General features: G+C 34.0%; 13 protein-coding genes and 1 non-coding gene across 14 annotated transcripts in view; 8 read left to right on the top strand and 6 right to left on the bottom strand.

Annotated features, from left to right (window-relative positions):
- Positions 1 to 209, bottom strand: part of LOC132046073 (sphingosine kinase 1) — a 7666-nt gene extending 7457 nt beyond the window's left edge. The window contains exon 1 of the mRNA XM_059436618.1: positions 1 to 209. This exon is cut by the window's left edge and continues 186 nt beyond it. Coding sequence (XP_059292601.1) covers positions 1 to 130 — 130 coding nt within the window. The 5' untranslated portion in view covers positions 131 to 209.
- A 5949-nt stretch (positions 210 to 6158) lies between these two features.
- LOC132046087 (calmodulin-binding protein 60 B-like) lies at positions 6159 to 13925 on the top strand. The gene is made up of 8 exons (XM_059436635.1): positions 6159 to 6587; positions 7944 to 8019; positions 8831 to 8889; positions 9213 to 9706; positions 9794 to 9954; positions 10050 to 10253; positions 11098 to 11335; positions 12848 to 13925. Exons 1-8 carry the CDS (start codon positions 6499 to 6501, stop codon positions 13393 to 13395), a joined length of 1869 nt encoding a protein of 622 aa, XP_059292618.1. The 5' UTR covers positions 6159 to 6498; the 3' UTR covers positions 13396 to 13925.
- A 763-nt stretch (positions 13926 to 14688) lies between these two features.
- On the bottom strand, positions 14689 to 29468 carry LOC132046094 (anaphase-promoting complex subunit 4). The gene is made up of 20 exons (XM_059436641.1): positions 29290 to 29468; positions 29095 to 29206; positions 27918 to 28009; positions 27161 to 27238; positions 26082 to 26321; positions 25861 to 25941; positions 24488 to 24630; positions 22307 to 22467; positions 22120 to 22220; positions 21961 to 22035; positions 20509 to 20688; positions 19761 to 19840; positions 19546 to 19644; positions 18373 to 18477; positions 17062 to 17200; positions 16351 to 16569; positions 16103 to 16255; positions 15657 to 15738; positions 14783 to 15015; positions 14689 to 14742 (listed from the first exon to the last, which is right to left on the bottom strand). Exons 1-19 carry the CDS (start codon positions 29356 to 29358, stop codon positions 14921 to 14923), a joined length of 2304 nt encoding a protein of 767 aa, XP_059292624.1. The 5' UTR covers positions 29359 to 29468; the 3' UTR covers positions 14689 to 14742; positions 14783 to 14920.
- Positions 29469 to 30929: 1461 nt separating this feature from the next.
- LOC132046103 (pentatricopeptide repeat-containing protein At5g55740, chloroplastic) lies at positions 30930 to 34086 on the top strand. Its single transcript, XM_059436646.1, has one exon. It carries the CDS (start codon positions 31028 to 31030, stop codon positions 33536 to 33538), a length of 2511 nt encoding a protein of 836 aa, XP_059292629.1. The 5' UTR covers positions 30930 to 31027; the 3' UTR covers positions 33539 to 34086.
- An 844-nt stretch (positions 34087 to 34930) lies between these two features.
- Positions 34931 to 38674, bottom strand: LOC132046110 (uncharacterized). The gene is made up of 7 exons (XM_059436657.1): positions 38447 to 38674; positions 37649 to 37708; positions 37294 to 37412; positions 36065 to 36204; positions 35699 to 35849; positions 35457 to 35616; positions 34931 to 35389 (listed from the first exon to the last, which is right to left on the bottom strand). Exons 2-7 carry the CDS (start codon positions 37659 to 37661, stop codon positions 35298 to 35300), a joined length of 675 nt encoding a protein of 224 aa, XP_059292640.1. The 5' UTR covers positions 37662 to 37708; positions 38447 to 38674; the 3' UTR covers positions 34931 to 35297.
- A 15450-nt stretch (positions 38675 to 54124) lies between these two features.
- Positions 54125 to 57558, top strand: LOC132048222 (uncharacterized). The gene is made up of 5 exons (XM_059439129.1): positions 54125 to 54769; positions 55473 to 55605; positions 55802 to 55945; positions 56024 to 56417; positions 56653 to 57558. Exons 1-4 carry the CDS (start codon positions 54494 to 54496, stop codon positions 56167 to 56169), a joined length of 699 nt encoding a protein of 232 aa, XP_059295112.1. The 5' UTR covers positions 54125 to 54493; the 3' UTR covers positions 56170 to 56417; positions 56653 to 57558.
- Positions 57559 to 57617: 59 nt separating this feature from the next.
- TRNAD-GUC (transfer RNA aspartic acid (anticodon GUC)) lies at positions 57618 to 57689 on the bottom strand. The gene has a single exon. It is a non-coding gene; the product is annotated as a tRNA-Asp (tRNA).
- A 4715-nt stretch (positions 57690 to 62404) lies between these two features.
- LOC132046117 (F-box protein At5g03100-like) lies at positions 62405 to 66147 on the top strand. Its single transcript, XM_059436663.1, has 3 exons — positions 62405 to 63582; positions 65199 to 65369; positions 65601 to 66147. The coding sequence occupies exons 1-3, from the start codon at positions 62515 to 62517 to the stop codon at positions 65913 to 65915; spliced, it is 1554 nt and encodes a 517-aa protein (XP_059292646.1). The 5' UTR covers positions 62405 to 62514; the 3' UTR covers positions 65916 to 66147.
- Positions 66148 to 90159: 24012 nt separating this feature from the next.
- LOC132046124 (putative F-box/LRR-repeat protein At5g54820) lies at positions 90160 to 93642 on the top strand. The gene is made up of 3 exons (XM_059436673.1): positions 90160 to 91450; positions 92534 to 92710; positions 93142 to 93642. The coding sequence occupies exons 1-3, from the start codon at positions 90470 to 90472 to the stop codon at positions 93451 to 93453; spliced, it is 1470 nt and encodes a 489-aa protein (XP_059292656.1). The 5' UTR covers positions 90160 to 90469; the 3' UTR covers positions 93454 to 93642.
- Positions 93643 to 102327: 8685 nt separating this feature from the next.
- On the top strand, positions 102328 to 107682 carry LOC132046131 (bifunctional riboflavin kinase/FMN phosphatase). The gene is made up of 11 exons (XM_059436685.1): positions 102328 to 102478; positions 103763 to 103871; positions 104544 to 104730; positions 104992 to 105122; positions 105232 to 105301; positions 105395 to 105460; positions 105999 to 106153; positions 106230 to 106325; positions 106605 to 106756; positions 106833 to 106916; positions 106998 to 107682. The coding sequence occupies exons 2-11, from the start codon at positions 103796 to 103798 to the stop codon at positions 107139 to 107141; spliced, it is 1161 nt and encodes a 386-aa protein (XP_059292668.1). The 5' UTR covers positions 102328 to 102478; positions 103763 to 103795; the 3' UTR covers positions 107142 to 107682.
- A 2732-nt stretch (positions 107683 to 110414) lies between these two features.
- LOC132047776 (F-box protein At2g39490-like) lies at positions 110415 to 111744 on the bottom strand. Its single transcript, XM_059438770.1, has 3 exons — positions 111409 to 111744; positions 111155 to 111319; positions 110415 to 110735 (listed from the first exon to the last, which is right to left on the bottom strand). The coding sequence occupies exons 1-3, from the start codon at positions 111742 to 111744 to the stop codon at positions 110415 to 110417; spliced, it is 822 nt and encodes a 273-aa protein (XP_059294753.1).
- A 3907-nt stretch (positions 111745 to 115651) lies between these two features.
- LOC132046140 (uncharacterized) lies at positions 115652 to 125164 on the top strand. The gene is made up of 14 exons (XM_059436691.1): positions 115652 to 116011; positions 116117 to 116179; positions 116684 to 116739; positions 116921 to 117001; positions 117082 to 117155; positions 117309 to 117391; positions 118473 to 118579; positions 118791 to 118933; positions 119016 to 119063; positions 120742 to 120794; positions 123708 to 123792; positions 123883 to 123949; positions 124036 to 124146; positions 124739 to 125164. The coding sequence occupies exons 1-14, from the start codon at positions 115791 to 115793 to the stop codon at positions 124864 to 124866; spliced, it is 1320 nt and encodes a 439-aa protein (XP_059292674.1). The 5' UTR covers positions 115652 to 115790; the 3' UTR covers positions 124867 to 125164.
- A 3505-nt stretch (positions 125165 to 128669) lies between these two features.
- Positions 128670 to 130866, top strand: LOC132047777 (putative FBD-associated F-box protein At1g61330). The gene is made up of 3 exons (XM_059438772.1): positions 128670 to 129620; positions 129711 to 129875; positions 130546 to 130866. The coding sequence occupies exons 1-3, from the start codon at positions 128670 to 128672 to the stop codon at positions 130864 to 130866; spliced, it is 1437 nt and encodes a 478-aa protein (XP_059294755.1).
- Positions 130867 to 134402: 3536 nt separating this feature from the next.
- Positions 134403 to 140640, bottom strand: LOC132046144 (uncharacterized). Its single transcript, XM_059436698.1, has 5 exons — positions 140413 to 140640; positions 139753 to 139901; positions 136470 to 136631; positions 135612 to 135727; positions 134403 to 134614 (listed from the first exon to the last, which is right to left on the bottom strand). The coding sequence occupies exons 1-5, from the start codon at positions 140603 to 140605 to the stop codon at positions 134587 to 134589; spliced, it is 648 nt and encodes a 215-aa protein (XP_059292681.1). The 5' UTR covers positions 140606 to 140640; the 3' UTR covers positions 134403 to 134586.
- Between the last annotated feature and the right edge of the window lie 3539 nt (positions 140641 to 144179).

The raw sequence follows: 144179 nt of genomic DNA on the forward strand, positions 1-144179 counted from the left end.
CTTTTTCAATTGATAAACACCGTTCAGGCCATCGTAGTATCCCTCCGGGAGTCAAAGTCAAGGGAACTACAATGCCGTTTATCTTAAACTGGTCCGATAGAACTGGAGCTCCGGCTTCGTTCGAGTCCATTGTTCAAAACCCGGTTCAGTAATGTGAAATAAGAACTGGGTATTTTGGCTCCGCTTTGTAAATAGCGTTGGTTGGTAGTATAATTCTAAGGAATGTCGTATATCTTGATATACAGGAACGACAAATATTAATTGCTGCAACTTCAAGTTACTTACGTTTATGCCAAATTGAGACTGCTCTTCAATCTTCATACTATTTATGGTACTTCCTCTTACGGGTCTTACTTTTCTTTTACTCTTTTTTTAGAAGAAAAAGATATACTATTACTTTCTATATTTAATAGTAGCTCTGTAATTTTAATATTTCAAAGTGATATGTTTCTCTTATTGTTTTAAATTTTCACGTCTAATCAAATTAAGATACCTAAAATGAAACAAATAGAATATTAAGCAACAAATGTAATGTGGATATGTTAAACTTGCTATAAGCCTAACATTTCCTCCATGTATTGGTATTTCATTTATTCTATAGAACTTACTTTTTTTTGGTAGGTATATATATCTTCAATATAATATTCGCATGTATAACTCTTTCATTTGATTGATTATATTTTAATTTTATGTGTTACAACTTTATATATCATCATGTCATTTTCCAATTAAAAAAAAAAAAGTTTTAAACAGACTGAACATCTCAAGTACCTAAATTGCCCACATTTAATCACAACTTACAGTTTAGTGGTACCAATTAAAGTCTCGAAAATAATAGGAGTGAATTTAATTTCAATTAACACATTTCCTTTTTCGATTCCCGATTCCCTTGTTCAATTATAAATATAATTGTTTCCCTTTTAGATATTATCCCCAATTCCCTTGTTCAAAGTAGGCGTTTGGCTATGCGATATGATATCATGATTTCATATTTTGATTTCAAATCATAGTTTGTTTATGCAATTTGCATAAAAATTCAACTTCATATCATGATTTCAAATCCAAATTCTCCGGAAAGGTGTGATTTGGGATTCCAAATCATGATTTCAATTTTTTTTTAATGTAAAACTTGACCCATAAGTTTATATTTTGTAAAAAGATATTTATAAGTTGGTAGATATATTTACTAATCATTTATATCAAATATTAAAAGATATGCAAGTTGATAGTATATTAAGAAATCGTTCATACCATGTGGGAGGATTATATTAAATAGTAGTTACACTGTAACTCATGTTCAATTTTCCTTTTTATTGAACTAAAGTTCGATCAATTGATGTTGTATTTTGTAGAAAGATTATTAATTGAAATGGTTTGCTCACATAAGATTGTATAAAAATAGGAAAAGTGTAACACTGCTTTGATAGTTGTTATTCATCGTTTCACAATGTACCGTACCGTCTTTGTATTGTATTGGTGTCTTGTTTTTGTAGTTATAATGTTTGGATAGATCAGTATCGTTTTCTTGATAAGTAACATTTTTTTTGTTTGGATTGACTATATCGATTGTATCCTGTCGGTAAGTTTACTAAAATGCCCTAAACTATCGAAATATTGAATTTATTAAGTTGTGCCAAATAATGCATTGTAAATATATTAAATTGTTAAATTAATGCAAATTTTAACAAAATTAATGAAAACAGTAATGGACAAAAAGAAATACATGTAATTCCGAAACAAGAGAAGAAACCCGAGATAGTACACTATAAAATCACAAGTTTTTTCACCAAAAAGTAGGACACAAAGACGAAGAAGAAAAAGAAAGCAGCTTGACGAATTTTGGAAAAGAGAGACGTAGGGTTTAGTAGCATTTGGATGGAGTTAGATAATATATGGTAAAGGTAAAATAGGATTATGAAATATTAAGTAAGGATATAATGGAAAAAGAAATTAGGTAACAATGGATAACACCAAATCTATTTACATAAAACGCTTTTTCCTAATTTAACAATACAATACGATACATTTTAAATAACAATCAAAACAAACATCACATCAGAAGTAACGATACAATACAATACGATAATAACAACGTTCCAAACACGAAGGTAATCGTTTTCAAATGACTATGAGAAATAATACAAATTATGAAATCCAAATTGCATGTCCAAACAAAACTTTAACTTCAAATCATCATGATTTCAAATCATTAATTTCATACATGATTTCAAATCATGTCCAAACGGCTCATGAGTATTTCAATTGTTTTATTGTGGTTTCTTTTAGGTTTGGTCCCCTGAAGGCCCAAGCCAATAGGAGGACCCAAGCCTGAGCAACATCTCGCTTTCCAGCCGTTCTGGTCGTCATTCTTGTAAGCTATATTTGAAAATTTTAATTCAAATTTTATGTTTATTTTACAAGTTTATAAAATATGTATAGATTATATATAGAACTCGAAAACTAAAAAACTATTAGAATTAAGAATTCATAAGTTTCAAATCTTGATTTCACCTCTTATTAATTATGCATGGTCTGAGGAATTGGAAAATTTGAGGAGACAAGTTCAACAAGATAGGAAAGGGAGAAAAAGGGATATTGACATAAATAGTCGTCCACCATAAAGAAAAAAACGGCTGGGAGATATATAATATACACCAAATATATATATATATATATATATTGTTGAACTTCTTGATATAAGAATTTTTTTTGGAGTCCTTATTTAAATTCCTGACTCCAGGTATGATCTTACTCCATTTCAGAAATTATGCGTGCTGTTGAATGCCAAAAATGTAATGGTGGAATGCTTTAGTTTGACATCAAGTCAAATGATACCATGTTACCATCTCTATCGAAATACTTCCTTATTTTTTCCACAAGTCAGAATTATTAAATATTCATCAAGTTGGTGTTTGGTGTACAACTTTGTGGCAGTACTGTATCGTTTAATCGTCTTATGAGACGCCCATCTTTATGTTACGCCATTGGTCTGACCATGTTCTTTATAAAGCTACAGTTATACATAAAGATTTATACATTATATAATCGCCCACTAAAATAACAGTTAAAAAATATATATCTTTCATATATTAATGTATATATACATATAATCTACATATTTGTACATAACCAATGATTTTTTTTTTTTGTATATTTAATTAACTTGTAATTATTCTCAGGAAGCAACCAAATGTGTAACTTTCCACTATTATATGAGCCATACTGTGCTGTTTGAGGTAATCATTCGTCAAACGTCATACATGTTTCATCTTCGCATGCATGTGAATTTTGCACCCATGAAATGGTATTTACTTTTCCGTCTTGATCATAATTATAGTTTTTCTCTTGGTTTCAAATTTGATGTATGAGTTGGTTTTTTTTTTATGGACATTAAGATGAATTGGAATTGTTAATTAATACTAGTATTTGTTGAGAGAACATGTGGAGCAATATTTATCTGGTTTTTTAAAAGAATAAAGAGGAGGAAAAGCAATATGGAGAAGGTAAATTAAAGTGAGCCTCTTGTAACTTTTTAGTATTTTATGGTCCTTCATAAAAGAGTGGATATTATTTTGAGACGATTTTTTTAAAAAGATATAAGTAGGTCACTCTATCAAAATGGAGGTATTAGATATTGCGTCTGGTTATACGTAAAAACATGCAAGCAAATAAATATTAAGATGTTGCTTCTCATCTATCTAAAACTTGGCGAATAAATTTATTTGATATTTGTGGATAATAACAAAAATCTCCGTAAAATTAATCGAGGCGCGTATAAACCCGTTTCGGACTACAATCATATATATATATATATATATATATATATATATATATATATATATATATATATATACGCCGCCAAGAGAAGAGGAGAGATGTTTATATTTAACATTATAACAAAAAACCGGTCCTTGTTTATTACTCCATCGTCCATTTCATTTATATATCTTATTTTCTTTTTAAATTTTTTTAATTATTTTTCTATATTTAGTAAATTTTGAATTTTGAATAGCTCTATTTTACCCTAATAAAACTTTTTTCATAGGAATGACACAACACACTTAATGTTACAAAATTCAAACAATATTGTTTTATACTTTTAATTTAAGATAACAATATTGATGCATGAACTTAATCAAACATAACATTATTCGAAGTGTAAGCAGAAAATGATTGCGCGTGGGGATAGTGAGAGGGGCAACTTCTGCCAGGCTGCTAGTTGACTGGAATCGTATATATAACTGACTAATAATTGCAAACACCCCCCACGCCCTCTATATATTCCACGTCACATTTTTCGACACAATTGGATTGGAGGAGAAAAGGAATCTTTAGACACAAAATCGAATGCAATAAATATAAACTCACGTGGGTGGGATCCTATAATTATGATTAACTGTCGCTTAGTCATTAAACCAACGACCACGATCAACCCTTACCGCCGTCCACGCCTTATTTTATTCTTTCGATAAACAATTAGGCACTTAATTAATTGTACCCGCCAATACATTACCACTGCGGTGCATGTGCTATCCTTTCTCCCTTTTTCATTTTTGTTTATTTTCTTTTTGCACAAATAAGAATTGAAGAATTCAATTTAATGAACTACGTTCGAAAGGAACATGAAACAGATGACCAAACTAGAACAAATTAGTTGTCTGCTATATATACATAGTTTTCTGAAGTTTGAGGAAGTGAACATGAAGAAAAGTAATACTTGCTCGTTTTAAAAGTTGTGGCTAGCTAAACACTAATGATGTATAACAGGTGGCTAAAACTTAAACAACGATCCTGAAAGTGGTTACCTAGTGCCATTTCTACAATTGGCCGAAGTGCACGAATATCCGATTTTGAGACCATCATTTATGTATCTATATTGCAAAAAAATTTACAAAATCTATCTACTTCGAAACAACATCAAACATAATGTATTTGAAGTTTCATATGACCAAAGTTGTGCATACATGACTGAAGTTCGGTCATTTTTATTTGAACTTCATTCAGGCACATATGGCGGTAGTTCAGGCAGAAATGTCTAAAGTTCACCCATATGAAATTTCAGGCATTTTGTGTGTTAAGCGTAACTTCAGACATCATATATCTGTAGCTATTCCAAAGTAGATTGACGTATACAAATTTTAAAAAACTGAATACAAGTTAAAATAGCGGTGTTCAAAGAAGATATATACCAGCAAATTTTACGCATTGGTGATCCTGCAACAACTATAAATATTTGTTTCACCATTTGTCGGCACTTCCTAGAGTGCTGGCTTTTAATCTAATAGGAGTATTATACTTGTATTACACACTAGCTCTAACTACTTGACTATACTAGGTCAACAACATTTGTTTAAGGTAAAAAATGAGACTGAATATAATAATATCATTGTTTAGCAATTATTATTTTCTGCTGTCATCAATTTTTGTTGTGGAAAGCACACTATATGGTGGACCAATGGAACAGACTACTCGTTATGCATAAATTGCTCTAATTATAAAATGACTTTTCAAACCAAAAACAGGTTCTTGAAAGCGAATTGAAATTGATGGATTCTCGCTATTCCTCAATTGCCATCAAAATCACTAACTTATTTAACAAATTAATGGCTCAGCACTTAACCTAAGAAATATAATTCTAAATATAGTATTCCCTCCGTCCTAATTTATATGACACTCTTTTCTTTGTAGTCAGTGCAAAAAAAAGAACACATTTTTATATTTAATAACAATTTAATTAAAAAAATTCATTTTACTTTAAATTAGATGATTTGCAGCCACACAAAAGTTACTTATTTTAGACAATAAATTTTAAAAATCTTCACTTTATTCTTAAATTTAGTGTCCAGTCAAACACACTCATAGACGGATGGAATGACACTTCTTTGCCACAAAGTAAAAGGTAAAAAAAGAAAAAAGAAAGAGGTCAAGTAGGAATAGTTTTAAGAGCCTATTTGGATGGGCTTATTTTAAGCATTTATGGAATGACACTTCTTTGCCACAAAGTAAAAGGTAAAAAAAGAAAAAAGGAAGAGGTCAAGTAGGAATAGTTTTAAATTGAAAAGGACAAAATTGAGAGTCCAAAAATAAGCGCGTCAAAATAAAATACCACGCGTGGATATATAAAACATTACATAAACATTTGTATTAAGCTAGATGCCTAGATCCAATGTACAAGCCAAAAAAACAAAAATAGCAGCCATCAAAATAGAAACAAACATTGGTTAACAATTAGTGCATCATACGAAAGTCCAATGATATTTCCTTGAACTTTCCTAGAAACCTGTCTTCATCTTCTTTCAATTTTTTCCCGCTTTCCCTTTTTCTCACTTTCTTTTGCCGTTGGAATCGTATTATCCGTTGAAAAAAGAAAGTTTGAGTCTCACTATAAACAGTTGAATAATTAAACCAAAAAACAAGAAAGAAAGAAAGAAACTTTAGATCAGATCTGAAAAACAGATATACAGTAGTTGAAGAAAAAGTGTTTAGTTGCTTAAGGAAATGCAGACAAGGTATATGGAAAAACGTGCTTTGGATCCAAGTAGTAGTGAGGAAGTTCAACCTGATAGGAAACGACCTGCTCTTGCAAGGTAATTTGCAAAAAAATATCATTTTTTTTTTAATGATTTAGTTAAGGGTAGTTTTTTCCTTAGTTATTTGTTTCTTGTTTATGTATTACTACAGTTGGGTCGTTAGAGAAATTGGTTATCATGTTAACTTAGCTGGAATTTTGAATTGGTTTGAAGAAATGTAGAGCATTTAGTGAGGATATTTCAAGAATTGTTGTGAAGAGGTGAGAATGAGGGTTCTGTTTTGTGGGGGTACTGGTAAATGAATTTTTTTAATAAGAAAAATGGGATCTTGATGAATAGTTGAGGTATTATGATGAAGATCCTTGGAGAAAATATAGTGGGAGCTTTCTTTTCTGGTTGTTTGCTGTTGACTGCAAGTGAAGGAGCTTGATAACTAGCTAGTTCTTTGTTTTGGATTATGAGAGAAAATTGAATCTCGTGCTTTGTCATAACTTCAAGCAGAGCTAGGATTTTAACTAAGGGGTTCAAAAATATAAAGAAGTAGACAAGCAAAGAAGCCAAGGAGATTCAATATCTACTATGTATACATAAAAATAATTTTCACCTTGTATATATAGTGTAATTTTTCGGCGAAGGAGGTTCGGATGAACCCCCTTGGCCCTTACTGGATCCACCCCTGACTTCAAGGCTTCAAGCACCCTATTGTTTGATCAGCTATAGCACAAAATGAGAAGAGGTTTATAGTGTAGTATGCTGTATGCTGAATGAGTACAAAATGAGAAGAGGTTCATACTGCTTAATTCATGATTCCTTTTTAAGAATATGTGTCATTTGAGGATGGAATTTAAGGATTTTGATCACGTTGCAAATAGCTTGCAACGAATATAACATGACTGCCTCTGCAAAAGTGGTGCACTAGATCAACTTCCAAATGTGGTTCCTCAGTGTTAGTTGTCAATAGGATTATCCACATTTCATATTTGCAATCATCATTCAGAGGGAAAGTTGTCTCTGTATCTCGCAGCGACACACATAGTTGAGCTTCCTGATGAAAGTCATCAGTCATCACCAAGTGTTTTTAACCCTGCAAACACTTTAGCTTCCTCTTCTGTCTGAGTGGTAGATGCCTCTCTCACTGTAGCCTATTTATGATGGTCAACTCAACCGTGTTCTTTCTTTCTGACCAAGTGACCAGTAAAAGATTTTCATTTTAGAGGTTTTTCATTTTAGAGGTCTTTATTTCTGTTGATTGTTTGTTGTGGTGTTACATGACATGAAATCATGTGACCTGGATGTCTTATATTTTTTTAGAGAAGCTGAAATTCAGTATCTGTTATAGCTTTACTCATCTTTCTGTGCACTATTCATGGTAACTTTAGCACCGTTTATTGAAAAAGTACATGGTTACTGCAGTGTCATTGTTGAAGCGCTAAAGGTGGACAGTCTGCAGAAACTATGCTCATCACTGGAGCCAATTCTTCGAAGAGTTGTAAGATTATTAGGCCCCCTTTAGAATACTCATCCTATTCATTGGGCATTACTTATGTGAAGTTTGGTTCTTAATTATATAACTACTGTGGCATGATATACATTTCCAGTAGACTCAGCGTGACAGAATTTACTTCTGAGGGAACAAAATGAAATAATTAAAACTGCAAGGTTTATGACTATAAGGCCAAGTAAATCCACTGCCAGATATTTGAGATGGACGGGCTTCTTTGAATTGATCAGTCATTGTTTAGTATTATACCATTTATTTCATATGCTGAAATATGTTCTAAAACCATGTTGTGCTTTGATCATTGTAGAATTTTTAACTAAGAACCCCCCACCCCCCTCTCTCTCTTTCACACACACACACACACACACACACACACACCAGCCAGAGCTGTCCCCATATCCTGCTTATGTGCATAGTTCCTGGTGAAAATAGATTCAAATTTTCCTGTGATATGCTTACTGAGTGCAAGAATTTACCTGTTTTTTAATTTTATTTTTGATGTGACAACATAATTTTAGTGCGTCTCTCCTCCAGTTGATCTTTTAGCAGTTTTTTTCTTGGACTCAAAATGTAATTGGAGTTGGTCTACGAAGAAAAAGACTTTTGCATGTTACCCTGGCTGTAATTCAACCTAATTTCCTTTTAGCTATAAAAGCTAAAGCGCAGAATGGTGCTAATTTTTTTCTGTGTTTGGGATGAGCAGACTATGCAAACATGTCCATTCTTGTTGTACTTGCTCAGGTTTCTTCGATACTGGCTTTTGTTTTCTTATCTATGAATATCCATTTTTGTTTACCAGGTCAGTGAAGAAGTGGAGCGTGCTTTGGCTAAACTTGGTCCTGCTAAACTTAATGCAAGGTATGGCTTCACATATCGTTCAGCAGTTTAAATTGATCATTCTGATTTCTAATTCATACCAGTGCTAGAGCAGATTGATGTTGCTAATACTATGTGTTAAACGTGTAAATTTTTTTAGCAAGTCTTCATGCCATTGGATGAATTTGACCTAATATCCCAAGTATTAGCATGACCGGAAAGTGCAGTGCGAGAACATGACCTCTATTCAATTTTGCATCAAAGCTCCATTTATCCTTTGCTTGCTTGAGCTTCTTGTGTACTCCAATTTGTTTTAATTGACTGTCCACTCTATCTCGGGATTGAATTTTACGATAACCATGCAGGGTTTCTCCAAAAAGAATTGAAGGGCCTGATGGGAGAAATCTGCAGCTTCAGTTTCGGTCCAAACTGTCACTACCTCTCTTCACAGGAGGAAAAGTAGAAGGAGAGCAGGGTTCCACGATACATGTTGTCTTGATTGATGGAAATACAAACCATGTTGTAACATCAGGTCCAGAGTCCTCAGTTAAACTAGATCTTGTTGTGCTTGAAGGAGATTTTAACAACGAGGATGATGATGGCTGGACTCAAGAAGAATTTGAGTCTCATATAGTGAAAGAGCGTGAAGGAAAGAGACCTCTTCTTGCTGGAGAATTGCAAGTGATATTGAAAGAGGGTGTTGGCACCCTTGGTGAGTTGACATTTACTGACAACTCCAGTTGGATCAGAAGCAGAAAGTTCAGGCTAGGCTTAAAAGTAGCATCAGGTTGTTGTGAGGGAATCCGCATTCGTGAGGCAAAAACGGATGCCTTCACTGTCAAGGATCATAGAGGAGAATGTAAGCCCATACAGTGTGCCCTTTTGTATGGAAATTACAGTTATGTTTGTTGAAGTTTGTGGTAACTCCATGACTGTTTCTTTACAGTGTACAAGAAACATTATCCACCTGCATTAGATGATGAAGTTTGGCGATTGGAAAAGATAGGGAAAGATGGATCCTTCCACAAGAGGCTAAATAAAGCTGGCATACATAAAGTGGAAGACTTCCTTCGACTTGTTGTCAGAGATTCGCAGAGGCTCCGAAATGTAAGAATTTCAAACTTGATAAGTTGGAGATTAGAACGATAATTGGTTGTTGTATATTAATGTTTCCGTTTTTGTTTCTCATCTTGTTATCTTAGATCCTGGGAAGCGGAATGTCAAACAAGATGTGGGATGCTCTTGTGGACCATGCGAAAACATGTGTTCTAGGTGGGAAGCTTTATGTCTACTATCCTGATGATATGAGAAATGTTGGTGTTGTTTTTAACAATATCTATGAGTTATGTGGTTTAATCTCTGGTGGACAGTATCATTCAATGGATTCTCTTACAGACAATCAGAAGGTTTGCAATCTGTAACTTTTTGTCTCTTTATAATTAATTGTCATGGATTCATCTAAACATGCTTAAGAAAAGGGGGAATAAAGAAGAAGAAAAACATGCACTCTAATTGCAACCTCCTAAAGCCACTAAGTTTTTGGTTTCTCTGATGCTTGAGAAGAAATACATACTAAATTAACTCTTAACAAGAAAAACCGATGGTTCAGAGAAGTATCTTCAATGGATGAAGAACTTGTACAGTTAATTCACCTTTTAAAACTTAGCAATCTGTTGCAGTTTCTTCATTCTTTTCTTCTTTCTCAGAGTTCATGCTTTTAGTAGATCATGATGTACTCTGATTTTATACTTTACTCTTTAACAAAATTGGCTAGAAATTGGCCTGTATTGTTTTACCAAACAGCCCATTCTCTCAACTGGGTAATGTACATCTGAAAACTGGATCTCATAAGTTGAGCCCAAATAAGCCTGCAGGCCTACTTGGGGCTTTGTGGTTCCACATGGTTACGCAACCTTCTTTTACAATGGAGTGCCAAGAGCTTGCTTTTCCCACTAATCTGTGGCCATTTTGTGAAAGTCACTACTCTTCAAGAAGCAAAAGTTATTCGTTTATAAGTTTGTCTCCTCCCAGATCACATTTAGAAGAGAGATTTTATTAATAAAAGTTACAAGTGTTGGGATGCAGTTTGCACTTTTTTGCTGTCCCCGTGACATTTCAAAACTTTGCATAGTAGTGGTCATTGGAGTTACAAGTGTTGCTATCATTTGCATAAATTGACCTTTTGGATGTTAGATTTTTTGTCCAAATATCTGATGAAGTTCTTAAGCAAACATCAAAAACTATTTGCAGGTATATGTGGATACTTTAGTAAAGAAGGCGTATGACAACTGGATGCATGTTGTTGAGTATGATGGAAAATCTCTTCTAAGCCTAGGCCAGAATAAAACGTCAGTTTCGTCTCAAAATGATCTTACAATTGGCTCCCAGAACCATTCAACCTCTTTTGATCAACAAATTAATTTACAAAGTCTTCCAGCTTCAATCTCAGCAGAGCAGCCTGCTATGAATTCAGGACTGAACATGGGAGGTATAAATATGCCTTGGTGTCTAAGATATGTTCCTGTTAAAGTGTGAATTCTGCCCGCTCTCTTTTACTGCTGTTTGGGCTTCTCTATGAATCCTGGGGGATTGGAACAATAATTCCTCACGACCTAAGATATGTTCTTCATAAATTGTGTTGAGTTCTGGCCTCTCTGCTTTTTTTGCTGTTTTGGCTTGGTTTGATTTCTTGGTGGTTGGAACAATAATTCGTCACTAGAATAGTGTCTTAACAAGAAGAAAAAGTTTCCAACCTGAAAAAAGCATAAGCATGGACATTGAATGTCAGATCATGCATTGGAAATAGTGACATGTTCATTTATTCTTGAATTTGATACCAGCAAGATTGCGTGTACATCCAATAGTTTTTTAATGGCGCTATTGTTCTTACTCATCTTTGGGTAACTTATTCCCAAATTGACTTTTTACTTGCTTGAGCTTTCTGTTCATTTAGTTAATTGTGCCTTCGTATCCTAAAAGATTTGTCTTTCTGGGCTTATTTCTGTGTACTTATATACCATGAGTCGACAACATTGTTCTAAATTTGGAACAACAGATACATTTTCTTCATCTTTCATCTGAAAGCGTTCATAACCTTTTGTTTAGTATCTAAGTTGGAACAACAGATGCATTTATACTTGTAACTTTTGGGTTTATTCATTTTGTTGTAGAGACGTACACATTATCTTCAAATTTTAAAATTGGAAAAGCTGTCCGTGTTTTCCCTAGGGCTGTAAAAGCTGTCCGTGTTTTCCCTAGGGCTGTAATATTCATGAAAGAAACTCATTGCAGGTGTCACACATATCAATTGATTTCCTGTGAATCAGCAGTTTGTTGACTCATATCAGATTTGCTTCTTTTTTTCCAATTTACATGACACTTTCTATTTTAAGACGTCCCAATTTGACATGCTTTAATTTTACAAGTTTCGAGATCTCAAATTCATTTAGGAATTTACACCAAAACCATGATTTGATACTCAAACCAACTTTTCAACAACTATCCAATTTTTTCGATTTTACTGGTATTAAATAATCTGTATCTTGGCAAATTGTTTCACATAGAAGTAGGTCTCTCAGCCTGCATTATTTACTGCTTTGCATGACATGAAGGATACATAGTTTAAGCCATGCAATTACCTGTTTAGCAAGCTAATTGACCAGATATACGATGACCTCATTACCCGCAAGGGTGGCTCAGTTGGTTGAGCATGGGGCTTTCATAATGAAGGTCTCAGGTTCGAAACCCCCTGCCTACGACAGAAGGGGATTTGCCTTCTGGGTTGAGCTCGTCACACCGGGCTTGCCTAGTGCGGGTTACCTCTCCTGTGTGGTTTGCAAGCTATTGCTCAGGAGCTGGGTTTACCCTGTGCGCACCCGAAGGGTAGCGGCTGCGGGTTCCCATGTCATCAAAAAAAAGTATACGATGACCTCATTGCCTCTTGGATTGCTATAATTCTTCCAATTTTTTACTTAATAACATGAATATTTTCTGTTACCAGGGTATAATGATAGCCTCAGTAGCAGATACACTATGCAGCCTCAGAACATGAATCTAAATGGCAATGTGCAGTTAAATGGTTCTTCATTTCCTACTCAAAACCATTTGCTAGGTACGTCACAGCAAGCTCAGCCACATGGAAGTGACAGCATGCTGGCCCTTCGCCCACCACAGCCATCAATGTCTAGCTATTTTGCTGCTAGCACGCCTAATCCTTATAAGGGAGCTGAGGACTTCTTAACAGAGGAAGAAATACGTATGAGAAGTCATGAGATGCTTGAAAATGAAGACATGCAACATCTGCTTCGTATTTTCAGCATGGGACAGGGTCATGCTTCTTCTAGTGTTGCGGAGGAGAATTACCAGTATGGATCATCATACATGCCCAACATGTCTTCTACCTTTGGTTTTGATGAGGAACGTACACGTTCTTCAGGTAAGGCTGTTGTAGGGTGGCTCAAACTCAAAGCTGCCTTGAGATGGGGGATTTTCATCAGGAAGAAAGCAGCTGAAAGAAGAGCTCAAATTGTTGAACTGGATGACTCCTAGATTTGATTTTCCCCATAGCAACCACTTGGATATGATGTTTGAGAGCTTCCTTTAAGAAGTGTATTATGGCTCTTGGAATTTGGTACGACAATCCATAAAGATCCAGTGTTGGTTTGGGACCTGGAAGCCTCTTATAACATGTACAGTTATGCCTGTCTATGGAGATTGCTCTCTCCATTAACAGAATAACATAAGCTGATGATAGTTTACTCAGCATATTATACGCAGTTGAAAGACTGGAGCAGTTTTCTTGGCTCTAGCTGAAGGGAAATCCAATGGTTTAAACCTGATTTCTACTACTGGAATGGATGGAATTGACTTCATTTCCCTTATTCTAACTCAAGATTGTAGCAATTTTAATTTTATGTTTCTGTTGACTGATGCTGCAAGTGTTTTATTGTAATGAGTTAATCAAAGAAGACATAATGTTTGCCTCATACAAACCATTTATTGTGAACAGATGATCAAAATGTGATACTGTAGACTTTCAAGAATTTGTTATATCGAATGAATAATCGTGTTTCATTGAATTTTGAATATACGAGGATATGTTGAATCTTACAATTTCGATCCAATTAGCTTGTCAATTTCGGTGTTGGTTTAGTTATAAAGGATATGTAAAAATACAAGTTTTATGATTAGTTGAGAAACATGTAGTGGCATATTTTGACTTTTCTGTTGTGGAAGGATATGATAAAAGTGAATTATACTCACAAATGAAAATGAGACTCGTGAAACTTTTTTGTGGTGTTTAAAGGCTATTTAGAATTTAGAACTTATCATTCAAGCGTAGTGAACAATATTTGGAACAACTTATAATGTAGGACAAGTTAATTTCGGAAGAATGGAAGTACTTTTAAGTGACAAATTAATATAGTAGCATCATTTACAAAAGTGTCAAAGATCTAATGTTCTTAATTTTTCGAGTTTTGTCTTCAAAAAACATGCCAAAATCTCAAGTCAGTCTGGACATAGTACTCAACTGAAGGAAATATCTCTGTCGAAAGCTGGTATAAGTTCTTAATTATACCCCTAATAAAATCCTATAAATGTTCGAAATAGTAGTAGATTCTAAAATAAACAAAAATCAGAGAAGCTTCATTGTTTGAAACCTTCCTCAGACATGGTAAGTTTGAATTGTGAATTTGGTAAAAGTCACAGTTAAAGTGGTTTTGCAAAATGATAAAAAAGTGTAGTACAAATGAATAATGGAGTTATCTCCAAAGTGACTAGTTGATTATTGTCACATGAGAGTTTAATGTTGTGCTACGTTAAATGGATTATGGAGAAATCTTAGTTCAAATTAAATATATTGCCATTTTCTAATATGAAGTAGAATTGTTAATCCTTCAGCTTTTACATCATCCAACTAATTAATGTTAAGTACCTTCAGCTTTTACATCATCCAACTAATTAATGTTAAGTAGAAATGTACAGAGAATCTACAATTAAGTGAAAAAGACACTGCCTTATCTGACCAAAATGAATAGATGGAGCAAAAGACCCAGTAAGCAGCAAGGTACTGTCAGTCTGTATCAGAAACTTCATCTTCATCTTCATCCAAAATGTAAACCAAGGCACGCTTTCTTGCAGCAAAAACACAAGCAACTCCTCTTGATGCTGATAAAGAAGATCATATTGAAATGTCAAATCACTTGCTGGGATATCCAAACCAAATTCACAATGAGCAAAGTGGTTGTTTGGTTACAGCAATTAGGAGGGTATTCCAGTATTAAATTTAGGAGTAAATTTGTCCACTGTTTGGTTGTGGTTATTAGCTAACACCAGGGAATTTTTTATATCAAACGAATAAGTGTCTAGCAATTGCCATCCCAATTACTTGAGAATTGTTAACGATAAAATCATATGGATCTTGATGAAATTCCATCTGTCATGATAGGATTCTAGTTTTCAAGTACATTTGCAATTCACAGGGGATCTATACTTCCATTTACCTAGTACTTAGAAGATAATATCCTAAACTTTGCTGTCATGGGGGTAATATATAAAGATTCTCTAAATATCATTAGCCTAGCATAGCTTGAAAGTGAAGTTCCAGTTTACTAAGAAATAGGTGCTATAGCATTCAAATGAGATGGACCAAAGATATTCAGATGTATTCATTTTTGGTATGAAGCAATTGATCACTTTAAACCCAGAATTTTCTTGGCTAGTTCTCATGAATTTGTTAGCCTCTATGGGGACTTCATATAGACACTAACAACAGTTGGAAGCTGAATAGTACAAAGATAGCCACTCACCGCTGACTGCCAGGGGAGGAACCACAGAATGAGGAATGCTTCGAACCTTTTCACTCTCCAGTTGCAGGTATATAGCAGAATCCTAGATTATCATGCAGATTAAAAATCAACATGAGTATCAATAGCAAAAAATAAGGCATCTAAGAAAGTTGATCATCTTGTTGAAGCCAAGATGAAATCAGGGGAAAAGCACTAGAGCAGTAAGTTTCTGATGTCCGGATTAACAAACCATGTAGCATGTAAATATACGCCTTTAGCTATTCCAAATTCAGTGATGCAATGGTGCAAACTGAGCAAAAACAATCCAGCCACATCACAAACTACAATGCTGAATGCATGCCATAGGATATAGAATGTCCAAGAGAAATTTATGCAAAATATTTACTGGTAGAATTTATTTATTTTTAAATGGTAAAAGTTATATTTAGAGTAATGATGTCATATACCTGAAGTTCGTGAAGCTTCCAAGAATTGAGAGCGTTGGATCTTGAAAGAGATACAAATGGGAGTTCACCAGCTTGTAGAATCATCATGTAAGCATTTCCAGAGCTCTCAGAAGTGGTTGCAGTTTCGTTTAATAGTAAAACGATTTGACCCTCCTGCTTTGAATGATGACATTTCATATGGCAGTTAAAGAGGTAGGAAAACATGTAGGTTACAGAAAATTAATAGCAGGTGAGAATTTTCCACTTACTTTATAAAGTGAGAGATCAATACAGTGATATCCATCAGGAATACATAAAAGGGCTGCTTCTACTGGATTGCTATCCACTTTAACCAAATCACGTGTAAGGCCCCTGACAATACCTATGCAGTTTGTGACTGGAAAAGAATCATCTGGTAATTTGAAGGATATGTAGCCAGTGAGCGTCTGTTGATGTATTTCACTCTCTGAAGCATCATGCAAAATGTCCTGACAAATAAAAAGGGAACATAAGGTTTTCTCTCATCCATGAGAGATTATTAACTCTCGACAGCTCCAAGAATAATCAGGTATAACTAATACACGTCGAATGTTCAGTTACAGCTACAGAGAGATTTAAGCTTTCAGAAAATTTTATCGAGAATCGAGACAATGATTATCATAATTTTGTCATCGTAGTTTTGGCCTTTTTGTACTCCTACATATCGAAATCTTGATGAAGTCTTTTTGAAGCTCCACCAATTTTTTCATGATTCATTATTATACACGCGCTGAGAACAAATCATATGTTCATAACTCTCCCCTTCGAGTTGGTTATTTTTTGTTTGAAAATTTTGTTTTTAATACCAATTAACCTAATAATATCAAATAGAGAAAAGGAATAACCAATACAAGGAAAGAAAAGTAAGAATCTTAGGAAGACCAAACGGAAGTGGCTTATTACTCGACAAGGTTATTCATATAAATTGATAGTACAAGTACCTCATAGTAGGATACTGATGCAGGAACCATGTGAGGCTTTAGTTTTGAAGAAGATGCAATAGGAAAAAGTGGCAGCAGATCCTCACAAAGTAACTTTTCCGAAATAGTAGAAAATGGCATCTCGAAAGCATCTTTGAAACTGCAATTCAGCTATCAGATTAACCATTTGAACCATAGATAAAGATATACCACAAAATTTGAGTGTTTCGTTTAGTCTGACAAAAAGGAAATGCCTTCAAGAGGTCATGTTAAGCTTTCAGAAGTTTAGTCATAAAATGTTGACTAATGTGATATTACAGTTACAATCAATGGAAAGCGAAGGTATTCAACCAAAAATGCATCTCATTATTTTTTTTTATTTTTTATTTTTTTGTGAGAAGGTAACAACTGTTTTATATATCCAGGAAAAAACTGCACCAAGTTAATGCAGTCCAAAGTAATTACAAAATGCTATAGATCAGTCTCCTATTCCTTTGGTTCACAAGGTTCCTATAACATCTACAAAATGCATCTCATTAGAGAGAATCATTATATTCTCCTTTAAATGGCAGAAAGAAAGGAAATACAAATCTTTACTTTTAATGGCCTCCAACTGAAAATACTATTTCTAGATCCTCAATGAAATCTCCAATATAAGGAAGATAAACTCGTGAAGTAATAAAAAGTTGACCTTTTATTCTGCATTAAATGGAGATGAATTTTGTATCTTTGTTCTGGTATTGTTGCATTCAACCATTAAAGCTCCATGCTGGGCAGTGGGCATTACTAATAAATCACCAATAAGCAGTAATTAAGCTAGACAGAAATGGACCTCCCCATTGTTTGGATCAACAGTTGGACATATGATGTCCAAACACAGAGATAAAGGCCCGTGCTGGGCAGTGGGCACTCTACATTAATAAAACGCCAATAAGCCGTAATTAAGCTGGACAAAGTTGAATTCCCGTGTGTCTGGACCAACAGTTAGGCACATGATATCCAAACACAGAGATACCAGACAGCAAGCGACTATTAAGAATGCAGCAACAAATAAAACATGATCTGGGATGTATACACACTCTGCATTCACTAATTCTTTCCCAATTTTTTGGTCTGTTGGCACTGTAAGAGTATCAATAAATTCAGCTAATCAATATCCACCGCATGCTCATATAGCCAATATTTGATCAGGAAAAAGTAACAAATAAATAAACAAACATGGGCAAAGCCCCACGTGCAGTTGGGATATTTAACAGCAATCACTACACCGCAGGAAAGATTCTAACAAATATTATGCACGAATCCAGGAGCGAAAAAAATAAAAAGGTGTACCATGCCTCCATTTGTTGAAATTCTTGTGAAAGCGTCCTTTTCAAATATTCTAGATCTGAAAACCCTCCAAAATGTGCTAGTTGTTTAATTCTTTGCATCGTTTCCCTAATTCACAAAGAACATAACTTTTAGAATTACAACATTTATACAAGAGCAGAACAGGGCTCAGCACAAAAAAAAAAAAAAAAAAAAAAGTGAAACACAAGTAGATGAAACTAGTTTATTCTGATTCTGGAGTGAGTTCAAAAGAGTATAATAGTTTCCAATTTTTTTGATAACCATAATAGTTTCCAAATTATCCACACGCAAAAAAAGAAAGTTAACATTGTGAATTAACAAGCAATGATCTTCAAATGAATCCCAAAAGAACAAGAGTTTGGAGTACTGGAATAATTTGACATGAAATTCGGGATAGCAAAATCCTACACCTAATCAAATTCTGACTTTTGATGCTTCAGATTATTGACATTTCTAAGCTTGTTGGATCCTGGTTATTCCAACATGCTCCATTGACTTTTTCATCATATTAGGTTAGCAGGAACTTTACAGCTGCATCAAACTATCATGGAACTTTCAAGTTCTCAACATAGTAGTAGAGAAACCAAGTATGTACCATTTTGGATTGATTAGTTGCAAAATAAAACAAAACAAATAAAAAAGAATACGTTTTCAGACATTCAATAATTGGAAATTTTTCTTTATATTTAGTCCAGTTCAAGAACTTTCAGTAGTCAATGTTATTTAAGAATGTCTTGGTCCAATCTGTGGCATCTATACAATTCTGAAAGTTCTTCAGTCGCCTGACTTCTCTTTCCAGGCTCTCCGACTTCTCATAGAAAAGACATAACTGCCATTCCTTTTCCAAGTGCCTTAATTCAACCCAACTTTTTGGTCAATAGTCATGGAAAAGGAGCCAAAATATATATTTATAGTAATGAGTAACTCCACCTTAGGACAAACGAAAAAATTTGCAGTGAGGCTCTAGTTTTTCCTCAGCCCCCATGGGCAAGCAAAAGAGAAATGGAAAGAGGCAATGAACATAGGAAAGTGTTTCTTCTACTGTTACTAACTTAAATAAAGGTCAAACCTTAAAATAAAACATAACCATAGTTGAGAATAAAACATAATAACTTATCTCATACACAAACTTATTTTTTCTGAAGTACTACTTACAAGTCTACTTCAACACTCCTATCTGCCTCAGAAAGCTCCAGTAACTGCTTTACAGGATCTTGATCATACAGGAACTTCAAGAATATAATAACAAGTTCACTGTCAAAACAAAGCACAGGGAAGAACATTCAACATTAAAACCAAGTGATACCATTTATAAGTTGATACAAAATTGATAAATGGTGGAAACAAGTAAGAAGTTGTGAAAGTTAAACCTATTAAAAGGTAGCTGATCACTTGGTTCAGCCATTAGAATCTTCACAGATTTCAGAAGCCAGCTGAAGAAATTTGAAAACTGAGAACAAGACTAATTAGAACCATTATAATAATCAGAAGATGGAAAAAATGACTACAAATTTAGAAAAGCTAAAGCTTCAAGAAAAGAACAAACATCAGCAGAGCATTGAGATGTCCTCAATTTTGTCACTTATGTTTATATAGTGTTCTAACTCCACGTGCCACTAACATAGAAAGAACTATATAGCTACATAAAAGAAGGCTGTTTTGACAATCGAGATCTACTTTATAATATATAGCATTACTTATGAAGAAGGTCAAAAGAAAGCCTTGCTCTGTCAATATGGTATCATGCAAATTTTATGTAGAACAAGATCATTAGGACTGAAATCTATATCAGGAAAATATAGAATAACACAATTCTAGCATTTAAGTTTTTCACACCTTTTTTTTTTTTTTGAGAATTGGTAGGTAAGTGGTAAGTTTTTCATACTTATGAGATTTTCCCTTTTCAGACAAAGTAACAAACATTTCATGCTAAAAAGAAAACATTTTCTCCTCTATATCTTGAAAAACAAACTCAGAAATCATATTACAGTCCCCTTACTGGCAGAATAAATCAGAACTGATTTAAGCACAGGAGACATAGGACTAAATATATATAACAAGCACGCTCCTACTCAAGAAATAGTACGACGAGTAGTAGTACACAAATAAATTTTTTACCTGCTGGACAACAGAAGCTAAAACCCTCATAAAACGTTCCACCTGTACGAGTAACATGCCAGCCCTTTCTGTAGCATTATCCATCAACTTCTCATCCAAGCCAATACCTTTATAGCGTGCACGCCATTTTGAAAGCCCTCTCAGTTCTCCAATTCTGAATCCAATAATTTCTGCAGCAGGCTGGAAACAGGAGCTAAGTTCTCAAAGCATCAAGGAAATTGACAAAAGTAAATAGTATAACTTAAAGAAAGCAGGATTACTTAATTGATATTTCAATATTATCACCAACCACCATTAATGACTACGTTGAGTAAATGGAGATAGTTTTCCATTTTGTTTTTTGATAAGGTAAATAATTTTATTAACAATTGGGTCACATGCCGTATTTTCTTCACAGCAGTTATAGAAACTTGCCTAAATATAAGTAGAATCAGTGCTTTGAAAAAGAACAAGAGCAAAAGAGCCTCATCTCCTTACACAACTAGTTACCATTTTATACTTTACCCACTAAAATCAACTAATAATCGCAATCTTTTCTTAGACTCATCAAGAGACAAGCACAACATTTTTTATTTTTTGATAAAGTAAAGAGAAGCACATCAGATAACTACACCATGGTTAACCTTTAACTCCAACAAGCAGACAAAACCAGACTTTCTTTTAAAGAAAAAGTCAACTATAAAAACGATACTGCATTCAGATTTTGAGCTGCTTCCCAAGCAGAAAAAAAGGCAATCAAACATCTACTAGGCCAATAAGAGTTGGTTAAACTGTGATACTGTAACGACCCAGCCCTCTAGTGATATTGTCCGCTTTGGGTCTAGGCCTGCATGGCTTTAAAACGCGTCACTAGGAGCTAAGGCCTGCTTACTTATATACCCAGCATCTCTCTTGTGTTTTGCCGATGTGAGGCTTTCCTCCTAAGCTGGGGCGTCACATACACCCCCCTTATGGACTCAGCGTCCTCGCTAAGGTTTGCCCCACCGTATGGGATTTGCCTAGACTCAGCACTGAGGTTTGCCTCGCCTACCTGGGATTTGCCTAAACTCAGTTGAACTGTGACCCACCATCGACAAGGCTGACATAAGAGTGACTCTGATACCATTTGTAACGACCCAGCCCGCTAGTGATATTATCTGCTTTCAGCTTAGGCCCGCATGGCTTTAAAACGCGTCACTAGGATCTAAGGCTTGCTTACTTATATACCCAACATCTCTCTTGTGTTTTGCCGATGTGGGAATTTCCTCCTAAGCTGGGGCGTCACAGATACTCTATGCTACTCTGAGGCAGTTTTAGCGTGGACCGTGGGTATCATCTGAAAATTATTCTATGAAATATTATAGAATCTGAGACAGACTTATCTTAGGATAAATGCAATTTTGTGCAGTTCTGGCACCAAGAAAATAATTATCTTCGTTTTACAAATTTAAAACAGAAAAAAATTAAGGGCACCTGTAGATGATCAAGAACAATTAACTGAAGCTCTTTCCCCGCACCATTAACTGTCTTTGCTACCCGCTTGAGACCCTGGCAACAGTAGTTAAATAAATTAAAAAAATTGAGCCAGTCATTCCTCTCCTTATTTAAATGTTCCTGTGGAAGAGGTCATACCGCCTCACCAAGAGAATTTTCTAAAAACTGATGAAGTGGAGGACTGGCCCTGGCGCCACCTAAAAGGCTTAGAAACTCATCCTGGGGAGTAGAATCAAGTCCTATGTGGAAATAGAAAACAAAATTTTAACATCAACAAAGAAGAGAAGGAAATCATTAAGGTTGAGTTTTGGATTTTGAGCATTACCATGGTCCACTATCAATGTGGATACACTGTTGAACTTCTCGTGAAATGTGTGCATAGCATCAGACCATATTTTAGACATGACTGATAGTGATGTCCGGAAGACTTCACTCAGATCTTCAATGTTGGAAGCCTGTTGGGCAACCTGGTGAAGTTCAGTTTTCCTGGAGTTGGTTGGTTACAGCAGTTAAGATACATGCCAAATAAAAACCATATCAACAAAACATAATTCAAGCAGTTCGTTTAAGGGCAAAATCATATACCACGCCAGAATCCAAGTATGATAGTCGGAATCTTTGGTTAGCATGAAAACATATATTGCCACTATTGTAAATGGTCAAATACAAATTGTATTACAGTAATAAGGAGTTATGCAGGTGCTAAGTCTGAACCCGCCTGATAACTTTGCACACCTTGTCACCTTCATGGCACACACGAGAGCTCCACACCAAGTGCTTCGCCCAACCCTTCCAACATCCTCTGCTAAATAAGGTCATGATTCGGCCATTTGATATTTATTTATGCGACTGGCTCCACCAAAAGGACACCTTCATCTTAATGTAAAAAGGCGTGGCTCCATAGAAAGTCCTCCACCAAAAGCCCCTTAAGAGCCCCCACCTGAAGGAACTAAGCCCTCTGATCCAACAAGGGCTACACCACTCAGTGAGAGCAAATAAGTTATAAGGCACTCAATCCCACAATGCAGGAAATCCAGGAAGTTTTTGGAGCAATAATGTGAGCAAAAATGTCGGAGAAAGTCCATTATGGCGAACCTAAAACTAGGATACATTCTGCTGTCTTTGTATTACTATACTTGTATAAACTACTCTGCTGGGAGCCAGGAGTCATAAAATTGAGGCATGTCCTTGCAGGTCCTACACACCCTATCAAGATCTACTTAACAGAGAGAGTGTGTAGGTATGTTCGACCACTAAAAAGTTTAAATCCTATGCCATGTCAAAGTAGCCCATGAAATCCACAGTGCTTCCTCTTGACAGAGACTCATAAGCCTCAAGCATGTCTGAATACTGTAACTCCGTGTTGAAAGGTCCTTTCTATGCGTCAAATATAGCCAAGTCCCATGGAAAGTAATAATGCTTTAAGGACTATCAACATTGTCCCAACAAGTCGCGCCTCAAATGGACGCGCACATGACCGGCATCAGATGCCTTCAACTTCCACCAAGCGAACCAAAGACATACTATTTCCAACCAATACCCAATACATACGATAACTATATATTACTCTTATACAAATTCTCTTGTTTCTCATGCTTTTTTCTCTAAAGACAGGGAATTCTACATCAATTGCTTATATGATTTCTTCTTTAATTAGAGATTCTTTAAAGATTTCTATTCTTAAATCATATCAAGCTAATCAAAACAAAATACTTGGCTCTCTTTGCCCTCAACATAAATTCAAGTTTCATTCACAAATGCCATATGAGTACCCATACTAATATCCAAAAGACACATCCAACTAACATCTGTGGAGCCTCTATGACACACTGAAAGAAAAACAAATTCTAACTGCTGTAACCAGGCCCATTCTTTCTGGAGAATGTTACTCTTCTTCCAAGTAGCGTCCCTCCAGTCAACCAACTTCTATATATATACACCCTCAACTTCATGGGTCATAGCTATCAAGACTATTTAGCTCAAGGCTCTCTCTCTCTCTTTCTAAATTGCCTTTACTTTTCTGCCTAATCTCTCTTTTATTTTTTATTTTTTCAGTCAGACTACTCTTTCTGCCTATTCTCAGTTCTCAACGAACCAGCTGCCCAAATTAATGACCCCTACTCTCAATTCAGTATTGTCAAACTGCTAATGGTGGAAAATCACCCAGTACCTACAAAAACACAATGTGTCACAGATATGATACATTCTGCCCTGTCAAATTTCCATTTTGGTTCTTTTAATGCATAAAACAAAATTTGCCAGCATTTTATTCCAATTTTTTTTTTTTTTGAAACTGGTAACTATCATTTTATTCCAATATTCAAGTTCCTTTTTATAATTTCCGCATAAATCCAATGCAAGTAAAAGTCAAATTATCTCAATTGTCATCATCTATGACATGATGACAATTGTCTCAGAACCAACATTTGCTGGTTGCTGCAAAATAGAGTATTTTCACATCTTAAAACAGGAGATGAAAACTCATAAAGTTTCGCTTTACAACTACCTTTTGGAAAATATTGTAGTATTGAGGACTAAGCAGTGATAGCCAAGTAACCCATGATGTCCTTCACCTTGATCAACCTCGTCAGTGATCAGCTCCCCATTGCACAAAACTACTAAATGGCATAGATCTTTAGACAAGGCCACCTTCAATGACATCAGAAGAAAACACAGAATGTTTTTAACCGATTGAGAAAATAACTCAGCCCTCTGAAATAATTTCCCTTTCAACAATCACAATATCAGGGAAGAAAGTTAAGAATCAGACATACTTCTCTGCTAAGCTCGTAATAGTTAATAACAAAGTTCAAGGTGACGCTACCACATAGCCTGTTCTCGGTTTATTTCCGACCAAAGGCGGACCCAGGATTTTTAGACGGCGGGGACACCATTATCTTAACATACACGGCAACAAAATTTTTAATGACGACTGAGGGATAAAAATTGTGTTGGAGCCGAGATTTGATCTCGGGTGGTGACCAGTGAGCACTCAGGGGCACTCCTACCAACTGAACTACTTTTACAATTATGTTTGAGGGGTCCTTTTAAAATATATCTTAATTTTTTAAGGTGTGTATATATATATATAGGGTTTTTTTCGAAGTTGGGGGGCACGTGTCCCCCCACCCAACACGTTGGGTCCGCCCCTGTTTCCGACCATTTTCACTAACTTCTCCTTAGAGAATCACTTTGTGCTTATCTCAATATTGATTCAACCAGGAATTTATCATCAGCATTATTATCAGTAGTTTTCTTGAACGATAGACGTAAAGTAGCATTCCCCATCAGTTAGCTTAAGTTCTACTACTAAGTCTTACCCTCACCAAGTCAGTTATAAGCCAGTGGGCTAAGAACGTTTTCTAGCACTGCAATTTCAAGAATTATTAGACATAAGATTTGGTAGTTCTCCTTTTTGAATATGCATTCCACGAATATGCATAGTGAGAACGATGAATAGGGTCTAGGCATGAAATTGGCACATTATGCGCAAATAATTCCCTTCACAAGTCACATCCAAAGTGCTAATTCCTAATTGCTAAAGCCGTCATCATTTTTTGGAATGTGTTAACACTGTCAAGTTTTGAGCAACCAAAGCTGGTTGTGCATAAGCATCTTTTATCACTATCACTATTTTTCTTTTTAAATTACTATCACTATTTACTATTGTTTTGTGGTGTTTGAGACTGTTCTGTTACTATAGTGACCGAGCTTCTTCCCCATATCAATTCCAATAAAATTATTTGAATGGAAACTAAAATAAAATATCAATGTGAATAACCAGGACACAACAAGAAGTGTCATTGAACAAGACATAAATCCTTCAACCTTTGGATTACTAAGAGATCATAACACCGTTGACAACAAACGAAACAATACCTTACAAATGGAAGCATTCAGAAGTCGGCTAGCAACGTTGCTGCTTGAAAGTGAACTGGAGACGACAAGGTTGTGTATATTCTAGTGAGCAAGTCCAAATAATCCACATAGAAGAAAGAAAGAAAGTATCACACAATTGGTCAAAAGACAGGTGAAATAAAAACAGATATAAGCTCTGGAAAAAACCACCATAACCTCCCCAATGATGACAAAAAACTTACAACTGTCCCTATTGGAAATATGCCAAAGATATTGAAGCAGATACTTCCATCCTTGTCCCCGCTACATAAAATATTATATCTTTGATGTGAAGAATTTGATAGCTCCTGGAAAGAATCTTCTCCATCATCCATGAAGCCACTATCCCCAGGTACAAGTCCAGGCATCTTAGGAACTCTAGGGGGAGGAGGAAAGAACCGTGAAGTTCGATCTTCATAACTGGAGGCGTTACTGTTCTTGTCCTAAATTCAAAGAGATAAGAGTTACAAGCTCAGGAGAAGTGAAACAAAAATACCAAGATTTAAGAAGGCACATAAAGAGATGCACTAAAATATATGTGGAAGCCCTCCGAACTAATAAGTACCATAGCATAAAGTTTCAGGTTCTACAAAAAGGCAGTAACTCTGCAAGTCATCTTAATATCAAATCTGCATAGCAGCTCTGGTATATTTTTTGGGCCATTGGCCCTTGTAGACGCCGTAAAATTTACTATGACATTTTTCAAGCTTTCGGTCCAGTACATTGTCTCAACAGAGATAACAAAAATCAAGATATGCAGTTCCCCAACAGCAAAATACTGCACACTGACAGTCGGAGACAATTCATCTGATCCTGGAACAGTGGAACTAGAGATAATACTTAGGGAAATTCAATTCAGCAAGAAAATTTAACAATTCTTTAAGCTTCTTAAGTTAAGATGAGATGAAAAGAAATCAAAAATAGCTTCACCATGGAGCATAAACCAAATCTGCTTGTGGATGCTAAATGGCTTTTTTTCGGGTAAAATAGATCGATGTTAATGGCTGCTGTGGTAGGAAGGGACTTTGTTAACACGAGAATGAGAGGGCACTTTGCCTTTTAATTTTGATATACTTTCGAATAAGGAACTATTTTCCTTTACTCAATGCGACCGAAATAAAGCAGCTAAGTTCACAAACGAAAGCCCAAATAAAGTCAGACCCCAACTGGCTGACGTTTAATCCTTGCATAATAAATAACAACTGCATCAAGATTGACACTACCATTAACCACGGAAAAGTAGTCTGTCAAAAAAAAAAAAAAAAAAAAAAAAAAGTAAAACCTTTTTCCCATCCTCCTCCCAATGGAGACACACAACATCAGCCGAGTGGGACTTTATGTTTCTCAACAGCTTCCCATTCTGCACGGAAAGAGTCCAATGAGAAAACAGTATGTAGAGAAAACAGAAGAGAATGAACCAACAATATCTGATTGAAAGGGACAAATCTTAACTTAAAGGCTCAAGTCAACGAAATGAAATTCTTCTCACTCAACCTAATCCTGATGAAATCAACCAAGCCCTTGAAAAATAATGTTATTTAGCAAATTATTCGGTGTAAACATAATGGTTTGTTTTCTCTAATTTGCAACTAAATAAACAAAGCAGATTAAGGCTCTCTAATATTGTAGGAGTATTCATTTTGACAAAATGCAAAACTTTGAGCTTACGTAAATAAGATCCTCAAAGAAGTTCTGTCACATCCTTGCAAGATGCAATATCTTATAAGATATGTTTAATGGAAGCATATGGAAATTGGCAACAACTTAAAATGAGCTAGAGAAGTTTGAAAACAATTGGATGAACTCATCTTATCAAGTGATTTATTTTCAAATAGTTATTTGCTACCTCATGGCATAACTTATTTCTTCTTTGTTTTTACAATCAAGAAATAAAATAATCCAATATAGATACAAGGATCATCTAATGTTAAATATCTTCGATCATGCAGCTACCATATTTTGATTAAACAGATTCATGAAGTACTTAAACTAACAAATATCTGCACTAAGAAAAGCATCCTTTATATCATCAAACTCACTTCTACATCATGCAGGGAAATGGTCCCATCTTCAAGCCCAACTGCAATTGCTTTCCCATCAGGACGCCAACATATGGATGTGATGTTCTTTCCTAATAGATAAAATTCCATGAGTCAATATTTAAGATAGGAGATCAATGTTGTAACTTAACATCTTTGACACTGGAAAAGGACCAAGCATGCCAAATTGAACATGGAATAGGATCAATTTTGAGATTAAACATGGCAAACTTAATATCTTTTCCCCTCCTATCAGGAATACAGCAAATCATAGTCTTTCTGCCTGCACACAAAAATTGTCCTAACAACCAAACCATCAAATACCTATAGAAACATTTCACAATATTTAATATGCAGTGTCTTCGCCAAATCCAGCTAAATCGATGTTGTATTACTAAAAATTCCTTTTACTGGGTCAGTTTGCATGAACTTCAACTAATACATCACCCAAACTACTAAAACTAGGGCTGGCAACATGGTTCATAAAAGAACAAGTAACCATCCAATCCGGCCCATTAAACATGGCTTGGATAACTGACCATTTGAAAATGCCTCAGACATGGATATTATCCATATTACTCCCTCCGGTTCAAAATAAGTGTCCACTTAGCCTTTTGATTTTGGTTCAAATAAGTGTCCACTTACATAATCAAGAGGCAAGAGTCATATTAATTAAGAGTAATTTAGTCAAAATACCTATTTTTTCTAGGAGTTAGTGTTTTCATAAGGGGTGTGAAAAAGCTAAGTGGACACTTATTTTGAACCGGAGGGAGTATCCACTAAAAAATGGATATCCATATTATCGATACCCATATGTCTGCTTGTTATTTTTCATGGGTTCTTGCTTTGTAGAAGTCTAAGGTTATTTTAGCTTTTAGTTTATGTTCTCACTTCTCACCTAACTATTCCTGAAACCATTGATATATTATGGATATCCGTCGGTAAACCCATTTTTAATCCGTGTTAAATGGGCAGGTCAAATATTTTATCCGTTTTTGTTTAACCCATTTTGACCCGCCCATATCCAATCCGACCCACCCGTTTGGCAGTCCTAGCTTACAACCAAAAGTAGAGGTGTCAGCAAACCTGCCTACCAACTACACTGAAAACTTTAATTAACAAATAGAAAAATGGAAAAACAAAATAAAAGTAGCATAAAGATAAAGAAAGGGGGTACCAGGTGTAACAGTCCAAAGCCTTTGCCAATTGAAACGATGAAGAAGAAGCTTAGAGTCATCAGTAACCATAGCAAGTAAATCTTTTTCTGGGTTCCATTCAGCTATTTTAATCTGCAAATATAGAAGAAGATTAAGAAGAATAATCATCATACAAAAATGTTTACAAGTATACATGTGGGTGGGATTAGTGGGACCTGAGAAGCTATGGGTTTGTCGAACTGAAGTTGAAATGGAACAACTCTTTGAGTTTCATCTGTTTCCATGGCTTCTACTTTGTCAGAAACAGGGCGGGGTTTTGGGTTTTTCTTCTTCCTAAATTTGAATTGGGCCACCAAAGGTAAAAAGAAAATTAAAAGGGACTGTGGAAGTAAAGTATTTATACTTCCATTTGTTTTTTCAACTTATTTATATACTCCTTTTCTTTTCTTTTTTTGCATACGTTTTTGTAAGTAATTAGATCATTAGATTAGAGTAAAAGAAAAGATATTTCTATTTCTACTATATTAGAAAAGTTGGTGGTTGAAGTCGACCAAACCACTCTTCTAATATAGTTAAAATAATTAAGATGGGGTTCACATAAAAATAAAAAAATAAAAATAATTAAGATGGGTCCACGAAGAACTAGGAGATAATTGGCAAAAAAAAAAGAGATATTTAAATAATGATAATAAGTTCAGAAAATAATAAAAGTACGTTTAGAGAAAATTTAAAGAAGAGAAAGGAAAAAAATAATGATTTAAATTGAACACAAAAACCGCTAAAGAAGTCATAAAACCAAAAGATTTAAAACTTATACCTTTGGGTAAGGATAAAAATGCACTAATTTTAGACACATACGTCTCACACAAATAATGAGGAATAACATCAAGAAGACGAAATATGAACTGGCCAAGAAATGTATACACATATTTTCTTAAAATGATGAAGTTGGTCTATACTTAAAAATTTAAGACTATAACAGATGCTAACACACTTAAAGCAAAATGTTGTTGAGTAGAAAGAAAGAGATGATGGCATGAAACTCGGTAGGAGAAGTTGTATTTTAAATCTTTCAATTGGGAACCAAACTAAGAAAGTTATATATGGGAGAAGCGGACTAAGTAAAATAATTTATTGATATTTTTAATTAATTGAATTATGATACTTTATATAATAAAAATTCCATAATTATATTACTAAAAGGTCCTCTCTCTGTCCTAATTTATCTGACATAGTTTGACTAGACACGAAGTTTAAAAAAGAAAGGAAAGATCTTTGAAACTTGTGGTCTAAAACAACTCATAGATATTTGTGTGGATTTAAATCATTTCATTAAAGGTAAAAAGGAAAGTTTCAAGTTAAATAATTTCTAAACATAAAAATATATCATTCCTTTTTAGACAGACTAAAAAGAAAAGTGTGATACTATTTTTTGTATTAGGCCCGTGCTAGCACGGGCTTTCATCATCTAGTTTTTAAAGGAAAAAACCTGATTTTTTTGGGTGAATTGATTAAATAACCCTCTAGAAAATATAACAGACAGTCTCAGTTTTATGTTAGAACCGCCCATGTATACAGAGGGTATCTTATACCTCTGTTCATTTTTGTAAAGACCCCTTTGAACTAATTTCAACATTTGTTTGTATTTTTTTTTTCCTGAGGAAAAGTGGGTTGGTAGGCCACTTATAAAATGTTTTTAGTTTTATGACATTTTTACTTATAATCTGAAAATTTCATTTTTTTTCTATTCAAATTGTAAAGGGCAAGAGATTTCATTTCTTCAAATTTTCTCGGAGCGGGAAAAAAAGGAAAAGAAACTTGTACCCTTTTTGTAAGTGCTAAAATGACCAAATACCCCAAGTGGTTTGTATGGCCAAAATGATCACACCATATCCATATTTATGCTCTTCTTGAAATGATACACAATTAAGCTGCTTCACCTACACTACATGCATGGCTTCATTGCCCATTAAACCCACCTTAAACCCTCACAGCCTTACACTAAAACCCAAATCATTAGTGAAATTCCCAGAGAATCATTTCATAACAAACCAAGGAGATGGCAGAAAGGAAAAACTTGTCATCAATAAATCTTACTACTTCAAAGTTCTTGGGTCTTTATGTAAAGAAGGTAAACTTCAAGAAGCTTTGGACTTTCTCAAGGAAATGGAGTACCAAAATCTGTATGTTGGACCTGAGTTCTATGGTGAACTCCTCCAAGGCTGTGTCTATGAGAGAGACCTTCAATTGGGAAAGCAAATTCATGCAAAGATTACAAAATGTGGTGATTTCTTTGCCAAGAATGAGTACATTGAGACAAAGCTTGTGATTTTTTATGCAAAATGTGATGTTTTATGTGTTTCCAACCATTTGTTTTGCAGACTGAGAAAACAGAATGTTTTTTCTTGGGCTGCTATTATTGGACTACATTGCAGGATGAATATGTCTAAACAAGCTTTGTGGAAATTCATTGAAATGCTAGAAAATGGGATATTAGGCGACAATTTTGTTCTCCCAAATGTATTGAAAGCTTGTGGTGCTCTAAATTTTGTTGAACTTGGGAAATGTGTTCATGGGCATGTCTTGAAATTAGGTTTTGAAGGTTGTGTATTTGTGGCTAGTAGTCTTATTGATATGTATGGAAAATGTGGGGTTTTGGATGATGCTAGAAAGGTTTTTGACTGTATGGTTGAAAGAAATGTAGTCGCGTGGAACTCAATAATTGTGAGTTATATGCAAAATGGATTCAATGAGGAAGCTATTGGAGTCTTCTATAATATGAGGACTGAAGCAATTGAACCAACTCGTGTAACTCTGTCGAGTTTTCTCTCAGCTTCAGCCAATTTATGTGCTCTACAAGAAGGTAAGCAAGGTCATGCTATATTTATTTTGAGTGGATTAGATTTGGATAACATCTTAGGGAGCTCACTTATAAACTTTTATGCTAAAGTTGGTTTGGTTAGTGATGCTGAGGTAATATTTGATCGGCTGATTGAGAAAGATGTGGTAACATGGAACTTGTTAATGTCTTGTTATGTACAATCTGGTCAGATTGACAAGGCTCTCAACTTGTCTCGTTTGATGAGATCAAAAGGTTTTAGGTTTGACTCCGTGACACTATCATCAATATTATCTGCTTCAGCAGATTTAAGGGATTTGAAACTTGGCAGAGAAGCGCATTGTTTTTGTATCAGAAACAATTTTGAGAATGACATAGTTGTAGCAAGTGGTATTATAAATATGTATGCCAAATGTGAGAGAATCCCAGATGCAAAACGGGTTTTTGACTACACAATGGAGAAAGATCTGGTCTTGTGGAATACATTATTGGCTGCTTATGCAGAAGTGGGTTTGAGCGGTGAGTCATTAAGATTATTTTACCAGATGCAGCTGTTTGGTTTACCACAAAATACGAGATCTTGGAATTCTGTAATTCTTGGATTCTTAAGAAATGGACAGGTAAATGAGGCCATAGATATTTTTACGCAAATGAAAACTGTTGGTTTGGACCCTAACACGGTAACTTATACTACTCTTATCAGTGGTCTATCTCAAAATGGTTACAGCAGTGAGGCACTTACATATTTTAAACAACTGCTTCAAGCAGGGTATGGACCAAATAGTGCAAGTATTGTTGCTGCCCTCTCAGCGTCTACAAATATAGCATCACTGCACGATGGAAGAGCCATTCATGGATACATTTTAAGGCAAAAGATTCCATTATCTCTTCCTGTGGCAACTTCATTAGTTGATATGTATGCTAAATGTGGAAGTCTAAATTGTGCAAAATGCATTTTTGATTTGATTCCGGAAAAGGAGTTGGCCTTGTATAATGCTATGATATCTGGTTATGCTTTACATGGCTGTGTTGTAGAAGCACTTGCATTGTTCCAACGTCTGCGCGAGGGAGGCGTGGAACCAGACAGCATTACCTTCACCAATGTGCTGTCCTCTTGTTGTCATGCTGGACTGGTAAAAGAAGGCTTAGATGTTCTTTATGACATGCTCTCTGTGTATCATGTGAAGCCAAGTGTGGAACATTATGGTTGTATGATCACTCTTCTCTCTAGGTGCGGTGATCTTGATGAAACTATGCAGCTCATTCAGAGTATGCCTTTCGAACCTGATGCAAATGTTTTGGAATCACTGCTTGTGGCTTGTAAAGAACTCAGAGAGACAGAACTCGAGGAACATATAGCTAATTGCTTAATTAAGATGGAACCAGATAATCCAGGACACTATGTGTCACTTTCAAATGCATATGCAACAACTGGGAGATGGAATGAAGTCTCAAAACTGAGGGATTTGATGAAGAAAAAAGGTCTTAGGAAGAGACCTGGATGCAGTTGGATTCAGGTTGGAACCGAATTCCATATGTTTGTTTCAGGAGACAGGTGGCATCCACGCACAAAGGAAATAAGTACAATATTGGCTTTGCTAGATGGGGAAATGCAGCTTTACTAGATTCTATTTCAACAACTGAGAATATCAAGTGATCATTCCTTGGGCACATTGTCATCTTTCATGTTAATGAGATGATATCAAGATGGCAATCTTTAGAGATTAAAAATGGATGGCTTGAAGACCAGAACAGCCCCAACACAAGAGAATGTAAAGCATGTCATCACTTGTGAAAAAATATACGGAGTATCTGTATTTGTCTTCAGGAGACAACACTGAAGTTTTGATGCTGGACCAGTTCATATAAATTTCCTGATTGATCAGAGAACTAGATGAGACAACATTATGCCTTGTGAGCAAAATGATCTCGTGTGTTAACCACTACTTGGATATGGGGCACTGTACTTGCATCATTTTATTCACAACAAAGACTGATGTATGGATTTGATAGATGACAGAGATGGTCCTACATGAGTTGTCTAGCGGAAGTACTTCCATTCTTCTAGGTTGTGGTACTAAAGACCAAATTGAAATTCTTAAAACTATTGGAGCTGCTGTAAATATACGCATTTGACATCTTTTTCTAGTAAATTTCTCTAAACTGATTAGAATTCGTCACGTTTTCTTATCACTAGCTCTATGTCTTGAACCACGAATGCCTTCTTGTACAGATCATTCTCTTCCTTTTTCTTTCATCTACTGACGCAGAGTCTTCCTTGGAAGTTGGGTGGGCACCTATCTATTGTTTGCAAGATAGGGAGAAACAAATGTAGATAAACTTCTCTAACATGGAAGCAGAAGTGAGGTGTTATCACAGATCAAGTTGGTGACAGCTCTTTTATGCATCGATCTACAAGGTCACTCATCCTGCTATGTGTTAAATTTGCACAGTTTGCTGTTTTGTCATTTCCAGGAGAACTAGCAAAAATGGTTAAATCTTGATGCTTACCGGTTTGGGATTATAACGATTGGTGAACCTTTATTGATGGTTAAAACGAATTACTTACTATTTAACTTTATACGTCAAATCCAGTAAGATGCGGAAAGAACTGTATTTGTGGCTACAAATTTGTAAAATACACGAGGCCAAGTAGAATGCTACTAGTACATCTTATTTGTAAATAATTAAGGTGGCTTGCATCAAGTAAATGAGCTAACAAGCTCTAACCTCTAAATAGTGTCAATTTTGGCACTAGCTAATGAGGTAAAATCATCAAGAAACAGCCACACCATGGAGAATAAGGGCTCACATGGATCAGAATGGCCCGAGGTTCATGCTCTCATGCAGAGGCTGAGTTTGGCATCCAAGTCCCAAAAGTAGAATTTCATATGGTTTATTCGAACAAAAGTTAAATCCATTTAAGTCGATGAAATTTGATTTCCACAACATTTTTATCAAATAATTATTATAATGTTTAACACATCTGGCACATTGTCAGCATCAAAAGGCAAGCATGAGAAGAAAGGATCAAATAGTTTTGAATAAGACAGTTACAGGAAATCCATGGGTTCAAAATCTGAGATCCACATCATACAAGAGAACGCAGATCAACTGACAAATAATTTACGAAATGATCTCCAATCAGTAACTGACCATAAAAATGAAAACAAAACAAAGGATGCTCTTTTATTTGACCCCAAAAAAAAAAAAGGAAAAAGAAAAAAATATGACACACTCAATAAGACTCCAGAATTGGGAGGTAAACAGGGCACAGGAACTTCCTCATAGTTGTCGCTTGTAAATCCAAAAGATCGCCAGACTGGTGTAACTAGAAAGGTGAAAAAGTTGGTCTAACATGCATGTGTTTGCTAAGTTTCCATCTCACATGAAATCATAATCATCGTAACCCTCATATGCATTTACCACTGCTTCATCATCTGCCTTATCAACATGTAGCTGCTTCTTCTTTCCACCTGTAAAGGAGAAGTCATAAACCGTGCCAATAGCAATCATCATAGACAAAAGTAGGCACAGCATTACCTGTCTTCTTTTTACTCGCAGTGGCTTCCTTTTCTGCTTTAATTTTCTCATTTGCAAATGCAGTAATAGAAGAGCCAATTTCTTTAGCATCTGCCCCTTTCATCGTGGTCATTGACAATCTCATAACAGCCTTGAGCAACCCAGGGTAATGGTAGCTTTTCTGAAAAATGCCAAGCATTTAATTCCCAGTCAAAGTTAAGCCCCAACATTTAAAAAATTAGAAAAGATTAAATTTGGCAAACCTCATATGGCCGCAGCTTATGAGAAATCAACTCAGCATATTCCAAGAAATCACTCTCGCTTTTTGGGATGAAATTATCAATGGTCTTGTCATCACCACCTTTCTTGGCAAACAATTCAGCAGTGGACTTATAATCAGCTTCTTCTACAAGCCTGTAAAGAGAAATGAGATCAGAATTCTGATACCAGGAAACCCAACAAGTTGCACAACAGATTCATAATTCAACTTATTAACTATAACCAATGACTTGGCATGACACCAACTTCTTGGTCAGCTAAACTATTAATCCTCTATTTCTCAATTAAAACTACTCTATATGAGGCATGAACGGCTAAATTAATGACAACTAATTCGTCAGTTCCCTAACCTTTGCTGGCGAAGTTTTTCTGCTACTGGATCTAGAGGCTCTTCCTTTGTATGAACTTCAACTTCCTTGCCTTTCTTTTCACTGGCTTTTGCAGCAGACTTCTTGGGGGCCTTCTCAGCAGGAGGTTCGGGTTTAGGTGCCTGATTAATCCACCACACCTTAAATTAATTAGACCAAGACATAGTATGCAGAGAAGGTACTTGAAATAGGAACATGAGAATCAGAGAGTAGGTGACATGGCGCAAAAGCAGGTTGAATAGAAAAATATAAGTGTGAAACGAATACAATCTTACAACACACATGAAGGGTAATAATTAAATATCTTAAAAAAATAATACTCCACGGAAGAGAATCACCCTACTGCAAGGGATTGGTTCATAAATAGCTATGAAACAAATATCAAGAGGTCAATTTGTGTAATACACAATCCTTGTTTTGTCTGCCCATTAACTTGAGTTTTAATGTTGAGGATAAAAATGTTTGTTTTGATTTTTACAAGATGGTCAGACTAATTAATGAATCTGTACACTTGGCTGGCACTTTATATAACTCATGATGCAGCAATATTGGTCATAGTTTGTTGATGTTTGCCTATGAATCTGTTTTGAATCATCTCTTATCTGTTTTGGAACTTGTAGTAATCAAGGGGTCATTCAGTAACATTGTTTTCGATTCTCGCCATGGATTAATAACTTCCCAATCATACAGGGTAAACCTTTAATATCAAATTCTTAAATGGACAAAGAACTATGAGCAGTCTTATAATTACAACACCGAAATGGCTTTAAAGAACACTAAGCAGTCTTATGATTACAGAGCTAAAGAGGCCTTTTTACAACTACTACACCTCAGTCCCAAACAAGTTGGGCTCGGCTATATGAATCCCCATTGATCATGTTGCCCATTTAAACTCAACTCATGTCATCATCATGCCAAGTTAAAAAAAAAAACGAAAAATTAAGTTTAGCTACAAATAATTCATTTATGCAGCAACAACACCATGAAAATCCCTTAGATAATTATTTGATAAGTCAATCCAAGTAGATATTCTCAATGCAAAAGAACAAATTCAACTTTTCAAGATAATAATACACACACAACACTAGCAGGCAAGCAAGTGCATTATTGGAACAAGATAGTTTAACTAAGATGATTTTTTTGGGAATCAATGAATAGTGCAAGCATGTCCACGAAACAGACACAGGAAATCAATAACTTGTCAACTATACCGGAGCAGGTTCTTCTTCATCTTCCCAAGAATCTTTTACATCATTATCATCTACATCTTCATCATCCCATTTACTCACTGGCAGATCCTTCTTAAGAAGATCCGGAACTGGTACATCCTCTGAAACAAAACATCCAAGTTACAGACTATCTTGCATATATTGACACGGCTTACAACTAAAAGATCTGACAAGTTAAATCAAACTCAGAATTCACTAATAAACTAACCGCATCCTACTTCCTATCAGAACAATAAACTGTTTACTAAATAAAGCAATATGTATAAGCATCAGAAGTAATTGAATTAGTTTTTTCCTCAGGAAGGTAGTTACTAAAACTGAGAAATATCAACATTACCCCAATCGTCCATCTCTAGTTGATTCTTTTCCGTCCACAAAAGCTTGTAAATTCGAATATCTGCATAACCAGTAGACGAAACATCAGTCATTTTCAAAAGAAACCAAATTAGCAGCAACGGAAACCTCCAAAATCCATAGTGATCTTTAGACAAATCATTCATATACAGCACAATTAACAACTTGAAACAGTTCAATTATGAAATTCGGAGCTCCAAGATGAATCAACCGCATCACCTCGCCCACAAGATTCTCCATTAATATCCATATAGACTTGCCAAAAACATAACAAAATGGAAATTTACATTTCGTGTTCTTGAAACACATACACTAGGTCTACTCTTCATGACGACCGGGTTGGACATTGTAACACAGTGTACGTATATGTGGGAAATTTACATTAGGCTCCTCTTGTGTATATAAAAATTGTAGTATTTTACAGTGAAAAAATAATTGGAACGAAGTTGTCAATAATAGTGCCAGCCAAGATTTAATACTTGGGTTCTTCCGTATATTGTCACTCCTTTTTTATTTTGATAGTTTCTGCGATTACATGGATTATATCTATTTACACAAATACCTCGATGATTTCCGCTCTATTCCAAAAAAAAAAAAAAAAAAAAAAAAAAAAGTGTATTCAATAGTCGATACAACTAATTTGGGATTGAGCAACAATTGTGCGATTGTATACCAAAAAAACGTTTTAGCAGGACGCCTAATCACCAATAGAATCGTAGATGCGACAAAGAAAGAGGTAATTAGTAAAAAAAATTAATAAAATAGAGATAAAGTAGTGTACCAGTTGGATGGAGTGTGGCCGAAGATGAGTTTTCCGACGGGCGGATAAAGCGACCGAACAGAAATCTCTGGTCGCTAAACCCTAGTAGACTCGGAATTCGTATCGGAAAGTACTAGAAGAAGAAGAAGAAGAAGAAACGCCTAGAGAATCTGGTGGGTCGTGTTAGGGTTTGTGGGTTTGTCTGGTCTCGGTTTTTTAATATCCACTTTCTATTACACGGATCCGGCTCCAATTTGGAATTGGACTCATTTATTCCTGAATTTACAGTTTACACCCTCGTTTTGGGCCTAATCACATTGAGGGAAATGTGAGAAATAAAGTCCCCAAAATATGGTTTAGGTTATAAAACTATATATAATTGCAAATAAATAAGAGAAGCTAATCAATAACTTTGTAGAGAGGAGGGAGAGATTATATTATCATCTTTTCTTGATGTTACAAATGAGAAGGCATAGCTCCTTATTTATAGAAGAAGTTTCTACAACTTAACACAACTTGGTACAATATACAACTTGTACAAGTTGCTTTACAACCTAGATGGTATAATTTACATTTAATAATACATCCAAATATCAACTTGTAAAATAGTTCATAACACTCCCCCTTGGATGTTTTATTAATAGATAATGTGCCTCGTTAAAACCTTACTAGGAAAAACCCAGTGGGAAAAAATCCTAGTGAAGGAAAAAGAGTACACGTATCTAGTAATACGCATTGCTAGCTGCCTCATTAAAAACCTTATCAGGAAAACCCAAATGGGACAAAACCTTGATTAAGGAAAAAAGAGTACAACGCGTATTTACTCCCCCTGATTAAAGCATCACATAATTCTTAAAGATGATGTACTCCGATCTTGTATACCAACTTATCATATCTTGAGGTTACGATGAGCATTTGTGATCACATCCGTCAAACGATCATTTGACTAATTGCTTGATGATCTCGCATCTTTATTCCTTAGATAGAGTTACATCATCGTCATATAATATTGTTCGATCACGCCAAGTACATTCTTGACTTGCTTTATAAACTAATGTTATCTTTGTGATTTATGTGGTAAAATAACATGGTATACGTAATCCTTCATGGAAATAGATAGCATATCTGTATCGAACTCTTATGCAGATAATATGAATGTCCTGTATATCAAAAACACTTGACAATATTTGTTAGGATAAACACATTCATGTCAGGGCTTTCATCTGCAATATGCAATTGATCTATTTCAATATTTCCATTTAGAAGTAAAACTATATCATGCTCGTAGTTATAGCAAGATATATAAATGCATCAATTGCACAAATATATGGTACTTCAGGACCAATTCAATTTTCTCATTTCAACCTCTTTTAGCAAATAATCTACTACTTTTGAAAACTCTTCAAGAGCTTCAATAATATTCAAGTCATCAACTTACACAATAATATGAAATGTTCTGATTATCATAAAGAGACAAGGGTAAACAGGGTCATCTTTGTACCCTTCATCAATAAATATTCACTAAGGTGATGAAAATGCATTCACCTTACGTGATTTAATCCATATAAGGATTATAAACAAGTTTTTCAAGAACTTGTATATGCTTCAGGCATTTTGAATTATTCAGAAATTTTTGAATCTTATCAAGTAAAACATATAGACTGTGACAACATCCATTTAGTAGTTAAATGATGTGACATCTTCTAGTGTCTGGACTGCAGGTCCAATAAGCTTTACGCTTACCAAGATGCATCATATCACTTGGTAATTATTTCTACATTGGCATGCTTTAAGAGACGTAGAACTCAGATCCTTACAATGTTATACAATATTGCGCGCCATATTGTATCAAAAATATCGTCGACGAGATATCATTTTGTATCGGTTCGCAATTCGACATAACTTCGAGATCTCATCACTTCATTATTTTCAGGTACCTGAACCTCCCATAAGGTTTCATGAAGTGTTATGTCGTAGGCTCTTCAAGAGCACATTGCCTCCTTATTATGATCATTTTGATCATTTGCTCATCTCTCTTTTCACGGATTATTACATTCGGAACCGATTGGTCTACCATGCTTCATGCATGCTATAGACTCTGTCCTTCAAGGACATTAGGAGCATTTTGCAGATGAAATATGAAATAGTTGGGTCAGCAAATGCCTCCAGCATTTGACTTGAATTATCTGAGGATCATACTGATGATAATTTACAACATATTTCTTAGCCGCATATTCTCTCCTTATGTTAGAAAAACTAACACATATCCCCATTTTCTTTGGGAAATCCATCTGTGTGCATCATGGTATATCAATTAATCATATACCGCACATCAAAAGCTATAAGATGGAAATATCTAGTTCCTGACCCTGAACCAATTATGAAGGGAGAATTTATCATAATTTATTGGTCTGAAGCATACAAGTGTCGTTGTATGCAATATATCATATCTCAGACCAGGTCTGAAACTATGTTCTCATAAGCAATGGTTTAGCTATATTATGGAGGCATCCAGTGCCAAACCAGTTTATATATAAACTAGCATTATCAAGATGAATTGTCTTAATTACATAATCTGGAAATTGTGCTTCCAACTCAATTATTTTGAGCAAGCAACTTCGTAAATGTCAAACTGCTAGTTGACAATAAACGTACATGTGACCGTCTCATAGATGCATCTCTTAATTAAGACATCACATTGAAGGTGAAGGGGCCTATATTCACCTTTTATATTTTCCTAATTTTGGGATTCACCCCAACGTTAGATGGTGTAATCAACTTATTATGAGAACAAGCAACACAAACAAATTCTTGAAGAATGTTCTAGTTCTTCAATATATTTTGAATACTCAATTAGCACATCAGATTTAAATCAGGACGACCAAAATAGTCTTGTCAATTGATAAAATTATTTGTACCCATAAACTTCAAGTTTACCATGACGAGTGCTATTTAGTTTAGTAAACTTCTCGTTTACTATTGCGTGAGATTTTGTGTCATAAACTTCTGGTTTATTGTGACATGTGATCCATCATGCTCGGGTAACGTTTCATATACATATTTCTTACTCGTAGTAACTTAAAGACATTCAATTTTCTAATCATTTGTAGTCCCAATATGATAACCAGTAGTAAACTTCAGGTTTACTATAATCTGTGTTCTTATCGAAACGATTACGATCTAGGACAAATGATGCTATCATATATATCCTCTTTGAGAGACTTTAATTTATTTACCATAATCAAATGCTATTTGGAAACTGTTGGTGTCATGATACTTATAAATAAATAATTAGCTCTTCTAGAGCCCTTGATCATTAGTTTCCACTACCAAATATTTTTAGATACTTTTGGTACCATGAAAGAAAATTTGGCTAGACGCTACTGGTGTCATGATGGAAAACAGTAATCAAATGAAAATTTAAACACAATTTTAAAGCGTAAATTATGAAAGTAAACGTTAAGCTCCAAACTTCTGTATTTTAAATATCTCCTTCAAGGAGATGAGCCATTAACATCTGAATATTTTGTATCAAAGCGGCAACCACATAATAATTACATTCTTCAGGAAGAGATACATTAATGTTTATTTCCTTCAAGGAAATCAATAACAACTAACCATAATGCATCAATGTGGTTATACTAGAAAGCATTTTACTCTGCTTCCTTTTTCTTTAAAATGATACTTTAATAAAATTATTCAAGATGTTTATACATACAACAGGTACGTGTTGCAATGTCTTAATTTCATACCACAAAAACAACATGTATATTCCTTGTATTTTATCTCTACACGAGATAGGTTGTGATATTTCTTCATTCACTTCAGGAAATGAAACTCATTTGTTCAAATGTGCTTGAAATACGATGTTCAACAATAGTTCGTTATTTTGCTCAAGCACAAGAAGACATTGCTTCATATATTGTCTCAGATATACTACCAATTCTTTCTACTTCAAGAGTAAAGTTTTAGAGTTTTACTACTTCAGGAGTAAAGTTTAAAGTTCTACTTCTTCAGGAGTAAATTTCAGGGTCCTACTACTTTGGGAGTAGAATGCAGAGTCTTAATAGTTCGGGAGTAGATTAATATTTACTACTTCATGAGTAAATATCAGAGTTCTACTACTTAAGGAGTAGATTTCAGAGTTCTACTACTTCCGGAGTAGAGTTCAAAGTTCTACTACTTCTCGAGTATAGTTCAAAGTTCTACTACTTCGGGATTAGACTTCAAAGTATGCTACTTCGGAAGCAGATTTTTGAGTTTGCTACTTCGGGAGCCGATTTCTGAGTTTAATACTTCGAGAGTAAAGCATAGAGTATTTGATTTGTTTTCAATGTTATAAGCTTTACTACATACTGTCTCATTCACTTCAGAGAACGGATCCGCATTTGCAACATTTATCAAAAGTTCTCATTTTTCAGGAATGAAATATATCTTATCGCGCCTTAAGCATATCAAATTATGATAGCTTCATGCCTCTTTTAAGATATTGCTACTTCAAGAGCAAATCAAGGCACATATATATTGTAGAAAAAAATTTCTCAAACATATTTTCAATTGCAATCATAAGCCTATAAAAATATTACCACTTCCGATAGTTAACAAATTCAATTACAATGAAGCACGTGATATATAAGTTTCTTATGAACTAGAATTGTAAATTGAGGCGATGCTCTGCAGGAACAAATTTGGTGCCTCTAAAAATATTATCACTCTTAATAAATCCATCATTGAGATAGTCATGATGAAGACAAGCATCAAAATAGCTCTTGCGCATGTTTGCATATTAATACGTATACATAGTAATTTGGCAAGTGTTGATAAGATATTAAATCTAAAAGTAAGCAAATTAAAAGGCTCAGATTACGTTACCTGTATCGGCCATCTCTATCTTTTGATACATAACATAACTTACTAGGAGTCAAAATCCTCTAAACATACCTTGATTTCCAGTGAGCCACGGGTGGTTCCGTCAAGCTTTCCAAGACGGTAGCATTAATATAGACTAAATTCTAATAAAAGATTAGAGACTCGTGCTGATAACTGATAAATTGATATTTTACCAACTTATCTCTTCTTTAATCTTATAATTTTGCTATGTTTGATTGAGAAAATAGTGCATTTAATATCGTTTACATCTATTTTACAGGTTTTATGTGATTTAGAAGTGATCGGAAGAAACCAAGTGAAAATAAAGTCAAAAAGAGGCTAAATTGGACAAAAAAAGCGTGCAAAAGCTTTCAAAACTGGACAGTTTTGCAAAAATGGACAGATTTGCAAAAAATGAAAATCGAGGACTGTTTTGGTCTAATTTTAAGTGGGAAAATTTTGGGACTACAAAAGAAAGCTTGAAGACATTATTTCTGATCTGTGGCATAAAACACAAGTCTTGGAGAGCTAGGGTTCCAACACCCACACTTGAGGATTGAAGATTTGAAGTTTTGATGAGAAATTTCTTAACTCTTTACTCATTTCTTCAATTCCTTGCTATATATTGAATATCTAAGTGTGTAGTATTTCATTTCTATACTTGAACCTTGTTTATGGAAGTATATATTGTTCAAGTTTGGATTGAAACTCTTGTTTTACTTATGTATTGAATGATTTTTATTCCTAATGAAGTGAGTTAATGTTGTTTTAATTATTCTTCTTCTTTAATGTTTCTTAAGGGAATTGCTAACCCTAGGACTTGCCCATTTATTTCGGTTTAAACTCGGAAGAGGCAAACTCGGGATTGGAAAAGAATAATTAACAAGAATTTGGGGCGTTAACTCTCATCTAATGAAAATCGACCTAGGGATAGGCGACACCACTTGTAGCCATATTCGGGTGTTATTAATGCTCCTAATTGCTTTAGGGATATTCAATTAGGTAGTCTAGTTAGTATTCGGAAGAAGCTAATTTAGAGTCATTATCCGAGGCTAAGTAATATAAACTCACCATATTTGTAAATCATGAAATACATTGGATCATTACTTGAGGGTAGTTTCCTTTGTATCCATTCTTGTAGCCATTGATCGTTTTACTTGCTTTCTAAGTTAGTTTACGTTTTTACAATTAATTATAATTTTCTCTCTAAATAACCTTTAAGTGTTTGCATAGCTATTGTTGGTGATTATTCCTACTTTTCCTAATCGCCTATATATTGTTCTACGTAGGATCGACCCCGACTCATAGTTGGGTAAATTATATTTGCATACAACCGTGCTCATTCTAATTAATAGGGTGGATTTGGACGTTATCAATAACGTGTTATAAAACTATATATAATTGCAAATAAATAAGAGAAGCTAATCAATAACTTTGTAGAGAGGAGGGAGAGATTATATTATCATCTTTTCTTGGTATTACAAATGAGAAGGCATAGCTCCTTATTTATAGAAGAAGTTTGCCCCTCAACCTACAATATACAGCTTGTACAAGTTGCTCTACAACTTGGTACAACTAAGATATACAACTAATATACAACTTTCTACAACTAAGATACAACTTGCAAGTGCAAGTTGTATTTATCACTTAATGTGTAGGTGGTATAATTTATATTTAATAATACATCCAAATATCAACTTGTAAAATAGTTCATAACAGTTTAAATAAAATTTGATTTTTTGTTCCATATTAAGCGGTGTTTGCATAAAAATTCAGAAAAAGCTCGTAGTGGAGAATCTTTTTACCAACTGTTTTTCCACTAGACAGAAAAAGAAAACAAAATTAAAGAATAAAGATGAACCAACAACAACAACAACAACAAACATAGTAAAATCTCACAAAGCGGGATCTGAGGAGGGTAAAATGTATACAAACTTTACCGCTATTTTGGGAGGTAGAGAGGTTCTTCCCGGTAGACCCTCGGCACAAGGACAAGTAACCCAAAGCAGTATAAAAGTTATGGCAAAATAGTATAAAACCATGATAAAGCAGTATAAAAAGAGCATACCTACCACAAATTAATGCAGTAATCGAAGTACAAGAACAACATATAGTAGCAGAAATCGAAAGGCGAGAAAGTATAAGAGTAATGCTGCGACTACTAGTATGATCGGATAAGGTGACACCGCACAACTACTTACTAACTTTCTACCCTAATCCCGTGTCATAACTAACTCTCTAAGGTCGTGTCCCTGTAAAAATGTTCGACCTCAGTGCATCTCCCAAAGATAACCGTATCTTCTCAATACTTCTTCAGCCTACCTCTACATCTCCTGAAATCGTCCAAAGCCAACCTCACACACCTCCGCACTGGGGCATCCATGCATCTTCTTTGCACATGTCCGAACCATCTCAGCCTTGCTTTCCGCATCTTATCATCCACCAAGGCCACTCTCACCTTGTCCCCGATATTTTCGTTTCTTATCCTATCTCTCCTAGTATGCCCACACATCCATCGCAACATCCTCATTTCCGCAACTTTCATCTTCTAAACGTGAAAGTTCTTGACTGGCCCACACTCTGCCCAATACAACATAGTTAGTCTAACCACCACTCTGTAGAACTTGTCTTTAGGTTTTGATAGCACCTTCGTATCACATAAGACTCCGGATGCGAGTCTCCTTTTCATCCACCCCGTACAAGTACGATATGTGACATCATCATTAATTTTCCCATTTCCTTGGATAATAGACCCAAGATACTTGAAGCTTCCTGTCTTTTGAATGACATAGGTACCAAACCTCACTTCCACGCCAGCCTCGTGTGTTACGCCACTAAACTTGCACCTAATTATTTTGTCTTGGTCCCACACTCAACCTGAACCATTTAGACTCCAACGCTTGTCCCCAAACCTCCAGCTTAACGTTAACTCCGCTGCGAGTCTTGTCGATCAGAACTATGTCATCCGTGAATAACATACACCATGACACCTCACTTTGTATTTGTCGCGTCAATCCATCCATCACCAAGGCAAATAAAAAACGAACTAAGAGTTGATCTTTGGTGTAACCCCATCACCACTGGGAAGTACCTGAGTATCCTCCTACTGTCTTTACCTTGGTCTTGACTCCATCATACATGTCCTTAAATTGCCCTAGTGTACGCCACAAGCACACCTCTAGCCTTTAACCATCTTCATAAAGCCTTCCTTGAGATTTTGTCATATGCCTTTTCTAGGTCGATGAGCCATCGAAGTAAAATCCAAAAAGACCAAACATACTCTTGTAGTTCCTACTAACGGTTGCTCTAAAAGAGATAAAAGGTCAAATTTGCTCTTGAACTTTCGAGATGGGGTAGTATTGTCCTTCAAAATTCGGGACAAGTGCTCTTAATTGTAATGTCTTGAAAAAAACTTATATTGGAGATTATGAGATTAATTTGACTATAATTAAATGACAAGTTTTTTCCAATACCAAACTTATGTTTTATATAAATTTTAATTACTAGCTACTGTTTCCTTTCAAACCCATTATACTGGTCCTCGACTTAAGCTTGGGATGACTTAAAGTTATAGTAAAAACATAGCGGACCAAGGTATAATTGAATTTGATTTATTTTATCATATCATCTTTAGAATTAGTAAAATAAAACCGTGTACTAATTTAGAAAAATAATTTTTTAAAATAGTTACATAAGAGAGGGTACATAATATCATTTTATAATATCATGCTCGCAACAAATAACTCATACCTAATGTGTAACGAACTAGAAGAATCGCTTTTTATTTGTTAAAATGGGAAGTGTTTTGTACTACTTATTTTCTTATGTTGTTATTATATGTCTCACATTTAACCCTCAAAAAATATTTAAAAAGCAGGGCAAAACTGTCTCATTTCGAATAGTTCAAGAGCAAAATTAATTACTTTTCACTTGTTTTGGAGCAATTGTTGGTAAAAAGGATATTTTTGAGTTATTTGATTAGTTGAAGGGTATTTTTGAGTAAAAACACTAGGGTGAAAATCATTTACACTCCCCAACTTTGCTTTAAAAATCAACCCCCCCCACCCCACCCCCCTAAACTTTGAACAATAGACATTCTCCCCACTTTATCCTAATTGACTTTTTTAAATGCCTATTTTACCCTTACATTATCAACTTTTGTCTTCTTTTTTTTTTTTTTACTTCTTTTAAATCATGATATTTCTCTTTTTTTTTTTAATTCATATAACAAATGTTTTATAAAAAATAAATCTTATCTGCTAAGCGAAGAAAAAAGTGAGAAATACTAATTGATTATATAAGTTAATGATGTTCTATAATAAAATAAATTAACATAATAAACAAAAATTAATTTTATTAAAAATAATCAAAATATTAATATTTATTTGTACAAGTGAAAAATTACAGGTCATAATAACTTTATAAGTATATTTCTACGGGTAATGCAAAAATAATTTAAAAATATTATACAGAAATGAAATTTTATTATAATTTAAAAATATTCCATCATTGACAACCACTTGTTTATTTATATAAACAATAGATAATAAGAGAGAAGTGAAACTTAAATATACACATATGCCTATACATATATATATATATATACATACTTACTGCATATAATATTAAAATAACAATCATAAAAAATAGCATTAGATTTTGTCACAAGTTCATAAAAGTATTATTGTCACGACCCAAACCGATGAGTTGTGACGAGTGTCTGACCTCTAATGACCAAACACCCTTATACTCATATCTTAACCATACCTAACATCAATGGCCATGTTGACTTAAGCTAATCTCACCGCCCTCATGAAGGGGTGACATCGCATGAACTCAGACATTTGCCTACATACAAGCCGAAAGAACGGTGCAAGCCAACTAGCCGTATACCGTACACGAAAGAATAGAGTCGAACAAGGCTACATCATCGACACATACACATACACCCTCGTCTACAAACCTCTACCGGAATATCAAGTAGAGAGAAAGGAAGGGCCCCGTCATACCCATATATACATATACATCTCAAAAGAATGGTATACTAAGTACGGCTCAAAATCATCAAATGGAGTGCGTACCGCCATCACCGCCGGATATAGAGGTCTCACGGAGGCCGGACCACCGTCATTTACCCGAACTCGCGTACGAACGCGGCCCTCGAGCAACAGAGTCGGTATGACGGATAATGTATCGAGTATGTAAGGCGTAAGAGTAACATAAGTATAAGCGATAAGAATCGTGAACGGAATACGGAACTCAAAGCTAAACTCGATCTGTCTGCATAGATTTGTATGAACAAGTATTTGTATAACTGACAATGCATTTGTGGGCGCATAATCCGTACGCTCTCAATGATAATCATGCTGTATATAAATATAGGTCATAGTACGAGGAACATTCAGCCCGATCCATATCCCATATAATAGTGCCGAGGAACGAACGACCCGATCCATCTATCATATAAGATTGCCGAGGAACATACGGCCCGATCCATATATCATCATCAAGGTGCACCAGCTAATCAGGTGGTAATGCGTATATAACGACTATCTATTTTCCCATACCCCATGTACATATAATATATGCGTATATAACGCATACGGCCGCATGGGTCGATGTCGGCGTATGTATGTGAATGTAACGTATAACCGAAATGTATACATAGAACTCTCGGAGTGACATAAGGTCATATAACCTGCGGTGGACAACTTTTGAGCTAACATCATCAACATAAGTAATCTCAAGACCCATGAACAGAAGGAACAATCATACGGGGAGGGACATTAAAGACTGATATACTCCTAGTGCTTCTAAGAGTATAGTAATATGGAAGCTCATTTAATCGCTTGTTGCTCATAACATAGGATCATACCAAAATGAAGAAGGAATAGCCTTAACATACCTTAACGTCTTCTTAATCGTTTAACGTTCTCCTTCCACGTTCACAAGATCTACATTTAAAAGGACATACTAAGGTTAAGTCTTAAAGGCACTCTTAAGTTCAAACTAGAATAATTCATGAGCTAGCGAAAATTGGGCAGCATTTCCCCTGCTTTATCGACTTCCATTATATCATAAAACAGCTCCCAATCAACAATGATATTATCATCAATTTCGTAATTAAGAGACTTCATTACACGCCCAAAACTTTTTTTCATAACCAACATAACAACAACAATTTCAATACAACTCTATATACACTCGTGTACCACACGTCCTCATCATCATTACTACCATTCATAGCAAGATTATACCCAAAGTACTCCAACAATTACAACTCAAGTCAATTTATTACTCATAACATCATCAAACCCACATTTGGACTTCCTCTTTTGCTTTCTTTCCCTCAATCAAGTTATTCAATAACTAGACACTCTTAATAACATGGAAACAAGTATAGAAACTCACCTTAATCACACAAGAGCAAGCTTTGAACCAAATCATTCACTTGAGTGAAACCCCAACTTCAACACCAAAGAAAATCTTGAGTTCTACAAACCCTAGTGAGCCTTCCAACACTTGGATCCTTTGATTCTTGCTATTTGATCTATGATCTCTCTTGGGTTGTGTGGATATGCTTGGAGGAAGGTTCTAGAGCTTTTAAGACTTGGGGAAATGTTGGAAATGAAATAAATGAGCAAGGGTCGTCCATATATAAAAAAAAAAAAAAAAAACTGTATAAATGGATCGTATAATAATGGAACCCGATTATACGGCCATTTATACGGTCCGTATAATAAATGGATCGTATAATCCCACCATGGAATTACCCTTCTATTGCATTGGAAGAGGTTATACGGAGGAGGAGTTTATACGTAAAGTTTGGAGGGAAAATAATTTTCATAACTTATACGGTCCGTATAAGTGGTCGTACAACCCAACATTTTTCGAAACTTTCTCGCGTCGATTCGTTCAACTCCCAATCCTTATGGAATATTATATATAATATAAAAATGTATTACATAAATGGAGGATTGAAAACAATAAGGGTGAAATAATTATTGCATTGGATAAAGGAGAGAGAATGTCTATTGTTCAAAGTTGAGGGGGGAATTTGATTTTTAAAGTAAAGTTTGGGAGGGAAAATAATTTTCACCCAAAAACACTATGGTAAGAGAATTTACGGATAATACCTTCAGTTGAAATGAAATGAAATAAAGCTCACTATCCCGTTATTTTCATTAATTGTATGCCTCGTTGAAAAGAATATATGAGTATGCGTTTTCCTTTTCACTTTATAGTTTTATTAATTAATTTAAGTTCCTATTAATATTCAAGCTCAGTGTTAGGAGAACAGATCATCATTTCTAGGCCTCTGCCAAACGCACAAATCATTATGAAAAATAACGAAAATATAGTACGAAGCTCTCAAAGAAAATGCATCGCTAGAATTATTTGTGTTAGAATTTAATTATTTAATTTCGAGTAATAAAATAACATTTGATTGACCCATACTCATCCAATGGATTTGGCTAATGTCCCTTCAATTTTATTGGGTTGTATATGGGTGGCCAGGGTCCAACTTAACTAACTGCATGCGAAACTGGATTGGTCTATGGACGGTTCATTTGGTTTCACTTTTGATATCCATCCACTCACTTTCTATTGTCTTGATTGGACCACAAATACAATATACTGTAGTAGATGATGTTTTCCTTCTTATTCTCTACAATATTTTAGTTCTTCGAATCTTTAGGTTTTCCCTTTCCATTTTTTGTTGTGATAATTGGAAATAGAATATAAAGTAACATGAGTAGGGTGAAGTTTTGATGCACCTTGATTTCATAAAATTTAAAAAAATATTAGGGTGAAAAAGAAGACATAAAAATCAAGGCCAGGTGAAGAAAAATTGTAAATATTAATGGGCAAATTTGCGAGCTTTTGCTAGAATTATATTATAGTTGTCCATTAAACACATACATGACTTGTTGAATATATGAGCAAAGTCCGTTGTTGGTAGCTAAAAAGAAAAAATTCATATATAAGGTGTAGTAATACGGGACTTAGTGCATTTGCTAAGAGCAGGGGTATCAATGGTTTTAAAGAACCGACTTAGCCTAAATCTTTAATTTGGTTTTAGACAACAATCGATATCAAAATCAATGGCTCGGCAACAGGAGTATAGAGATAGTGGAGTGATAATGTATGTCCTACTTAGTGTCTTTGCTCGTGTACGAGACGGTTTACTACTTTTACTGGTAACTTTAGAGACGCATACACCAAAAAAAAGGCCATTGTGCTTTGATGACTATAAATATTCAGTTTATACGGTGGCACGCATTCACTACATTTAATGGTGTGAGACTTTTTTTTTTTTTTTTTTTGAAACAAAATTGGATTGTTTTAGGCTTTTAGCCCAACGTGACTGACCATGACAAGTATGATTTTCCTATCAGACACCTACGCGATTTTCTCTTCTCCGCAAACTCTTTCACGGTATCAAAGCAAAATAAAAACTCATGACTTCACCATCCTTAATACCACATTTAAAACTAAATATCACAATCAAGTGTTAAATGAATTGGGTATTACGTTTTCGTTGTTTAAAGAAAATGGTTTAAATATAAATCATGATTTACAAAGAGATTTACGATGTTAATCACCTAATTGTGCTATGATTTAGAGCAATTAATAAATTAATTAATCATATTCCAGATCAAATTCTTTCTTCATTAGTGGATGTTACTTGTCTTTTCCTTTTATTTTCCAAGCAAATATGTAGGGCCTAGTTCACAGTGCGTACAACTTATTATAGTCGTAATGCTTTTCAATTAAGTAGGCTGTATTATCGGCCTCTAGAATATCATTGAACTTTTCTACTAAAACTTCTTTAATGGAGTATATGATAACTTTTTTCATAGTATAATTTATAATAGAAAATGATAAATGTCCAACTAAAAATAATAGTCTTATGGGTAGGAACACCTTTGGGACTGGAACTAATGCGGTACCTTTTTGCGTTAATAATGGTGGTTTTAAGTCGGCTTGTGTGTATATTGATTGTTTATCAAAAACATATTATGTTACCACTATAAATATCATGTTATTTTATCTTTTAAAATTTTACAGTAACAGAAACTTGTGAAATTATTTTGTCTCTATTAAATTTGAACCTTAATTTCTTATGATTTTATAATAATTATATTGACCGCTAGGCTGCACACTTAAACTTAAACTTTATTTCCTACAACCTAAATAGTGATTCATTGACATTGAACCATCCCAAGTTTTTGGCATATGAAAATATTTAACAAATTTTTAGAGCTATTTTATTAGTGGGGTACATCTTTCCGCGAATTACTTTAACCAATTGCCTTTTGTGTCTCGTCATATGAAACCAAGGCTTAAAAATCAATGATATCCAAGTACCAAAGTTAGCTACTTATCATAATATACTAGTGTAATTTTAATAGACATATTTCAGGAGCTCGAGGCACATTGATCATAGTTCTTAATCATTTCCCCCACGTTCTCCTTGAAACTCTTATTAACATAAAAAAAATACTACATGCACCCCCATTAATTAAAAATCTTTAGTAGTTTCTTCATGTCCCAATAATTCCATCAACTTAGCCATGCATTGGATCTAATCATCTGTATAATATTTCACTAAATTCACTGTATAGGATTAGGTCATGAAGTCTTCTTTAATCATAATAATAGTTTGGTCCAAGTGTTGACCAGTTAAATTCAATTGAGATCTTGCTAAGATTTTCAGGGGAAAAAAAAAGGGAACTGCATTGATTTTGAAAGTCTAAGCTTTTTGACTAACCCAATTCTTCAAGAGGAAATGATTGAACGAACATAATCCTTTATAATTTGAATTAAAAAATAATTTTGCAAATTTATTTTGTGTGAAAAATAAAATTTCTTGTAGTAAAAATAAAAATAAATTTGCAAAGAGTTACAAAACCAGTGACCCATTAATTTTAGTATAAAATTTATTCCATCCGTCCCAAATTATTTATCGTTTTTTATTTATTTTACACGTTCCTTAAGAATATTAATTAGGAGGAATATTTGACTAACTTTACCTTATTTATATCTAAATTATAATCTATGTCCATTAAATGTTACTCTATTTATGAGTCATCTCTATTAATGACAATATTCTACTAAGGGTAGAATGGGAAAACTATTTGTGCCTTGAATCCTTAAACAATAAATAATTTAGACAACAATTTTTAGTAATAAGTTGACATCATTTATAATTTGACTAACATTTATTTATGTCTACCAATCTTTAATTTATATGGGAGTAATAATTGCTTAGTATAGCTTTCTAAATTTGGAGGTTGATGCCAAGTATTACTTTGAAGTCAATTTAGATTAGTTAAAGTGAGATAAAAGGCAGCACAGCTAAGTTAGTTCACAAGCGACAGAGTATGAGGGAAAATTCTCAGAAGAAAAATAATAAATTGGATTTCACAATTTCTTTTAATTTTTGTGTGCGAAAATTGTGGTGGAAAATTTTAAATTAAGATATCAAACAATTATAAAAATAGTTTAAATTATACCGTATAAAGAATTTTTATACCATCATTTCACCTGTAGGTAACTTAATCTTATTTTCAATATTATAAATTCCACATTTAAGAAGATATTTAAATTATATACATTCGTAGTGTAAACAATGTTTACATCATCATCATTTCATCTATAATAACAGTTAACTTATCGTTTTTAAGATTACAACTCCTATATTTTAAAAAAGTTTACCTATACAATATTTTTAATACAACAACATCTATAACTTAAACTATTATAAAATCTATTGGGATGTCCCAAAAAGTAATTATACCAGCCATTCTTGTTTCCATTTCTTCATCATCCAGCAACCCAAGGAGTTCATAGTTGTGGCCTCAATTAGTTTAAAGTATCCAATTTGTCTTCCAAGAGTTGCTATAAAATTCTCTTTTTCTCCATATTTTAGTGGTCCTCTACTATGATAAAAAACTGGACCTACATGAACCTTGAAGACTTCTTTCAAACAAAGCAAAAGCTGAAAAAAGCAAAGCTTTCTGACAATTTTCACATGCAACTCTTATTATTCCTCAGACATGCTTAAATTTTGGGCATCTCAAGTAAGGCCAAACAGCAGCCTTTTCAAATCCTTTAGATTCAAACTCTCAGTTCTGTAATATTTGTTTGTTTGTTTGTGTGTCTTATGTAAGAGTTTAGCTAGAAGCGTAAGTTATGTCTTCTGTGATGGTGACAACTTATCAGATGGGGAGTCTTAGTACACTGGAGCTTATGTTGGAGGAACTTCAGCAAGAAGAGGAAAATACAAATGATTTGCCACCACCTTTGCCTGTTAGGCCAGTCACAAAGGCTAGGTTGCCTAAGGGGAGAAGGAAATTGACACCTTTTGGTAAAGAAAAGAAGAATCTTGAAGATATTAGGGTTCAAGAAGATGCATTTGTTGATCAATGGAGTTCAGCAGAGAGGGATTCTGCAGCCATGCCAGATAAGGTAAATGGGAATGAACTAAAGTTTTGTATGTGGTTTGAAAGAAAAGTTGGGGCACCTTGAATCTTGTTTAAAAAGATGGAGTAGTTTAACTGGCTTGTACGCACCACGACTGTTCCATTGGTGCCTGCTACCTCCCGTCAGCACTAGTAATGCTTAACTTTGCCAACTAAAGTTTAGGCAGAATGGAAAAAGTCACTTGGCTATTTTTGACTCTTTGCTGGAATTTGAACCTTGGTCGATGATTTATTCTCACTTCATTGACCACTAGGCCACACATTTGGGTGCATTAATTTCTAAGTTCTATTGGTTCATGATGTTTACTATATGATCATTACCTATATGTTGATAAGATTACCAAAGATCTGTACTCTGAGGGAGTCAGTTTCCTAAATTGAGTTACAGAAGGCAAATGACTCTTGGAAAGAGTCGAACAGTTAAAGCTTTTTCCAGATGCAAATTTTATCTTCATGGATTGGCAAATGCGACTAGCTCCTTGCTTAATGAATGAGGCCATCTGTTTATTCATTAAGGTGTATAGCTTTTAGATGGCAGAATGTAAAAAGGAAGATCCATATTGCATCTTACTGTAGATTGGTAAAACTGAGTCTATATAAACTGAATGACAGTCATATTTCTCGTTATTTCAGCTGTTGTTAGCTTGAAAATTACTGAATTTTGATGGTGACTGTGGTTTATTTCACAGATTTGTTTGATGGTTGATCTGAGAGAAGGAGATGGACTCAGTGGAGTAGTGCGGATTCAGAGATGCTTTCGCGGTTATCAAGCTCGCCGGTACTATCATGAGCTTAAAACTGGAGCAGTAGCTCTACAATCATGTAATTCACAATATCCAATTTTTTTCTCAAAACTTCATATGCTATAATACTGATTCCAACCGTCAGTAAGAAGAAGCAATCATATTAAACATTACTTAAAAACATAAGCCTCAAGGGCAATGTGCTTTTGCATGTATCACATTTTCCTTTGTAATTTTGATAATTGTAGCTCAACCATAATCATTCATTCTTGCAGTTCTGCGTGGTGAAATTGAAAGAAAGTATTATCAGGCTCTCACGAGGAGGTTGGCAGCAATTATCGTTATACAGAAACACGTAAAGGAGCATCTTCATAAAAGAACAGAACGAAAACAAACTGCAGCCATACGTTTGCAATCTGGTAAGATTTGTAGAATGCTTAATCCGAAGATTTGAATACATAATTCTTGAAGATAGTACTAAGCTTTTCTCTATGCAGTTATTCGAGGTTGGTTGACTCGAAAGCAGTTCAATCTCTCGGGTAAAGGAAAACCAGCTTGTGGTCAGAACATTATAGAAAAAAATGAGCTTGACAAGGAACAAGAAACCAAGGTTTGTTTTGTTGCTTTTGTAATAGGTTTCTGAGTGCTGTGAAAAATTGATAAGAGCATATTTTAACCACTGGTTGCTTGAACTCCCTTCAGGTACCGCGTTCAGTTCTACTTAATCTTCAGAGGCATATTCTGAGGACAGAGGCAGCTCTGGAGAGAAAGAAAGAGGAAAATGCAGCTTTGAGGCTACATATTCAGCATTATGAGAAAAAGTGGAATCAGTATGAGTCAAAAATGAAAGCTATGGAGAAAATGTGGCAAGATCAGTTAACGTCAATACAAGTGAGCATTCCATATCTTCATTTAAAAGCAAATGTTGTTCATTTTTTGGCATCTGAATTTCTTTTGAACTATGAGATTTTGTATGGAGACGATCACTTCACGATTTGCCACAGATTACTTTATTTGTTCCATAAAAGCCCACTATGGTTACATATTCATCTACTTGCTTATTGAACATCAAGGAGGTACCTGATTTGCGTATATTCATCCATCTTGTACATTGCTTATCTTGCAGATAAGTCTGGCTTCAGAAAGGGAAAAATACGACGACGATAAAACTAAGGGAGAACTCAGACTATTGATACTTCAAGATCAAGAGCAAGATCAAGATCGACATGTAGATAATGGATTCCCAAGAACTACAGCCCTTCGAAGGAGTGCATTGAATCTTCCCGTTGAGGTAGATGATACACAACCACAACCAAGTGGCAGACCAAATTCCAAAAACCATTGTAATAATAACCACCATGTGATGGATATGGTCAATCATTATCAAAATTTTGTCGTCCACGATCAATGTAAATCAGGGGAGGAGGTTTCCACCCTCAGGCCTAATGATGATCTCAAAAAACTAAAGGTTAGATTTGAAGCATGGAAAAAGGATTACAAAAACAAATTGCGGGAGGCAAAAGCAACAATGAAGCAATTTGGACACTCTGAAAGGGGGAAGGGCTCGAAGATATGGTGTGGAAGATGAAAAGATGAAAAAAGTTATTGTATTCTCATCTAGGTTGCTCGAATTCTACAAAAATGTTGGGGATGTGTGTCGGATTCTCCAATCGTAGTGCATATTTGGAAGATCCGACAAGAGTGCGGCAACAGGATTGGAGAGTCCGAGCAATATGTCTTCTATCATCATCTGCTTCGCTAATTTATTCTTCATACTTCTTCTTTTTCCCTACGCGTTCAAGGAGGGAACGGAAGATATATTTTGCTTTTTATATGTGTACTAGGGGGAGATGGAGATACATGTACAAAACAAACATATAAAATTGTCATTGTCATATAGCCATTGAAGAAATGCAGATCTGCATATTCTCTTACATGTCTTAAATTTTACAATGTGATGTTGATTTAATGACCATTACTAAAGGAAAATTCCTTGAGCTTAATTTTACCTTTTGCTTTATTTCAGTGTTTAGGAAGATCCAAAAGACTTAAAGGTGCTAATTAAAAAAACTACAATAAAAGGACATAAAACGCCGTTGCCGGGGATCGAACCCGGGTCACCCGCGTGACAGGCGGGAATACTTACCACTATACTACAACGACTTGGTTGGTAGTTCTATTGGAACTACCAAACAACTATTTTTTTCGATATTCTGTCTTTTCTTCTTCATACAAAATAATTGCTCCCGTTCATTTTGAATTGAATAATTTTTGTTCCTTATCAACAATTACACGTTCTTAATTTGTTGGTTACTTTAATTTTCTTTGCAAGTTTCTTTAAAATTATAAAAATCTGTTGTAATGATTTGCCCAAAAAATAGTTTAATTGGATGTAGTGTACTTCATGACCTATTAAATTTCAATATTGAAAAAATTCAACAATCTAAGATTAGCGGTAGATACAGAGGGAAAGATCACGGATGCCCTTTCAAATAAAAACAAAAAAATTATTACCCATAACCCCATTATTTTCATGCCAATTTTTTTTTTTATAAAAAATTAAAATATTTACTTCGGGATATTAGGTGAAGGGCAAAACTTAAAGTGTTACACCCCGTATCTTAGATATATAAATCGTATCTTAGATGGTTTTATGAAAAAAAAGGTTTGAACGTTTTGCGAAAATGGTTTAGTCTCCACGATACTGAACTCCTTGATTAGTTGGGAATTTATATTACCCTATGCTTGAGATTGTAACGTAGAAATACCTTTCTAACGATATGATCCGAGACGATCTTAGATCGGAGAAAGGAGATATGATCGTCTCAATATGGATATATAAATATCGAGAATCGGCTAAGTTTTATAAATGATCATGTTCATTTATTAAAAATGACACTTTTTGAGGAAAAAAGAACTTATATGATTCTTTGAAATAGATTTATATACATATCCGAGCTCTGTACGAGAGTTATGTCCATTTTGAAAGAACTTTGTGCGGGCGGCACGGGTCCTTTAAGCGTGACAACTCCCTCGCGCGGACCAAAAAAACCTCTCGAATGTTGACTCACTATATATAAATATCTTTGCGGGCCCGATGGTATCATGTCGGGTTTCAGTCGAATCGGGATTTCGCGTTTTAAGTTATATTTAAGCTTGAGGTTTATTTTCCTAACATTGTGAAAAATATAAATATATTGTGATGAGTACCCTCACGGAGAAGTTTTATCATGATTCTTTGAATTAGTCCCTAATCTCTTTCTAGGTAAACCACCTTAAATATTTTTGAGTGGAACATTATTATTGGGCTTGGAAACCCTAGAAATAGTTTGGGAGGATTGAACGTCAAAAATGTTTTGTATTTTGGGGGCATTCATTAGTGATGTTTTCCTAGATATAAAGGGTTTGGATTGAATTACACGAATTATAGTAGGGTTTTGGATTGTTGACTTGAGATTGTTATAATCATATGGGTGATGGAGAATGATGTTGATTACAAAATAAGAATGAAATTGGGTAGTCCAACTTATTTTTGGCTTATAAACGTTTTCGGTATAATCTTTTTAGATAAACTAAGTTAAATGGGTCCAATTATTTTTGAGCTTATTTTAAGACAAAAATCATGGGAAAACCATTTCCATTTTGGAACATATTTATCTTTATATACATAAGCCATAACAAAAAATATATATATATATATATATATATATATATATATAAATCCGTGAGACCACGGGCTCATAGTATGTTATTGGACCTAAAGTACTAGACATTTTGCGGGACGCAATATGCCTTCAAAGGTCTTGGTCTGCTCTAATTTTTGTCCCTCTATGAATTCTTTGGTCTTTAATTTTTTAAGTGGCCGAAAATATTCTTAGATTTTTTGGGTTCGAACTAATAATCATCAAAAAAAAATAAAAAAAATCGTAAGGTAATTTGATGGAAAATGCCTTCAAACATCGAGTATTCATGTATGCAAAATTTTGACCATAGGCGGTGGATTTTTTTTTTACTCGCTAGGATTCTACAAAAGGTAGGCCTAAATTTTGTCCTAATATGCCTAATTTTTTTCTGCCCACCATATAGGCGCAGTGTAATATCATGCCTTAAATTATTATCTTTTGATTGAACTAGCCGAAGTTCGAACCCGAACCGTTATCAGGTTCTATTTTTTAGTGTGTACAATAAGAGCAAAAATTCAAATTCCAAAAATCTCTTAATTTGAGGGGCGAAAAAATTTTAAAAACACCCGAATAAGGGAAAATCGTGCAAATTGACCAAACTTAACAGGGACAAGTCGAACCTTGGTTTCGGAGTTCGAAGGGGATTAAACGGGGTAGAGGAATTGGTCAACTCATCGGGCTCATGACCTGAAGATTGCGGGTTCGAATCAACTGTCCCCGCCTAATTAGTAACCAACATTGTTCACCGGGATATTTCATAATTTCAGGTCCCAACCCGTCGATAAAAGTACGTTTTCTCCATTAACACTTTCTTGTTCTTGTAATTATCACTAGAAAAAAAAACCACCACAAATTATGGTGGAAACATTCACAATTAGATATTTCGAGTTGTTCCTTGAATATGAAAAACATCCAGTAGTGGGAACACTTTTCTTTTAATAGCCTCACGCAGCGTGCATGCAGATTGATTGCGATGCAATACCGATACTGAACATCAAGTGTGAAATAAATAAAAAAATCCATCCTGATTTCCTTAATAAGTTCTATAATGTTTTCCGTGGAGAGAAACAAAAAAAGGTTCTATACTTTTTCCTTCCAAAAGAGATCATAAGAGTTCGTTATATTAAGGCTTTACACATTGATAACCCCATCAATTTGTTAGTAGATCTCATTTGAATATTCGAATTATTACTTGTTCCTTCTTAACACTTGTTTAACACGTTAACAATATAAGGACATTCTTATTAAACACTTTCAATTGAAATTTTGGAAAAACTTTTGCGTATGTTGTCAAGAGTTTATTAGGTAATTAAACTAACCACATAAAATATGCCATCTCATTTAATTATACACACCAACCTCAATTAAAAAAAAAATGTTAGGTATTTTAATGCTTATGGATAGTTGCTAATATAGAATAATTTGACTTGATTCATATAGATCAAATTTAAGGATTAACGTTGTGTTACGCTCGTGGCCTTGAGAAAAATTTCATAAATTGAACACAAAAGTGTCTAATAGGAACATTGTGCCATGTGTTAATGAAAAGGCTCAGTTAGCATAATTCATTCGTGGTTGTCATTTAAATAAAACGTAATCTTTATAGACTTGTATTGGCAAATTTAAGGGACTATCGGTCAATGCGTAAAGACTTACATTAAATTAGGGTTTTTTGGTTTAAGGATTGGGCGAATTATCCCGCTATAAATTCTAGAATTAAATCTATCTTGTATTTGATTTAGGTACACCCTTCATCTGAAAAATAAGTGTTGTTTTAGCAAAAATAATTTGCCTCAAAATAAATATCGCTTTAGGAATTCAAGATAATAATTAGTACTCTAATAATTATATCCAACAATATTCTTATATTAAAGAACTACTTCTTCTTAATAGTGTTCAGTTCTCAGGAAACATCTAATAAATAGGGGTGACTTAGTAAACGATACTTTGTATGTATTTTTTTAATGGGCGTGAGAAGAGTTAAAACAACACTTATTTTGGAATAGATGAAGTATTAGGTTTCCACGTTCGAATTATGTTTTGATATCGCATAATTGATTCGACGCGATTGGTTCGCTCGGTCACACGTCGAACGCTTCTAAGTGTTCTCGAACCCGAGGGGGCGTGACATAAACATAGATTTGAAGGAAAAAAATTAAAACTTTAGTTAGAGGCCTAACACATAAACAAACTTCATATATATTTTATTAGAAATTTATTTTGTAACTTTTTTTAGATGTAAAATTATTACTTAATAATTTTTTCATAATCAGTTTCTTCGAATAATTTTTTTTCTTCAATTGTTTTAGGTAAGATTTATCAATTTCAATGTTGAAAAACATTATTTCACTAAGACAAATCATTACATGAACTATCAACATAATCCTATCAATATAGGTTGACAAATTGTAGATAGAGTTAAAACGATAGAATTTGATTCAAGAGGTTAACTTGATATACCTCACTTTAATATTTTTGTTGCAATGCTTGGAAACCTGCAAAGGAACAAAAAAGAATTACAATTCACTTTGTTCAACACTTCTTGACTATTGACTCTTAGTTTTGACAAAGTATTACTCTTAACTTATCTAAGACTCGAAGAAAGAGAATACAAAAGGAGTTAATATATATATAAGAATGTTAGCTGACATAATGTAAGAAGGCAAAACAACATCTTCTGATTTCTTTTATGTGAAAAAGGTTAAAGAGAATAAAATAATATAAATTCATAGAAATATTATACTACTTTTTATCATAAATAATCAATTTATCTATAAGAAAAAATTAACACATAACTTGTTCATGATAAAATTGGAGGCATTGCCTCACTTACCTAGCCATTGAGCTGGTCATGCCTCAGCAAGCCCTCCTTCCGACTTAGTTAGAAATACCAACTCTAAATAGCTTTAGCATTTCTTGAGTAAATACATCAACTGTCTTCACTTTTGCCTCCACTTTATGAACACTCTCTAACTTACAAAATGGTCATCTAGACATCTCTAAAATTTATATGTCACGTCAGTGTCACATTAGCATTTGTATTTATATATTTAATTTTATACAAATTAAGATGCCTATTTATGTATACCCAAAATTGAAGGATATATTTACATGCATAATTCTATCCAGGGACCAAACGATCCCTTAAGTAATGTACTTTGATAGAGCTGGGGGGGTGGGGCCTCGGTGGGATGGATTATCCACCCAGTACATAGACGCTGATATCCCAGTTTTGAACGAAATTTCCTTTTAGTATTAAAACCCTACACCCCAATTCACCTCAATTCCCCTTCAATCTCAACACCATGTCTGAATCATCACAAGACCAACAAAGTGTTGATTATTCTCCACTATCACCAAGATACTCTCCCTCTCCTGTCTCTCCTTATTGGATTTCTGATCAATCCAATGAACAAGAATACTACTACGGTTCAAAACGCCGTCGTAAAACTGAAAACCCAGATCGTATTAGCGCTTTACCTGATTCCTTAATCCTTCAAATCCTCTCTTTTTTACGTATGAAAGAAGTTATACGTACTGGAATTTTATCAAAAAGATGGCACCTTTTATGGACTTCAGCACATACCCTAATTTTCAGGTATTCAGGTCAATCTAATCATGGGGTTACTCAATTTGTAACGTTTATTGATGATACTTTGCTTCAATGCCAGCCTAGTAAATTGAACAAATTTTCAGTTGATTTTTATTATAACACGCGTTTTGTTAGGCATGTTAATAAATGGATGATTTTTGTTAAGAATAAATCTGTTGAGGTACTTGATTTGTATTTAAGGACAAGGGGTTTGGATCAGCTTTATAGTTTGCCACAGGTTATGTACTCGAACGCGTGTTTAAGGGAATTGAGTTTGTGTAATTGTAATCTTGTACCGAAAGAGGGGATTAATTGGCCTTTGCTTAGGGTTTTGGATATTAGGTATGCTAAATTGAAGAGAGATGTTGTTAGGAAGATTTGTTCTGGATGTCCTGTTTTGGAATCTCTCAAGTTTAGTATGTGTCGCGGGGTTGGTGATTTTGATATTGATTCGAAAAGTGTGAAGAAGTTGGTGATCAGTGGATATTGGGAAAAAGAACGTGAAGATAGTGATGACGATGATGATGATGATGATGATGCTGAGCTGGTGATATATGCTTGGAATATTACTTCGCTGGAGATTAGGGGCTGTTTTCATAAAAAAATTCTTACTCTTCGGAATGTACAATCTCTAGTCGATGCTAAGCTAGATTTCTATAGGAAGACAGATGATTACGTAGGTGATGAAAGTGATTATGATACTGATGGGAATATGTTAAAAGATCTCCTTGTATCACTCCAGCATGTTGAAAAACTCTCCATTGGAACATGGTGTCTGCAGGTTTGATTTATACCTTCCTACTTCATTTAGTCACAAAAAAATAGTGATTCTTAATTTATTTGCCAGTGTTTATACTTCTCTATTGTGATGATGTGAAAAATAATCTTTATAATAAAAATTAATTGATAACATGATAAAAATGGTAAGGGACCTACTATCACAAGATAGATTACACTCAATAGAATAGAAAATCCACATGCTATCAGTGTTTATAGCTTAATCCTTTGCAATTGTCCTACTAATTTTATTAAAAACTTGTTACTGCACAATGCAAAGTGTATAATGTTGCATATAATATAGCAATGCCTTTATGGCTGTGTTACTAGTCTTCCTTCTGATTCAGAAGCATTATTCTCTATTAGTACTTTTACATTCATGGATCTCTGCAGTTATGGAGCGCCATCTTTCAAACATATAGGGATCTTCAAACAGCTCCTTCTTTTTTTGTCAGGACTTAAATATACTTGAATTATTGAATTTCTTGCAAATATCGTAATAAAATTAAAACTTCGATAATTCGTGAATTCTTATGAATGTGGCATGGTGGAGGACATATTTGGGTAATTGGCAAATTACGTTTGTGAAGGGTTGCATCTATCTCAAAAAGAGGTCTGGGCTGCATTCTGTGCGTTAGGCTATGTGTTCTGCAGTTGTCTCATCTATCATTCCCTTTCTCTGTTTAACTGCTTCACCTCCCGCTTCCTTCTTCTCCCTAGTATTGCTGCTATTCCCTATTTTCGTTAGTTATCGGTATCCCTTTGAGGTAGTTGTTAGCTATTTCAGCTATACAAGTTCCCAGTTGCAAAGTCGTGTTGTGTGATTTATAGCTTTCACTACATGAACATTTGATGCATGCTAGGTTCTAGGAAAGACTGTTGACCCAAAGGGCTTGTCACGACCCACATCCCAAGACCCGTGATTGACTGGCACTTAACGAACATCTACCCATCAGATTTCATGCTCATATTCCAATCCATTCTTAAATCGGATAGCCATAAAGAAACATATCTCGTATCATAGCAGTGTCAGTCTGGTTTGCTTAGTGGGGTAGGTGCTCGCTAAGTGCCGGTCACGGCCCTCGGAATTTGGAACGTTCATGGCTAACAAAAAGAAGAGAGGAAAGGAAAACAGAAAAAAGAGGCACTTTAATTGCTTTGCGACCATGGTGATTTTGCTGGTTTACTGTGGGAAAGAACAAATCTTGATCAGGAATAGGGTCATGACTCATGAGACTGCTAGAAGGATTCCTGATCCAACAATGTTTTATTACTAGGGTCATTTGTGAAACATCTAGTCTGATTATCTTCTTAGATTACTAGCTTTAAGTTAAACCTTTTTGAATTAAATTAGTGAGCATATTCTCATTTAAAAGCTTAAATTGTTAGAAAGACAACACTTTTTTTAAAAAAAATTTATGTTATCTTCAACACGCTCCTTCACATGTGGGTATGATTCTTTGAAATTTGAACTCACATGACCCTCTTTGCTTGATACCTTGTTGAATGTGTAACCATCCCATCTCAAGTTTTTGTTAGAGAAAGGACATTTTTATTTACTTAATTGTATTTTCAACGCATAAACCTCTAACCTTATCTTCTGATAATTAATTGGCCTAGGTTCTTACTCTATTGGAGCTTAGAAACTCGTCATGCCCTCGGATGAGATGCAAATATTTGACTTTGAACACCCATATGACGAAATGGGAGCTTCCTGGGATATCAATCCTTCTACAAAGTTGTCCACAGGTCGAGATCTTGAACATAATCACGGACCCCTATTTCCCAGAGGTATGCACCCCTTCGTCTACTTGTTGCTTATATAGAGGCGAGTTTAAGATCTAGATTAATCAATGAGTTCAAAATGAGCGGGATCTAATTATATACATACATTTTATTATTTATGCATATGCATACATAGTTTTAGTCAGAAAACAGTGGGTTGAGTTAAACTCTTAGAACTCGTCCTAAATTTGCCTTTACTGCATGTTGTTAATTTACCTTTGGAATGTTATGTTGCAGTATCATTTTGGGTTGTCTTTTAAGCATTCTAATAACTTTTCTGGAGAAAATTACTGGATATCAAGACCTTGTTGGGTGCTGCATCTCAAGACTTTGAGTATTGAAGGCATCTGGATAGATGAGAATTACTATTTTGAGCACATCTTTTCGTTTCTGCAAGTTGTTCTAAAGAACGCAATGGTGCTTGAGAAAATCATCATTGATGGCTTCGAAGAAGGAACATATACCAGCCTCATGCACTATAGAAGAGTTACAGAAAAGTTGCTGAGCTTTCCGAGGTCTTCAAGGGATGCTGTTATTTTGTTCTCTGGTTGAAAAGTAAGGGTAAATGTAACAATATGTGGTGTTAGTAATTACCAAAACGTGCTTCTGAAAGATAGTTGCTTTTTCTTTAGGCTCAATGCTCGTGTATTTAAGTGTTTTTTTTTTTTTTTTTTTTTTTTTTTTTTTGGGTTAGAGTCAATTGAACTACGGCTCAATTCCATGTAGCCAGTGATAAATTTTAGTAGTATAAATCTTTTGCAAACATTACACATTATTCTGCCTATTTCATTCGTATATTGGTAAACTAGATGGCCTGCATTGGCATTTTCGCAATATTAGAGATTCGACTTTTGGGAAGATAATTTCCTATTCGTTTTAATTGTTTAGGAGTAAAAAGAAAGAAAGCAGTACCATCAACTAATATTAACATCGGAACAGCGCCAGATTTGATTTGCTCCTGTACTCAAAACAATAAGTTATTTTTACTTTTCGTTAGACTTATTTTTAGATATATTTGCCCTTTCCATCGAATTTTTGGATCGTATGTCACCTAAATTTTCCTACATGCTATTTTTTTTTCGAATTAAATCTGGTCATCCATTTAACAGAATTTAAACCATCCGACCCACTAAATTCTAGAAATTTGCACATCTTCTTCTTCTTCTTTCAACTGGTAGCTGAAATTCAACCAAAAACCACCTGAAATCTCACCTAAACAATCTCAAATTTTAGATATGAACTCCATGGTGTACCCAAACGATCCAAACTCACAAACCTGATTTTTTAGCTCGAAAATTTGCGAATTTTCTTCAATAGCGGACGAATTGTTTGAATACTATACTAATATATTGCGTTGCAGTTTTATTTGTCAAAGTTTTAAACTTCAGCATGAAAAAGTCGTTCTATATTTTAGGTAGGCGTGTTTTTGTTCAAATATTATATCTGCCTTAAAAAACTGACCATTTTTCAATTACATTAAGAATGAAAGCTAAATATTAATAAACGATCCAAAAGTTTACCATTAGGCTACTATTTTTATTTGGTTTCACGGCAGGCCTCAAGTAAGGACGAGTCCCATGATTTAGGCCTAAGATCAACCCTTTGAGTTCTTATACTCACTGATCAAATGCTCTTGTTCACCATCCATAACTCTTAATAATATTTATAACTTTTTTTTGCGCGGATTGTGCTTCATTTAGGGTGGTCTTTAATTTTTGCCCTTCAAATTGGTGGTCTTTAATTTTCACCCTTCGCTTACTACGCCGAGGTCGTGGGTTCGAATCCCATCTCAGTAAAAAAATTAAAAAAATTTTGTAGCAATAATTTTTACGTTAGACTTGTAAATTTTGCCTCCAGATCGATGGAAACGGGCACTGGCAGTAATCAGCTCTTCGCGAATTGCCCTTTCTTTTGGGTGGTATTTAAATTTTGCCCTCATATTCATGCCTTTAAATTTTGGTTCCTTCATTAAAACCCATAAAGTTCCTAGTTCGAACCCCGTCAGCTCAAAATTTTAAAAAAAATTGCAAAGCAGCGTTTAAATTTCGCTATGCCCCCTCCGACAGACTTTTCCTTGAAGCATATATATATATATATATATATATATATATATATATATATATATATATATATATATATATATATATATTTTAACTTTTTTCAAGGTAAACTTTTAGTGGCACGCTCAACTAAAAGTGTGCCCCATAAAACATAACTAAAATTATGCCCCATAATGTAAGTTTTTAAGGTATAACTAAAAGTTTTTTTATAAGACAAAGTTTAAATTTTAAGCTCCCTCGTATTGCTCTTTAGTTTACGTTTAACCAAACTGTGTCTTTATGTGACAGATTGTTTCGAGGCATATATATATATATATATATATATATTTTTTTTTTTTTTACTTTTCAGGTAAACTTTTAGTTATGCCTTAACTAAAAGATGCCCCAAAGACAAACTAAAAGATGCATTTACAAGTGCATCTACTTTTCCTTAACGCATAACTTAAACTTTTGCCTTATAAGAAAGTCTACGCTTTCATGAAAGTCATTTTCAAGGCATAATTTTGTCACGCGCTTTAATTCAAAATTTCGCCCATAAGGCATAACTAAATCCATATCTAAGAAAAATTTCGCCTCTATGGCAGACTTTTAGTTATGCCGGATCCTAAGATAACTTTAGCTTTTCCTTAAAGATTGTATACCTGGATCCCATACACTCCCCGCCTTGCGAAATTATTTTTTATTTTACGTTGAGTCGTGTTCGAACCTGCATCTCATGATTCGCCCACCTTTCCAAGTCAAGACAACTTAAAGACCACAAATGCGAGGTAGAAAATTTAAAGACCACCCCAAAAGTTAAGTGGTAATCCGCGTAAAAATGTGTGTGCAAATTCTACCTTTTAAGTGCCCAAATCGTCAAATTCGCCCCGGGCGACAAAAGTTAAAGACCACCATTTTGAAGGACAAGAATTAAAGACCACCCCCGAAGGGCAATCTTGCAAATTGCCCTATTTATAACGTCAGAAGCATAATGAATTTGATAGTCTTAAAAAAGTCTATAACTAGAATTCATTTGTATTAGGGCTGGGATTTTTTTTTTTTTGAAATATAATAAAATAATTAAACAATATAATGGAATATAATTGTGAGGGAATAGGAGGGACGAAGAAATTAGTGGCTTAGTTAGCAAATCAGTCTGTAAAATCCGGAGCCATGAGAATAAATAACTAAATAATTATCATGGATATAAATATTTAAAATATTTACTTGAATTTAATCAATCAATATATATATATATAATAAAGCTAGGAATAGTCAATCCTATGTGGCACCTCTCTATAGCTTCCATTCATATTTATCTTTTTTTGCATTTTCTTCTATTTTTTTCGTATCTAACTTAATGGGAAATGCCTAAATGTCATTATTAAATAGAGGACTGTTAGATATAAACTGAAAAGACTCATAGATTCTGTTATCAACTAGAAAGCCAAAAGTCTCCGCCCAGAAAATAAGAAAGAAGAGAACCTGTTGGGCTCATCCAACGCGTCTGTCACTTTTTGCTTCGTTTGGGAGTGGCAACATGGTTGAGAGGTAAACTATGATTTTTGTTTAAATCTATTGAAAATCTCAAATAATACATGTTTTGTTCAACAACAAAAAAGTTTTTGCTCATCCAGTAGCCAATAACACGTTCACATTTATATATCTATTTTGGTCGTTTGGGGTGTCATTTGTCTACTCTGTTTTATTTCATCTCTTTGGGTTTGTATGGTTATGAATAATCCCTTGTGGGAGTACTATTTTCTTCTTAATATTCTTGTGTTTAATTCAATGACATATTTACAAGTAATAATTTACTTTAAGTGATCTGTACGCCCAGATTCGCAAATCACAATCACTTTTATAGAATCACAAGGCATTCTATCTTCACTTATTGAAAACTAAGAGAGGAAGATACCTTGCAGGAGCCGCCGCAAGCACTGAATTTCATCGTCGAATTATTTCTTAATAGCACCAGTAGCAATGAAAGGGATCGAGCGATTGTGAGAAACGGTTCTTCAAGAACCTCTGGTAGGACATTTTATTTCTTATATTATGATGTGTGATTGTACTGAATTTAAATATTTTTATTAGTAATGAGTACATTATTTACTTCTGTTCTTTTATGTTTTGACACATAATTTAGAGGTTATGGACTAATGGGTTTATGGCTAATTTTTCTTTATTTTTGAAACCCCAAAGATGTCTACACGATAACCTATTCATCAAGCAGAATAACTCGCAAACTACAGCAGAGATATAAAGCTCCACCGGAACATTATTGTGCAATGAAAGTAATAGTTGAAAAGCCAAATCTTAACGAAAGATTTAAATCTACCTTCTTCAAAAGAGATTGGTTCTAACGAAGTAAGCATTTATTTTGTGGTTGACAATTTTTTTTTTTGGGGGTTTTGTGGGGGGGGGGGGGGGATTCTCTTTATGTTGCTGATGACTTTGTCATTCCTTTAATTTGAAGTCAGGTTGGTCCTTCTTTTAAAAAAAAATTCTTTATAATTATTTTTTTGGCCTACAATATAATTACTTTGGATGTGATTATATTAACATTATTTTTGGCTTTTTGGTAATTCATTATGTGCTTCATATCTGATTTTTGTTTTAACATAGGAATTGCTGTAATATTCTTTTGAAGGTCCGTTCAAATGTTGAAGATAGTACTCTTTTGATCTAATATGAATGGCTCTACCTGCTTGTGAATTTTGTCAAATTTAAGAGGGGAATGAAGATTCACTAAACATTCGAAGGAGATGAAGCAAAAAATAGAAATGGACGTGGATAATGTTGAAATTGTGAATGCCTAATGTTATTTTCCTCCTTTCCTTTTCCTTTTGAAGTGTTAAAATGGTAACAAAAACCTTAAATATCTCCACATATCTTTTTATTTGAAATCAAATTTCTTTACAACTATTGACCATTCTGTTCCTATTACACCCTGTACCCCAAAAGGGAGTGTTGACATTTCGAAACATAATAGTCAGCACATGAAAATTTTACTAAATGAAATAACAAGAATATACTATAATTCAAAAAGTATACTGTACAAGGTAAGAGAACAAGAAAAGAAGTACATAACTGAAATGTAATCCAATGGACATCACTGCAACTTGTGTTGCCATTTATTTCTTTTGTTTTCTATTCTACTTTTAGTTTCTTTACTTTTTATTCATATCTATTTTATTTAAAAATTTAAGAAAACAAGAGTTTTACTATTTAAAGAAAAAACTTCAAAGTCACCACGCAAAGCGCGGTTAAGTTTTCTAGTTAACAATAAAGAAGAACAATAAAAGCTCATATATGAGTTCAGAAAGTTGCAAATATCACTTAAAACCAGGTGGACATATATATTCTCCAACTTTTCTCATCATAACAAAAACAATATTCATTACTATGTCCCTCCTGCATATTCTCATACAACAATACTGCATCAACAATATTTCAAAAAAATAAAAGAGAGAAAAAACACAACATTTTTTTGTGGATACAAGAATATAAAAAATATCATGAAAAGGATTTTTTTTTTTTCATTTCAAATTCTGCACTTACAAGACTCTATGTTTAGGGAAAGCAGAACTTTCATCCTTGTTGTGATTATAGGTAGAAATAGTAACTACCTTTGAAACTGTAATGATATCACTTAGTTTAATTTCTAGATGATTTTTCTTTGATTTAACTATAATCAAATACTCCAAAGACCTCGCATGCAATAAGAAAAATTCACCAATTTATTTTCAAGCTCAAGTTTCTTGAATCCTTTCACCTTCAATAGCTTGAGTTGTGGGAATTCTACTTGACAATTCTCAAATTGTTCTTTTGCCATTAAGTTCCAATGGCTTCCAGCTTCCATTGAATAATCACCAAGCTGCATAATTTTATTCATTAATTAGTTCACAATTAAAAACTGTTAAATTAAGAATAATTCTTCTTCTTTTTCCTTCATAAATCATGTGATAATTTTAAAAGGAAGTCTGATACCTGAGTTTAATGAAGTTTTAGTCTCATTCACAGCCTATTTAAGAAACACATTAATCCAATGAGACATCATTCAATATTCTTTTATTAAAAAAAAAAATATATAAAATCAGATCTAAAGGGAAAAACATTATGCGGCTCCCTAAACTTGTCCCTTTTTTCCATTTTGGCACCTCAACTAAGTGTTGTTCCTATTGAACCCCTAAACTTGGCCTCAAATGTTTCTATCAAACACAATCTTACTTACATAGCATCTCACATGATGTATCCTTGAAAGTTAAGCTAATATATGTATGGAATTTGACTATGGTGATAAAGATAATGCTATGCTGATGATGTATTAGTATGTGAATTCTTGATTCTCTTTAAAAAATATTAGTATACGTACCCGCGCGATGCGCGGAAAATGTTAGAGAAAAGAATTATAATAAAATTATTGTCTTACTTGCTTGACCAACTTATATTTTATTAATTGATAAATTGTAAAATTTAAACCGTTGGATTTACAGTCGTTGACAATAAGGCTACTAAGGAAGAAAAATCATTCCTCCACCCTAAATTGCCGTAAGATCTTGTGTTGTGTGTAATAAGATTCAAATATAACTTAAATTAGATTCAAATATAACTTAAATTACCATGATTAAGTGATTTAATAAGTAAAAGTATGCATTTTATAGTAACGACCAAATAACATAAGTGCATGTATTATCACATATAATGTATTTAATAATTTTGTATAAACACTTGGTGCTGATAAGTCCTTACCCCGATATACATAGAGTGTAAAATCAACAAAATTAAGTGCTACTTTAATCCCTTTTGCATCTGCCTTCAAAGAAAGCATGCACTAAATCTTTAAACATATGTTATTGCTTGTTTAAGACTAAATTATATCAACTTAACAAAATTTCAACTGTCATTTAGTTTCTCAATGCAATCAATGAAACCGCTGACTTCTGTTTTCATTACGGAGCTGGCTCCATCCAAAACGTTACCAGCAGCACACATAAATTACATTATATTTTTTTTTTCTTCTAACTACATGAAAACTATGAAAGTACAAATTAAATATTACAATGTGGGTCAGTAGAAAAGAGAAGTGTTAATACATGTTTTGTTTAGTTCTGCCCTGCATGCTTATCATTTTTCACTGCAATTACCAGCACTTTCTGATAAGGTAAGAGTAAAATATTCATTGATAAATAGCACCAAAAAGAGGGACCGTAAACTGGACTGACAAAAATAGACACCTGTGCTTAATAACCGCCTGCAATATCACATAACAGAACAACTACATATTAGTAAATCCTATGTTGTATTAATGAACACTATTAGATTTAAACCACAATATACATTTCGCCCAGCAATGGTTCTGCTTCTTAAAAACATATAAGATTTCTTTTTTTACATATTGTTCACCAACTGCAAGAATGTAGTTTTCCACATTATTCTCTTCTCATTAGCCAGCATATCAATAACTCCGTGAGATTGACATTGTCCATTTTAGATTAAGTTTAGACGTATAATAACAACAGCAGATTGTACGTTCGAAGTAGTGCTAATTCAATGATTATGCATGAAAGACCATTGATTTTCACACACCATCAACTTCTGCACTTGAATCCTAAAACATGATAAAAGATGTCTCACCGTAGGCCCGACAACTTGGAAATCTTTCTCAACTTTTTTTCAAAACAAAAAAAAAAAAAAAAAAAAAAAGTCAAAACTTTTTTTCAAAACAAAAAAAAAAAATTGAGGGTGGGGTGGTGGGAGTGGTTGGGGTTTGGTGGTTGGGTGGTGGTAGGGTGGTTGGTGGAATGCGCTTGTGAACTTATTTTCCCTACTTTTACTAGGGAAGTTGTTTTCCCCAATTTTGAGAAAAATGTTTTCCAAAATTTTTGATCAAACTAATATGAGAAAATTGGAAAACCTCCGTACCGAACACACCCTCAATGCTCACTTAATTCCCCTTTTTCCTCCTAATTTTTTTTTCAAAATCCCAAAAAATCAGGTGTTTTAGTCGATTGAAGGATCCTTATGCCTTCCTAAGCCTCCACCATAGTCACCTTTTTTCCTTATTCCTTTAAACAAAATATCTAAATATTAATTTTGCATGAAGTTTCCTAAGAGAAGGGACTATTAATATTGAAGTATTACTTTACGTTTAGCGTTGCTAATCACCAGTTTCAAAGAAATTATAGATGTGACAGTCATGGTAAGAATACTCCTATGTGTTTGTCTTTTATGAAATGTGGAAGAGGCAGCCAACACCTATGTTTACAGCACCTATCTCTGACCAACAATAGGTTCCAGTTTTTGTCACGCAAATTCCATATGAAATGAAGTTACTGGTTTCAGCATTAATGTTTTCAAAACTTTTTGCTCCTCTTATGTTAAGTAATTTTCTGAAAGAAAAAAAAAAAAAAAAAAAACTTAAACGCAGTAGCTCTTTTTTCTGTGATAAACAATGAGTGATGTTTACCCTCCTCCAAACCCCCACCCCGTACTGGTCTACCCCGTCAGAGACCTCAGTTTACAATACTTTCACTAGCACACTCATTATTACTACTTGTGTACGGGCACTGAGGATCCCCGCAACTTTTTTAATATGGAAAAAAAAAAAACATAAATAGGTTTCACGCACGAAAGAGGTAACAAACTACCCCTCTTTGGCCATTTTTTTTGGCCAATTTTTTTTTAAAATTGACGTTTTTTCTATACTTTGACTGAAGATTAGTCATGTTTTAAAACGCCGAAATATCAATATTTTATATAGAACTTAATATCTTTTTTTTTGCGTACAATAATGTCGGCTCATTACATTAAGTACACCTAAACGTTTGAATCGTCGTTTTAGGGGTTTTAAAGTGCTTCGAAGTAAGTTTTGTTTGTTTGGAAACTTGTTAGTGTTATTTTGGTTCAACTTATATAGCAACAAAGATTCTAATTAGTTATCATTGGGCGAAGGAGGGGACGAAGAAACCGGAGGACTTAGAGCCAATTTGCCAATAGGTATTGGCTTTGTCAAGCTAGATGCACCGTTCCTCGGAGGAGAGAAAACAACCGGAAGATATTCATCCGTGTCACATAGAAAATTCGAGCACGAGTTAACAAAGCCATTAATATTAATTAAACCTTTGATACCATACAACACCCTTTCATCTATCTTGTAAAAGTTCACTATATTCTCTTTCTTTTTCTCTTCTTGTTCTTATCTACAATGACAATTTCAGCTAAAAAACACTTAACCTAGAGGCGGAAGAGTTCAAACCAACTTCCATGGAGAAAAATGGAGTGACTTCTCTTCCCCACTTAGCTATTTTTCAGCAAACTCTTCTCCTTCATTTTCTCCATTTTCACCCCTTCAACAAGCTTAGCTAGAAATTAATAATAGACTTAAACAATCAAAGCAAATTAAAAACTTACTAATTTTTTCTTATTGATGACTTCATGATAAACTAACAATACAAATTAACCGCATGAGCCAGAAATTTAAAAGAACTTAAATAACCCCTAATCTTCATCAGAATAGAAGTCCTCAATATCATCCTTAGAAAAATATTGGCGGTTTCTTAAGACGTATCTTTTTTCAGTAGATGTTAGTTCTCTATCGGTTGATGATGCTTGTTCTTCGGCCAAATTTAGCATGTAAAATCTACAATGTCTTGCCAACATTCTGTTATTTTCTTTTCTAATCCTTTGTATGGCAAGCTCGCAAGTTTATGGACCTACTCGAGGCATGGTTATTGAGTACCTTGTTGGGATTGCAGCGTTGAGATTTTCCAAGTCACGAACAAGACGTTCTGATTCGACAAGCCGATGTGACCATTTTCGGCGTAAACCGCAATAATATTCTCACGGATTTGAATATTTCACACTACAGAAATCATCATTACGCTCTATAAGAAGGTGAAGATTTAGCTCGTCTAGTTTGAAATCACTGTTATCACTCGAAAAACTGCTATGATTTGAACTCTCACCATCACTGCTATTTGGTTCTTCTGAAAGGAGTAAAGACTAAGCTGAGTTTCTACTACTCGACATTGAATACGTTGTAGTCTAATAACAAAAGAAAAGACAACTTATATGGTTGCAAACCCCCATGTACCCCTAGTTGGGGGGGGGGGGGGATGGTCTTTATGACCCTACCTACTTACTTTATATAAAAAAAAAATTAATTTTCATCGGACATCTCACAGTCCGAATCCCACTTGGATCTAAATCTAGTGCTACCATGTACACCATATTCTACCCTAAGGTAACGTATTTGCATCCGATTGTTCTCTTCGCGAAAATGGTTAAAAGCAAAATTAAACTCCTGTGGAGCTCCACGAGGCATTGACATAGCACGCTTTTTTGGGCGTTTAAGCCCTACTGACGTTAACTTTTCCTCCAGTGCTGCAGCCTTCCTAACACGCCAATCCTACTCCACTCTCATTTTATTATTGTATTCTCGATTGAATCTGTTGTTAGGTTTATTTGAGTATTGAAAATCATTATCATCTAGTTTTCACGCTCTACCCATTGCTTCAAATATATTTCCTGGGGTAAAGCATGTAATAGAATCAAGGTTACCAAATTGGGTGTAGAATGACATGATAACTCGTTTTAATGTGAATGCTTCTAGAAATTGTCAATCATGTTATGTATATAGTACTTAAAGGCTTGATTTTACAATTTCAAAGATGAATATTCACAATATAAAAGATGAATATTCACAATATAAAACCTTTGCATGCACAATAGTGTAGTACAACCTTTGCTACCTGTCCAGCCGACCATTTTAAAGCGAAATCTTAATGAAAATGACATGGCCAACGTTCGGTATTAAATCATTTGTTGAACAAAGGTGTCATTTTGCTTTTTATCCCGAAATTATTATCCTACATAAAAATAATACTAGTCCCTCCATTCTATGAGATGACAGTAAAACTTGCTTTATTTTGGACCCTTAAACTTCCATAACTATTAGTTTTGTCAATTAGAAAGAGAAATATTAAGACAAGATGTAAATATTTAAACCAAGAAGAAAATATTTCAGGACAAGATGTGAAAAGATATTGTGAGAAACCTATGTATTTATAGAGTGAAAAAATTATAGAGATGTTTAAGAGATTGAAAATGCACTTAACCTTGTTATCTTAATGTACTTCTTATCTGTGGTAAGCAAAAACGAAGAAATGAAAATATAATCAAATTTCATTAATAAAGCAATCAGTAGTTATAGATTACGAAAATGAAAATTACGTTAAAGGCCCCTCCTTTATGGCGCTTTTCTTGGATTCGGAGCCCAAAAAAATTGGATTATTTAATTAAATGCAAAATTTGAAAATGGTATAAGAGGCAAAAACAATTTAATAAAAGTTGCCTCTTTTTTTTTTAATTAATTCTTTCAAGTTTAATTTGAATTAACATGTAGTATCAGAGTTTCATTCATCCATAATTAATCAGTAAGGACCTGTTACAATGACAAAGCGCATGGTCTGACAGATGAACAAAAGAAGACAGGTTTTTTGTATGAATGCTGACTGCATAAAAAAAAATTGACATAAAATTTCACATATGTAATAAAAAGATATAAGAGTCACAACTAGGTTAGAATATATAAGTTACAATGCCTGTAAAATATGAAATCACGATGTAATCATATTTGTACAAATTATCTCTTGTGTTTTATTTACCGATACCTATATTAATTTTACTCAATCTCTAGCTTACAAATAGGGTCATATAACTAAAGAAACATTTATAATGGATCATAAAATCGATCTTCCACTTAATATTAACTAGTTTTTGATCTCCCCGTAATACTTAACATGTTGTTCGAAGAATAGAAATGGAAGAAAATGGAGAAAATAATTTAATCAAGAACATAAACAATTACTTGGGCATTTATTATTGAGTTTTTCCAAGTTTTGTAATTTTAAATGACATGTGACTCCAGAAGCAGATTAATTACTGGAGAATTTATTATTGAGAAAATAAATATCATACGAATCCTAATTATCAAATCAGGAGAGACTTTTCACATCATAGTAGAGGTAAATGATTTGAATAATCCGTCAAAAACAAGAAAAACTTTTCATTATGTTGATAGGCCTAGTGAAGTAATAGCGTATAAAAACAGGGAAAGAAGGGGGAAAATCTGATTGTATAGAGGTGGAACAATTCAAGATTAAATGCTAATTATTTAATGTCCTTTATTGCTACACGATATCAACTAACTACATCTCTAATAGTACTCTCTTCGCTCACTTTACTTGTCTACTATATTAAAAATAAATTTTCACTTTTACTTGTCCACTTTAACATATAAAGAAAAAGACAATCTTTTTTACTTGTTTTACTCTTAACATTAACTACTCATTCCTCAAATTATTTGTCAAGTCCATTGAAACTAAATACCAATTAATATAGGTATTATAGTAAACTAAACACTTCATTTATTATTTCTTAAAGAAGGTGCAAAACCCATCATGGACAAGTAAAAGTGAATAGAGGGAGTATCTAACTAGTTGAATTGATTGTATGAGGAAGTAATTGCACGACTTGCCCTTCAAATGAGCTGGTCTCTAATTTTTGTCCTTCAAATGGGCTGGTCTTTATTTTTCCCCTTCAAATTCAACTTATGCCTAGCAGGACATAAGTTCTTTAAGGACGCTCACCTATGGATATTATGATGTATAACTTATGCCATTCTAGGTATATGTTTAATTTTGAAATGCAAAAATTAAATACCAACCTATTTGAAGGGCATAACCTCAAGTCCAACACAAAATAAGAACAAAAGTGCAAATGACCCTTATATGAGCCCTCAATAGTTATTGCTTCATTAAGATCCATTTTGTTTTCCCAATACTCTATATCTTTAAGGGTTCTCTAACACCTTAACCTATGTAAATTTCAAAAGTGCTAAGCTTTAATAATAACTAACTATTCCCTCCATTCACTTTTACTTGTCCACTAAATGTTAAAAATAAAATTTTTACTTTTACTTATCCACTTTAGCAAATCAAAAAAATATTTTTTTCACCTTAATTTTAACCCTAACAATAGTTACTTATTCCCCAAATCATTTACTGTCACGCCCCGAACCATGGCCTAGGCGTAACACGACTCTCGATGCCTAACTGCATGTGACCGAGCGAACCCATAGGCTGGCTGAATCAACATGTGATATCAAAACATGTTAAAATAAGGAAATAAGACTAACACATGCTGATCTACTAAAAAGTCTGGTTGAAATATATAAAATGCGAAAATATTGTTTAAGTCTAAAACATCTTAAATCAATGCCAACAAGGCTAACACATCAAAGTCTACTAATATATGACTGACTAGACTATGTTTATGAAGCCTCTAATGAATACTGAAAAGATAACTGTCTAAAACTGGAAAGACTGAAAGCAGGATAACGCCTCGAAGGAACTGGGGCTCACCAAGCAGCTGATACGAGCAGTCCTAGCTAGCTGGATCGTCAACCTGTATATCATTGCCGGCATCTCCCCAAGCAAATAGAAAGGGACATTGGCACATTTGAATTGTACTGGTATGTAAAGCAAATTGAAAGAAAGAACTGTAAGTACTGAAACTGAAATTGATAACTGAACTGAACATGTGAAGTAAAGATATGAATACTTCCTGTTTCTGAATGAAGAATCACCTGTATAACTGTAAATATAAACTGTGGCCTAGGGCCCAAATAATGTGCACAAAAACTGTGGCCTCAGGCCCAAGCAATACATATGCATAAAATGTGGCCTAGGGCCCAAAAATATAGATACAGATGATCAATATTAAGCAATTTATGAGACTAAGATTGAGCTATAACTGATAGCATGATAATTGTTTCTGATTATGGAACTTAAGTCAATTACTGATTATACACTGACTGAGACTCATGTGATGTCAATACACAAGTCTATAACGATTACGTACTGAGTTCATGATATTCAAAATGATAACCATGAAGGAATTTTGAAACTATAACCCTAGATTATAGCAGTTCTACAACTATTCAAGAAACTAGGGCTAAACTGTATTCTGAGTTAAATTACTGATAAGCATGTAGAATGAGGCTTAGGGAGAATCATGAACATTCCTAACATAGATAGTTAGCCCCACATACCTGAATATTCTACCAAAATTTACAAGAAAGGTCTGAACTTTGAGAAGAATCCCAAAAGCCTGAGTCTTGAACCCTTTAGATGGGTTTTCTTGAAAACTCTAGGTTAAGAACAATGAATTCTTGCTTAATGTTCAAAAATATATGTTAGAATCAATTTGGAATAGGTTAGGATTGCTTACTTTAGTGTTCTTGGTGATGAAGGAGGAGAGCAAGTCGTGCTAGGGTTCAGGAACTTGAAAATAAGAAAATAAAGCTGAGTCTGTGTATTTATACTGTTCACTGAAGCGGATGAAGTACGGGACAGAAGTACATCCCGTCCTTCCAAGTGCATCCCACACTTGCATTCCATACTTTGAAGTACGGCCCGCCAGCGCCAACACTTTTGTTTGATTTTTTTCTAAGTCTAGAATTATGATCAAAGCTTAAGTTAAAGGTCTAAGGTGTTACATTTCCCAAGACTTAAGACTATACACCAATTAATTAATGTGCATATTACGATAAAATATGCGCTTAATTTATTATATTTTAAAGAAAGTGCAACTCCAATATGGACAAGTAAAAGTGAAGGGAGGGAGTAATATCGTTTATGCAGGCGTTATTTTTCATTATGTTTTATTTTTACGTTAAGTATGCATGATTTCTAAAATATTATAGGTATTTTGAGATAAACTTTTTTCGGTGTAACTTATGTCTTGTACTTTATTAGCGCCTTTAGTCATCACAAAGTCACATCTATGGATAGATGCATTTGGATGCCTACATGTGTAGAATGTAATTGAACTATGTCAAGTAACCTTGTTTACCTTGTATTATGTATATGAATGCAACTGGTATTGTCTGTCAAATATGATTTATCTATATCTTTGTTGTTGTCTAATCTTGTATTACCCTATGTCCTTTCATATTGCATTTTTATGACATTTGTTATGTGTATACGTTGGGATTTAGAAGTGTTGCCCTTACTCCCATATTGCATCTGTGTTCCTATACAGGTTTATAGAACTTACATCTAATATGTATCTTCTTCTTGCATAGCGCAACCTAATGCTCCTTAATTTTAGTTATCTTATTCTTCAATTTTGTGTGTCGCACCCACGTTCGTCATACTATTTATTGAAAACACAAAATCTAGATAATTATATCGTCTTCCATATAGGAACCACAATTCCATAAAGGAACACTTCAACTTCATTCTTCTCTTAGGGGCTAAACTTACAACGTATAATCATATTTTACTCCTACTCATCCGAAACCTTTAATTGTTAGCGTTTCTCCATAGTTTATAGTTATGAGTGACTTTCTTACAATTTTAATATTATATCTTCTTACAAATAGATTACACTTGAAACATCATATTTATACCGACATTTAATTTGCTTATTCATAAATCCTAATCAAGGTAAACACGTACCAATTAATGCATATCCCAAATCTAAACCCGAAGCAACTGGAAACTCCTCTATATGTTGTCTTCATTATTTTCGCACTTGGACCAACTCCTCCGTCCAAATCTTTGATCATTTATATATTTGATATGAATTTCTTTTTCCTCCTGTAACTACCAAAGAGTTTTCTTGATATTATGTCATGCGCTTTCTTTAGTGATAATTTCTTCATACGTGGCTCCAAAGCATGCACGTACTTCTTTAGGTTTTATCATTTTGTATCTCATTAAGCGTTTTTTTTTTTTTTTTCAAAAAAAAAACTAAAAGAAACTTGCAAGGTTAGCTTATGGGCCGGGTGGCGGCCTGCTTAGGACTGAATTGAGCTAGCATTTTGACGACCCTTTTAAATCGGGCAATTTGCAGGATTGCCCTTCGCTGGGGTGGTCTTTAATTTTTACCCCTTAAAATGGTGGTCTTTAAATTTTGCCCTTCAGGCAGAATTTACATGGCGCAGGCATAATTTCTGCCCATGCAAATTCTGCCTGAAGGTAGAAATTCTGCCTGTGCGGCCCAAAAGGCAGAATTTGCTGGGCAGATTTGCAAAATTCAATTTTGCTTGAGGCAGAATTTTGCAAAGTCTGCCTTGCGAAATTCTGCCTAGCGATTTTTTTTTTTGACTGAGCTGGGGTTCGAACCCATAACCTCGGGGTGTTAGGCGAGGGGTAAAACTTAAAGACTACCAATTTGAAGGGCAAAAATTAAAGACCAGCCCAAATGAAGGGCAATCCGCGCAAAAAAAAAGCTTTTAAATTAACGGCAAGACCGGATTGGGCTAGGCCGTTTCAAGGTTAGTCCTTGGGCCAACCCGTGTTGACAGCTCTAGAGATCTACAAATTATAATGTAAAAAATGTATTGGATTTAATTGGATAAATAAGAATGCATTTTTATTTTCAATCTTAACCTTATTTTAAATTTAAAAATTGGGAAAAAAGCTTTGAAAAAGTATAAAGATGTCATTTTTCTATTTTATTCCGAAATTATTACCCTACATAAAAAAAAAAAATCTCAATTATAGGATAAATAATCCTGAATTTGCTAATAACAACACCTCGCTATAACAATCAAGTTTTCTCCGAACCAATTTTTAATGTTATATTTTACCTCTCTATAACAATTTTTTACCTATAACAACACCTCACTATAACGCTCTTTGTAAAATTACCACTTTATAACAATTATTTTCTTTTTTGATAGTATAATCATTAACCATCTTTATATAAATAGGATCTCTAAGATTACCAGTTATAGGTATAGAGATTTTGACCCAAATATTTTAGTACTTTAACACACTATTTATGACAACGAATATTATCTGAATATGTATGCCTATCATAAAAAATAAAAATAAAAAAATAAAAATAAATCTCTTTTTATACAAAGTGTGATTAAGCTTAGGATTGACAATTAAAAAATGAATTCTTTTTAGATTTATACATATTATTTTGCCTATAACCACCAAATATTATTTAAATGTCAAATCTTTGTTATAGGTGTATAACAACCATTCGCTATAGCAGCCAAAAAATCTCGGAACCAACAATGTTGTTATAGGGAGGGTTGACTAGGGGTTCATGGGTCGGTTTGGGTTGTTTTTGTTAAAACCAAAACTAAATCAATTTAGTCAGTTTTTTAATTATTTAAACCAAACCAGACAAAATATAATACATATCTATCGATTTGGTAGGGTTTTTAAGAAACCTAATGGTATTTCTCTCTTTTATTTTTTTCCTACGATTAGGATGTTGGAAATTCTCTATTTGGTAGACTCAAATATTTAATATAATTGTACATAGATTGCTATCAATTAAAGAAGCCCATTTTTCTGATCTAATAAAGCATTAATTTTATGGGCTAAATATATAAATCTTATGTTATAAGATATGAATTTTATATGCGTAGAAACCTAGTTAACTCTTCAGTTATAAATGATGGGTTCATAACTGAAGAGTTACACCTCTTCTAAAAGGGTTCCTGTGAAGAGTTATGTCTCTTTTGAGGAGGGGCCTCGTTGTTATATATATTGGTTGTGGTCCCTAAGTCTGTTACCAATTCTTTTTCTCTCTACCCTATTAAGCAAAGAAAGTAACATGACTTAGAAGATCTTGCAATCCGTCTTTCTACAATTTCTCCAAAAGTAAGGTAAGAGTTCAACGCTGTCTAATGATTTACTCGTGATCCTGTGTTGTTAATCAAGTTTTCCATCAAGTGGCATCAGAGCACGGACTAGTTAGATCATTAGACGTGATTTTTAGTACTTTCGAGGCAAGTTCAGATATGAAAATGGGACGTATGAAAATAATGCACTTTTCCAATAATTGGAGAAATGTTTCCACTGTATTTTTTGTTAAAAAGTTATGTGTGCAGTATTTTTTTGCCGCTTTGTTTCAACTTTTCTTGTCGTTTTATTGCATTATATGTGGAAAGAAAAAGACATACACTTTCTCTTGTGCAATGACATAAGGTTGGGATTTGAAAATTTTTTCAAGTTTTGAGCAATTTTTTTTTTCCCTGAAGATTGTTCAATATTCTTAATAATTTCTGGATATTCGGGCAGATTACTACCAATGTTACCATTGGGATTTAATTTTTGGTTTCTCGTGATATGGGTTTCTTCATTAGATGAATTGAGACACTCCTTCAGTACTAGCCAATGGTTTCCTGAAGCCCACGCCCACTTCTCTATGGAGTCTTAACAATTGTGTTTAAGAATGACTTTATTGAACAAAAGTTTTCTTTGATTTTTATTAAGAAAAAAAAAAAAATAGGAAACTTTTCAAGAATGGGGAGAGGGCATGACGCCCTTTACATTTTACTTTAGCCGCAAAAGCAGAAGTCCTTTTATCTTTTCCTTTGGTTCGTGTTCTTCTCTTTTTCAAATACTCACAGTATTTAAGAAAACGAAAGAAGGATATAAAAAGAACTTAAAGTAAAAGTTGTCATTAAGTATTTATTAAAGAATTAAAGAATGTTGTTACAGTGAGTGGTGGTGCCCATTATGATTATGTTGGCCTACTTATAAATTGTTAATCATATATCTTAAGATATACCACCATTCTCCCATTTTTCAGTTTGGATATGTTCATCAAGGTTATTGTTTCTTTTGAGTTTTAACTGCAGAATCTTCTCATTTTTTATGCAATTCGTTTAAATATTATTTTGGCTTATGTTATTAATCTCTATTAGGAAGCTTTTTTTGAGATTAATACTTTAAGAGTTAACAAAAATAAATTGGAGGACAACTTAGTGTCATGAAAACTTTCCAAATCTAATAAAGTTTTAGGAGTAGTCAAGGCTCCCTAAAACCGTAAAGTATTAAGTTAAGAAGATTTCATATGGAATATAACATTGAAAGTTAAAGTATCAATGTTAAGAATTTTTTCATTAAATTTAAGATTTTAGGAATCGCAAACGCATCCTGAGATCATAAGGTATTAGATTGTGAAGAATTTTTATTTAGAAAGTAATTAGAGGACTAGCGTCATAAAACTTTCTTGAATCTAAGATTTTATAATTGTTAACGCATCCTAGAACTATAAGGCATTAGATTTGAGAAAATTTCAAATGGATTATGACATTAAAACGATATCATTAATACCAAAGGTTACATATCTACAAATTTGAGAGTAGCCAAAGCATCTTAAATTTGATAGTCAAGATGTGTCAACCTTATAAAGGTTTGGTATTAATATTGCAATCAATTCATTAGGTAATTAGCCGGTCGCCCAAAGGTACGGTTAATATGGGGAATTGATTGGGGTAGAATGAAACATTTAAATATTAAGAACAAAACTTTTCTGGTCATCCATAGGTACAATAAAGTTCGAAGGGTTTTTGTATTTAAATTGTTTCAGTTTTATAGTTAGTAAGTTCCATGCGGTTTGCAAACTTCTGCCCAAAGGTGATGTTGGAATTTACTAGTGTCAAGTTCATTTGTCTTTAGCACAAAAGTAACTTTGGATTTTTGGCAGCATTATTCTATAGAACTTTATGTAGATTTTTGATGTACTTTTTGGATTTTCTAAAGCAGTCTTACATAAAGCGAATATTGATCTGCATTTTTCCAGTTGCATTTTGGGGATGTTCTTTTTTTTACTATTTTTTAGATGCGCATGTTACAACTCATGTTTTCATGCGTTATCATATTGTAAGGTGGCTAACATGTTAAGAAGGTAATGTTATGAGGTATTTAAATAGTATGATAGTCGTATGTTAAGTTTTGAAGTCAAACGAGTTGTGATACGAAAGTCCACAAAGGTCGTCGCAAGTTACGTTTGTAAATTTCACTGAAATTTGGGTCAGATACCGAAGAGATTTTCTCTCAATATACTTGGATTTATGGGGTGATCCACCTACCAAATCGAAGGTCTATGAGTCTAGTTTCCAGCGTATTTAATCGTTTGTCGATACAACATCGGAGTAGAGAGATATTCATATTTCCGTCCAAGGTCGCAAACTGTTGCGGGAATAGTGTGCTAAGTTGATGGCTTTATATTGCCCAAGTATATATAGATGCCTTGGATGAATTTTTATCCATTTCTTGAAAGACCAGAGAAACCCTAGGAAAACCTCTCTAGTCATCTTCCATCAATCATAAACATACCTAAGGGCAAATCAAACAACCTCAACGTGGAGAACAACATGGCAACTTCGAAATTGTGATTTCTTCACTATTTCGCCTTTCGGAGGAAAACCTTGCTTTGAAGTAACTTGGAGTTTGAAGTGATTTTGATGATCTAAGCTATGTTTTAACCTTCTTTTGATTTCTTTGAACGTCTATAAGTAATTAATCCTAAGAATTGGTTGAAAATTCCATAAGATAGGTTCTTGTCATTCCTTAAGAAACTCTTGTGAACATAGTTTGATTGTTAAGCTATTTTGTATGGTTTTGGTGTGTTGTTTGGAGCTGTGGGAATATGGATAGGATCGTATTGCGTGGAGGAGTAGGAAAGTAGAATTTGGTAGTGTTTCGCGGGGAAGTTGAGCTACAAAAGAGCCTACGAACTTATACTCGCGAGTTGCTCGCTTAAATGTCTAAATGAAGATTTTCATGAGCTATGAACTTGATTTTGATCTTAAAAAGTTCATTTTGCATAGGAAGTCGTTAATAAGGTATTCAAGGACACGGAAGACGCGTATAATTCCATCAAAAAGGTATGTAGGACTTTCTCTATATATCTTTCGGCATGACTAGAACTCGAATGAACGTTTATTGAATTGTTCGTCGAATTCAAATTGCTCCACTTCAAATTGATAAATATGATTAAATATGCCCTTTTCTCATGAATAACTCACATCGAAGAAGATTTAAGTATTCTCATCATTCCTTATTCGTCGCTCAACGAGAACTAGAATTCTTTTGTTCGTTCTTCCTCGGACGTTCATATTGATCATGGTTATTGCTCGCTTGAACATGATGTCTACTTCAAATGAATCCATAATACGTAACTTTCATATTTCTTGTCCTGATTGTCTCATAATTGGAAACCAAAGAACGTAGCGACAATAACGATAGTCGGAGGATAACGACAATAGGTCACTCCGACTCTTTCTATGTTACTTCTTTTGAGGTCGATCTTACATCACACTTAGATATATGTATTTATTTTCATTACCAAGCCGCGCTATAGTCGGCCGGGTAGGCATGTAGATGTGCACCAAGATGGATTTCTTTCCTTACCGAGTCATGCTGTAAGCGGACGGGTAGGCACGTAGTTGTGCATCGCCATTGATCAGTTGGGCAGAGAGGACGTTATGACGATGAGCTCACCCCACAAAGGGATTTATTATTATTATATGATGTGCTATATATGCCTCCACAGTGAGGAATGGTTTTACGAGCATGGATTTACATTTATGTTATGGTTATGGTTGCCCTCAGTGGCCTTGAACAGAGTTTCAAGTTATTTCTAAATCTCTTCTCATATTATTTACATTATTTATGCTTGTGCTTACCACCCTACATATTCAGTACATATTTCGTACTGACGCCCGTTTTGTGCATTGTGTTCATGCCCACAGGTAGGGGTGGGCATTCAGTTCTTTGGTTTGGCTATTTCGGTTTTGGTTTTTTGAAGGTGGACACCGAACCAAACTAGTTCGGTTCAGTTCTTTCAGTTTCAGTTGTTTGAAGTTCGATTTTTCTGTTTCGCTTTTTTTTCAATTTGGTTTTTTTGATATGATATTAGAAGCGATTCCATTTACATTAATTCATATTCTCAAAAGCAATAAAATATAAAACTGATAAATTGAAATCAAAATCAAACGAACGGGATACACGGACGACGAAAACCATAACCATGATATAGGATTACTAGGTGTTATATACATACAGTAAGAATAACTAAGAAAACACATAAAGGACATACATTAATTTTAAAGACACATCCTAGTCACCTTCCTTTGTTAAGGATATTTAATTTTCTCAACTGAAATGGAAAATTAGGGATACAAAAGCAAAAGATGGCTTGTTACAATTGGGGTTTTTTTGGGCTTAAACTTAATGGGCCTAGACTATTTTAATTTTTTGGTGTAATGTATTAAATTTCGGTGTGCGTTCGGTTCTTCGGTTCGGTTTTATCAAACTTCGGCTTAGTTTTATCAAACTTCAGTTCGGCTATTTCGGTTTTGATTTTTTTAAGGTGGACACCGAACACCGAACACCGAACCAAACTAGTTCGGTTCGGTTCGGTTCTTTCGGTTTCGATTTTTTGAAGTTCAGTTCGATTCAGTCCGATTTTTTTATTTTCGGTATTTATGCCCAGCCCTACCCACAGGTGCCGATAGATAGGCCGGCGTGCCTCCGCAATAGGATACCGAGATCAGCGGTTGAGTGTCGCACTCCACTTCTTTGGAGTTCTTTGGTTCTGAGTCCATAAGTACAGATGCATATGTGTGTATACATACATATATATATATATATACACACACACTCTCTCAGAGGCTGTCCCAACCTGTTGACACTATATTCTGCTCTTAGAGGCTTGCAGATTAGCTGTCAGTGTGTATATATATATACACACACACACACACACACACTCTTAGAGGCTGTCCCAAACTGTTGACACTGTATTCTGCTCTTAGAGGCTTGCAGATTAGCTGTCAGTGTATATATGTTTTGTCTGGCCTTGTCGGCTTCCTGGATAGTTGTCGTGACTGTTGATGTGGCCTTGTTGGCCTTAGATATACATATATGTTGTCGTTGGGATTCTTCTGCTTGCAGGTTGTTACATTGATTCTTATTATTGGCATCTAGTGGCCTTGTTGGCCCCATGTTCATGTTATAGGTCATAGATGCCATGGTTGGTTCGCTCGAACCTTCGGGTGCCGGGTGCCGACCACACCCCTCAAGGTTGGGGTGTGACAACGCATAAAGGAAATAATTATTTGTACTGGGAATGGAATTATACCATTTGTGTGTTCTCGTTTCAAATGGAATAGATTAGTCTAATATGTTGCCAAAGTAACCTCTATTAGATAAAATTTATTTATTTTGAACATTAAGCATGTTTTGTCTATGCGAAATAATTATCCCAAAGGAAGATTATTTTGGTCAGACTATTGATAGTCATGAATATGTGATGGAATTAGTAATATCATGTTGGAAATGTGTCGGTCCAAAGAAAGACATATTACTAGGCCGATTGATAGTCAATATTTATGAACTATGTATAAGAGTACCACTTACAAATTATTATTTATGTCCAAAGACTAAATAATAATATTGTGTTAGGTATCTTGAGACGAGCCCTTTTCGGGTGTAAATTTGTTTGGAATATGTATATCCGAAATTCGTCAAAACTAAAGCATATACACATTAAATTTCTAATTCTGTGAAGGAAAGAGTTTAGAGTTTTCTTGTGTCAATAGAGCATATTAGTACAAACTCCAATTGCGATCCGCTCATGAAAGGTTGCAACATAAAGTTTTTTTTTTTTTTTTTTTTATGAGCTTATATGGATGTCATTGGACTCTGTGATGAGCCACTTCAGTGGGAGTTTGTTGTTTTATTTATGCTTTTGACATGTTTAAGTATATTTTTTGTACATAGTAGAGTTTTATGAAATTTATGAATTTCGTGTGTTTATTGAAAACTCTGAAAATAAAGTTATGGACTTTCTACTTCGGTTTTGCATAAAGTGTAAGAAAGTGATTTTGGACTATTTAAAGTCATAAAGTAGGACCAGTTGGAAATAGGCATGACTGAGATCAATTTTCATGCTATGCATCCATACTTGATCTATGTCATTGGTTTTGCTGATATCGTGACCATTAATGAGTTTAGTGACGAATATATGTTACGGAAACCTCTTTGATCCTATATTAGTACGATTAATGGATTAGATTGCTTAGAGATAGCAGATTGTGTGCACCATAAAGTTTTAGTTATGTACAATTTTTCAGAAATATATGTGGTCCAAGTGGGAGATTTTTGGAAATTCTCTATTTGGTGGACTCACATATTTAATATAACTGTACATAGGTTGCTATCAATTAAAGAAGCCCATTTTTCTGATCTAATAAAGTATTAATTTTATGGGCTAAATATATAAATCTTAGGTTATAAGGTATGAATTTTATATGCATAGAAATGTAGTTAACTCTTCAGTTATAATTGATGGGTTTATAACTGAAGAGTTTCACCTCTTCTTAAAGGTTTCCTGTGAAGAGTTATGTCTCTTCCGAAGAGGTGCCTCGCTATTATATATTGGTTGTGGTCCCTAAGTCTGTTACCAATTCTTTTCCTCTCTACCCCATTAAGAGAAGTGTCATAAAGAAAGTAACAAGACTTAGAAGATCTTGCAATCAGTCTTTCTACAACTTATCCAAAAGTAAGGTAAGTGTTCAACACTGTCTAATGATTTACTTGCGATCCTATGTGTTAATCAAGTTTTCCAATATAGGAAAGACTTTTCCATCCCTTTCTTATAATTCATTATTACCCTTTTTATTGTGGGAGCTAATTTTCTTAGATTATGAAGAAAATGCCTTAAGATCTATAAGCTTTATTAATCAAGTGAATAAAGTGTATAAGAAATACAACTTTGTTTTAGGTAAAGCTTATGGAGTAATTTTCTTTGAATAAATGAGTTTGGATTAAGGATTGCTTTTAAGAAATGAGCTTAAGGTGTAAAGTTCATTAGCCTAAAAGAGATTAAAAAAAATATGATGAAAAAGTAAACAAAATATTTTAAATTATTTATAAAAATTAATAAATTGTATATATAAAATTATAAAAATAGTGTATATATTATTTTGTTTGATTTTATCTTCGATAACTAAATATTATCGTTTCTTTTAAAGTTAAAATCAAATTAAATCAAACCCATTGATTCGGTTTGCAATTTGAATCGGTTTTAAACGTGAACACTACTGTAGTAGTAAATAGGGGATAATCATAAAATAATCACACAATCTATCATGGGAGATTATATGTAATCCCAAAGTAGATTAATAATTAATAGGGGTCAAACAAACCCAACTTAGCCCACCTATAAATATGGCCTGACATGCTTAAGACACCCCACAAAATCAAAAACAAAAACCTTTTTTTATTTCATTGGAAACTCCAAAACTGGAAGAATAAAAAAATGGAAGAAATTTCAGACAGATTCTCTTCTTTGCCTGAACCAGTTGTTCTTCATATACTCTCTTTTCTCCCTTTTGACGATGTTGTTCAAACTAGCCTTCTTTATAAACGATGTACAACTCTTTGGACCATTTGTAACGCCCTTAATTTCATTCATCGTCCTGTGGATTCTATTTCTTTAAGAAAGTTTGTTTCTTTTGTTGACAAATCACTCATAAACTTGCACTGTAACACCAACAGTTTTTCAAAACTTCATCTTGATTTCCCTTTCAAACGTTGTTTTTCATCTGATGTTACTGTTTGGGTCATTTTTGCTGTCAAACATAAGGTTAAAGAACTTAACTTGATTCTTTCCAATGATGATGATGATAAGTTTAGTCTGCCTAAGAGAGTTTTTGTTAACTCTTTTCTTGAAAAGGTGAATTGGGTTGGTTGTAAGTTTGATATGATTGAGGTTGTGAGATGTGATTCTTTGAGGGAATTAAGAATGGGATCGATGGAATTTAGTGATGAAATGGTGAAAAAATTTATTTCGGGTAGTCCATGTTTGGAGTTATTGGAGTTGGATAATTGTTGGGGTTTTAAACGTTTGGATTTAGTGGATGGTAAAGTGAGTAAGTTGGTGGTGAATGGGTATAATGAAGTGAAGATGGTATATGATTTTGAACTGGAAATTAATGCACCTTGTGTTAAGGTGTTGGAGTTAAAAGGTTGTTTTGGAATGAATATTAAGTTGAGGAATGCTATGAAATGTGTTTCTGTTAAGCTTGATTATCAGTTTAAGACACCTGATGATGAGGAACGTGATGAGTTTTATCACCGGCAAAGACAAATGTTGATGAACATGCTTATGGCTTTAAGGCATGTCAAAGATGTTATGTTAGGGACCTGGTGCATTGAGGTTTGTGCTATTTCTTTGATATCTTTTCTTTTCAAGTTTTTGTCTTGGAGCATAAAATTATCTTTTTTAAATGTTTTGTTCTTTGATTGAATGATTTTCAAGTATGGATATACTGCATTTTCAATGAACAGGTTGCAGGAGTAGGTTTATTTGTGTGTTCTAGAGTTGATACCCCTCCCCCATCTTCCAATGGTTTCCTAGCAAAATTTAACCTAATCCTTTATGTTGGAAGTATATCATTTGGTTCATATTTGTGATGCAGGGTGGCAAAATTAGCCTAAATCCATTTGATCCGTCCATTCCGCCCAAGTTTTAATGGGTTTGGGTTAGACCGATTTTGAAAATGGGCTGATTTGGGCTAGCTCAAGTTGACCTATCACAAATCATCATCCCAAGCTGACCCATCAAATGAGACCAAACTGATCCATCAACTGCCCTCCGTTAAAAGCTACAAAACATGATTATTCTTTTTTAATTCTGATTTTTTAAAGTTTTAACTATTGAATCTTTTAATAATTTTTATTTTTTAAAGTTTTAATTTTTTTTATTTTTTAATATTTAAAAAACTTAATTTTGTAATTTTAATAACTTTTTGTTTTTAGTTTTTATTTTTTTTTAAAAAAAAATCCTAAGAGTCTAAGCTTACCCCTCTTTGTCTAACCAATTTCCGACCCACCCATATCTGATCCGTTGCCACTCTTAGTTATGTACAACACAATCAGAAAAATATATAAAAAAGACAAAGGGGTAAAAAGATGAATCTGACAAAAAATTTATTTATTACTTCAAATGACATTTAATTTTTTTATTTACTTTACGAATAACAAGGTTAAAATAATTTCGAATAGAATTTATGTATTGGGATAACTTATGAGGAAATATTTACAATGAATATCTTTATTCTTATGAGTGAAAGCCAAAAAAAAAAAAATCGTTTGAGTTTTTTTTTTTAAAACTAGCTAAAGAGTATTGAACCTGTATATCGAACTTGTTGACGGAGATATAAAAAGACTATAATCTTTTTGCTGGATGGTTGGATATGTTGCTAACTAGATTTCCTTTCGTGTTTCTTCCGTCTTGAAGGTTATGGCATCTTGGGGCATGCAATATATGCCATTCACCATGGGCACCTGCGAGTGTTTAACACTGCATACTCCCATACAAGAGCGCTATCTCCCTGGCATTGTATGCCTATTACAAAGTGCATTCAACCTTCGAACGTTGATCATACATATGGCCACACCCTACTTCGAGTTCGAGGTTTGTTTTCTGTATGAAACATTGTTATGAGATATTGGGTTTCACTTATTTAAGCAATGTGCTGATTCAATCGGTAAGTTAAATTCAATCAAACAAACCACTTTCGACTTATGCCATAAATATATGAAGTATGTGAAAACTCCTTAAAATATTGGAGATTAAATCTTGAATCCACCTCTACAACCTAATTGCACAGAAGGGTTGTTGTTGATCTTGCCTACTACCTAGATATCTCCTGCTCCTTTGGCCAAAATGTATGGATGGTAAATAAAATACCTATGATTTAAAATCAAACATTAGAAGATATTTTTCTTAATACAACGATCAAAAAATGAAAAAAAGAACATTTTTTTTAACCCACGTAAATTGTAATGCTCTTAATCTGGACTAATGATCTTTGCTTTCTGTTCTAATAGACTTTCCATTTGCAGACTTGCTTTATTCCAGGTCTAAACAATTTTTTCTCTACTAGAGGAATGTCTCGACTCTCTATGCTTTCTCAAGATTGGGGTGTTCACCTTAAAAAGATTAGGATTTGTGGCTTTGAAGGAATGCGATCTGGTCAAGAAGTTCTATTTCTATGCGATCTTCTTTTGATATCTGCTAACCTTGAGATAATGGTCATTGAATGGAGAGCTGGACATCACAACCCAACTAGCGATGAATCAGATGAGTTCGTGACTGAAAGTTTAATAAGCGTACAAAGACGCTCAAAGAATTCTATGATTTTGTTCAAATACTAATAACGCATGAACCCGAAAGTTGATCAAATTCATGCCTTTCCATTGGATATGATAAATTGTTTTGGTGCAACTCGTTTTCTACTATATTTATGGTCTGATTAGATGGTATTTTACTGGATATTAAGTGGGGTTTTATGAGAATTATTGATGAAATTAGATTTTTAATAAAATTATTACTATTCCGTGCTACATATTTGGTGAAAATTATTCTCCTCTGAACTTTCTTAAAAAGCTAAATTTCCCCTTCAACTTTGAAAGATAAATATTCATATATTCTTTTTCTCGTATTCGTGCAATGTTATCACCCCACTTGGCATTAGTAGTTTATTGTCGTCAATGTAAGGGTTCCTTGAATCCTCTCTTAACATAACCATAAACATATATTATACGCGTTTCTCAATTAAGATAGAATGAATTTTAAACACATGTATGATATTAAGATACTTTTTTATATATATATATATATATATATGCATACCCCACTAATAATAATACTATAGTTGATTTTTCCTGCACATGAATGTATGATTTATCGTTGTTTAAACTTCAGTAAATAAAATATAAATAGAATAGTAATCTAAACGAGTTTTAGAGAAAATAGTAATCTAACGAGCCTTTTTTTGGGTTGTTATACATATTCTCTATAGATTGAAAATTACTTTTAATTACAAGAGATCAATCACAAAAATAGCCTGTCATCATTAAAAAAGGGAACATGAGACCCAATACTGATTAAATGAATCTCAATATTTTTCAAATGAATATTACAACTTCACGTGATCATTTTATATGAAAGGCATAAAATCAAAAGGCTGGGAATCCAGTGGCCCAGCATAGGTTCAGAGAAAGAAAACAAGTGTGCTCATGTTTTGGCAAAGATAGGTTCTAAGATTCCATGTGTAATCAGTTATGTATTATGTTGCCTCCTCCGGATTCTGCGAAAAAGAAAAAAATTAGCTCAGGCAGTCAAGAGGGAGAGTTAACTAGTAAAGTAGTATTCGTTATCTTTGTGTGTCAGGGGCGGATTTAGGTGCGCTTGAGGGTGAATACCCGAACATCCTCGGCAAAAAATTACATGGTATATATAGGGTGGATTTTCTGTCTTTATGTACATATATAAGTTTTGAATACCCTAAACAAATGCAAAAGGTTAACTCAAGTGGTTCAGAATGTTCCAGAGATAACATTATTTTTATGTTTAGCTTTTATTATTTTTTTTCGAACCCCCTGATAAATCACAATCCGCCACTGTAACTGCTAGCAATATTATTGAAGCATATGAAGAAGTGGGGTGACATGGGGAGCTACACAATTGTATTACTCTTTTTCTTTTGGATTGCTCTGAAACCACTAGTTGGTAGTGTTTTTGGAAAATATTTATTATCATGAAATTTTAAATTTCATAAGTAAACTATATAACAATATTCGGATATGATTATTTATATCATGTTCAAGTTGTATGATCTTACATCCATATTAACTTCTACGATCTAGCTAGATTATTTTCTTCATTTTATTGCTTGCTCTCTTTTTTTTACACTGATTTGTTTAACGGAAATTGTGAAAGAAAATTCTAGAACACAAAAAAAAAAAAAAAAAAAAAAGAGACAATCTAAGTGTACTTGGTTGAATAAATACAGTAGATATGTGCTTTTAAAATCAATTAACTCAAAATTGACCAAGTTGGCCAAATATATCCCCTACTTTTTTTTTCCACCCGGTGTCTGGTACCCATATTGGAGCCACCCAACTATATCCGGATTCGCGCGGCGTAGGGCCCCATTCCTGGGGAAGCGCTCCCTACCAAGAATTTTTTTATAGGGTGGCTTCAAGGCATACCTTCCTAGGACCAAGAAGCCCCCATCCGTCATTCTGTGGCACATCTTTGGTAAAAGTGGTCCCCTACTTTTGCCTTCTTCTCTAGGGATTTGGATCCCCTCCAGTTAAATTAGCTCCCCATATATATGTAGAGTTTTCTCTTGTTTGAGTTTTCAAATTTTTTTAAACTGAGACGTGGAAGTTCATAAAAGATTTTGATTAAAGAAACGAAAGAAGCTAATAAAAGATTTTGATTAAAGAAACGAACATTTACATCCTAGAAGCAAGATCAACTTATGATATTTGTGCTTATTGACCTATAACAAATGGGCATACAATATATAGACGTATTTGTGGTTACATTAAGCAATGTGCTTAGTCCACCAAATTGCTATATTTATAAAACGAAGATTAATAAACATGCTGTATAAATCTTCAAAACCAGTCTTTTATAAGCAAACAATTTTTTTATTTTGGCATTTTAATCTTATACTATAAATAAGCAAAAGCCTGATCTTTAATTAGAGAATATTATTTTGTGGCTTAAATCTTGATAACAATTTTGGTTGTTTGGCGCATTCCCTGGTCCATTTCTTGCTGGAGATCAAATGCAGGATTGGAAAAAGTTATCGACTTCTCTCGAACACGTACCTTCTATTTTACCTCCGCATCTGAGCGATGATTACCTGCATTGGCAGAGTCATGCAAGAAGTTTACCGAAGGGGTTTCATCTGAAATTGTAATATATGTGAATTCTTCTATTTGTATATATAAATTGTTGAAATTTCTATAACATAACAGAGCATCTTTTTCTTTTCCGAAATTCCCTTGATGAAATTCCTGCTTTAACCCCACTAAATTATCTCTTTACGTGACCTGACACAGTAAGAAATTATTTACATTAGGCCTAATACATAGATAACCCTTTTAATTTGTCAGTAAGTTGGCAATTAGACACTTGAACTACATTGTTCCAATTGAGCACCTGAATACATGATAAAGTGTTCATATTAAACACTTTAGGTTCAAATTTTGAATTCTTCTTTTTTTTTCTTTTTTTTTTCTTTTTGTGTGTGTGTGTTCTCATGTGTCATTACGTTGATAAGTTAACCACTCAAATTATTTCACCTTGTATAAGCCGTAAAATCTCAGGTCAATTCTAATTGAAACTGGCGTGTATAATAAAGGATTTGACATATTTTATGTGGTTAACTTAATTACCTAATAGACGTTCGAGAACACGTGCAAAAATAACTGAAAGTGTCTAATATGAGCATTTTATCATTTGTTCAGGTACTCAATTGGAATAAACTTTAGTTCGAGTATCTAAATGAAATTTACTGATGTGTTAGGCCTTTACGTTATATGCTAGTTGAAATCCCACGTAAATGAGATATATATATATATATATATATATATATATATATATATATATATATATATATATATATATATATATATTTACTCGTCCACTTTTACTTGTTCACTATACTAAAAATAAATTTCATTTTTTACTTGTCTACTTTAGCATATCAAGAGAAGACAATTTTTCTTCTTCTTGTTTTACCCCTAAAACTAATCACTCATTTCCAAAACATTTTCAAGTCTATGGAGACTATTTCGTACCAATTAATATGGATATTATCATAAAAATATATATATTTCATTTATGAATTCTTAAGAAGCATGTAAAGTCAAAAGTGAACGAGTAAAAGTGAATGGAGGGAGAATATAGAAAGGTGGCATGGATTTCTTGTAATCCCAAAAATAGCATCAAGAGAAGATATTCAATAGCAGATACCAAATCATGAAATTAAAAGATTTTATCATTTACAAGAATGGAAAAGGGAATTACTGCAAAACTGGTAATTAAATGAACCAAACAATAGAAGTGATGCATGAATGGAAAACATAAAGAAGAAAACTAGTATGATTTCCCATTTGATGTCCGAGAACCATTTTAACACCCGATTAATTCAGATACGTGCTATGTAAGACTCATTAAAATCGCTTAGCACCACAACTTTATTGGTAAGAAGAAAACAGCTATTGTAATCAAGTGTAGAGCTCCCTTCATTCCAAATAAGGATCCAAGAAGGGCAATGAAGCTCCTGATATATGCAAACCACAAACCTATCATCCAATTACAATGATAGGACTAAGGGATCCATAGATCAGCAGCTCAATTTTCCCACTTAGATTCTCTTTTGGACTTCAAAGGAGCTCCACATTCAAAAACCCTAATTAATATCTTCCTCTTCACAAATATAAACAAATCAGAGTTTAACAAGTTGCGGTAGGCTATATGAATCCTCGCTAAAAGGATGTCACTCCATTTAAGCTCGTTCTGCATCGCAAAATCATCAAAAATCCATGACTAATTTTACGTTGGTTGTCGGCGCCTCTGCAACCCTCCTCATGTATTCGAGCTTGCAATTGATAATCAATATAAGCAAACTCACACAAGCATTGTAATTTACAACATCAGAATAAATAAATAAATAAATAAATAAATAAATAAATAAATAAATAAATAAATAAATAAAGCTTAAATAAAAATATACTCAACTCTCACCATATCAGCCCTAAGACAGACGAGAAGTATCCTCATGCTGTCTTCTTGACCTTAGAATTAAAGAGGAGGAGGCAAGAAATTAGAACTACAGAGAAAAAAAAAATAGCTAAGAGAATAAAAACTTATGGAACAAAAGTAATCAATAAAAATGTGTACATAATATATATCAAGCCCATGAGAAGTTCTTAATTCCTAAATGAGAAAAATGGCAAAACATATTAAATATTTAGATCCACTAACATGCAAAAAGTAATTAGAAACAAAAGAATTAAAAGCCATATTCTAACAACTCTCTAGATGACCTTTAATCATCCAGAAGTAGACACAGACACACACACATTAAGGATCATGATGTGTTATAGCAACACAAAGCTAGAGTGAAATTATATAAATTCAAATGCATAAGATCATGATGACAAAAAGTTATTGCTATATATAAGGAAAAATGGTTGGTGAGAATGAGAATAAGATGAGGAACATAGAGAGAGAGTTGAGTAGTTGGGTGTGAAATCTCTTTGAAAATGCTCTATCTTTCTATGGTAATATTCCCTTTTTATCTTCTCTTGAAATCACATCCACCTCTCACTCCACCCTACTTCCTACGGCCCTACCCATTAATATGAATAGATTGTTTGAAATTCAAAAAATAAGTTCCTTCTTGTAATGGTCAAATTCACATATAAATGCCTTTATAATATTATGTAATTTATTAAAAAGAAATATTGCTTTTGTATCATATTATAGTAGTAGATGAGCATGGGACACTATAATGGTGTCTCGGGTTCAAATCTATGCCGCCTTTCCTAGCCTGACACTCGTCATAGCTTAGCTTTTGGTTATTTATTGTGTGGTTTGCGCTATCGTATAAGAGCGAAATTTACCTCACAGACCAAGGCCATAATGTACCGCAGGCAGTTCCCTTGTCATAAAAATACATAGATTTATATTCTTCAAATTTGTAATAAAAATTAAATAAGTTTTAATATTAATGAAAATGATGTCAAAAAATATGTGGAACATGCCGAAATTGAAATAGTGTCATCTAAACTGATCACCAACATGCCATGTTTTACCAAGAAACGTAGTGCACGTTTCTTTGTCAAAACAAGACAATTATTGTTACTAATGAAGCAAAATTAATAGAACTAGTCTATACCCGTTCCTTTGAGTCTTTGACTGGGAGTTCCCTTTTTTTTTTTTTTTCCCAAAAAACTTTCCTCACGCACCATTTTTTGGAACCTTCGATGTATGGCAAACTAAGGTTTGATCCTCGTGCTTTTTATGTAACTGATCATTAATTGATGGCTAGTATCAATTGGACCGACTGTATATTACTCAAGTCATCAAGTAGTAATACCGCGGCCTAGGCATTTTTAAGTTTTGTAATTCAAAAATAATTATTTTCACGGAATTTTAAATTTCACAGGTTTTCAGGTAAAACTCTTTGAAAATGTGACTATATTTCCTTACAAAGGTCAAAAAGTTCTTCTGATCTAAGACAATCCCATTAAGCTCATAGCCCATTAGCTTAGTTTCAGACCAGGATAAACTTGTTGCAATTTATCTCTAGATATAAGGATGAGCTGCTGGAACATACTGAATTTTATGTTATTAATGTATTTAATGTTCCTGACTTTTGAGTATTTGGTACATTTAAGCAGGAGCTGAGCCATATAGGGACGAACCCGAAAAAACACTATTTATACATGGTTAAAATAATTTTTTACGTATATATATATAGTTGTTGAACCCCCTTTGGCTTCTTTGTATGTTTACTTTTTTATATGTTGAACCCCCAAAGTAAAAATCCTGGCCCCGTCATGCAGTTAAGGATGTCAAATTTAACGCAAGAAAGCTTAACTTATTGAATAGATGTTTTATTAAAGGACAACTCGATGCACAAAACATCTCGCGTTCATGTAACTCGTAGCCGCAAGGGCGGAGCTAGAGTGTAACATGGGGTTCGGCTAAACCCAATAACTTTTGCGTAGATTCTTTATTTGTATTAGAAAATCTAGTAAACATACGTAGTTATTAACTGCGGACACATGCACCATCTTAAGTTGATGGTCCAGTGGTAAGGAAGAAGGCAGGAAAGCCTTCCGCGTCTCACACCCCAGCTTCCAACTTTCTCTGCACACATAAGTACATACATTTTTTTCCTTTGCTACAAGATTTTTTCCTTTTGCTATATAAGCAGATTTTGCTTTAAAAAAAAATATTTTTAAAAATATAAGATTGATAATTAAAAAAAAAAAAAAAAAAAGGCTCTCCGTTTCTTTCACAAACATCAAATCAAAAATCAAATTTCTTCAAGATCCAAAGCCTATTCGGTCTTCTTCTTCTTCTTCTTCAAAACTACAAAAGCCTTTGCCCACCCTCTGTCGAAGTCCAAACCTCCGGCTGGTGACTAGTACGTACAGGAACTCTTTGAGTTCATCGCTTTTTTAAATATATTAAATACCGGTATTTGTTCGTTGGTTTGGGTTGTTATGCATTAGCTTGAGGTCGTTGTCATGTCTTAAAATTTCGAACCCCCAAAACTCAAATCCTGACTCCGTCTTTGCTCGTAGGCAGGGGCAGAGGGAGGAAGGGCCAAGGGGTTTCATCTTTCAGCAGAAAATTACACTGTTTATACATGATTAAAATTATTTATATATATATATAGTACTCGTTGAACCCCTTCGACATCTTCATGTGTTTACTTTTTCATATTTTGAACCCCAATAATAAAAATTCTGACTCCGCCACTGTTTGTGTAATAATTTGGCAAGCTTAGAAAACCCTTATGTAATCACTATCATGTTAGTGACCTAGTATCTACTACTACTACTGTACTTCCTTAATATATATGAATAAAAAAAATCAGTTTACCAAAAACAGAAAAAGAAAAAAGGATATACTTCATTAAGAGAATATTCAATACGCAAGCAAGTGCATTATTCGGGCTGATTTGCACGGATGATCCATTTTTAGGTTATCATTTACATTTTATTTTTACTTTAAAAAGTTGTGCAAATATAACCTTTGTAAATTATTCTTCTGGACAATATTACACTCGGATCTAATGTTTACATATATATTTATCAACCTTATAAACATAATATTAGACTGTCATCTAATGTTTGCAATAAATTATAAAATTTTAGACGTATAATATTTTCCCCTAAGATTTTTAGCATGCTAAACAAATCTTTAGACTGTGATATAAATGGTGTAAAAGTTGTAAAACAAATTATAAAAATGGTAAAATGTCTATAAGTTGCAGAAAGAAAATGTAAAAAGTGTGTAAGTTGCAACCAAAAAAAAAATGATCATATCCTTTAATAAATAACTTTGCTGCCAAAAAGAACAACTTGTGAAAATGGGATCATTCGCACTTTTGTCCCTATACTGATTTTTAACTTTTGTCGCTCAAGAGAAACAACTTTTTTGTAGGGCATAAATTTATATTTTCACATCATATTATCCTATAAATCATGTCCGCAACCTTAAACTACTTATGCCCCGCAAGGCCAAAGTCTGGTTTTGAAGGATAAAAACTAAAAACGAACCCACTTGAAGGGAAGAAAAATAAAGATCAACCCATTTGAAGGGAAAACCGTGCAATTTCTTCGTGAAAACTTTCTGCATAATTACGCGGTACGTAGAAGTAATTGCATGGTTTGCCCTTCAAATGGGTTGGTCTTTAATTTTTGCCTTTCAAAATCGAATTTATGCTTAGCGGGCATGAGTTCTTTAAGGGCGCGGGTATAACTTGTGGATATTATGATGCGTAAGGCATAAGTTCGATTTTAAAGGGCAAAAATTAAAGATCGACATAAAATAGCGGAAAAGTGCAAGGGCTATTTGCACGATTACCCTTTATTTAAGGGTGGTCTTTAATTTTTTCCCCTCAAATTACTGGTCTTTAATTTTTTCCCTTCGCATAAACTCCTGGGTTCCTGGTTCGAACCCCACTCATTCAAAAAATTTAAAATTAAAATCGCAAGGCAGAGTTTGACTGCAAACTCTATCCTTATTAGGCAGAATTTCAAATTTTACCTTAAGGCAGAGTTTGACCGCAAATTCTACTTGACAAAGTTTTGCCTTCAGGCATAAGGCAAAACTCTACCTTAAGGTAGAAGTTTGCATTAAGGCAAAAAAAAACTTTTTTTTTTTTTTACCCAGCTAAAATCTTACAAAACTCTACCTTAAGGCCTAATTTTACTATGAAACTCTGCCTTGAGAGTTTTCTTTTTTACTGAATCCGGATTCAAACCCCAAATCTAGAGATCTTAGGCGGCGAGAAGTTAAAAAGTTTAAAGCAAATTTGAAAGGCAAAAAATTAAATACCAGTGCCTTTGAAGGACATGCCGCGCAAAAAGATGAAAGCGCAAATGACCCTAATCCGTGGGACCAGTGGACTCGTGGGCTTTTTCTGGGCAGGAAATGAGCCCAAATTAGAACGTGAGACGATCCGAAATTTTAACCCGTCCGATACTTGCAACCCGGATAAAGACATTGATGACACACTTTGATTTCTCAGTCTCCATTCTCTATAATCACAAGAAACAAACAAAAGACATTTCAGTGCTTTATCTTCTTATTTCAATAATCAATTGTGAAGTTGGACTTATAGCCCATTATTAGGTGAGTATATAGTTTGCTTAGCTCATTTCATTATATGTTTTAAAAGCTGCTCGTATGCTTTTAAGGTATAGAATGTTGTTATTTTAATGTACTGCAGCAATTGGTGTTCCAATTTAGATGGAATTTAAGGAAATAATAAGAAACTGTAGACACTTTTGGTTTTTGTGATTCTTACTGATTTTCTATGTGAAATTGTGAATCATAGATTAGGTGTTTACTATTGCAAAAATGAAATAGCAAGAATAATTTCATGGCTGGGATTTTGTTAAAGGTGTCAAATTTAAGTGGAAAACCCCTTGTTAAATGTTATAATACCAAACTCACAGTACCCAAGATTGCTAGAAACCAAAATTACAAATATATACTGTTTATTCATCAATCGGTAGTGAAAGGATGAGATAATCCAAGAATCGAAGGAAAGTCGTTGTATAGAAGGTACCGCATCTTAAAGATATTTCCTTTATCAGTTGTGCATCTCCTTCCTGATAAATGCAAATTCTAACAATTTTATACTTGACAAGTCCTCTCGCAAACCTGAAAATAGATGATTGGTTTAGGGGGCATTAGTCCTATCATTATAGAAAACACCCCGGTTTCTTGTATTATTAATTGCCTTCGTGACTTTTTGTTGGATAATTTCCTCCAATAAAAATTCCAGTTGGAGATTGGTTTAGGGATTTATTCGGTTAGTCCTACTCTTATCACTATATTCCGAACAATCCTGTGCTGAGCCCATAACAAATTGTATCGGCTCTTTGCTTATGCTTCTTCTCATACTTTTGTGTCAATCTGCAAAATTTGTATTCCCAAACGTTGATTTCCAGGTTTTCTTCTCTTCCTCCAGAGCTTCCTATCCTAGACATAGTTATTTGTTTCTTTATTTTTATTCAATTGCTTTATGGATGTTTTTTTTCCCCCTGTTTTGTAGTGTAAATTTGTGTACGATAAGGAACTTCTCAAAACTGGTCCTAATTAACAGGACCTTAGCCCTCTATGGAAGAATGAAATGTCTGGTTTCTCCTTTTAAACATGAGAGTGCAAAGCTAAAACAGTGGACTTCTACAAGTTTTCAGGAAACTTAAATTGAAATCCATGTAATAGCAGTTTTAATTCTTTTGTAATCATGATTAAAAGATGTTTGTATATTGATTTATGCTCTAAGTTTGACTTCAAAATTAATGTCATGTATTCATGTTACCTTCTCAAAAAAAAAAAAAATTAATGTCATGTATTTAGCTTTATTATTTTGCGAGTATATCTCATATCCACATAATGTGAACATAGGTCTTTATTTCTGCGTGATCGATATTGCTCTCCATGTCTGTTGAACGAACTTTGAAGAAGCTAGTTTCTGGTGTCATCCTTGATTTGGATGGTACACTTCTTAATACAGGTTAGTAGTGCTCTTCTTGTTTGACTTTACACTTCTCGAACTATATTCTTGGCCATTCACCAAAATCATTCATGGTATTAGTTCTCAATATATGAACCACTACTCTAATATTCAGAATCATACGCTAGAGTTCCTTTTGTTTCCTTCCGATTTTTACATTATCCGATAGAAATATGGAATGACCAGAAAGATTTGAAATTGGATAAAGATATTCGCAGTTTCATTTTTTTGACTGTTGCGATCTTTATTCTAAGTGTAGATTGTGGTAAAATTGTTCTATCGTTTTGAAATTCTCTAATCATTTTTTTGACTGTTCCGATCTTTATTCTAAGTTTAGATTGTAGTAAAATTGTTCTATTGTTTTGAAATTCTCTAATCAAATTATCTTGTCCAAGGACGTACTTAATACGAGGTTCCTTTATTCTTAGTGGGTTGGCAGCTATTTTAAACTTCGATGCAGAAATTTGAAATGCACTCCGGCTCTAAAGTATGAATGATTTACAAGTATGATGTCCTTTCTGTGCAAAAGAAATTTGGACCTAGGCGTTCTGTTGTAGAGTAAACTGCAGCATAGCATCAATCTTTATATTGCCAATGTATTCCCTGTGTGCATTTGCGATTCTTTTTAGTCTCATGTTCTCCAACGTTAATTTGACCTCTTTGTTCTGACAGATGGAGTTGTGAGTGAGATTTTAAAGGCTTTCTTAGTTAAGTATGGAAAGCAGTGGGATGGCAGAGAAGCTCCTAAAATAGTAGGAAAAACCCCAACAGAAGCTGCAGCTGCAGTTGTTGAAGATTATGGGCTCCCATTATCAACCGATGAATTTCTTTCACAATTTTACCCCATGCTCTCTGACCAGTAATAAACCAGCAATTTAACATAGTTTCATTTCCTTTTCCTTTCTGTTCACTTATTAAGCTTATACTAACTGAAATTGAATTAACTATTGGAGATTATTCACATTAAAATATTAGTAGGCTGACTCTTTTCCTCAAATCTTAGTCTGATTGTTTGTGAGATCTTGTGATGTATAATTATGGAACTGGTATATCTATTGTCTTCTGCAGATGCATCCCACTCGAAAGTTCTTATAAAACTTTGTTAATCAACTTGATATAGGTGGCACAATATCAAAGCTCTTCCAGGGGCCAATCGATTGATTAACCATTTGAGGGGTCATGGTGTACCCATGGCATTGGCTTCAAATTCTTCACGATCTAATATAGAGACCAAAATTTTTCATCATCCAGGTAGGGTTTTAAGTTTTAACACATATTATAAGGTGTTTTGTGTCAGTTCAGCACGTAAGATAGCATTCATGCTTGGTGCTTTGATTGGGATAGTCTTTATTGGTTTCAGGATGGAAAGAATCATTTTCAGCTATTGTTGGAGGAGACGAAGTGAAAGCTGGAAAGCCATCTCCGGAAATGTAAAACCGGATGAATTGTTTAGCTTCGCGCTCCTCGTTTCATAATGTGGTATTGTAGATGTGAATTAACTCTTGTATATCTTCTTCTGTCAGATTTCTTGAAGCAGCTAAAAGACTCAAGATGGATCCATCCAGCTTTATTGTGATTGAAGATTCAATGTGAGTTTTTATCTTCAAAGACTATGTAGCGATTAGAAAATCTAACAACTGGCCAAAAGAAGGAAGAATACAATGGTATCAGTGGGCTGGGTTTTCTCTCTGAAGCATTGAGGGTTTTGTTAGAATTTGTCATGCTCAGCTCAAATTTACACATGTTAAGATGGACAACAGCATACAACAACAACAACAACAACATACCCAGTGAAATCCCACAAAGTGGGGTTTGGGGAGGGTAGAATGTACGCAGACCTTACCCCTACCTCCCAAGGTAGGGAGGCTGTTTCCGGTAGACCCTTGGCAACAGCATGGTTGACTGAATAACAGCTAATAACCTCTGACATCATAATCTATAATTTCCATAGTTATTAGATTTATTTTCTTTTTCATGGACTGAGGTTTAAAATTCCTTGTCATCACTTTTGCATTTTCTAGGCTGAATATGGCCCTTTTCTCTCCCAAGTCCATATTAGTTTTGAATTGGATGTAAATTGTTTATCTCATAACTTAGTGAAAGTAACTCCACAGATACATATGTTAGACCAGGTGTTACTGCTGGTAAGGCTGCCGGAATGGCAGTAGTTGCTGTACCATCTCTTGCAAAGCAGTCTCATCTTTATACTTCTGCTGATGAAGTGATCAATTCTCTTCTAGATTTGCAACTAGAAAAGTGGGGACTCCCTGCATTTCAAGATAGTAAGTCTTCATGACTGCTTTACTTGTGAGAAGTGACTTGATTTCTCTTCCAAATTTTGACTGGAAGCATATACAGGGATAGAAGGTACTCTGCCTTTAGAACCTTGGTGTATTGGTGGTCCTGTCATTAAGGGATTTGGGCGTGGCTCAAAGGTTCTTGGGATCCCCACAGGTATGGTGTCTTCTTTCTTCCTTCTGCTGAATGGCTGATATAAATGCTCGACTCATTATCTGTGTTCTCGCTCAAAATGACAGTTAGAATTTCTCATAAGTTTGTTGGTGGAGTTTCTTGTGAGCCTGTCATATCAGAGATTCTGATTTTATGCCAAATTGTTATTTGGGTTCGAACACCTACAATTGTTGGAGGGGCATTAAAGATTAGTTTCTTGCCTAGTATGACTCAGCATGTTGATGTGCCTTTCTATTCTTATGGTATCAAATACTTTTTCAGCTAATTTATCCCCAGAAGGATATTCAGCCATTCTTTCAGAACATCCAGCGGGTGTATATTTTGGATGGGCAGGATTATCAGCTCGAGGTATTTACAAGATGGTCATGAGCATTGGTTGGAATCCTTACTTCAATAACACAGAGAAGACAATTGTAAGTTTGTCGTGACATATGTTCCTTCCTTATTCTTGGCTTTTTTGGGTTTGTTGATAGACAACTTTACTTTTAGGAACCATGGTTGCTTCATGACTTCAATGAGGACTTCTATGGTGAGGAATTGCATCTAGTTGTTGTGGGCTACATACGACCGGAGGTATTGTGGCCTAGTTACTCTATTTTTGCTTTTCTTTCTTATATTACTTGCTGATATTACCGTCTAATTGTGATGTTACAGGCCAACTTTTCATCACTCGAAGCCTTGATAGCAAAAATTCATGAGGACAGGAAGATTGCAGAAAGAGCTCTCGAACTTCCTCAGTACTTGAAGTACAAGGACGATCCATATCTTAAAAAAATCTCGTTGCCTCAGGAAAATTGATTGTTGAGGCCTTGAAATTCATTGTTGCTTCTGATTGGGATTGCATCTGTCCTATTTCCTCAGAATTATAGCAATGGACTTCCCATCAATTGCGTGGAACGCTCTTCACAAAAAAAAAATAATTGAATGTATAGCTGAAGGAGTAAAAGAACCAAGTAATGGTTATAAAGTGGGTTAAGCGTTGCTGGGGGGCTAATGCCAATGGTAAAGGTTTTCAAGTTCAGGTGTCCATAAAGTGTGAGCCCCTTGGCCAATTTCCAACCCCCTTCCCACCCCCCAACACATTATGGACCTATTTATGTGAATTTTCTGCCTTGGACAGAATTTTTTGTGGTTGTGATGTTGCATTTTGAAATAATGAATGGACTTCAGACTGTGGTGTTGAATTCTTTCTTTTCAGACAGAAAGCTACAGGGTTGGGAAGTATCATTTGTCAGTTGAGTAATGTAACTTGCTTTTGGGCTGTGAATAATTTGAAAGCATGCAAGCTGGTGCACATTATAGATTGCTTCCTTTTATGCATCAATGATATTTCGTGTTATCTTACAATGCAGTCAAAGTCCTCATAGGCGAGTCATGTTTTCGTGGGTTAATTTTGTCACTCATACATATATGCATACATTCTCCGTAGTGCAAACTTATGAATGACTTCCTTGCTAGTTTCAACATTATATCATTTGCAAATAGGCACTCATGAAACATCATATTTTATACCAACGTTTGTTTATTCATAACCAGGGTAAACAATCACCACTTAAGACAAATCAAAGAAGTAAACCCATAATTATTGGAAACTCCTGGTTATATCCTCTTCATTGTTTATGTTCCTGCTTCTTCTTTTTCTCCAAGCATCAGTAGAGACACACTGGCTTGTTTATGTTTCACGAATCAGTGGACCCAAAATCTTATACTTTGGAGTCCGCAAATTACTTTTATCTAATATATACATATCGACAAGCATCACATAACTTGTTTTTAGTTGTTTGAGGCACAATGAAAAATTTCATCACCTGGCTAGTGAGACTATGATTGAGAATGAGAATAATCTTCTTCTTTTTTTCTCTCTGGATCAGAGACTGGGAATGAATAATTCTTACCAATCAGACAGTATTGACTGACACCATGACTACCTCTTCAAATTTTAAGCAGATCTGACTCCAACAGGCTTTGAATAAGGCAGGAAATATTCTGGCTTCCTCTAAATGTTTGATATTGTGAAGTGAAGCCTCTCTTACAGGCAAGTACGCAGCTGATTTTGCAGTGATGTCAACTAGAGCTCCGTTTGCATCTACAGAAAAAACTGTTAATGTGCAAAAAATAAATCTGTAATTGCTTCTTCTTTTGGTTCGTTGTTGGCAATCAGAATAGTAATTTATACTTCAGTGATAAGTCTTTTTTGGACTAACCAAACTAAGCTAAAAATCGAATGATAAAACAATAACAGAATACAATTTTACTAAGTCTCAATCCCAACGTTGGGTAGATAGTAAAAACATTGTGTTTAACATCTCAAAATATGACCCACTTTGCAATTTGAGGAAAAAAAACAGCACTCACTTTACTTATTCAAAGCCTGGTGGAGGCGGATCTGCTTGGAATTTAAAGAGGTGGTCATGTCGAACCCAGGGAAAAGAGAGAACTTCACTAGCCTCTCCTCTACCATTGAACTATTCATTTATTTGTGTATGTGGGTTTGCAAGAAAATAATATCTCTTTACTAAATTTTTCTAATACAAATACAAGGTCTACGCAAAAGTTACTGAGTTCGGCCAAACCCCACTTTAACACCTTTGCTTCTGCCTGGTGAAAACGAAAGGAGAAATGGGGGTGGATGGGAAGAAAATTTTAGGGTGGAAGAACAACTAGAGGGAGAGGTAAAATGGTTAGAGGCGCTGAGGTGGCATGTCACGTGACATTCACCTCATCAAACGTCAGTGCCACGTAAATTGGATGTCCACCTTGGACAAACTTAACGGAGAAGGGGTATATTTGAACCAATAGTATAATGACAGGAGAATATTTGGACTCAAAGTATAACAAGGGGTATATTTAGCTTTTCTCATAGTACAGGGGTATATTTGGCCCTTTTCCGAATTATCAAATTTGGAGATACTTTTTACAACGCAATAGAAGTAAATGATTTGGATAATCTGTCAAAAACTGGATAAACTTTTCATTATGTGGATGCTTAGTAAGGTAATAGTGTATAAAAACAGGGAAAAGAAGACAAAAGATCTGATTGTGTAGATGTGGAACAATTCAAGATTAAATGCTAGAGTAGTTTTTCGATGTCCTTTTATTGCTACACAATATTAACGAACTACATCTCGAATATCTTACTAGTTGAATCGATTTTATAAATCCTAAATATTTATTGCTCTACTTGGTCCATTTTGTTTTACCAATACTTAATATATTTATCATGGATTCTCTAATGCCGAAACCAATGCAAATATCGAAAGTGCCCAGCCTTTATACCAACTAATATTGTTTATGAGGGTGATGTTTTCATTGTGTTTTTTTCCCGTTAAGTATGCATGAATTCTAAACTATTGTAGATATTCTAAGATAATTTTTCTTGTCTTGTCCATTATTAACACCTTTGGTCATTGTAATTTCATATCTATGGATTAGTGTATTTGAATGCCTACATATATAGGATATATCAAATCTATCAAGCGATCTTTTTTCACCTTATGGTCTTATATGCATGTTATTGGTATTGTCCGTCCAATGTGATCTATCCCTATTTTTGCTATTGTCTAATCTTGTAAGACCCTATATCCTTCTTCGTGTTTGCATTTTTATGACATTTTTTTATGGGTAGAGTATTCGCAACTAATAAATACTAAACTTTTCTTTCGCGACGATAAATACAAATTTTTTAAAAATAAATTTCGGAATTGTACGTTAGTTTTTTGCTCCCACAACTCTCCATTAACTCAATTAATTGTGATATTCACGCATTCAATACATAGTTTGTAGGTGAGATTTCAAATATAAAAATTAAAATTTAATCTAAATATTTCAAGACAAAAAAAAAATCTATATATCTATCTGCGAACAACAATGGAGATGGAAATGATGACATTCACCACTATGCCCCTACTACATATTCTCACCACAACAACGGTACTGCACCATCAATTCTTCAACCAAAAAAAGGAGAGGAAAAAAAAAAAAAAAAAGAAGTAAAAGAACAATAACATTTTTTATTTTTTTTTGGTGAATGCATAAGGATTTTTTTTTTTTTTTATTTTTATAATTCTGCACTCACTGAACTTTATGCCTTGGAAATACACCACTTTCATCCTTGTAATGACCAAAGGTTGAACTAGTAGATACCTTTGAAACTGTAATGAAATCACTCAGTTTAATTTCTAGATTATTATTCTTTGATTCAACTATAATCAAAGACTCTAGGAACCTTGCATGCAACAAGAAAAAATTCAGCAATTTCTCTTCAAGCTCAAGTTTCTTGAATCCTTTCACCTTGAATAGCTTGAGTTGTGAAAATTCTGTTTGGCAATTCTCAAATTTTTCCTTTGCAACTAAATTCCAATAGCTTCCGGCTTCCATTGCATGATCACCAAACTGCATGGCTTTTTTTTGATTAATTATGTCACAAATAAGAACTATTAAATTAAGTGTATTCTTTTATTTTCTCCATAAATCATGCGATAATATCAAAATAAAGTACGATAGAGAAAATATAATAGAAATGGATATCACTTGCATTTGTGTTTTTGATAAGCAAATCTAAAGAGAAAGGCATTAAATATACCATACTTTAATGGTTTCAATTATCATAGCTTTTATTTTCTGGATCTTATGACTAAAACTATGAAGAGTTTATTTTTCTACGTTGAGAAATGAGCGAAATTTGTGTAAAGTGGAACTTTCTTTCGTGATTTACCAAATTAGAAATAAATAAAAAATTCACAATGACAAGAAAACCAAGTAATCAACAAATAGCTAGAAAGAATTTAAAAGGTCAAAATTTGTATGTTTACATCTAGAAAGAGTCTCTCCATTTGGGGACACTTCTTGACAAAGAAAAGAATATCCCAAGGATTGACAAAGCTGAATCCAAGCCTCACCAATTGAAGTTCCTTCAAATTTGGAAGATAGTACTCCATATCTATGTGCTCAAAATCAACATATATAGGAGAAAGTCCCTAAATCAAATATAAAAAAACATTTACATCTTCAGTACATGTAAGTTAATTTCAAAGACAAAAATCAAAAAGACGAACCATTAGATTACCTCAAGAAGAATATTGTTAATTGAGAGAGTCCGTACATTTTTTAAGACTTCCATCAAGTCATCCCTTTCACTTATATGTTGATGCCTCTTTGTGGTACCAAAATCCAATATCACATCTTCTAATATTGTTGGATCCACAGACTTGATTTTGTTAATCTCACCATCACAGTGAAATGTGCTAATACTTGGATTATCAATAGTGACCAAATCTATGTCACTACAACCCCTAATCAAAAGAGTTTTAAGCATATTCGAACCTTGAATTGTGAGTTCACCAATAAAAGAACAATCCCCCAAAGCCAAAGATTCAAGAACAACACATCTTGAAAACAACATTTTAATAAAATAAGGTGCGATGCGAACCTCAGATAGACTAAGAGATTTCAAGAATCGTAAACCTTTTAATTTCGCGATAGATATAAGTTACAACAGATCAATTTTACAACACGAAGAGTTTCAACGTCGATGTAATCAGAATGCAGATGGTAAAAAATCTCATTATAAGGTTTAACTAGATGTAGCTCGAGCTCTTCTAGACCCTTTGATGCAACATGTTGAATCTTCTTTATGAAAAAAGGCGCGTACTTTATTGGCTTGTGAATATAAATCTGAAAACTCTAAATTTTTTCGCCTACATGATTATTTAAGATATTATCAATAATTGGGATCACTTCTCTACCCCCGAAGAAACAATTTATCCTAAAAGCTCTATCAAAACCAAGATTCCGAGCATATAACCGTGAATGTTTAAAAGGTTTAGCAACACGTGATGAAGAAAATAGCATGTTTGATAGGTAAAAAGGTGAAAATTCTATCAATCATTTCAGTAGGAAGATAAAAAGTAGGATTATCAATGGACTCATCACCTCCATTTGTTTTCATAGAGTTTCTTCTAACTCTTTTTCTAGAAGATTGCACTAAGTAGGCGTTTGGCCATGAGTTTTGAAACCATGGTTTCAAACCAGTGTTTGGACATGCGTTTTAACGCATGGTTTCAATTTTTTTAAATATAAAATTTAACTCATAAGTTTATATTTTGTAAAAAAAAGACCCATAAGTTGGTAGCTATTTTTAACAATTACCCCCATCAATCATTTACTAATCTCATTAACTTCCACCAAATTTTATTTATGTCTACCAACCTTTTAATTTTGTAAAAAGACCCATAGTTTAATTTTATTTATTGAACTAAAATCTGATCAATTGATGTTGTATTTTTAGAAAGGTCTTCTAGTATTAATTTTGAGCCGCTTGTTATGAATTAGCGTATTAATTTTGTTATGACCTATGACTTGCTCATTTGATAAGATTGTATAAGAATTGAGAATGTTTTGATAGTTTTCACAACTTGTAGGGTTTTTATGTCTATAAGAGAAAATACTCCTTAAAATATTCAAATTGCATGTCCAAACATGATTTCAAACCATGTCCAAATGGGGCTTGAGACTCACTTTATTTTAGACCCTGAAGATCCATCTATTTTTTAAAGACGAGATGTAAATATATAAATTCAGGAGAAAGTACTCAGACAAGATGTGAGAAGACAACTGTGAAAAACCTGTGGATTTATAGAGTGGAAAAAGTGTAGAGATATTTAAGAGATTAAAATGCGCTTAACAAGTTACCTTAATGACTTCTTATCTTTGGAAAACTAAAATAAAAAAATGAGAATATAATCAAATTTCATTAATAAAGCTTCTATAGTTATAGATTAGAAAAATAAAAATTACGTTAGAGGCCCCTGCTTTATGGCGTTTTTCTTGAATTCGGAGACCCAAAAAAATAAATTTTATAGTTAAATTCAAATTTTGAAAACAGTGTAAGAGGAAAAATAAAAGTTATATGTTGTTATTAATTCTTTCAAGTTTGAAATTTGAATTAATATGTAGTATCTGAGTTTCATTCATCCAAAATTAATGAGCAAGGACCTTTTACAATGTAAAATTCACGTAATCTGGCAGACCTTGAACCAAAAACAAGATGTGTTTTTCCTATGGACGTTGATTGTATCGGAACAAATAATTTTTGCATAAGACTTCACATTGATCTCTACTTTGAAAAGTAAAAGTATGCATAACTAATGTCTGCATAACCAATAAAATTACTGACTTTTTTTTATATAACTTCAAGTATTAATAGAGCATTTGGTTTACGTTATTAAACTGTTCTAAGATGTATCGATATAACGAATATGGGAACTAGCGTAGTATTATATGTAGATAAACTATGGCATAAAAGCATGTGGTAACAAATTAACAATAACTAGCTTAGAATATATAAGTTAAAATGCCTGTAAAGTACGTAATCACGTGTAACCCTCTCTATATTGTCTCTTGTGTTTTATTTAACGATCTATTGTATTATTCTTTACCGATCTCTTGCAAAAGGATCATATAAACAAGGAAGGAATTAAAAGTCCGAATACGAGTTCGGTCGAACCCAGTAGCTTTTTTATTTGAATAAAGAAATTCCTTTAATATGTACAAATATTAAATTTAGAACCCAATTATTACCACTTGAAGTCGTCATTCTAAAATTCAAAACCTATAAAGTTAAAATATTGGCTCCGCCGTAACATAACTAGAACGACATTTATAATGGGTCATAAAACCAATCTTCCCTTGATTTTAACTACACATGTTTTCCCCATAATAATACTTAACATGGTATCCGAAGAACAAAAATGGAAGAAATTAATCAAGAACATAAATAATTAGAGTTTTCCTAGTTTCTAACTTTATAAATGATTTTCTTAATGAGTGTGCAAAGCACAAATAGAAATGACCAAGGGAGTGATTTCTAATTCATATCGATCTTTTATTTAGTGGAACAAATCTAATATGGAATATCTCTTTAGACTTGGCTGAATTAAGAGATAGTAAAAGAATTACCAAAGTAGACTTACCCCTTAAATTTTCATCCTTTTTGGTACTTGCAAATTTACAATTGAAGACATCTTAAGGGGATTTCATTAATTCACTATGATCAGACCTTAAATAGTGCGAAATTGGAAAAAAAAAAAAATTCAAGATAATACCTTCACAATATTTACCAAAAAAAAAAAAAAAAAAAAAAAGAGAGAATCACTTAAGTGTTTAGGATTTCTGGAATTACAAAAAAAAAAAAAAAAAAAAAACTTGCTTTTCTGACAGAATATGGATATACAACAAGAACAAAATTTTATGATTATCGAAGAAGGTAACATTTAACCTATATGACTGTTGCAAACACCACACAGTTGGAAGGTCAATAAAGTAGGTGAAATTTTTGTGAGATAAAATTTTAAATTTTAGGAGAGACAAAAATGTTATTTGATTCTTTTCTATATAGTTAAGTCTTGACGTACGGAGTCACTCGATGACTCTACTGATGAGGAGGGATAACACGTACTAATAAAATAGTCGGGAAATAGAAGGAACTAGTAAGTTATCCGATGACTATACTAGTAAGAGATAACAAGTATTAATAAAATAGTCGAAAAATAAGAGGCACTAGTAAATTATCCAATGACTATATTGGTGAGAAATAATAGGTACTAAAAAGATAGTTGAGAGATAAGAGATACTAGTAAGTTGTTTCGTATTATCATGTAAATTAAACGGAGAAAATAAAGGTACGTACTCATAAAATATTCCAATGTGCGTAAGGTAAACCAACCCCACCTTATATAAAAACTCGCAATAAGGACATCTTTTTACTGAAATTGTTAGAAGTTCACCATTGGACTATTTTGGCAACTTACAACTCATCAAAATTTTGGAGTAATGAATTACATATAGGAGTTTGCATTGATGACAAGGTAAAGAAGAAAATTTGCCCTTCAAATGGGACAATCTTTAATTTTTGCCTTTAGTAGCCAACTTATGCCTAGCGGCCAGCGGGCATAAATTCTTTAAGGATGCGGGACATAACTTTGCCAATCATTATCGTGTATTAACATGGGCCCACAATGTTACCACTTGAAATCAAGACATTGGCATTGAACTTGTAAATCGATTCATAATTTTTGAGGCATAACCAAGCTAGGATCGAATCGATTATATATACCCATTCGATCCGAGCTCTCATTGAATGAGCATTCTCAATATTATGCCTTGAAGAAGACTTGAACCTCCACACTCTTTAACAAGAGATTTTGAGTCTCACATGTTTACTATTTTACCACGGATTATAATACAAAAATACAAATTTAAGCCTTGCGAAAATATTGCTTGAGAGGCAAAAACTAAAGACCAACAACAAAAAATAGGAGGAAAAGTGCAAATAACCCCAAGTTAAAATCCATAACAATTTACAGTTTTCTCAAACAGCCAAAGCTAAAACCCAAAACCCCTCTTTAACACTTCCTTTTTTTTGGCGCTAACACAGTTCACAGTAAATCAATGGAGGAAGAAGCTTCAGAGCAACAACTTGTTAAAGAATCAATGGATGAAGATGCTGTAGACCATTTGGAAACCCCAAATGAAGTTGTTGAAGAAACTAGAGATAAACCTTACCCTTGGCCTGTTATTCAATATGATGTTTCCCCATATAGAACTTATCATTTCTTTAACCAGTTCAAGACTCCTTCAAACCCTAATAATTTCTTAAAGGGTGTCAAATGGTATTCCTTTTTTTTTTTTATGCCCCATTTCTTTTATTCCCTTTTTTCTCTTTTATATTTTGAATGTTGTCTCATGGTTGTTTTTTTTTTCGTGTGGAATTATAGGTCACCAGATGGTTCTGGATTCCTCACTTGCTCTGATGATAATACCTTTTGTTTATTTAACTTGTAAGTTTTGTCCATTTTTTACTATATATATGATTGTGAACAATAAATTTTAAGTCTTGAATAACTGTAAATTGTAAAGGAGTAATTTTTTTGTACTTTTTTTTTATGGATACAGTTCTTTTTATTTTATTTGTGATTGGATATGTGGGGCTTAAAGTTTATTGGTGGATAAGAGTTTCATGTAACTCTGTCTATGTGAGCTTAGCGTTTTTCGGTTGAGGCTTGGATAAAAAGGAGAAAGGTTGTGGTAGGTTGAAAACTAGTATTGAAATAGTCATGATATGATGAATCATTTGAACTTAGAGGGGAATGGATATAGGGATTCATATAGACGACCCCAAGCAGTTTGTGATTGAGAGACAGTTAATTGATTGATTGAAAGATAGTATTTGGTGCTATTGTAAGGCTGATTATGAGGCACATAGTAGAAAAGGGTACTCAGTTATTCTAGCATTTCCATTGTCATTGAGCTGCTCTGTTAATTTGGCTCTGGTTTGTTGATAGGCCATATGATGAAAGTGGAGGGCTTGCTGATTTTTCTTCATCAGCTGCTGATACAGGTAAATTTGTATGCTACTAGTTTATTTAGGTTTGAATGTGAAGCAACATTGTGGAAGTATGCTAAAGTAATTATTTTCGATGTGGAAATTTGTCGATCATGTATGTTCAGTATTAAACTTGATATGATTTGCTATCTCATGTTTTCGTTTATTGTGAGTAAGACTGACTGATTGTTTGCAGATTCTTATGGTGCAAGCCTTGTCATGAGTGATGGGGAGTCTGTATATGACTATTGCTGGTATCCTTATATGTCTTCTTCAAGTATGTCAATTGCCTTGTTATTTGTGGTAATACTGATGGTGATTAGAAAAATTTAACTAGAGTTTGCTTTCATGACCCAGGTCCAGAGACATGTGTTTTTGCAAGTACTACCCGTGATCACCCTATTCATCTCTGGGACGCTACTACTGGACAGGTGCGTCATCGTCTTTAAAGCTGTTACTGCAGATGCTTTTTTCTCTCTCTGCTCTTTGATAGGTTCCTAGCAGCGCATTTCTTGTGTAGCTGCTCAACGAGCTTAGCTAGGAAGATATTCTTCCCTACAGTACCTTTTTTTGGATGGTTGCAGTTACGCTGTACATACCGTGCTTATGATGCCATGGATGAGATCACTGCTGCCTTTTCAATTGCCTTCAACCCTGCAGGGACTAAGTAAACATTTCTTCTTTTATTAAAGTGCTTGTCTCCTTCCTTGCTCTTGTGTTCACTTGTTTATGTAGAGGCACCTGGTCAATTTTTCTTTCATATTTCTCAGTAGTTATTTATTTATTTTGAAAAGAGAGGAAAAGAAAGAAACATAGCACACTCGATATAGATTTTTGTTTGCAGTGAATGGACTTATAGAAATGGCTGATGCTGTATAATCTCTGATTTTCATTAGTTTACTAGGTTTAGTGGAGAATACTTTTTCCATTTATTTGATCGATTATAAAGAGTTTACTTCCGCATGACATGATTTATGTTTCCAGATTAGTCAAATATGATTACTGCTCGCATCTAGTCAGGAGATCAGGCTGAGCTGTAATTTTGAGTTAGTAGAGAAGCTATCCAGAATTAGTTTTCCAGCTATCTTGGAAAATAAAATGTAGTACTTTTTCCTATCTGGATATAAAGTAACTTGGCAAATAATTAGTACCTCTGATTCATTTTATGTGGCGGTGCTTGTGCTAGTGGGAGATAGCAGATATCCTGTGGAATTAGTCGAGGTGTGCACAAGTTGGCCCAGACACCACGGTTGTAAAAACAATACCAACTGGTGTAGAGGGTTGGCTAGAATGCTAGACTTTTGGGAGGCAATATGTATGATCACAATACCATTATAGGTATCACACATCAGTGCATAAATGAACTCTTTTGATTTATTGAAAAAGTAATCTATCCATATTTTCTGACAGCATAATTAGAATGACAATTATGAGGCCTAGTTGTCGATTTAGATGGTTGCTATTCTCGTCACTCTGTCCTCACAAAAGATCGTTTTCCCTTTTTGGTTTTTCAGTTTATTTTATAGACTTTAAGACGAATGCGTTTTCAGTTTTTCTTGTGCGTATCTTCTTACTTCATAGCTATAATTCCCATGTCATCAAAAAAAAAAAAAAAAAAAAAAAAAAAAAATACTAACTTCTTATGTGGTATTGTGATTTGCTTCATTTTCTTTATTTATGTACTTCAGCGGTCAATATGCTACGTTTAAAAGAAATTTTTCATTGTCTCTTCATTCTTTTCGAATTAGGATCTTTGCTGGTTACAACAAATCCATAAGAACATTTGATATTCATCGGCCTGGCAGAGATTTTACCCAGCACTCCACCCTTCAAGGAAATAAAGAAGGGCAATCAGGTATGTTCCACGAGCTGCTTCTCTTTATGATCACTTTCCAGAATAAGACAATAAGCTAACAATCGTCTGTGTCAAACACATCAACCTGATAGATATCTCAAAGTGAAACTGGAAAGTCCAGTTGAGGCTAATTAATTCTCCTACTTTCAATGCCAAAATTATTCCTCATTATACATTTATTATTCTGACACCTTTTCTCTTGTCTGTTTAGGCATTATATCCTCAATTGCTTTCTGTCCAACCCATTCAGGATTGCTGGCAACAGGCTCCTATAACCAAACTACTGCTATACATAGGGAAGATAACATGGAACTTCTCTATGTCTTGCATGGTCAAGAAGGTGGGGTTACACATGTAAGTTGGTAGAGCTGTCATTCATGTTTTTACTATACTCAAATCCTCAAATGATTCTTCAACCATAATATTCACTTATTAGGTCCAATTCTCAAAAGACGGAAATTACTTGTACACTGGTGGCCGGAAGGTAAGATTTGATGGTACATTACTGTTCATTACTTTCAATGCCTATTTAACATTGGGTTGGCCTTTTGTTTTGTCCTTCCTCTGCAAAGAGAATGCTGGATCTATAATTTCATTATATCCATCATAAATAATGGAACAATGCACTTGCCACCTTAAAGAGTGGTTTTCTAATCTCTAGCAGATAAGAAACCAGAATGGATAGACAGTCAAAACAAGCTGGGACCACAGAACATTATCCATTTGAGTCGATTTCATTTTTTTGGTGCAAGCTTTTAGTTTTGAGTTTTTTTATTTGGTTGGGATAGGGTTGGGCAGAGTGGAACCGGGGATCTGTTTCAGTGCTAAACAGTTAACTAGAAGTTTAGACATATCTTTGGTTTAATAAAGAGAAATCACTTTAGTTACCTTAATTCTTCGAGAAAGTGATTTAGGTTGTAATGACTCCACATAGTATGAGAGATTCTTAACTTGAAAAAGACAATCAAGAAGAAAATCTCAAGGTCGATTACTGATCAATGATTTTACCAAGTTATTCAACTTCAATTACCATTTTTCAACTCTGCTTTCGCAAAAGCTAAATATAAAACCACATTAACTTTATGTTACCAACTTCGAAAAAAAAAACTCATCAACTCTTTCTGCAAATTATTACTAAACAGAGAAATGCTTTCACACATTAATGGAAGAGAATGAGTTTGATATTCATCAATATGTAATGGTAACCATATTTCAGACTTGGATACTTCCTATTTATTAATGATCCTAGCACTTACTCTTCTGTCTTATCTCTTCTTTTAGCTTTGCTTTTCCTTTTATTTTTCTCCTGTTCTGTTAAGAGTTTAGATGAATGAGATCTGGAAAGCAGTTTATGACTTTAGTGTTACCGTAGAATTAGTGCCAAAAGACGTTAGTAGGCAGAATGTAGAACAAAGTTGGCGAGTGTATGGTGTTCGGTTTTTGCCTCCCTTTCTTCCAAACCCACAATATTCTCCTAATCTCCTTATACGATACCTATAAAAATGTACCCGGAACAGCCTTGACTCCAGGCGGCTGTATAATTGACCACTTTGCCTTTAATTTCTACCACCAATTTATAGGTTTTCTCTCTCTCTCTCTCTCTCTCTCTATAACAAAGTTGGTGGGTTTCATAAATCTTGAGATCACTGTTTTGTTCTTATAATTCAGTTTATTTATTCGTCTGTGAGTTCAAATATATGCGTCGACCCACTCCAAAGTTCTCAGATATTTGCTGGTTTCGGGAGAGGAGGCCCATGCCACTCTCTAGATGACCCTCATATACTTCCCATAGTAAGCTTTGACTAGATGACTCGTCATGTCAACTATGTCAGATATTTGAGGCCTTTTGGATGTAGTTCAAACTATTCAACTTCTCCCTTGACTTTTAAGTGTATTGTTTGACACATGAGTAATAATTTTAAAATAAGATCTGTTTTTGTTTCCTCCATCCAGAGAAATATAAATTTTGTGCCTGTTCAGCTGAAAGGCATGTTTGCTACTTGTTGATATCCTTCACTTATCTATGTATGATCTAAACTTTGATCCTTTCCTCTTCGGACTCACTTCTTCTCTATCGTCACATGTATGCGAGTGCCATCCTGTCATGCATGCGTGTTGTGTTAAACATATGTTTGACCAAGTTCATCTCAAACTTGTTTTAGGACCCTTACATACTGTGCTGGGACATTCGGAAGACTGTTGACATAGTTTACAAGTAAGTTTCTTTCTACTGATTGGACACTCGGGCATGATTGGCTGGATGGTTCTGTTTCTGTTCAGTAATGAAACTAATGAAACACATTCCTCTTTTTGCATCTCACAAGTAGGAGACGCCTCAATCTCTTGCTAGAACGTGATAATCCTTTAGCAGTTTCCTTGTCCTATAAAATAACTCTATATATGTTCATATGATGTTTTTCCTGGAGGGAAGCTTTTATAATCTGAAGTGGTCTATTTTGCATAAGGGCGGAATTGATGGTTAATGCTTGACAGTGTCGAGATCCTGCTTATACTAGATGATTACATGAGATTCAAACATTATTCATTTTTTTTTTCCTTTAGAGAATAAGCTTTTTGATGCCAAACCTATAAAAGTTTAAAATATTACATTGATAGCCAGACTGCTCGAAGTTTCCTTTCTTTGCCCCATAGGGCATGCAACTTTTCAGAGGAAGTTGGTACCATGTTGTTTGAGTGTCTTTTGGGTTCTACATACATAGTGTTTACATGAAAGTGATGAGCTCACTAAAAATACCGTTTGCATAGTTTGGAGACTAATTTACTAGAAATTGCAGAAATCTGCCTTCTCTTGTTTCAGTGTTATGTTGGTGTCACTTAAGCTACCTCACACTGGATTAGGTGACATCTGAATATTAAATGACATAAAAGAAAATCAAATTATTAGTGTGAAATGCAGAAACTATCAATATATTAGTACACTAAAGAGGTGTCATATGCTCTTATGGGACAAGGTCTTGGAAAGTACTCCGGTGAAGGTGTCATGTTTTGTTTGGCTGGTGATTAGGAAAGCATGCCTAACTCAAGTTAATCTACAAAGAAGAGGTTTCCAGATTTGTTCAAGATGTCTTCTATGTGACCAGGAGGTTGAAAGCAATGAATACCTTTTTTGACACTGCAAGACAAGTTTAAATCTGTGGCACATGTTCTTTTGTATCTTGGGGATAAATTGGGTTATTCCTAGCACTATTTTAAGCAGCTGGTGGAGTATAGGGAAGAGAGATGGTGAGGACGAGTGGTGGAAGATCATCCCTGCCTGCATCTGGTGGAGTGTGTGGAAGGAAAGGAATGCTAGATTTTTTGAAGGTGCTAGTAGTTCTATCCAGAAAATTAGGATAAACTGTCTTAAGTCTGTTCGTTTTTTGGTGTAAACAGAATCTGTGGGGAGAAGTAGGTGAATTAGTTGACTTGATTGGCAATATATAAGAATATGGGTTTTTGGGCAGGGTTTTTGATACCCTTTTGCTGTTTAAGATCTAAACGCAACACCTTTTTGGGGGTGCTTAAGTTTTTTGTTTCATAGTAATACAACTGTTACCTTCCTCAGAAAAAAGGTCTTGGAAAATACTCATGAAGGGAATAAAAAGAAACAGAAAATTCATAGGATTCTTTGTAGCAGCTGGATGCAGAAGAAGATTCTGGTGGGATTTATGGTGCGAAATAATACTCGAAAAGATGATGTTCCTACTCTATTTTCATTGTAGCTGATCATAGCAGCTGAGGTTCTAAAGAAAGATGGTTCTCACTTATAATAGGTATATCTTTAGAAGACCTCTACAGAATTAGGCGTTTAATGAGGTGGAACCGTTCCTGTTGAGATTGTACAGTCATAAGACATTTTAGGAAATTGATAGTATGGAGGAATCATCTTTGATAATTCTTCTCCTATGTCCTATCTAATTGAGAAGATCCTAGATCTTTGTTGAGAAATTATCACAAAAGTTGCATTTCTTGATGTGGTGCATGGGGAGCCATTTTGACTGTAGATAACCTAAGGAGGAGAAGGCTCATTGTCGTTGGCATGATTCATTTAAGAAGTAATATGAACCTTATACTATTTTTTGTGATTTTACTTTCACAGTTATGGGAGTTGACACGTGCAACTTTTATTTTTCATTGCATGTCACCAAACTTTGTTGCGGATGAATTGGACAGCTAGGATTTAAACAAATTAGATGCATGAAGAAGTTGTGGAGCAATGCTACATTTTGTATTTTCTGTCAAGTGTGGGTAGGATTTTAAAGGGTTGAGAATTTGGTGGCTAGAAACTAAAGTTCTATTGTTAGTTCTTTTGTCTTTTTTGGTGTAAAACAGAAATACCACTTGTGTGGATGGTCGGATAAATTTTTGGAAACGTTGATGTGTTTGCCTTCCTTCTTATTTTTTCTGTATAAAACAACAGCATCTTGCTGTAGTATTACTCAAATTGCCTGTTTCATCGGGAAAAAAAAAAAAAAAACTTATCTTCCTGTTTGTGAATTAGCTAAGGCCCAATGTTGGAGTGTATTAGTCTCTGAGGATGCTCTTTCTGTAGAATAAAGTAGTTCTAGAAGAAGTACAAGCAGTTTGGTAAATGGTAGGTGCAGCGGATTTGGTATAAAACTAATAAAAAGGTTTAATACCTGCATAATTTAGTTGTAAGTAAATTATCTTTTCAAATGGCGCCTTAATTTTTGGCAGAAAGAAAGTGTTGACGGCTGCAAACTTGAGTTTCTACTAGAAGTCTTGCCCTCCACATCACAATTATTTCATCAAAAAAAAAAAAAAAGTCTTCCCCTCCACATCTCTACAAATTAAAAGCACCTTTAATTGTTTACTGAACACATGAAGAAGTGCTTTTCATGCAGAAAACACTTGTTGCCATAACTTTTCCAAAAGATTGGCGTACATGCCGAGCCATTTTTATAATGAGAATGATAGATCTTATCTTGACATTGAAGTGAACCTCCAGCCAATATTCACAGTTTTTCTAACTATCCATGTCAAGAATATCATTTTGCATGAATGCAGTAATTAGCTATAATGATACTTTTGTAAGTTTGAATTTATTGTGACTGAGTGCTTCAGTGATCAAGTCTCTAAACTTCCCGTTTTGATTTGATTCAATTAGGATGTATAGATCATCAGAAACTACCAATCAGCGGATATATTTTGATATTGAACCTCGGGGTCAGCATCTCGGCTCTGGAGGACAGGTATCTTCCGCTTAGCTCAAAATTGCATTCTGTGTCAGAACTCAGAATGCAATTCAAGCTCTCATCTTTCGTACTTGTTTGTCTATCTAGGATGGCTCAGTTCACATTTATAATCTTCAAACCGGACAGTGGGTATCCAGCTTCCGAGCTGCATCAGGTACTTCATTATGTTCATAGAAAGAATAAGTTGGGAGAAGGTACACCTAGTTTCTTCTATTTCTTACTCAGCTTATCCTGTTTCAGACACAGTTAATGGTTTTTCATTTCATCCTTTCCTGCCAATGGCTGCCTCTTCATCAGGCCACAGGAGATTTGGAGTTTTAGATGACTCCCACGAGGATATGCCCCTTACTGGTAAATTCATTCACCCCACATTGTTGGAATAATGCCCGAGTAATATGTGTTCAGACTTCTGTATTCGTCTGAAGTAAATTATTTTCAATGTTCTTGCCATATCTTCTTCTTCGATGCTTTGATCTGTCGAGTTCCTCATTCCCGTTTACCTCTTTTTGGAAAACAGATGTTCTGCCATACTTCTTAGAGCCCGTTTGGCTTAGCTTATAAGTTGCTGAAAACAGCTTGGCTGGCCAGCTTATAAGCCATTTTGGGCTTAAAATAAGCCCAAAAAAATAAGTTGGCCCGTTTGGCTTATTTAAAGTTTTTTAAGCTAAAAAAAAAATTAAGTTGGGCTACCCCAACTTATTTTTTTGGCTTATAAGCTATTTTCAGCTTATAAGCTGCTTTTTTTAAGCTCATCCAAACAGGCTCTTAGTCCTATTTGCTTCCCTTCCTTGACGCTAAAATGCTTAAATCATCTGCTCAGATCAAGTTACTGTTTGCATTTTTTGAATTGTTCTTTGTTATTTAGTTGTCTGCTTGATTACAAAACCATTTGTGTCCTGTTAACATGAAAAGTTCTAAATATGATTGTATTTTCCTTGTTTAGGTGATGAAAATTGTGTTTCTGTGTGGAGCTTCTCCTATTCAGCATCCTTAGAAAATGCTGTTAGCCCCAGTTCTGGGGGCTCAAATGATAAATCTGAGCTTGATGAGGACCTTCCTCAAGAACCTTGATCCATGTACCGACTGTGTATAAACTTATCTTAGCATGGGGTGACACAACCTTAATTTAACATCTTAAAATACAACCACAGCAAATCCATTCTAATAAACTGTGTATGTACTATTTATGGATGTATACACATCAGCTCTGCTGTTTAAATATTCTACCAGTTATTAGCTCATAGATGTCACTTTTGGTATTTGTCTCATTTGGACTTATTTTATATCCTTTTCCATTTTTGATATATGTAAAAGAAAAACACATTTAAGTTTGAGAGAGTGTTTCGAATTTGCTACTCTTTGAACGCCTTATCCATGAATGATAATGACTCAAGAGCCTTTTCGTTAACTTCTTAAATTTTTGTCAATGTTCAGATAGCGAAGGCATCCATTTTGTTGGTTCGTTTAACTCAATATCATTCATGGATTGCTTTTTAACTGTCCTTTGACTCTGAGCTGTATCAATATGGTAGAATCTCCACTATCTCAGTCCTTGATCAAAACTTGTACTAGGATTCCTGAATGGATAATTGTGCATGGGCGAGTCCACACATGTCTACGTGCTACATGAGTCTCATGCAGTATAAGTTCTGAATTATCTGAGTGTGAACCCAGTAGCCTTCCTATACAAAATAGTTGTACCGTTACCTCATTTATGTGATTTTATGTATGTTTCAATAACCGACGTGAATCAAAATTAGTCAGACCACTTAATTCTGGATACAAATGATAAAAACAAAAGCAAAAAGTACTTTTTGTTATACCGGCCTAGCACTACAATACTGCATATTTATATGTTCTTTGCTGAATTTGTTCTTGCTCTTTCAATGAGTTTGCTCGTCCATTGCTTTTTGTGCTACAGGCAGAGATATAACCTGCCCCTCTTAACTATGCATGGAGAATAAGATGAAACATGAAAATTTCAGTTCAATGCTAATGACTTTTTATTTTCAGTCCACTATTTTTTGTAATTTGTCTTTAAACTACCAACACTTTTACCATATTAAAGTAGTAATATGGTTTGGAAAGGCATGCTGAAGGTTTTCCACGCCAAAAGAATTACATCTCTGTATCCTAATACTGTATTCATATACAATTGTAGTCAATCAACGTCAATGCATATTGTCAATTGTGAAGAATTATTCATTCTCAGCCACTTTAAGAGAGAAAAAGATGAGAAAGAAATTCATATCAAAGATATAAACGACCAAAGATTTTGACGGAGGAGTTGTCAGGAGTGTGGAAATAATGAAGAGGATGTATAGAGGAGTTTTCAGTAACTGTGGGTTTACATATGCTCTATGCCTGAATTGGTTTGTGTTTACCTTTATAATGAATAAGCAAATGTTGGCGTAGAACATGATGTTTCAAGTGCAACTTATTTGCAGAAGATATAATGTTAAAATTAGCAAGGAAGTAAATCATAAGCTTGAACTATGGAAAAATACTAACGAATTTTAGGATGAGCAGGAGTAAGATATGACTATACATTGTAAGTTTAGCCCCTTTGAGAAGGATGAAGTTGAAGTGAAATTATATGGAATTGTGGTTCCTAAACGTAGATGATTTAAATATTTAGGTTTCGTGTTTATGAAAAATAGTACGGTAAATGTAGATGTAACACATAGTAGAATTGAAAAATAGGACGGCTATAATTAAGGAGCAATATGGTGGTGTTGTGCGAGAAGAAATTACTACACGCCAATTCTATAGAACGATTGTAAGAACAATAATGTTATATGTGAGTGAGTATTGTGCTTCCAAGGCTCAACGTATCCATAAAACAAATGTCATAAAAATGTGAATGTGAAAAAGGATGTATGATCATACAAGATAATAGCAGAGATAGAGACAGATCACTACAGACAATATCAGTAGCATGCACATATAAAACACAAGATAATAAAAGATTGTTTGATGTGATTTGATCATATCCTATATATGTCGACATCCAAATACGCCGTTCCATAAACGTGACATTGTGATGACTAAAGGTGTTAATAATGGATTAGAATGGCCTAAATCTTACCGAAAAAACTATTTCAAAATGCTTATAATATCTCAAAATTCCTGCATACTTAACGAAAAATAGAATACAATGAAAAACAATTCACATAAATGATATGAGTTAATTTGTATTAAGGCTTAGTACTTTTGGTATTTTACACTGGTAGCGGTGTAAGAGAACCCCCTACTTTGTCTTAAAAAGATAAAAATATTGAGCATTGGAAGAAAAAAATTAATGGGTCTGAATGAAGCAATAAGGATTTATATAGTAAGACTCAATTAGTTTGAAATTGAGATTTGCTTGTTATTATTATATCCACCCTATTTTTGTACACTATTACTTCACTAAGCGCATTAACATAATGAAAAGTTTATCATGTTTTTGATGAATTTTCCAAATCATTTACCTTTCTACATTGTAAAAGATCCCTCCTAGTTTGATCATTTGGATTAGCATGAAATTTATATTCACAATAACAAGTGCTCAAGTAATCTGCTTCTGATAAGGTCAACATGTCATTTGAAGTTACAAATTTGAAAAACTTTAGTTGTTTAGTGTATTCTTGATTACAGTAATTTTTCCATTTTCTTTCATTTTTGTTCTTGGGATACCATTGTGGGGAAAAACATGTACTAGTTAATATTAAGGGAAGATCGATTTTGTGACCCATTATAATTGTTCTTCTTGTTATATGGAGGCCGAGTAAGGATTTCAGTTTTATAGATGTTTTGACTTTAGACTGACCGCTGTAAGTGGTAATAATTGGGTTCTATATTTTATATTTGTCCATATTCAATGGATTTCTTAATCAAAATACACTGTATAAACAAAAGGTATCCGGTTTGACCGAATACGTATCCAGTCTTCTAGTTCCTCCCCTAATTATATGATCCTTTTTGTAAGAGATCAGTAAAAAATAATATAGTAAATACAACACAAGAGATAATACAGAGACAGTTACAACATGATTGCCTACTTTACGGGATAACTTGTATATTCTAACCTAGTTAATGTTGTTGCATCCATCTTATTTCATATTTTATCCTACATAAGATATTATATTGATTCCATATAAATTATGCCAATAGGCATCAGAAGAGCTTAATAACGTTAACCAAATGCTCTATTAGTACTCGAATTTATATAGAAAAAGTCAAAAGTATTTTATTAGTTATGCAGACATTAGTAACACTTACTTTTACGTTTCAAAACAAATATTTTGTTAGAGATCAATGTGAAATCTGATGCCAAAATTATTTGTTCTGGTACAGTCAGCATCCATACGAAAACTTATCTTGTTTTTAGTTCACCTGCAATAAACCCAGATACTACATTTTTTCTTTTTTGGTAAGGAACTCAAATACTACATTTTTTCTTTTTGGTAAGGAGCTCAGATACTACATTTTTTCCTTTTTGGTAAGGAACTCAGACACTACATGTTAATTGATATTTCAACCTTGAAAAATTAATAACAACAAATAACTTTTATTAAATTGTTTTGCCCCTTATAATTCGTTTTTTTTTTTTCGATCTTCAAATCCAAGAAAAACGCCATACAGCAGGGACCTCAAATGTAATTTTTATTTTCGTAATCCATAACTATAGATTTGCTTTCCATATATAAGAAGTACATTAAGGTAACTTGTTAAGTGCATTTAAAAATCTCAAACATCTCTACAGTTTTTTCACTCTATAACTATATAGGTTTCTCACATTGTGTTCACACATCTTGGCTTAAAATTTTCTCCTTAATTATATATTTACATCTTATTCATATAGTTCTCTTTCTAATTTAGAAAAAATAGTGATGGAAGCTTCGGAGTCCAAAATAATAGTGTCATCTCGTAGAAAAAGAGTTAGAAAAAACCCTATGGAAACAAATGGGGATCATCAGTCCAATAATAGTTCTAGTGTTTATCTTCCTAATGAAGTAATTCATAAAATTTTCACTTTTTTACCTATCAAGCATGCTATTTCTTCTTCTCTCGTTGCTAAACCATTCCGAAATTCATGGTTATATGCCCGTAATCTTTGTTTTGATAGAGCTTTTTGGATAAATTGTTTTATGAGAGATAGAGACCAGATCTCAATTATTAATAATATCATAAGTAATCATTTGGGCAAAAAAATTCATAGTTTTCAGCTTTATATTCACGAGCCAATAAAGTACTCGTCTTTTTTCATAGCGTGGATTCAACATATTGCAACAAAGGGCCTAGAAGAGCTCGAGTTACATCTAGTTGAACTTGATCCTACTAATGAGATTTATTACCATGTGCCTTCTGCTTTCATCAACATTAAAACTCTCCGCATTCTAAAATTGATCAGTTGTGAATTGCATCTACCACCAAAATCAAAAGGTTTACGATTCTTGAAATCTCTTAGTCTAACTAAGGTTCGCGTCGTACCTTATTTGATTAAAAGGTTGTTTTCAAGATGTGTGGTTCTTGAATCTTTGGCTTTGGAGGGTTGTTCTTTTATTGGTAAAGTTACAATTAAAGGTTCAAACAGGTTTAGAACTCTGTTGATTAGGAACTGTAGTGACATAATTTTGGTCACTGTTAATAATCCAAGTATTAACACATTTCATTATTGTGGTGAGATTAACAAAATTAAATTTGTGGATCCAATAAGCTTAAAAGATGTGATATTGAATTTTGGTGCCACAACGGAGCTTCAACATATAAGGGAAAGGGATAATTTGATGGAAGCCTTAAGAAATGTGCAAACTCTCTCAATCATCAATGTTCTTCTTGAGGTAATCTCATGGTCCGTCTTTTTATTTTTTCATTTTTGAATTTAACTTATATATATCGATGATATAAATATTTTTTAATATTTAATTTAGGGGCTTTCTCCTAGATTTGTGGATTTTGAGTACGGAGATATGGAGTACTATCTTCCTAATTTGAAGGAACTTCAATTGGTGAGACGTGGATTGAGCTTTATCAACCCTTGGGATATTCTTTCTTTTGTCGAGAATTGTCCCCAAATTGAGAGACTCTTTCTTGATGTAAGTATATTAATCACGACCTCTTAAGATATTATGTAAATTTTATTTTTAGCTATTTATTGATTCTTGAGTTTTCTTGTTTTTGCGAATTTTTTTATTTTTAATTTGGTAAATCATGAAAGAAATTTCACTTACATACATACCTCGGTCCTCGTAGTTTGTTTGCGCTCTATTGGAATAAAGATTTTATTTGCTTTATTTACAAATTTTTATGTTTTATTTTTATTTTTGCATCTCTTGTAAGATTTATCATATAACAAAAAAGGTATTTGTAAAGGACCACATAACCAAATTTCCCTCATTTTTTAACGTGAAAAATAAGCTGTTCATGATATTTTTAGTCACAAGATCAGAATATAAAAGTTACAAAAATTGAAACCACAAGCACGTACTGATTTCCATTTAATGTTTTTTCCCTTTAGATCTGGTTTTATATATATATATATATATATATATATATATATATATATATAAAAAAGAATATCGAATGATGTCTCATTGGGTTAATCTGTTACTTAAATAGGTTGAGAATGAGACTAAAACTTCACTAAACTCATGTATCAGACTTCCTTTTAAAATTATCACATGATTTATGAAGGAAAAAGAAGAAGAATTATTCTCAATTTAATAGTTTTTAATTGTGGACTAATTAATCAATACAATTATGCAGCTTGGTAATTATCCAATGGAAGCTGGAAGTTATTGGAACTTAGTGGCAAAAGAACAATTTGAGAATTGCCAAGCAGAATTCCCACAACTCAAGCTATTGAAGGTGAAAGGATTCAAGAAACTTGAGCTTGAAGATAAATTGGTGAATTTTTTCTTATTGCATGCCAGGTCATTGGAGTATTTGATTATAGTTAAATCAAAGAAAAATCATCTAGAAATTAAACTAAGCGATATCATTACAGTTTCAAAGGTAGTTACTATTTCTACCTATAATCACAATAAGGATGAAAGTTCTGCTTTCCCTAAACATAGAGTCTTGTAAGTGCAGAATTTTTTTTTAAAAAAAAATCCTTTTCATGATATTTTTTATATTCTTGTATCCACAAAAAAAAATTGTGTTTTTTCTCTTTTTTTTTTTTTTTTTTTGGAATATAGTCGGTGCAGTGTTGCTGTATGAGAATATGCAGGAGGGACATAGTGATGAATATTGTTTTTGTTATGATGAGAAAAGTTGGAGAATATATATGTCCACCTGGTTTTAGGTGATATTTGCAACTTTCGGAACTCATATATGAGCTTTTATTGTTCTTCTTTATTGTTAAATTGTAAATTTAAAGTAAATAATTAAATATTTATATTTATGATAATTATTAAGTTATTAATTCTCATGGCTCCGGATTTTACAGACTGATTTGCTAATTAAGCCACTAATTTCTTCGCCCCTCCAATTCCCTTCTCACAACTTATATTCCATTATATTGTTTATTTATTTTATTATATATTTCAAAAACAAACAAAAAACAGCCCTAATCAGATGAATTCTAATTATAACATTTTTAGATTCTGACATTATAAGTATTATTAAGAATTATGGATGGTAGACACAAGCATTTGATCAGTGGGTATGAGAACTCAATTGCAATATTTAAAAACATCAAATCAATATTTAATTAGCATGTTAAAAAAAAAGTTGGCTAGAACAAGGATTTAAGTTTAGCGATTGCATGCTAATAAATTATTAGTTCTAAAATCACATGGTGACATTGTATCATTGTATGTCGCAGCGAGATATTGAGAGTTCTATCAAAGATTTTTAAATTAAAACCGAAAGAAGCTCTAATTGCAAGATGTATATTAACTACGTAAGTACTAATTAAGTGCGGATTAACACAAAGATTGTCTATGTCGTCGTAATTAATAATTTAAAATTGTTATGCGTTGATTATTAGTGATGATTTAATTGTTATACATAAATTTTATTTATCATCATTTTCCATGTTCAGCATAACTTGTGGGATATTATGATGCGAATATATAAACTAATGCCTCGCGAAAATTTTCTTGTATATTTAGGTGTTAGGATACTTCCATCCTCTTATTTTTATTAAATTGTTGAATGACAGAAATGAAAAATCACTGATTCGAGGGCCAAAAATTAAAAACCACTCCTAATATTAGAGGCCATAATTTTTCAAAGGGCTCATTTCATTTTTTTTTTTTTTGCGGATTGGCCTTCTTTTGAGGTGGTATTTAATTTTTGTCCCTCAAATTGGTAGTCTTTAATTTTTATCCTTCGCCTAATACCCCGAGGTTCTGGGTTTGAACCCCAGCTCAGTAAAAAAAAGAAGGAATTTCGCAAGGCAGAATTTTGCCTTCAAAACTTTGCTTTAAAAGCAGAATTTTAAGGGTGATCCCAGATTTTGAACTTATAGTACAATAAAAAAAAAAAAAAAAAAAGGAGCATGGTTGAAAAGGGGTTTTACCTGATGTTATTACTTATTCATCGCTAATTCAAGGCCTTTGTGAGCAGCAAAACCTGACTAAAGCTTGTGATCTTCTCCAAGAGATGTTGAGAGTAGGTCAGCAACCTGATAAGTTTACATATACTTATTGGTGCATACTGTGCAAATGGTGATATTAAAGGTGCACTTGATGAGTTTTTGAACTTATTTTACCTTCTGCTTGCGAATTCAAACTCTACCTTGCGATTTTTATTTTTATTTTAAATTTTTGACTGAGAGGGGGTTCGAACCAGAAATTAAGAGATTTTTAGCGAATGACAAAAATTAAAGTCAACCAATTTGAGGGACAAAAAATTAAGAAGCAAAATGGATTTTGAAAAGGTGGTCTTTAAATTTTGCCCTCATATTTGAAATCTTTAAATTACTTATTCATCGCAAAATTTTAAAAAAAATTCGCAAGGCAAGGTCTATTGTGAGTGGCAATAACCTGACTGAAGCTTGTGATCTTCTCCATAAAAGAGATGTTGAGAAGTAGGTCTGCAATGCCCTGATAAGTTTACATATTCCTTATTGGTGCATAAAGTTTGCGCAAATGGTGATAACTTTGTGAAGGAATTATCAAAGTTATGACCCGGCATACTTATGCCACTTAATAGAGTATTTCCGCATAAAATGTGTAATTCCTTAACTCGTTGGCGGCATAGCGAAATTTAAACTGCCTTGCGAATTTTTTTTTTTTAAAATTTCGCCCGCGTGGGTTCGAACCCGGGACCTATGGTGTCTCGAAGGGCAAAATTTAAACATTTCTTTAAAGACCACCCCAAAAGAAGGGCACCCGCGCAAAAAAATGATTTTGGGCAATTCGCATTCGTTTGGGGTGGTCTTTTTTTGCCCCTTATTTGAAATTTTAAATTTTGCCCTTCGCATAAACCCATAGGTTCCCAGGTTCGAACCACGCGCGTCAAAATTTTAAAAAAATTCGCAAGGCAAGTTTAAATTTTTTATGCCCCCAACGATACACGTGAAGGAAAAAATTAAAATCTTACCAATTTGAGGGACATAACTTTGATAATTAAAGTTTAGCACATAAAAGTTTGCCCATTAAAAGTATGCGCATAACTTTGTGAAGGCCAAGTTATCCGGACCGCATACTTATTGCAAATCATAAAAATATGCCGGGGTCCGTATAACTTTGATAATTCCTTCACAAAGTTATGACATAAAATCCATTAAAAGTATGGACTCGAATTATCCATACTTATGCCAAGCCCATAAGGTATGCCCGGTCCGCATAAAATGTGTAATTCCTAATAAGAATAGAAATTAGCTTGCGAATTTTTTTTTAAAATTTCGACCGCGCGTGGTTCACTCCGGGACTATGGGTGTTGGCAAAAATTTAAACATTTCAAATATGAGGGGCAAAATTTAAAGACCACCCCAAAAGAAGGGCACTCCGCGCAAAAAAATGTATTTAGCTTTGGTTTTTAATGTAATTGAAAATTGGTCAATCTTATAAGGCAGATATAATATTTGAACAAAAATACCCTCAACTCAAATTTGGAACAAACTTTTTTGTGCTGGAGAACGCAATATATTAGTATTCAAACAATTTATGGAGATGTAGTTTGACACTATAGGAAAAGTTTCTGGAATTTTAAATTCTGAAGTTATAACTCCAAAATCTTACTAGAGTTTGAACAAACACAATTCAAACTCCAATAACTTTTTCAAGCTCTTGTGATTTTATTTATATTTTTTCACAATTTCTGTATAATATTAAAAACAGTTTCTGCTTATAAAGTAATGATATTTTCTTCAACTCATTGTTTTTTAATAACAGAGAAGCAGCAGCTACTACTACTAATTAAAAGCACTTACCTTTTTGGCCAACGAGTTTGGCTAAACATTGTATAAAAATTCTTCACATAGCATGCCTTCCCCCGTAAGAACAACACTTAACTTCTTCGGGAGAATGAACATTCCAACCTCAGACATTGAATTTAGCTAGTTGCCAAGTATACATCTAGTTTGCAAACAATAGTTGTGGTACCTACTGTAATATGAATGGATGAGAAAACTAGATAGGACCAAAAGAGAGAGCTGATGAATCTTGATGTGCATTAACAATCACATTTTACTCCATTGATATTATTAAACACAACATAGCTTTGGTCACAGAAATCGGTTGACTTAACAGAAAAGAAAAATGTCATCCCACTGAAAAAAAAAAAATTCTTCTTTCGGACATGTTTGCCCCTCATCGTTAGCTAATTGTTGGCTTAATCTCTCCTGTTTCTCCTTTAAGTTGTTGAATCCTTCCCGCAACACCTACATAAACACCAAGACAATAAGCACAAAAAATATCTTTAAAGAAATTATAATATATGGTGAAATACTAATAATATACACAATCTATAGCCCATTTTCATTGTTCTAGTGCACAAAATATTTTGAATATCCAATAAACAAGTATATACACTGTTTAAAAAATGGACCTTGGGCCTAACTCAACCGCAAAAGCTAGCTCATGAGGGGAGGATTGCCCAAGACCATATAACCAAACACCCATTCCACAACCGATGTGGGAGAATCGACAAAAAAACAGCATGTGTATCATGGATGGTTGCAGCCATTTTGTATAGATGAACATACAACTTTCATTTGGATATTGAGGAGCTTGTTTAGTTTATTTTCCTCTAGAATTAGGGTAAAACCATGTGTAACCCTCCTTCCAATGCATCCAATAAAAACTTTCGCAACTTTAAATTCACCAAATAAATTTAGAAAAGGAGGAAAACGGAGACGTGCCAAAAGTACCATGTTTTGACAATTTTTCTAAAGAAATTTGACAGATCTTAATTGTCTTTTGTAAACAGTCTCAGTAACCCCCCACCCCCACTCCCACCCCACCCACCAAAAGCAAAAACGAAATAGCTCAAGGTTTCTGAACTATATGACTTAGAAGATGATTATGTCAATGATGTGACATTGGGATGTTAGTAAACCATAAATCACCTGACTCTGGAAGAAAACACATGCAAACATCTGGAAACCTATCAATAAACCACTCCCACTCTTTTTTTTTCAGTCAAATAAACCACTCCCACTCTTAAGTGTGGACCATACATCATGGAAACAGAAATGTCTGCCAAAAGGAGAAGAAAGAAAAAGTTTGGTAGTCTTTACTGGACACGCGTGAAGACACAAAAATTGGCAGCCACTAGCAAAATCTAATAAAAATACGTCTCATTTCCCTTCCTGCTCTAAGTAATTCAAACATTGAGAAAAAGCCATTCATGTTCAACAATAACAAAAGCTGAAGTACCTTTTGTATCTCTTCTTGGAACCACAAGGACAGAATGCATTCCTACTAATTTGCCCACTCTTAGCCAAGTTTGATCGTGCAACATCCATCGGGGATGAACCCATCAACTTTTGAACCTATATATCAGAAGAACCCAATATAAGTAAGTCAACATCATCTAACCACGGAAAAGGAAGCACCAACAGTAGAACATATTGTATGTGTTCCTTTCTCATATTCTATAGAGACTCTGCAGAATCCAAGTATTGGAAGAGAAGTATCTTAACTACTGCTGAATTTCCACCACATCCCATAACTCCCACGTGGACCAGAGAGAACAAAACAATACGCACGTCACAATGATACACATGCACCCAAATTAGTGACATCCACAACTGAAGATTTCTTTTCTTAGTATGCACATAGCATATGGCATCTCTCCACAATGCAACCAAAAATCTCACCCAGAAAGTAAAAGAATCAAACAATCAGAAAATCCCAAACGGTATATCGAAGATTTTTTTTTTTTTTTTTTTAAAAAAAGGATACTCCTTTAATCTCATTTTATATGAAGAAGTTTGACTGGATGAGGAGTTCAGAAATAAAAGAGAACTTTTGACACATGCACTAATTATATGTAAAGTACATCACATTTTATATCACATTTCATGTGTCCTTTCATCTTTCTCTCTTCCGATAAAAAGATCACATTTTATATCAAGTGGAGTCCCAATACATCATGGCGTCAAAAGTAAAATGATTTTACGATTAAATAGTTTTCAAGGATGCACCAATCTTTCTGGAACAGCCTAAAAGAGAATGTCTGGTAGGGACCTTAAAAAAAGAGCAAAAAGAAATCTGAAATGCAATATACAGTACCTCAGCCAGGCTCTTAGGCATTGGCTTCCCTTGTTCTTTCAGCTTCTCAATTTTCTTTTGTGCTTCTTTTGCCCAAGTAAACTTTGCCAATGTATTTTCAACATCAGATATTGTGCACTTGCAATGTTTTGCCGCCTCTTGCTTTTGAATTGTTTGAAGATTCTATTTTAGAAATCAAAAAAAAAAAGGAACAACGAATTAATGACAAGGGCTTCAATAGGTTATCCAAGTCATTTCACGTTGACAGTTCTTCCATCTCTCCTACACATGACTACTAACTTACTAAGATTGTCTTTCACATTATTTTACAATTTTCTTCCATCTCTCCTACACATGACTATTAACTTACTAAGATTGTCTTTCACATTATTTTACTAATATGTTCTATTCGCTGTTTACCCCACTTGTGGCACTACACTAAGTATGTTGTTGTTGTTGTTGTTGTTATTCTATTCGCTGTGAAATAATTTCATTTTTTTATTTCTCTTGGGTTAAGTTAAGTGAACATTCATTTAATTGCACCAAGAAGGTGCACAGTATTTTACATAAAAAAGACTTTCAATTCCCTTTTCACGCTGAAGGGAATCTATAAATACTTCACAGTTGCGTAAAAAACTCAAGTCATGTAACACTAAAAGTTCAGACTTTGTAAAAAAATAAATGTAAAGCAAAAAGTAGCTGTGACTTTCCCTTCAAACATTTTTATTTCTTTCCCCCCAGACTGTTCATCAAAAAATATATGCTGGTTCTCAGTCATGTGTCTTTATCTCCTTTCAACTTTCTGCCGTTGCCAACTTTCAGCTGCTGCCCTAACTGATCCTGGCAAGATCATTACGCTCCAAATATGTTTAGGAGCAGACACCTGGCTTCCCAAGCATAACCACAGTGCAACAAAAAGTGACCAGGGATTTCCTAGTTCTCAAGCACAAAAAACAACTCCAATTACAACTATGCCTCAAGTTCAAAGAAATAAGGATCTGCTACATGAATCCTTACGGGCCATGTTACTCCATTTAAACTCTTCTCATGCTGATATTATGCAAATACAAACAAAATCTTCTTTTCTATAGGTTCTAAGTAAGACAAACTTCATGCATAACTATTCATTCAAAAACATAATGATCTATCAGGGAAAAGGGATTTTGACGTCCATACCATTTTCCATGGCCAACACTGTTCCATTTCCTCAGTTCTACATAGGATGTTGTAACATGATTTAACAGAAAATATAGCATTTTTGATTGGTCTGCGCTTTCTAAGAATCAAGAGCTATCATGCAGTTCCTTCAATTTCTCAATTATGCATAAAGTTGAGTGGCAGTCTACCTTGCAGTCATTACATACCTCCTGAAATAATTTATGGCACCATGTCCCAATATGCATACAATAGTTGCATCCTGATTCATCACAATTGCGTAGAGATATGAGAAGCTTTGCTTTACGGATTTCCCTTCATTCCATTCATCTTGCCACATCCTAATCCTTATCTCACCCCTAAGAAAATTTGATTAAATGTTGGAACTCTTCCCAGTGCTTTCTTATATTTTTCAAGGGTGCCTTCTGATATTCCATTTATTTAAGTGCTTTCAGTCTGTCTTTTTTGGCTTTTGGCGCAACATACAAGATGTAAAGGATGGAATAACGTGCTAGATTACATCAATATACTACAGGAGTTGTTTTTTCTTTATTACAGAGGGGATCCTCTCTTTTTGTTTTTGTTAGGGGAATCTCAGATTATTTAATCCTTAAGCAGTCTTAGTGCTTGGTAGTTAACATCTATAAAATCCTTACCTGTTTAGAAAAACACTTCTTTTCCGTCTCTCCTACACAAGACTGCTCACTTAATAATATATAATTTCTATCGATCACCTCAGTTTACAAAAATATTTCACGGGACTCATTATTTCTGGAAAAGTATCGTAAAATTTCGTTTCAGTGCTCACCAAGAAAGTGAAAAACACCTACATAAGAAAGGACCCAGAATTCACTTTTAGCACTACCATGAATCTATTTAGTCCACCAAGGAATTACAGAATTAAGAAAAGACATGTTACACCAATTAGATGCTATAACATCTATACCTAGAGCAAAAAATAGTCATGACTTTTGTCTTCAAAAGATCTACGTGTTCTTTCTTTGGACATTTTGCAAAAACTACATGTTGATGTACTGTATCTTCCATGCGAGTCTGCTTCTCAACTTTCGGCACTTGCCAGCTTTCAACTGTGGCTAACTGATCCTGGCATAACCCGTTACATTCCAAATATGTTTGAAGGGGGAGCCTTGGCGTAACTGGTAAAGTTGCTGCCATGTGACCAGGAGGTCACGGGTTCGAGCCGTGGAAACAGCCTCTTGCGAAATGCAAGGTAAGGCTGCGTACAATAGACCCTTGTGGTCCGGCCCTTCCCGGACCCCGCGCATAGCGGGAGCTTAGTGCACCGGGCTGCCCTTTTTTTACACCAGATGTCCCAACTATAATTGCAGTGAATGACTAGGTGATAAGGGCTTTTATACTGCTCAAGCGCAAAGAAAACCTGTGGGGTAACCCTTATTTCTACAGATTGCACTGAGTGACAAATGCCGCAGACATAGCAATCCATTGAAAACATGTTCTGGGAGAAGTTTTTCACCTCATTTCATTTTACATGGCCAACATTGTTCATTTCCTCTGTTTGCATAAGCATCATGAAATTTTGTCATATAATTTAATAGGAACTGTATCAATCTCGCTTGGTCTCCAATGCAAAGAATTAGGTCTATTTACCTAGCACCTTCGATTCTCAATTCTGCATAAAAATTGAGCAGCTTTATCTATTTCCTGGTCAAATAGGTTCCTTCTTTATTCAACCTCAGAGGCTACCCCTGAAATCCATTATTCAACTCAATGCTCCTAGTGAATCACTTCATAGGCATGTTGCCTGCTATAAGCCTATAACAAATCCAGCTGCTTTATGAATACATAACAGATATAAGTAATCTACTTAGCTAGAATCCAGAGGGAACACTGTTGCCATCCCCCCCAAAAAAAAAAAAAAAAAAAGGGAACAGTTCAGGTACAAGAACTCCATAAAGTATTTGTCAATATTTATTAGCTAATCAACTTGGCATTTAATTAGGATACAACAAGAGTGAACAGCTCCATTAGTTTCAGAACCATTGCAATTTACAAATTCTGGTTTTCAATGTTCAGGTTGTTAAATCTCATTGATAAACTTAACTTCAACAAAATTACAAGATTAAAGGTATAAGCAAAATGGTATATAGAAAAGGAAATGAGGCTAAACCTCTCCAGTGGGATCCAATGCACCAAGATATTGAAGAATAGCTTCTTGCTTCTCAAAAGCATCAGCAAATGTAGCTTCACTACTTCGCCCTACTATGTACTGCTTCATAGTCCCCAACTTCCTCGCTTTGCCCAATTCATCCGCAAATCCTAAATTCAAATAGTCAACATACACAAACAAACATAGGAAGAGTAAGAGGTAAACTCGAATGAGTAAACAACAGATTCGAAGCCACTAATCTTTTTTTTTTTTTCTACTCACAAAAAGTTAACTTTTTTTCAAGTTAAATGCATGTCCAAACACAACTCGATTTACAAATACTCTTTATCAGCTTTGATCACTTTCACTTGTCATTTTCAGATAGTTTTTATCATACTTTTGTTGTCAATAAGTATGAGAAGAATTGCAAGTTATAGTATTTTTCGTATAGTTTTTGAACATCTAAATTTTAATTTTAAAATATTGAATTAATCTAATTCAATTTAGCTTCAAAAATCAATCTCGAAAAGCGAAACGTGACAAGTGAATGTGAACGGATGGACGATCACCTTTTGTTATGTCCGTTAAACGCCTACTACATTTACTATAAATGTACCTATTAAAAAAAAATCAACATGTAGTAGGAACTATTTATATGTAGAGTAAAAGTTAGGAGCTTACGAAGGAGAGTGAATGATTCAGAGGTGGGTATATCAGCAGCATCGGTGGAGGTTTTTTGGCCGGTGAAAGCGCCTTTAATCTTGTCCATCCATTTGGAGGCATTGAGTTGTGTTGTGGAAGAAATCCATCGGTGTGAGGTTGTTGATGCTGATGAGTTTAAGTAGTAAAACAGTAAAGTTCGAGGACGAATCATATATGTATTATATTACTCAGTCTGCGTTCTTTGCTGTGAGGGGATCTCTCCGTTCTTTGAATCGGAAGAGCCAGAGACCGACGACGAGGGGTTTAGTTAGGGATTTTCAGGACGACGTCGCTCGAAAAAAGTGAGAAATAAGTTCATCTTTTCTTTTCTTTTTTTTTCCCTTTTTTTCTCGCTATTGCCCACCAAAAAGATAAAGGTGGTAAGTAGCCTATTGGTAATAATAACTTGATGAGCATTGGCCTTGGGTACATGCTTGGACAAAATTGGCTCATGAAATATAATTCACTCAATACCCTCAAGTTTAAATGGATTAATGATTCATTTATTTATTAACTCAATCTATTTTAACACGTTTAATTCAGCTCATTTAAAAACCACGCTAAGATATAACTTAATTTGACCCATAAAAGACCTTATCAAAATATTTCTAAACTGTATTTTTTAATTTGATTTGTTTTATATGCGCATAAAAAGAAAAAGGCTTATTAGTGGCTTAAACAGCAACATCATGCCGAGTGAAATCCTACTTTAAGAGATGAAGTTGCTTAATTAAATTTAAAACTTAATAAGAATTAAATGATTTGAGTTATATAAATCGTTAGCCATCTTTGCTCAGCCCAGTGACTTTTGGACCGATTATTAACTCATTATTCACTAATTCTATCTATATTGACTCCCTCACAATTAGTTCAATTAGTTCATTTGACACTCCTGACTGGAGGCCTACAACTAGGAGTGTCAAAGATGGCTCAAAAGTTAATGACCCGCCCAAAATCTTATGGGTTGGGCTCAAGATAAATTCATATTGGATGATTTTAAGCCCAGCCCAACATAGTTCATTTTAAAGTGATCTCCAACTTAGCCCAATACTAACTCAATTCTATCTCATTTTTAAGATTTACTTTAATTTGAGTTTATTAGTTGAAATTTACTTTATTTTTTTCTATATATTCAATTTTCTTGTATCATGTATCTCATAAGTTTGGGGTGTGTTTGATATTTGGGGAAAATATTTCCATGAATTATTATTTTTTTCAAAAATATTCCACGAAAAATGTTTTCCGCGATATTTTTCACGAATATACCATTCATAGCTACCTTTAGGATTATTATGGATGTATTTCCTTCTTGTTAAATGCATGTATTTTTTTTCTTTTTTTTTTTTTGGACGAAATTCCTATTTTTTGGGCGAAATTCTAGTGCCATATCTGGATGGAATCTTTTAAAAATGAAAAATATAATAACATATCCCACAAATCACGTCTTGCAATTATATCTTCCATAATGTAACACGATTTTCTTTCATCATTCACCGTATTTGAATGTATTTCAACAAAATTTCAAATATACTGTGTACATTCAAATAACATATGAAGCCAAAGGAAGAATACAATCAAAACCAGTCGAATCTTTGGAGATAAATACAAAATACTACTGTATTTACACCAAAAAAGATGAATACACTCAAATTCTTTTAAAAAATACATTGTATTCGGGTGTATTTGATTATTCAAATACATGTTTTCTCCTTCGAAATACAGAAATACAAGCGAATACAAAAAAAATACACTTTACACGAAAAAAAATACAAGCGCAATATAAAATACCACTATATTTACACCAAAAAAAGATGAATACATTCAAAACCTTTTAAAAAATACACTGTATTAGGGTTTATTTGATTATTCAAATAGATATTTTCTCCTTCGAAATACAAGCGAATACAAAAAAGTACACTCTATACAAAAAAAAATAAAAGTGAAATACATAAATATCCTTGTATTTTCACCAAAAAAAGATAAATACATTCCCGTCACAAAATTCATCAAAATTAAGAAAACTGATCTTTGCAAAAAACTTTTCTTTATACTGAAAGAACATAAATCATGTGTGGTGGTGCTACAATCTCCAATTATATAGTCTCGAACCGAACTTCTCGCCGGCTCACAACCGAGTTGTTATGGGGTCGAGCCGATTTGAGTAAGAAGCAAAAAAATCCTGGAAATTATCACTCCAAGCACTTGCGATCTGAAGTAGGTGCCCTTGATGATGACTTCGAGGCTGATTTTAAGGATTTTAAAGAGTTTGATGATGATGAGGATGTTGAAGTCGATGTCGAGCCATTTGCTTTCTCTCTTTTCAAACACTCTACTGGTTCCAAGAGGAGGAAGGGGTAAGGGGAAACGAGGGCGGTGTTCAGAGGGTTCAAGCAAGGGAAGTAGATCTCACAGATCTAGGAGTAGGAGAGAGAGAAAGGAGGGGTGAGAGAAAAGATAGATTTAGGAGGTGAGAGAAAATCAATTTAAAAGAGAAACTTATGAAATACAAGACACTAGTTACGATGTGTAATTTAAGAAAATATTTTAGCTAAGAAAAATAAATAAAATAAAAGGTAGTTATTATTCATAAATAAGTCTTAGAGGTAGCTATGACGAGCAAATTTTCCAAATATTATCCTATAAATAGACCCTTAAAAAAACTAGGTGAAGTTGGGCGGGTTATGACCCAACTAATTTTTAGCCCGACCCATTTATTACCTTAGCCCATTTTAATGGGCTCAATTTCAGTCCAACCCGCCCTACCTACAACTAATTGGAATCTCGCACACCTCCTTCTTGACATGTTTGCTTATAATTTGTCATTAAGTCTGCTTTGTACCTGTAATACATTAAACCGCACACCTTGGACTCTGGAAAAAAAAACGCACACCTTGGAGTATAATTGATACGATCCCGCGGAGCACATCTAAGCCAAATCAAGTATATGACGTATGGATGATTCCTTGGTCGTGTGGAGCGAAGATAAGATGGCTACCAAACAAGGGCTTTACTTCATTAAGGGTATTTTTGTAATAGTTAGTCTAGTCTTCTCTAGCCTAGTAGTATAAATACTCTACTAAATTTATTTCATTACTTAGCTTATGCATTATGATGTAGGGGTGGGCGTTCGGTTCTTCGGTTAGGTTTTTCAGTTTCGATTTTTTGAAAGTGGACACCGAACGCCGCACCGAATTAGTTCGGTTCGGTTCGGTTTTTTGAAGTTCGGTTTCGATTTTTCTAATTAGATTTTTTTTCAGCATGGGCCTAAAATGGGCTAATTTTATCACGACCCGACTAGGGCCATGACGGGTACCCGGGACTAACCACCGAGTATCACTCATTCTATTACTCATCCTGCGTTCATTCATATTTCTTATGCTCATAATTATAGAAAACTATTTTCATTTGAAACATATTCACTTTTATATACATGAGACCTTTCGGCTATCAAAATAATATATATATATATATATATATATATATATATATATATACAATGAAAAACTGTGAGACCATATTACCCACACATACGTATCTATGAGCCTCTACTAGAGTACTAGACATATAGATGGGACAGGCCCCCGTCATGCCTAAATATATATATATATATATATATATAAGTTGTCTCCGGAATAATGGGGTGCTCTCGCCATTTAATAAACTCTCCTACGAGTCCGATCGCCTCCCCGTCTACCCGTGGGCATAAACACGGCGTCACGTAAAATGAACGAACGCGTACGAACATT

The sequence above is a fragment of the Lycium ferocissimum genome, chromosome 2 (assembly GCF_029784015.1).
Source record: "Lycium ferocissimum isolate CSIRO_LF1 chromosome 2, AGI_CSIRO_Lferr_CH_V1, whole genome shotgun sequence".
Lineage (NCBI taxonomy): Eukaryota > Viridiplantae > Streptophyta > Magnoliopsida > Solanales > Solanaceae > Lycium > Lycium ferocissimum.

Excerpts from the sequence above, each read along its gene's own strand:
- LOC132046087 (XM_059436635.1), top strand. The coding sequence starts at position 6,499 with ATGCAGACAAGGTATATGGAAAAACGTGCTTTGGATCCAAGTAGTAGT. Across the intron at positions 8,890-9,212 it reads CCTGCTAAACTTAATGCAAG|GGTTTCTCCAAAAAGAATTG; the intron begins GTATGGCTTCAC and ends ATAACCATGCAG. Across the intron at positions 9,707-9,793 it reads CAAGGATCATAGAGGAGAAT|TGTACAAGAAACATTATCCA; the intron begins GTAAGCCCATAC and ends GTTTCTTTACAG.
- LOC132046094 (XM_059436641.1), bottom strand. The coding sequence starts at position 29,358 with ATGGAAACAGATGAAACTCAAAGAGTTGTTCCATTTCAACTTCAGTTC. Across the intron at positions 20,689-21,960 it reads TTGTTCTTGATCATCTACAG|CCTGCTGCAGAAATTATTGG; the intron begins GTGCCCTTAATT and ends TCCTGTTTCCAG. Across the intron at positions 19,841-20,508 it reads TAGCTTCTGTTGTCCAGCAG|TTTTCAAATTTCTTCAGCTG; the intron begins GTAAAAAATTTA and ends TCTTGTTCTCAG.
- LOC132048222 (XM_059439129.1), top strand. The coding sequence starts at position 54,494 with ATGTCTTCTGTGATGGTGACAACTTATCAGATGGGGAGTCTTAGTACA. Across the intron at positions 55,606-55,801 it reads AGCAGTAGCTCTACAATCAT|TTCTGCGTGGTGAAATTGAA; the intron begins GTAATTCACAAT and ends TCATTCTTGCAG. Across the intron at positions 55,946-56,023 it reads AGCCATACGTTTGCAATCTG|TTATTCGAGGTTGGTTGACT; the intron begins GTAAGATTTGTA and ends TTCTCTATGCAG.
- LOC132046110 (XM_059436657.1), bottom strand. Across the intron at positions 35,617-35,698 it reads ATAAGCTGCGGCCATATGAG|AAAAGCTACCATTACCCTGG; the intron begins GTTTGCCAAATT and ends GGCATTTTTCAG. Across the intron at positions 35,390-35,456 it reads TGCGAGTAAAAAGAAGACAG|GTGGAAAGAAGAAGCAGCTA; the intron begins GTAATGCTGTGC and ends TCTCCTTTACAG.
- LOC132046103 (XM_059436646.1), top strand. The coding sequence starts at position 31,028 with ATGGCTTCATTGCCCATTAAACCCACCTTAAACCCTCACAGCCTTACA.
- LOC132046124 (XM_059436673.1), top strand. The coding sequence starts at position 90,470 with ATGCTTAAGACACCCCACAAAATCAAAAACAAAAACCTTTTTTTATTT. Across the intron at positions 91,451-92,533 it reads TAGGGACCTGGTGCATTGAG|GTTATGGCATCTTGGGGCAT; the intron begins GTTTGTGCTATT and ends TCCGTCTTGAAG. Across the intron at positions 92,711-93,141 it reads CACCCTACTTCGAGTTCGAG|ACTTGCTTTATTCCAGGTCT; the intron begins GTTTGTTTTCTG and ends TTCCATTTGCAG.
- LOC132047776 (XM_059438770.1), bottom strand. The coding sequence starts at position 111,744 with ATGTTGTTTTCAAGATGTGTTGTTCTTGAATCTTTGGCTTTGGGGGAT. Across the intron at positions 111,320-111,408 it reads TTAACAATATTCTTCTTGAG|GGACTTTCTCCTATATATGT; the intron begins GTAATCTAATGG and ends TATTTGATTTAG. Across the intron at positions 110,736-111,154 it reads TGGAGAGACTCTTTCTAGAT|TTTGGTGATCATGCAATGGA; the intron begins GTAAACATACAA and ends AAAGCCATGCAG.
- LOC132047777 (XM_059438772.1), top strand. The coding sequence starts at position 128,670 with ATGGAAGCTTCGGAGTCCAAAATAATAGTGTCATCTCGTAGAAAAAGA. Across the intron at positions 129,621-129,710 it reads TCATCAATGTTCTTCTTGAG|GGGCTTTCTCCTAGATTTGT; the intron begins GTAATCTCATGG and ends TATTTAATTTAG. Across the intron at positions 129,876-130,545 it reads TTGAGAGACTCTTTCTTGAT|CTTGGTAATTATCCAATGGA; the intron begins GTAAGTATATTA and ends ACAATTATGCAG.
- LOC132046131 (XM_059436685.1), top strand. The coding sequence starts at position 103,796 with ATGTCTGTTGAACGAACTTTGAAGAAGCTAGTTTCTGGTGTCATCCTT. Across the intron at positions 103,872-104,543 it reads TGGTACACTTCTTAATACAG|ATGGAGTTGTGAGTGAGATT; the intron begins GTTAGTAGTGCT and ends TTGTTCTGACAG. Across the intron at positions 105,461-105,998 it reads ATTGTGATTGAAGATTCAAT|ACCAGGTGTTACTGCTGGTA; the intron begins GTGAGTTTTTAT and ends TACATATGTTAG.
- LOC132046140 (XM_059436691.1), top strand. The coding sequence starts at position 115,791 with ATGGAGGAAGAAGCTTCAGAGCAACAACTTGTTAAAGAATCAATGGAT. Across the intron at positions 116,180-116,683 it reads ACCTTTTGTTTATTTAACTT|GCCATATGATGAAAGTGGAG; the intron begins GTAAGTTTTGTC and ends GTTTGTTGATAG. Across the intron at positions 123,793-123,882 it reads ATCTCGGCTCTGGAGGACAG|GATGGCTCAGTTCACATTTA; the intron begins GTATCTTCCGCT and ends TTGTCTATCTAG.
- LOC132046144 (XM_059436698.1), bottom strand. The coding sequence starts at position 140,605 with ATGATTCGTCCTCGAACTTTACTGTTTTACTACTTAAACTCATCAGCA. Across the intron at positions 135,728-136,469 it reads TGCCTAAGAGCCTGGCTGAG|GTTCAAAAGTTGATGGGTTC; the intron begins GTACTGTATATT and ends TCTGATATATAG. Across the intron at positions 134,615-135,611 it reads TCCAAGAAGAGATACAAAAG|GTGTTGCGGGAAGGATTCAA; the intron begins GTACTTCAGCTT and ends GTGTTTATGTAG.
- LOC132046117 (XM_059436663.1), top strand. The coding sequence starts at position 62,515 with ATGTCTGAATCATCACAAGACCAACAAAGTGTTGATTATTCTCCACTA. Across the intron at positions 63,583-65,198 it reads TTGGAACATGGTGTCTGCAG|GTTCTTACTCTATTGGAGCT; the intron begins GTTTGATTTATA and ends TAATTGGCCTAG. Across the intron at positions 65,370-65,600 it reads CGGACCCCTATTTCCCAGAG|TATCATTTTGGGTTGTCTTT; the intron begins GTATGCACCCCT and ends GTTATGTTGCAG.